At 40.1% G+C, this 144,179-nt stretch overlaps 3 protein-coding genes across 7 annotated transcripts; 2 read left to right on the forward strand and 1 right to left on the reverse strand.

Moving 5' to 3' along the window:
* Positions 1-15,103: 15,103 nt before the first annotated feature.
* Positions 15,104-42,984, forward strand: impg1b (interphotoreceptor matrix proteoglycan 1b). 3 transcript variants are annotated; one of them, XM_058091235.2, is made up of 18 exons: positions 15,104-15,632; positions 20,335-20,553; positions 23,305-23,471; positions 23,600-23,628; positions 25,285-25,319; positions 25,398-25,444; positions 25,530-25,679; positions 28,237-28,295; positions 28,360-28,544; positions 28,612-28,983; positions 29,078-30,249; positions 31,409-31,498; positions 36,365-36,584; positions 39,461-39,671; positions 40,276-40,461; positions 40,535-40,709; positions 41,843-41,926; positions 42,376-42,984. In XM_058091235.2, the coding sequence occupies exons 1-18, from the start codon at positions 15,563-15,565 to the stop codon at positions 42,457-42,459; spliced, it is 3,555 nt and encodes a 1,184-aa protein (XP_057947218.2). In that variant the 5' UTR covers positions 15,104-15,562; the 3' UTR covers positions 42,460-42,984. The 3 variants fall into 3 exon arrangements, with proteins under 3 accessions (XP_057947218.2, XP_057947220.2, XP_057947219.2); XM_058091237.2 differs by lacking the exon at positions 40,535-40,709; XM_058091236.2 differs by lacking the exon at positions 31,409-31,498 and having other exon boundaries at positions 15,105-15,632.
* A 1,695-nt stretch (positions 42,985-44,679) lies between these two features.
* Positions 44,680-92,897, reverse strand: LOC131140366 (unconventional myosin-VI). Of its 2 annotated transcripts, XM_058090717.2 has the most exons (33): positions 92,695-92,897; positions 89,790-89,936; positions 86,227-86,296; positions 86,080-86,153; positions 85,576-85,705; positions 84,816-84,921; positions 84,623-84,678; positions 84,447-84,544; positions 84,200-84,364; positions 81,710-81,790; positions 79,965-80,145; positions 79,620-79,764; positions 75,434-75,591; positions 75,160-75,251; positions 74,800-74,872; positions 72,214-72,341; positions 67,382-67,477; positions 66,908-67,078; positions 64,507-64,545; positions 64,334-64,427; positions 62,724-62,854; positions 62,539-62,616; positions 62,320-62,449; positions 61,861-61,951; positions 59,860-60,010; positions 57,926-58,134; positions 57,770-57,848; positions 54,865-55,025; positions 54,328-54,378; positions 50,049-50,152; positions 48,104-48,238; positions 46,428-46,646; positions 44,680-45,239 (listed from the first exon to the last, which is right to left on the reverse strand). In XM_058090717.2, exons 2-33 carry the CDS (start codon positions 89,904-89,906, stop codon positions 45,040-45,042), a joined length of 3,813 nt encoding a protein of 1,270 aa, XP_057946700.1. In that variant the 5' UTR covers positions 89,907-89,936; positions 92,695-92,897; the 3' UTR covers positions 44,680-45,039. The 2 variants fall into 2 exon arrangements, with proteins under 2 accessions (XP_057946700.1, XP_057946701.1); XM_058090718.2 differs by lacking the exon at positions 54,328-54,378.
* Positions 92,898-94,354: 1,457 nt separating this feature from the next.
* On the forward strand, positions 94,355-97,116 carry colec11 (collectin sub-family member 11). Of its 2 annotated transcripts, none has more exons than XM_078796000.1 (7): positions 94,355-94,505; positions 94,845-94,999; positions 95,063-95,134; positions 95,502-95,573; positions 96,204-96,257; positions 96,334-96,429; positions 96,553-97,116. In XM_078796000.1, the coding sequence occupies exons 2-7, from the start codon at positions 94,861-94,863 to the stop codon at positions 96,960-96,962; spliced, it is 843 nt and encodes a 280-aa protein (XP_078652126.1). In that variant the 5' UTR covers positions 94,355-94,505; positions 94,845-94,860; the 3' UTR covers positions 96,963-97,116. The 2 variants fall into 2 exon arrangements, with proteins under 2 accessions (XP_078652126.1, XP_057946702.2); XM_058090719.2 differs by having other exon boundaries at positions 96,571-97,116.
* The last annotated feature ends 47,063 nt before the right edge of the window (positions 97,117-144,179 follow it).

Genomic DNA, 144,179 nt, shown 5'->3' on the forward strand with positions numbered 1-144,179 from the left:
TATGTGTGTTGGTATATTTTGGAGAAACGATCATCTTTGATATCATGGTTCAGCTTCTTATGTTTTATTATGTCACACGGCTGGAAAAAAAAAAGTTAAATGAAAGATTCATGCTGTGTGTGCTGCTATCGACTGTGTGTGTGTGTGTGTGTGTGTTGACTGCTGTTTGACCCTCACACGCGAACATTCATCTCGTTCCTCTCGGAGATGCTGTGCAATAAAGACTTTCAAGTATTTGTTGGGCCTATTCTGTGAGATTTGGATGCGTGTCTTTTTTTGGAATTTATCTTGGTGTAATTCCACGCACCAACCTAAACAACATCAATTGAGGCTGATGTATGCTGTGGATTGGACCGTGTTATTATCCTATACATCACCGAAACAACAAATGGTGCTGTAGCCTGTGTCACCTTGTTAAAAAGAGCCGTTGATGGCCTCAACACACACACACACACACACTGACTAGCACTCATGAATTTTCATCAGGCTCATCGCGTGTTAACAATGCTTCTGAACAATGAGCTGACACATGTTCCTAATATCATTTTGGGAGATTTCCTTAAAGCCCGCACTCATGCAATACATATATTCTAAAGGATGATGAATATTTACACTATAACAGATGTGTATACAACCTGATGGCACTTTTAAAGGTCCTTAAAGGTCACAGCATTCTGCAGCAGTACTGCAAAACGTCATGTCAAACCGCTTTGCTGCATCTGTCCGGTGTTTGGTCCTCTACGGTTTCATCGTTCGATGACGCTGAGCAAGAGAAAACTTCTACGGGGATCACAGCCCTGGCATGCTAAAGCAATTACCAGGAGTGTGTCTGAAAACAGAAAGCAATTAGCACATAGTGTTTTGTGATTAACTTCCACAAGTCTTCAACAAGCTTTACTTAAACACTAATCATGCATATACATAATGAAGCCTCCGTTTACTCATGTCTTATTGGAGTTTGTCAACGTGGTGGAAAAAGTCCAACACTGTTTTTTTTATTTAAGAAATCCTGGAAATGGAGTCAAACTTCATAAAGCTGCAAAGAAACATTCCTAATTGCCATTCAAGTGTAAAAAGAAGTTAGTCTAGGAAAGATGTTGTACTTCACGCATCTCATTTTCTAACATTCTTCCGTGTCAAGTGTAAAAAGAAGTCAACCACTGTTAACAGTAAGGTTTCCTCTCTGACCGATCTCTTGGTGTCAAAAAAGCCAAAGAAAAATATGCAAGAAGTCTTTTGAGATTTGCCCACATGGTCTAAAGTTCACAAAGTTCTATGCAACTTAATATTCATATTTATCCTCAAAATCATATTTTGGAATTATACAACTTTCAACTGTACCTAATAAAACATAGTTGTAAGCTACATATTACACTGTAATCCTAGCAATAATAACTAAAATGGAACTAGAACAACAGTTTTATTGGACATATTCATTTCAGAGGGCGTTGTAAAAATGGAAGTGTGTGATGTCACACATAGGCGAGCTTCCTGATAAGGGCATGCACTGTCGTTGAGATACACTCTCTGCCCTCCCCCAAGCTCTGCTTCTCTGTTTACGGTGTTAGCAGTGTTTAGGTGTTAGCAATGTTTAGCAATGTTTACGGTGTTAGCAATGTTTACGTGTTAGCAATGTTTACAGTGTTAGCAGTGTTTACGTGTTAGTAATGTTTACGGTGTTAGCAATGTTTACATGTTAGTAATGTTTACTGTGTTAGCAATGTTTACGGTGTTAGCAATGTTTGCGTGTTAGCAATGTTTACAGTGTTAGCAGTGTTTACGTGTTAGTAATGTTTACGGTGTTAGCAATGTTTACATGTTAGTAATGTTTACGGTGTTAGCAATGTTTACGGTGTTAGCAATGTTTGCGTGTTAGCAATGTTTACAGTGTCAGCAATGTTTACGGTGTTAGCAATGTTTACGTGTTAGTAATGTTTACAGTGTTAGCATTGTTTACGTGTCAATAACTCTAACCAGCAAAAGAAAAATATTTTAGTCTGTCAATAGCATTTCTCACTGGACTGTTTTGTGAACATAGGCCAGCTGGATGAGCCGACAAATTGTTGCTGAAGCCCGACACCTTTCCAACGCGCCTGGAAGAGTCAGAAGAGCAAGCAGTAAGTAACAATTTATCAGTGTCCTAATTTATTGTTATTATTTATAAGTCATGGAGCAAAAGCGGTTGTCTGTGTAGCATTATAGAGCATGCATACAGACTGACTTCAGATGAGAGGCGGGGTACACCCTGGACTGGTCACCAGCCAATCACAGGGCACATTTAGACAAACAACCATTCACACTCACATTAATACCTATGGACAATTTGGAGTCACCAACATGCATGTTTTTGCCACCAGATAAATATATTTTTTTTGTGTTAGCTGCTACAATAACAATACCACTATAGATTGGTTAATATACAAGTCAGTTATGTAAATGGAACACTGTAATGTTTTGTTGTTCAGACTTTAGCGTCAAAATAGGTACCTCCCATGACATCCATTGTTGCTGGCTCTTAAAATCTCATTTCTCTCATTAGAATGCATGGAAAATGGAAAGAAATATGTGTTCATGTTTCACATAACGATGGTGAATGATGGGCAAAAAGTGCTTTGAGGTTTTCTTTTGTATATATTTTTTATTTACACTAAATTCTCACATAAATATGACACTTCTTTGTTGGAAAAGCTCAGTCCCAAAGTTGAGTTTGGGACCTATTTTTGGGTGTCAGGGCACTTTTCATGCGGTCATGAGATGTTTTGCCATAATTAATGACAAACACAAGGAATAGCTTCATGAAAAATCTGTCACAAATGTAATCTCTCGCCATATTTTTCGGGATTAAATGTCACATTTTCACTGCAGTCTGTCCGCTGTCACCGGGAGTCCCTGGGACCCAGGTTGTCCAAACTTATATTTGGGACCAACTTGGGGGTCTCAGGATTTTGGGCCACATGAGTTAAATTTTATGTGAAAATATGATCAATGTTATGTAATACTACATTTGAGTGTTGGCGTGAGTGCTTGAAAAGAAAAGCTCCGGCATGATGAACCCTATCCTTATTCGTGAAATGCAATATTTTCTGTTAAGCAAACAGCAGAATTCCTCTTGGCGTATAGTGCAGCATCATCTGTGGGCCTTGCAAAACAGGCTGGTGTTGACACAGGATAATTGCATCTGCACAGCAAATACATTAATTACAGTACCACCATCAGCAGCAGCACAAGTCTTTTTCTCACCATTAGCCACAATGTGCTGCCTTAATGCTTTGCATGGAGTGAAGGACGTCACTGCTGAGGCGCAACCCGAGGATAATGGAGACATAAAATATTCCTCTGCTCAATAGAGTTTTGGTGAACAGCTTTATCGTTTCACCCGTTCTGGCCACTGGGAAGCTTTGGTGGTATTCATCAACAGGAACTGGAAATACACAGGCCCATCTGCTATAAATAAATTACCTCAACCCAGGTGGGGAATAGTTGACCTTGACGGGCGGGTGAAGGAGTCAGGAGGTTACCAATGAAAGCAGCCTGGAAAGAAACATTTACAACTTGTCTTATTTGCACATTTAAGACTGATAATCATGTAATTGCATTAGGATTCAATCTGAACATTTGACTCTTGAGCCGATTGAGTTGTTCGCTTGACTCTTGCCGGGAAAATGATTCATAAATGAAGAATAATTGGGATCAATATTTCTTGTCAGAAGCACAAATCTCCTTTTCCAATCATTGTGTGCCCCTAGCAGCATATGCACCTCATCGCATTAATAATTGGGTTCTGTGCGGGCTTCACTGAGCAGGTGGTCGTTGAAGGCCCCCCCCGGCGCTTCTCCTTGTCGTTGCCGCTTCTGTGTGGCAAATACGTTCATCCGCCTCCCACAGTCACAAAACTGGACACGCTTTTATATGACTTACCGTAGAGAATGCCAGTAATAAAGCACAAAAAAAAATCATCTCATGCTGCAAGTGACCCACTTGACAGGCGACTTGCTGCTTGTGTGTTTACACTTGTGGAGATGCCCACTGCACTACAAAGAAGGTGCTCGCCGACCACATCTATCATGGTTAACAGCCACTCAGCTCTGAAAGGTGCCGTGCCACAAAATTAGGTACTTGTATGTGTGTGGGGTCGTGGCGGAGGAGCCATCACTCAGAATGAACGTCTTGAGAATGGAAGGAGCAGACTCTCTATCACGCTATTTTGTGGTTGAATACAGCCTATTATTAACAAAAAAATGCACATTTCTGTAAATGTTCCATATTTAGGAATTTTAAACTGAAACTGGCTAACCGTACAGGAAATTCCGTTGTATAAGACAGGAGCCAATCATGAGCTACGTATGAAAAAACTCACAACAAGCCTGTCAACCCATTTTACAGGAGGGCCTTACTCAATATAACAGTCTGATCCCAGTGTCATCTTCCAAACAACATGATACTCATCACACAGCAACTTAACACTCAAAAGGCACCTAGGAAATACACATTACAAGTATCAATACTACTTTAACACAACAAACAGTATCTATTTTAATATCTAACCATAACACACTACTGCCAGTAGAGCAATTATTTGGAGAACAAGCAGCATAGGAAATGGTGGATGTCCACCACAGGGAGTCCAAAAGGCCAGAGGGAGGCAGACGTCATTGCAGTGCCCCAGTGATGAATACGTTGCTCTGATGCAATAGATCATGGAAAAACTTTAAAATAATAGTTTTTTTTCATATCAGACTCATATTGGTAAATGTTTTTATATTTGTCCTCAACACATTTTGAGTGTTAAGTTGCTATGTGAATTTATGATTTTTTATGAATTTCTATGAATTTAGCATTGTTAATGAAGTTCTCAGTAAGATGACACAGTGAGTCAGACTGTTAGCTATGAAAGTTATGAAACTTGATTTTTGCCCTGTACATTTGATGAGAAAAAAAAAAAATAATAAATATAATAATAAAATAAGACCAGGGTTCAATTCCACCCTCGGCCATCTCTGTGTGGAGTTTGCATGTTCTCCCCGTGCATGCGTGGGTTTTCTCCGGGTACTCCGGTTTCCTCCCACATTCCAAAAACATGCTAGGTTAATTGACGACTCCAAATTGTCCATAGGTATGAATGTGAGTGTGTATGGTTGTTTGTCTATATGTGCCCTGTGATTGGCTGGCCACCAGTCCAGGGTGTACCCCGCCTCTCGTCCGAAGACAGCTGGGATAGGCTCCAGCACCCCCCGCGACCCTCGTGAGGAAAAAGCGGTAGAAAATGAATGAATGAATGAATGAATAATAAAATATAATTCATAATATAGGACATATAATGGTTCTTATGTTTTTTTTTTCACTTACCTTACCGGCTACTTTTTTTGGCATTATTACTCTTCTTTGCCATTCTTCAAATGAATCTGTTTCTACTGATGATTCTACTGTCTCTATTGTTTGGATGTACAAAAATAACCTTACTGAAACATGCGTCAAGTGTTTTTTGCAGTCATGTAAGAGACTGAAAAAACAACTTAGCAGTGAAGCCATTGGTATCTCGTGTGTGGGTGATAAAGTAGTGCTCCTGCAGTATTTCATGATAGGTGAGTCATTTGAACCAAAAGATTCATTTTCTCCAGTGATATGATACACAATGCAATGTTTTCAACAAATGCTTGGCCTGTGTTACAAGTGCTGACCATTATGAGGTTTTTATCTAGAACAGGGGTGTCCAACGTGCTGCCTGGGGGCCATTTGTGCCACACTTTTTTATAGGCCTTTGCGGCACGCTTTATTTATAGGTCTATGGCACATTCTAAAATTATAATTTCACAAGAAAACTAAACCAAAATAAAAAAACAGCAGCAAAAATGGTAATTTTACAAGAATTAGGTCAAAATATCAATGAAAGAAGTTGTAATTTGACAAGAATAACGAATAACGTCATATTATGACCATTTATTTAGTAGCAAAAAATTTGAATTCTTAAGAGATGTTACTTTTTAAATTCAGAATATTATAAAAACAAACAAAACCAGAAATGAAGTAGTAATTTCATGAAAATTCAGTGGTGGAAAAGGTTATAATGTTATGAAAATAATGTCCAAATAATATGAGAATAAAGCCATAATTACTAGAGGAAAATTTACAGAAAGAAATATTAATATATTAAAAAAATATAAAAAACAGCAGTTAAAAATCAAAATATTACAAAGAAAAAAAATTATTTTACCAGCATAGAGTTGAAATATTAAATTTTTTTTGAGGTTGTAAAATTTTGAGAAACAAACAAAACAAAATAAATTTGTCAGTTTTCTAAAATGAGACGAGGGTAATATTATAGGAATAAAGTCTAAATATTATAGGAATGAAGTCATAATATGTACAAAAAATATGTACAAAGATTATTTAAGAAGAAAGTTGCAATATTTGTAAAATTAACAGAAAAAAACAGCAAAAATGGAAAAAATCTGCAAAAAGTGAAACTCATACTAATAATACACAGAACATACAGAACATACAAAACTCACAGTTCTTACTGATCTCCTGACTGTGTGGCCTACAGGCTAATCAGATAATCAAACAAATTTAAATATTAGTAAGACCACAGAGTATTTTCCCTCAAAAGCATTAATGTTGTTTTTGTTTTGAAGTTTTGTTTTGTAACTCTGGCCAGACCATTTCCCCCAGTGTCTTTCTTATGGTGGATTCATGAACCCTGGCCTTAACTGAGGCAGGTAAGGCCTGCAGATCTTTGGGTGTTGTTGTCGTAAGAGTCGTCGCTATCTCTTGGGGTAATTTTGTTGGGAAGGTTCATCACTGTTCCGTGTTTTGGCCATTTGTGGATAATGACTCTTCACTGTGGTTCACTGGAGTCCCAATTAGCTTTAGAAATGGCTTTGGAACCTTTTCCAGACAGCTCCATCTAATTAATCCCAGTTAAGTTATGTTTTAACAGGGGGGCAAGCACTTTTTCAAACAGGGCCATGTAGGTTTCATTTAAAAACTACATTTCCTGTCCAGTTGTATTGTCATTGAGTCATATTTGAATTAGATTGATGAATTGTGACAAACAAAATCAGGAAGGGTCAAACAGATGGTGGAGATATTTCCTTATTACACTGCTAGTGCGAGTAAAAACAAATAAAATATTTAGTTGACTTCAATCTTCGAGGGAGGAAAAAAGAGAGATAAGAGAAAAAAGATAATGAGCTGTCATGTTCTTTGCTGTCATGAAACGTTAAACGTTCCGAGGGGGTCAAGGTTGTTGGTCCATGCGACACGAAAGATGGTACTTCAAAAGTTCGGCTTGCCCTTGGTCAAATTATGCAGAATATATTTGGATCAAAGTGCAGGTAGGCTAAGTAGTAGGATATCGTTGCTAAGTTTCCTGATTGTTGTCACATACAACATAAACGCATACATTCTTGTGTGTATTATTTCTGCACCGCGTCTTTGAAAAAGATCAAAACAAAAACATCACACGGACGGACTCAAGCGCCGAGGAAAAGTCTGCAAGAATATCAATGAGGGTTTTTCCCACCACCTTGAGGCGTCATTTCCATATTGTCTATTAACCTTTTGATATTAAGCGTGAGAAGGTGCATTGAGATAGAAACTGCACGAGCATGTTTGTAATTTCTCAATTTCACATGCAATAACAGCGCCAAATGTCACACTTGCTATTAGCATGAAATTTGCCTGACGCAAGCCTAATTCAGCCTTCTACTCATCACGCACAAAGCCTCCCAGCTTGTTGTCAAGACGATTTTCCGTGCCCGCCTGCAGACGTCCCGCTTATGTCAGACAGCTTTGACACAGGTTTGGTATTTAATGTGGTGTTTTTTTTTCCTCAACCGCACCAAATGTAAACTCCATGTGCACCTTATTGTTACCTTTATTGACGATGGATTGAAAATCACATTGTTTCCATCATCTCTTGATGGACGGCTGATGGAAAAGAAAGACATTCAGATGTGATCCCGCTGGTCTGTTCATACTAGTGCAGCTTCTAGAAAGGGAGTTGTCATGGTTACGATAAAACAACACAGTAAGATGGAGCTATCAACGCTCAGCAAGGAAGGAAGAATCATTTCATATACGGCCAGTGACCTTTGTCCTTAGTCAAAATGTGGGACACAGAAGCAATCTTTTAAAATTTGGAAAATAACAAACATTTATTTAGATTTAATACATTTTCAGGAATGCACGGTGAAGGGGTGATTAGCGTGGAGGCCACACAGCTAGGAGACCAAAGTCGATTCCACCCTCGGGCATCTCTGTGTACTGGGTTCTCCGGTTTCCTCCCACATTCCAAAAACATGCTAGGTTAATTGGTGACTCCAAATTGTCCATAGGTATGAATTTGAGTGTGAATGGTTGTTTGTCTATATGTGCCCTGTGATTGGCTGGCGACCAGTCCAGGGTGAACGCCGCCTCTCGCCCGAAGACAGCTGGGATAGGCTCCAGCACCCCCGCGACCCTCGTGAGGAAAAGCGTCTGAAAATGAATGAATGAATGTCAATTTTTCTGCAACCATATTTTCCTAAAATTACAACTTCATTTCTGATTTTGTCAAATTTATTTTAATCATTCACTAATCATCACAAGAGGCGAGGTACACCCTGGACTGGTCGCCAGCCAATCACAGGGCACATATAGACAAACAACCATTCACACTCACATTCATACCTATGGACAATTTGGAGTCACCAATTAACCTAGCATGTTTTTGGAATGTGGGAGGAAACCGGAGTACCCGGAGAAAACCCACGCATGCACGGGGAGAACATGCAAACTCCACACAGAGATGGCCGAGGGTGGAATTGAACCCTGGTCTCCTAGCTGTGAGGTCTGCACGCTAACCACTAGACCACCGTGCCGCTGAAAATCGGCATTCTATTTAAAAAAAGATTGCCACAGTATAGGCTTCCATGCATCTTAGATGCGACTCACTTTGACCGCTTTCTCTGCTTTTCTTTTCCTTTGTTCCTCATCCAAGAGTTCCCTTCTCATCTGATGCCTTATTCCCCCCATCTTCCCCTTTTCCCCTTTTATGTGCCTGCTTCCCCTTTTGTCCATCCTCCTCTCTTTCCCCTCTATTGTCCTTCAACTTCTTCTAATCATCAGCTTTGATGATAAGCTTTTGCTGTTTTTTACTCCCTTGTACCGCTTGATGAAATGGACCCTGCCCAAGGGGAGGGATATTACACACCAGGATAGCAGGATTCATTACTCCTCCATCTTCCCTCTACCTGCTCACCTTCTCTTTTAACTCCTCCTCACAGCACGGACAGCTGCTGGAATCCCTCCAGGGTCGAGACGTGAAACATTCATCCACCTGTGCTCCGTATTATAACGTGCGATTCCTCATGGGAGCCCATTTAGCCTCTCATGTGACGCCTTTAGGCAACTTATTTCCTCATCATAAAGCGTTTCGTCCCTGTAGTGTGCACAAGACTTAATCAGAGCATCTTCAGGACAAATTTCCCCGGCGTCTAAATTGAAGTCATCAATGCTTCTGCGGCATGACAGCTTCAATATTTAATCTCATCTGTCTTCTCATATGGGAACATTGGATCATCTCTTATCAACTTATCTTGGTATGCATGTTGATTTGCATACGCTCTATAATGTTGGTGGCATTTTTCATTGCATTTGGATGCCTGTGAACAGTTTTTTTTATGGTGTGTTGACATCGCTGGACACTTTCTAGTCTTTGCCAGGCAGACCAATGCCCCAAATTATCCATTTGAGACAACTGGGGCACTGCCCCACCACATCCAGCAGATGGCGCTTCAGTGTTGTTTTTCTTAAAAGCCATGATTCATTCATTCATTTTCTACCTCTTTTTCCTCATAAGGGTCGCGGGGGTGCTGGAACCTATCCCAGCTGTCTTCGGGCGAGAGGCGAAGACAGGAATTATAGCTTTATAGTCGAAATAGGAAGACTTCCTCTGTGAAAAAAAACTTTTCCTCCCATTCCGTGTGGAAGTGGTAAGTTTTTGGCTTTCTATGTTGTCCTTCTTCACCGCTTAAAACAACCTACAAAGTCATAATTAGGTTTCCTATGCTCTAAATATGATAATATTTCATTTTTTAAATACAGAAATCACACTTTACAGAAATTATCTTGTCACTGTCCGGGTCTGGAACCATTATGACCGTTGAGATTGGTGTCCTATTGCATTGTTTTGAACAGCACCATGGTGGTATATGGGGTCACTACGGCAGAAAAATAGTTCTTCGTGTTAGCTGCTACATTAACAATATCGTTGTAGCTTGGTTAGTTATGTAAATAGAACATTGTTGGAATTTTTTGGGAATTTTTTAACAGCTTTATAGTCGAAATAGGTGTGTCCATTACATGCATTGTTAGCTCCCACATGCTAGCTGTTTTTCTTTCATTAGACCGCTCAGAAAAGAGAAAGACATTTGTTATCATGCTTCACAAAAGTATTGTGGATGATGGGTCAAATTCCAAACAAAGTACAGTTTTCCTTTAAGGAGACAAACTTTGTCCGAGAAGAGACTGAGGTTGTAAAACACATAGAAACCTTTAAAACAATATGAGTCATTTCATACTTCTTCTTCGACCAAAAGTTTGGAACTAATGAAAGCTAAGTCTTTGGGGAAGTATTTTATGAGAGGGTAGGAAGTCCCACACCCACACGTCGCACATCTGTCCAATAAATAATCTCATCAGGAGCCGTCAATCAGGCCGTGCCACTCCGTTGGAGTCCTCTAATAAGACAAAAATACAGCCGGAAATTAGCATAATTGTTCTTTTTTTATTTGAAAGTGAATGGATTGTGAACAGACTGGAAGAGACATGCTTTAGGTGACCTTAAGAAAGGTTCTTCGTCACTGCAGTTCCTTTGTTTGCTTGGTGGTCCTCCAGGAGAAAGTATACTGTCCCACAGAAGCCCCGTGATAAGGCAGTCATTGTCTAGCACATCCTGATGGTTATCCATTGATACATGCTGCCACTTTTTGATGCTTATCATCCACTTGGGCGGCATAAATCAAACAGCTACCACCCGTATGAACAGATCTTCATCACAGATTACGGCAGATTACAATGTAAAGTAGCTGAGGTGTTGACGTTGGCATATGCACTTTAATGACACTTTCACTGCCGCAGGCTAGAGTGGCTCACCCTGCTAATCAGCCCACGAGGTGGATTTGCCCAAAGAGGAGCGTTAGGGCGAGAGAGGATAATATTAGACTGTTCCGAGCCTCCGAGCAGTTGTGTGGTTACAGCCGAGATTTTGCTACAATGCCATGACGCATGTTCGCTACACTACACAGGCAGAATTACTGCATGCAGAAGCATATGAACAAGACGTAGTACTATACCTAGTACTAATGTAGGCTTTAAAAAAAATGCACAGTTTCATTTATAATATTCCCAAGAAAGGTTACGTCGCAAACTAACAAGGAAACAGTCCTTCTACAAGAATAAATTTGTAACATTACATGAAAAAAGTCATAATATTGTAATGATACACTATTGAAGTTGTAATATTATTGGGAAAAAGTCCTAATTGCATCCAAAGTTCTTGCTGCATCGCTCAGTATGCGTCACCACGCTCGTGCACGGTGGGCATCCGAGTACATGAGAGTGACCCTCATCCATCAGGATTGGGGTCAGAGTCACAGATCAGTTCTAGGTCAAAGATTAAGTCAAAGATGAGGATTAACAAAATCGACTTGTTCCTGGGCATGGTTTTGTTGTGTTTAATCGAATCGACTTTCCACAAGGGCAGCCTATTTGGAATGCATTCATTATGCGTATTTATATAAAAAAAAAAAAACACATTTACAACAACTGAAAGGATTCCAAATGACGCTCCAGCACGATTTTTATTGTGACAAGCTTGACCTTCTCATACGGGATGACTTGAATCATAGCGCAATAACAGAGGTCACTTTAAATTATGCAACAGTAGCTGCCATCTGTCACAAGGACTTTTTTCACTGCCTCTATGTGGCACTGTTAGCCACAGTGAAAGATACGTATATACAGCTACTTGATGTATTCATTACACTCTATTTCTGTATGGGTAAACTGCTGATGCAGGTACAATGTAGAAAAATATAAGTACCGCTATAAATATATTGCATGTATTTTTGTATTTTTATATTTGTCTTCTTTTTGCAAGTTCTAAAAAAGTGACTATTTAATTCCATACATCAACTTGGTGTCAGAAATGGGATCCTTTGGCTGAATGGATCCTCCTTCATATATGGAGTCTCTGTTCTGATTTTTTTTTCATAGGATTATCTCCATTGATGCAATCAACACGTTTCCTCCCACATTCCAAAAACATGCTAGGTTAATTGGCGACTCCGAATTGTCCATAGGTATGAATGTGAGTGTGAATGGTTGTTTGTCTATATGTGCCCTGTGATTGGCTGACGACCAGTCCAGGGTGTACTTTGCCTCTCTTCCGAAGCAGGTGGGATAGACTCCAGCATACCCGTAACCCTAGTGAGGCATCGAAAATGGATGGATGAATCTAAAATTAAATTAAATTCACTGATGCTAATAGTTTTGTTTTTTTAATAGTTTTTTTTTGCAGTTTTTTAGCATTTTTTTTAAACTACATTTCGATAGAATGTCTTTACTGTTTTTATTTTATTTTATTTTTTTTTTCTGAGAACTGAAAGATAAAAGATGAAAAGAAGTCCAAAAGATTTTTTTTTAAATCTACAAAAAATGGAATATAGTGTAATACTGAATGTATCATTGTATTGTTACTTTATTTTACTTTACTGGCTAATTCAACAGACACACACACACACACTCATGCACACACAATAGCTATTACATATTGTTCCACGATGTGTCACACCTAAGCGGTCGCTCAGTTGCAAATTCAGATTACTGTGTCAGAAAAGTGCCAGCAGGGATTAGGTTGCTCTTGAAGAGGCTTATTTACTGCAGCAATTTGTTAGCAACTACCATGAGCAGCTAATCCTCTTCACAGGAGGAAATGGGGGTGGAGAGTTGCGACACAGACTTCCCGCCCTGATACGCCCTACGACAATCGAGGCCGCATGAAAACAAGACATTTGTGTCACTCTGCCAACTAGCTGAGGAGAGGATGCAAAATGTTATTGCTCGTCATAGGGCCCCCTGGTGGATGCCTTCCAACCTGAAAAAAATGGGGTCTAGAAGTGTTCAATGGAGGCATTTGGGAGTACTTCAAAACAAAAACCACAATGTTGGACCACAGATTTTCTTGTGTTTAACATACTTTTCCAGTGAAGTATACTTTTGGGGTGTCTCATTGCTATTGTACATTAAGTTTTAAACCTACACATATGCTATTGAAAAGCAACAAAGTGAGCCTTTTTATGGCAAAAGAACCTTTGGTGGCATGGGGAGATTTTGCATGAATCGATCAGGAGAATTATACTGAATTTTTCCATTACTTTTAGTCAAAAAGTTTTTTTTTAGCAGGTTTATAACATCAGTGACTGTTTCAATGCGTGAGCAAACACCTCACTGGTGTCAGAAGTGGGATCTTTTGGTTGAGTGGTTCGCACGCAGACCTCACAGCTAGGAGACCAGGGTTCAATTCCCACCCTCGGCCATCTCTGTGTGGAGTTTGCATGTTCTCCCTGTGCATGCGTGGGTTTTCTCCGGGTATTCCGGTTCCCTCCCACATTCCAAAAACATGCTAGGTTAATTGGCCACTCCAAATTGTCCATAGGTATGAATGTGAGTGTGAATGGTTGTTTGTCTTTATGTACCCTGTGATTGGCTGGCGACCAGTCCAGGGTGTACCCCGCCTCTTGCCCAAAGACAGCTGGGATAGGCTCCAGCAACCCCACGGCCCTCGTGAGGAAAAAGCGAGGGTGGAATTGAACCCTGGTCTCCTAGCTGTGAGGTCTGCGTGCTAACCACTCGTCCACCATGCCTCAAAAAAGCTTGAATAGGTTAATTTTGTGTTCTCAGTGGTTCTCAATTATTTTCTATTATAAAATTGTTGTTGCTATCAAGTCTTATGAAGTTTGATGGCAGTTCAATAACACTCGTGACAGAAGTGGGATTTGTCTGACTAAATCAGTAAATGGAATGGTGATGAAAAAACAGACCTTATTATCGGAAATCAGATTTTTTATCTTGAACCTTAAATGTAGAGCATCATTGGATGGTACTCATAGGTGTCACACCCTGTGTGGGTTCCCAGGTGACAGTTTTTGTCTATGTTCCCTGTCTGGGCTTTGGTTTACTTTTTGGACACTCTTATTTTGTATTGGACTTCCTGTTTTGCCTCCTCTGCCTTCGTTGCCATAGCCACCCACACCTGTCCCTAATTTGCCCTCTCTATTTAGTTCAGGTGTGTGCTTCTCCCTTTGTTGGATCATTGTTGTTTGTCCGTCTGCTACTTGAGTTGCTTTTCGTTCTGCTACAATTATAGCTAAAATAAATATTATTTACCTGCTATTGGTCCTGCTCTCTGCATCCTGGGGTCGAACCTTAAAGCAATGAAGCCGAACCGTGACAATAGGTAGACTTGTATTGCAGCCAGCAAGACCAAGACATCCATTAATATACAGGAAAATACAGGCAATAACATGAAATAGACCTACCACACAACAAGTAATAAAGTGGGGCTATTATGCTCATTTTCACCACAATGTTTGACTACGCCCACTCCATTGTGATTGGTCACACTCCCAAGCACTCCTGAGGACTTCAGGATACATGGGTGCGTGTCAATCTGCAGCCCATATAAGGAAGTCTGGATCGCATTGATGTTAGTAGAACTCTGTTGTACAAAAAAAAAACAAAAAACGATCATCAGCACTCACTTCCAAATGTGCAAAGCTCATTATCTGACGCTTGGCATCGTTTAACACGAGAATACAACATTGTAACAATATTTATAGGTCAGAAAAGCCCGTAAATGGTGAAATTGCGATACATTTGGAGGTTCCATCATGAAACACACTGAAACCCGAACAAAGCTGTTCCAATCCCCACTTCAGTTGAGCAAAGTGCCAGAATAAAGCTCATTGTTTGACTGCAGGCTGCATGCATAAATAGAGGGCCTTTGCTCTCACTTTGCCCCAGTGTGTCTGGACAGGACCAAGCATAAAGACAAGGGTTGGGGAGCACCATTCACCCATTCCTGGCTGTTTGGCACATCCGCAGACGTGGCTGGCAGACTTGTGTCCAAAAGGTGGCTAACAAGATGAGGCCGGGTGGCCACGTGGGTCCCCTAGAGGGATTAGTGAGAAGAAGGTAAAGAGATTAGACTCTAAACAGAATCTGCTGTCTTAACCTCATCACTGTTGCCACTCTGACAGCACACGGGAAGCAGCCCGAGCCCAACGTTTTCCCACCCCGTCTCTCCTCTTCCACTTTTCCCGCCCCTCGCTCCCTTTGCTCGTGCATCTGTACAGCCGACTGGGATCCAACAGCACCCTGGAACTTATCAGCACAGATGAGGAGACCTGTCTTTACTCTGCTGGTGGACTCAACATAAAGACATCCTGGATACATATATTTTGGACTTCACTGTACAAATGACCGCTGACAGCAGGAGGACCCTGTAAATAAAGCCAACATGCTTTTTAAATTAGGGATCTTCTTCTTCATGTTGCATCTGCTCGGTCTGCAAGCAAGTAAAGTCAAAGGTAAGACTATTTGCTTGTTTCTGACATGCAACAAACTTTCTGTATTGGTTAGGTGTAACATTAATGACATCCAATACTAGAGCAGCTTATAAAGATACTAAATGCTCAGTTTTGTTACTTTTCACACTGTGAGAGAGTTAGTAGTTCTTAATACGACAAAGAACCCTTGCAGTTGGTGTCAGAAGTGGGATCTTTTTGGACGGAATTGACAAAATAATTGATCATTGTGGTTTTCCAGCAGAAGAGGACAAATAATAACAAAAACACAATTTACAATATTTCAAGAAAACCTTACATATGATACAGGCATATCACTGTTAGTTTTATAAGAAATGTAATGACAATTAACATTTTTGAAAAAGTCAGTAAATATAAAAGTGATTTAAAGCATTAATTTCAAACTGATTGTGGATGTGGTTTACATTGGAGAACATCATAGTAAAAGCTGATATCTCCTGCTTTATTCCTTTATTTACCATTATTATTATTATGATTTAATACTATAATTAATAATATGTATTATATATAATCTATTTAAATAGAGTTAGGGTTAGAATGCTAAAAAAATAAAAAAATAATAATATGAATGCTAAAAATTTAAGGTAAAAATAATAGCAGAATTGAATCCTATTAATATTAATAACAATAATAAATAAAATACATTTCAAGCGGCTTTAATAACAACCAAGGACACTTCACACAACAAATGAAATTACTGTAATTAAAAAATAATAACGAAAAACCTATTGAAGTTGTGCTAGTGTAAATAAAAATTGCTTTAAAACATAATTTACTGACATCAGAGGCTGCAAAGTATTTGAAACATCTCAGTCCCCAACCACAACAATAGCACAACACAATTATTATCGTTGTGAAGGCATTTTTTTTGTGTATAATTATAGCATTGGTATCTTATCAAGCTGTACCAGGTGTACCTAATGCAGTGACCATTGAGTGCTTACAATTACAAGCCGTTAGCAGTCACCGTGCAAGTTCAAGGTCATAAGTATTCGGTATGCCCAAAACAGGTTACGAGTGCTATGTCAGAGTTGTGTTCATGCCACGGTATAATGTGATAACGTCTAGTGTCTTGATCGGTGTGATGCGCGCCGCTTGAGCTCATTATGCCGAAGGAAACAAAAGCCATTCTGTTCCCCAGCGTCACAGGACGCTAATCTTTTCTGGCTCGTAACTCTACCGTGAGGCCTCGTGCGCCTGCGTCGGCCATTAAGGTCGAGGTGCTCCCCCTCCCTCCTCCTGCTTGCGTCCCCGTGGCTGTGCATGTGCATGCCAGGCTTTCAAGTTGAGAAAAACACAAACTCATTTGAGTATTGTCTTATTGCACATAAAAGTAGGGGCCACCTGTAAGGGTGCCCGAGAGCCCAAAAGCAGCTTTACAATCCCTCTCATTCTTTGCAAATTCTTGATATGAGGCCAAATTGGAACAAAATGATTAAGACAGGCTTGTTTAGTGGCAAATAAGTGCATGTTTGTGCTTGCTTACACTCACAGGCAGTGCACAGCAATCTCGTTTCTCCTTCCCATTCCAGACAGGAAGCACATAAAGTCAAGGACGCCTCACAATACAACACAATACAACGCCAAAAAACATCAGAAAAAGTGAACGAAGAGACATTCTAGTCATCACACAAGGTTTTCATTTGAGGGACATGTTTCCTCACACAATGCGTCAGAGATGGCGCATTGGATCACTCGTTGCACCTACGACACACAGTGCACATTCACATGGGAATCCGAAGGACTCTCTTCGGAGTGGAGAAGCTCTCCAAGGACGATGTGATACAAAAAAGAAGCCATAAAATGTAACTATTTTTCATTCAGGATCTTTTTTTTTACATATAAATAAGCAACAAAGAGGCTCACACTGACATTCTGACCTTGTGGCAACCAACAGCATCATCGTGTTGTATTCAGCATTGTGCAAACATCGTCATTAGATTTGTTGCTTGAGCAACACTTTAATAGATAAATATGTCCATTTCTCAGTCTGACACAAGTATAAAAAAAAAGTTACCCTTAAAAGTGATCAACTCACTCTTTATGTCAAGGACAAAAATGTGAAATTGAGTGCAGTTGCAGCAAGAAGTTAATTAGAAAATGTCAACACAGCCTATATAGCTTTAATGACATTATTGTGTCACAAACCCACCTCACCCATGTGGTATTTTTAATGGTCACCACTGTTAAGTGTCAAATGTAAAAAAAAACAAAAAACACTCAACGTCAACAGTATGACCCAGTGGTGACCAAAGTCGGGCTCAGGCTTTATTTATTGGCATATTCTACACAAAATTAAACATGTCCCCATAGCACTGCAAACTACAGTGTAACCTTAGGTAGCGTCATTAACCCATTCCAAAAGATCCGACTTTAACCAAAAAGTACTCTAACCAAATCAAATGTTCCCCTAAGAACTAATGTAAACCCATGAGTACCCATTAACCCATTCCACAAGGTCTGACTTTAACCAAAAAGTACTCTAACCAAATCAAATGTTCCCCTAAGAACTAATGTAAACCCATGTGTACCCATTAACCCATTCCAAAAGGTCCGACTTTAACCAAAAAGTACTCTAACCAAATCAAATGTTCCCCTAAGAACTAATGTAAACCCATGTGTACCAATTAACCCATTCCAAAAGATCCAACTTTAACCAAAAAGTACTCTAACCAAATCAAATGTTCCCCTAAGAACTAATGTAAACCCATGTGTACCAATTAAACCATTCCAAAAGGTCTGACTTTAACCAAAAAGTACTCTAACCAAATCAAATGTTCCCCTAAGAACTAATGTAAACTAATGTGTACCCATTAACCCATTCCAAAAGGTCTGACTTTAACCAAAAAGTACTCTAACCAAATCAAATGTTCCCCTAAGAACTAATGTAAACTCATGTGTACCCATTAACCCATTCCAAAAGATCCGACTTTAACCAAAAAGTACTCTAACCAAATCAAATGTTCCCCTAAGAACTAATGTAAACTAATGTGTACCCATTAACCCATTCCAAAAGGTCTGACTTTAACCAAAAAGTACTCTAACCAAATCAAATGTTCCCCTAAGAACTAATGTAAACTCATGTGTACCCATTAACCCATTCCAAAAGATCCGACTTTAACCAAAAAGTACTCTAACCAAATCAAATGTTCCCCTAAGAACTAATGTAAACCCATGTGTAATTCATAAAACGTTGGGACAAACCACATTTATGAAGTTTTACAATTACAGTTTTACACGCAGAAAACAATTCAATATATGAAAATATAAATGAACTTTTATGGTTACTTTTACCTTCACCAAAGATGTGATTATCGATTATTTTTTGTGTTAACATTTTTGTGACTTACAGTACAGTCAACCGCTGGTTACAAGTACATTTTGTGATAAAAATACTTGAACTGATGTAGCGGATTAATAACACGAACGGTAACTGCCCTATTGTACTTATTCTTCACTTCCAAACAGACACACAATTGATCACATTTTCTTGGTCTGGCAACTTGGGGCTATGACGAAGCAGGACTTTCGAGATGCAAGTTGAATTCTGTCCTCTTTGCCAAACACTGTAGTTCAAGCACAAACACTAATTAATAATAATATAATAATAACAAGTGTTATTATTCTGTATTAAAGCCTGTTCTGCCTTCTCATTGAATGCTATGTGTGTACTCACTTCGGCCTTTGTCCCCAGATGCTATGGCGACACCAGTCCTCCAAATAGCTGTCTTTAGGTATGCCTGCTGGTAATTAGCAGCTCGTAACCCTAATTTTAGCTTACAGTAAAAAATAAATCAGTAAAGAGACGGTTTGCATCTAAAAAAAATACTTGTACACAGTGCCGTATAAATGACAATAAAAAAATACCTCCAGCAGTTTCTCTGTCTGAGTCCAGCAAGTTGCATCTGAGACTCGAAGTATTTAGTGACAACTCAATTCACAGTAATAGTAGATTTAAAAAATATATATATGACTGTATGAAACCTATTTTTCCTGAAATATTTGGTGCAGTGAAGTTGCCGAAATCTACTGTACCTTTAATAAATTGAATGGAATCCCTATGAATGTATCTCTCCTATTGCCCAGAGCTGACCCAAGACTTTTGCACATGAGTTTCAAGACACACATGACTAGTTCTGTACACGAGTGTGCATTTGTTGACTTAGCTCTCTCGTTTTATTGTACTTCACAAAAAAATAATGTTTAGTTTTCTGCAAAGGTCTTGCTTGCCGATAATCCAGAGGAAACCCGTTTGTTATTCGGGTCTGATGACTTCCAGTCTGTGCTTTTTTGGGGCAGGGGTGGTTATAAATCCTGGCTTATTGTCTTAAGAAGTCCTCCCAGGGTTGCCACCTGGCATCACAATGTAAGCTTTCTTCCTGTCACACAGCTCTGGTGCAACGCTGTCGCACGGCGCACTGAATTGTGTAACAGCAACGTGGAATTAGCTTCCGCTCGTACTCTTCCGCACGTGTGTCGTACCTCAGCCAATTATTACGAGTTGTATTTGTTGAGCCTTTTAATCTTTGTTGAGTACAAACATTCCTCGAAAAGCTCAGCCATATGTTGTCAACATGCCCAAACGTTCCTTTGACTTGGGAATCGGAAGGTTCCATTACTTTGTTCAATTGTGCAGTCGAAATGACCACATTCTAAAAATATTCCCAATAACCTTTTCCTGTAGACCCTCAGGATCATGGCATTGCTGGACTCAGGGATGTGAAGTACCGACACTTTCTAGAAGCTTCTAGAATGACAAAATACAACACAAATAACCAGAGAGCCAACGGAGATGGACATCGGAGAAAGAGGTCCAGCATTCTCACCACTGGAGTCAAAGTGTGTCCACAGGAGACCATGAAAGCGGTCATCGGCAGCCATCGAGCGTACTACAAGCTCCGAGGTAAATGCTTTTAATGGAAACTTTACATGAACCTTCAGAGGAAAGGTTAGGAAGTCAAAGCAGTCCTTGTGTGCTCTCTAATTCAATTCTGAAAACCACCTACAGTACATCAATTGGGAGACATTTTCTTTCCAGTAACTCATCTTCTGCAAATAAAAAATGCATATTGCATCTCAAATACTGTATATATAAATGTATGTATTGTTATTTATCCGTGTGGTGTTAATATTTTTGTGCAATTTCATCTTAAATCATCAAAATCTTCTAGAATCTTCACTCTTATTAATAATTATTGCTTAAAAAAATAAAACAACAAAATGTTATTAAAGGGCGGCACGGCGGTCGAGTGGTTAGCGCGCAGACCTCACAGCTAGGAGACCAGTGTTCAATTCCACCCTTTTCTCCGGGTACTCCGGTTTCCTCCCACATTCCAAAAACATGCTAGTTTAATTGGTTATTTGAACACACATCAGACACTGTTGCAACAGAGGGCTGCACTGTGTTAGAGTGATTAGAGCGCAGGCCGCACAGTTAGTGGACCCAAGTTTGATTCCACCCTTGGGCTTCTCTGTGTGTAGTTTGCATGTTCTCCCCGTGACTTTGTGTTTTTTTTCCGGGTATTCCTCCCACATTCCAAAAACATGCTAGGTTAATTGGCGACTCCAAATTGTCCATAGGTATGAATGTGAGTGTGAATGGTTGTTTGTCTATATGTGCCCTGTGATTGGCTGGCCACCAGTCCAGGGTGTACCCCGCCTCTGGTCTGAAGACGGCCGGGCTCCAGCACCCCCCGCAACCCTTGTGAGGATAAGCGGTAGAAAATGAATGAATGACTATTATTAGAATATTTATATAGTCTAATAATATAATAATATGATTATGTCCTGTTGGGGTTAATACTATATACGTTTTAATGTGTTTTCCCCTTTAAGTCACTGATGACTTTGTCTCATTAACGCTGCCAACTGTGTGCAGTCAATCAGCTCTCAGCTTTCCCCCTCCCAGTTCCCCCTGTGCACACCTGTAGGCTTGTTAGTCTGGCTGCTTTTAGCCTGCTGCTTGCTGTGTCTTCTTCTTTGTTAATTTCTTTGAAAACGACAGCTTGCCAGTAGACTTTTTTAAAGTGGTGTTCTTCCATTATGGCTCTGTATCTTGTAATGAATGTTTTGTTGTTGTGTGTGTGTGTGTGTGTGTTTTTTTTTTTTTTAATAAAAAAAGCTTCCTGCTTGCATACATTGCCTGATTCCAAGGCAAGGCCATTTAGTTATTCATCACAGTTCCCACACAAATAGCTGCTAAATGTGCTTTAGTGAAATAAAGGGGAGAACCAACATAAAGATTCAAATGAATTGACATTGCCCATATGAGTTGAAGCCAATGATCGCAGAGGAATGAATGTGATGCGTTTGAAGTCATTTTGGGCCTGCACACACAAAAGTGTTTGATATAGTGTATTAATATGCAAATAGCCTTTGTCCAAGAGATTGATTGTGTTAGCGGTGTATTAAAAAGCGCCACCTTGGCTGTTATAATACATTAGCTGATAACATGTATTGCTCCATGTTGTCATTTAAAAAGGAAAGATTGCTTTGCTCTTTAGGAAAATCATGTCTCAAAGCGGAATAAAGATATTTCTCAATGCATAGGCACGATGTCATTGTGTTTGGGATGTTTATATTCATGACAAACATGAAAAACATTGTACTGAATTGGAATGATTTTTGGTAATGATTAAATTTAATTTCATGCACCATAAGTTGCTCTCCAAAAATATTAGCATCAACACACCTGCAGTAGAGTTATATTAACTCATTCAATCCCAGCTCAGTACCGGCCATTTTTGATGTTTTTACTGATTTTGACAGATTTTTCAATATTTCTATATATTCTATATAGACACAGTATATACAAAAAGAAAGGCTTGTCTCTCATCTACATTCATTCATTCATTTTCTACCGCTTATCCTCACGGTGGTCAGGGGGGTGCTGGAGCCTATCCCAGCTGTCTTCGGGCAAGAGGCGGGGTACACCCTGGACTGGTCGCCAGCCAATCACAGGGCACATATAGACAAACAACCCGATTCTCATCTTTCATCAGAATTTTTTTTTCACCTTTTTTCGTTCTTTAGTAATCACCAGTAGAACAAAAATATCAGTTCTCAACAAAAAAAGGGGCAAAAAATGCTTTTTATGAAAATATATATTAGAAGCATAACTTTCCCTTTGACATAAATTTAGCCATATATATATTTAGCCAAAATGTGTAAACTATGCCACAAAATAAACAGCACAAAAAATAAAAAACACCATGAACTTTGCAAATTACAATTTTCACATTTGGAAGTGAAATATGTGTAGCATGTATTACTGTGGGAAAGTTGCAGGCAGAGTTCTTTTTTAATGCACTTCTGCATTTCGCTTAAAACTGCACCAAACAAGCTCTCTTTTTTTTGTTGAGTTGCATCATCACCTCTTTTTGCCTCTAGCGCAACAATATTCATTAGTGATGTACGGAGCGAGCAGTCGGGTTGACAAAAATGTGCATGCAGAGGTAGCTAGCTGGATGGTCATGATAATTCAAATGGCATTTTATAGAGTTAATTTTAAAAATATATATATCAGGAGGTTGCCTACAGCCACAGCTCTAAATACAGTTCATTGAATATAAGTGCTAAAGACTACATCTATAATTGTAGTGGGGTTTTTTTTAGACACGAAAGCTAGTAACACAAAGTTATGTCTTCTCTTCAGTTTGCCAGGAAGCAATTTGGGAGGCCTTTCGCATCTTCCTGGACAGAGTACCCAACACAGAGGAGTACCGAACGTGGGTTTACACCTGCCAACATGAAAACCTCTGCATGGACGACCTGGCTCAGAACTTCAGCAGCTCTCAGGAGCATCTGGATATAGTAGCCCAGGTGAGTGAGCTTTAAACAATATTGATCACAAGTGTTAGTGGGAAATTGTTTGTATGTATTTCTATGAAATAGTCACAAGAACAAAGACTGCCTTGTAGAACAATAATCATATTTTTTTGGCTTTGCAGAGAGTAGCTGAGCAGGCTGAACTAGAAGGGTATGTGCATCTTTCTGTGTATATAAGCATCAAAAACAAAACAACAAACACAAAAATGACATTTACATAAGATAAAAAAATCTAATAATCTTATATATTTGGAAAAATGTATTAATTAAATTGTGTTTTTACTTCTTTTTGTTATAATGAAGCATGTGACATTAATTTAGACTTAAATCGATGTTGCCCAACATGGTTTCTTGGCAGAAAAAGAGCTAAAAACTGAAAGAAAATAAGTAGGCCATGTTCTAAAAAATCTCATCATCTTCACAGTGTTGAACTTGAGGGTTATGTGCATCTTAAATAGCCTTTTTATGTTTGCTGTCATTGTGGTTAGCCAAGGATGTTACTGTGGCCTTCTTCTGTGTACATGTTCATTCATTCATTCATTTTCTACCACTTATCCTCACGAGGGTCGTGGGGGTGTTGGAGCCTACCCCAGCTGTTTTCCGGCGACTGACTGGTGGCCAGCCAATCACAGGGCACATATAGACAAACAACCATTCACACTCACATTCATACCTATGGACAATTTGGAGTCACCAATTAACCTAGCATGTTTTTGGAATGTGGGAGGAAAACGGAGTACCCGGAGAAAACCCACACATGCACGGGGAGAACATGATGTTCCTACTTGGTGAGGCACTGACTCACCAATATAGCATATATTATATATAATATATAATATCATTAAACTAGATATACCACTTAGTATAATGACAACAACATTGCAAAATTGTTCAGTGACACTTGGAAACGTGTTGAAAAAGTTAACACATATGAATGTGATAGCCATTTCCATGTGGGACAAAAACATGCTACAAACTAAACTATTCTGTGCAACCACATTTGGAGCTTGACAAAGCGTGTAAACAAACATGCAAGCAAAGCTGAACAGCAATAGGTTTGATCAAGGAATGATCAAACACTGGCATCGATTGGCGACAATACGGGACAAAGTGGGTCCCTTGTTGGCTCAATGTGGGCGTCGGCAAGCCTACTTGGCACAGCACACATGCAGGGTTTGCTGCCACATGCCTCGTCTGACTGCACGTCAATGGTTGTTGGTTGCGTTGTCTGTTTTTAGTCTTAAACCATTATTACTTGGAAAAGCATTTTTAAAAATGCAAAAATGACATTTACCTAATTTAAAAAAATCTAAAAATTTTAATGCATTTTTAAATATGCAAAATGACATTTACCTAATTTTAAAAAAATAAAAAAAAATTTAATGCATTTTTAAATATGCAAAAATAACATTTATCTAATTTAAAAAAATCTAAAACATGTTAATGTTAATGTGTTTGTAATATATATATATATTTAATTAAGGTAATAATTAAAAAATAATGGGAAAAATCCTTTAATTAAAAAATTAAGAAACTTTTTTATTTCCAGTGAAATATATATGTGGTTGTGACTTGCGATTGGCTTGTGGGATAGTCAGCTGGGATAGGCTCCAGCATACCCCCACAACCCTAATGAGCATAAGTGGCATAGAAGATAGATGGATGCATGGATACACAGTATATGGTGTTAATTTTAACCTATGTAAATATACGTTACCAAATATGGTTTCTTGCCCCAAAAAAGGACTACAAGCTCAAAAGTAGTAAAATATACCGACCATGTTTTCACAAATATCATCATTTTCAGTGTTGTCGCTGAAACAACAGGACCAGGAGTTGACTGTAAGTCGAAACAAGATCGCAAATGAGTTATCATTACTTTTTCGTGTTACTCAACAGGCATATTTCACTTTACCTCAGGCACCTGGACCCCCACTGTGATTCTCATCCCAACAGAAGATGATGTGGTAGAAAAATACTCCTCTCTCATTTTGAAATCAACACATAATGCTGTAAATCCTTTACAATTTACATGACTATTATCTTTGCCAGATAAAAGAAGAGCCCAACATGATAAAAGAGAACTATGGGGAGTACATTGTGGAATTCAACGCCACAATTGTGGACCAGTCTTACATCGATCTACTGCGAGACCCCCAGGCTGCAGAGGTCAATGACATTACCAGAGAAATAACAGACAAGGTACTATCTCAGAAGGAGGGAACCATAGAAGCATTTGCCCTAAATGTGTCATGTCTGTCACCTGTCATGCTTCTTCTAGGCCCTCCCACTGCCTGATTGCGTCTTCTCAGGAGTTTCCCATCACTCCTGATCACATGCCTTACTTATGCGCTCCCATCTCTCAGTCTGATGCCAGTTCGTTGTCTTTCATGTCATGTCTTAGCATTCTGCAGCTCTCTTGTTACAGTACTCTGCCTGTCCTCCACCTCGTCACCTGCCTTACATTTTCAATCCCTTTGCCCTTTTGGACTGACCTTTTGTGTGCCTGGCGACTCTGCCTTTGAGGACTTCCTTCCTGACAAAATGTCTTGATAAGATAAATTAAGATTCAGGAGGAACAAAGGGTCTAGCCAAACCTCTGATTGATATCGGAGTAGGGGGTGTGCCCTCATCAGTGTGTCTATACAATGGTTTTACCTCCAGAAATATCACTTGATCTTAAACCTTATTGGTTAGCAACCGTTATTGGTGTGTTGACTTCAGTTTCAAGTTTATGGGTTCTGGTTCTTTCCACATTTGGATGGTTGGATGAGTCCACTTATCCATAGCCCAAATATGGTAGGAACATATGGTCTACAGGGGGTTGTCTTGCAAACTTAAGGGTAAGGTGTCTTGCTAATAAGGTTAATTAGGTGCATTGTGGTACCTTGGTATTACGTCACACTCACAATAGTTCATCTTTGAAATGAAATTATTCTCTTTGGATTCAGTGGACTGGAAGTCGTTGCTGTATTTGGACCAGATGTCTCTTAGTAAAGCCTCTGTTACTATGGAAATGCAGTAAATGAATTATAAGCACTGGCACAGAAGATTTGTTTTTCCATACAGGAACATTTAGAATAGAATAGAATAGAATAGAATAGAATAGTCCTTTATTGTCATTGTAACAAGTACAACAAAATTATATTTTAAATAGAATAAATAAATAAATAAAATATAAATAAAATGTACTCCCAATAAAGAAATGTCTGAAATTTTATGTCTCATATTGCCTGATTCTAAATAGAATAGAATAGAATAGAATAGAATAGAATTTTGTTGTACTTGTTACAATCACAATAAAGGACTATTCTATTCTATTCTATTCTATTCTATTCTATTCTATTCTATTCTATTCTATTCTATTCTATTCTATTCTATTCTATTCTATTCTATTCTATTCTATTCTATTCTAAATAGAATAGAATTTTGTTGTACTTGTTACAATCACAATAAAGGACTATTCTATTCTATTTTACTTAAAATCAGGCAATATGAGATGTAAAATTTGGGAGTAAATTTGGGAGGAATTTGAAGGCTGTCACTGAAAGTGTGGTGTTTGGTCCGAACAATGGAGTCAGAAGGGTCGTATCGGATGATTGGAGGTGGCAAATTGTGGTGTGACACTGGAGGAGGCCCTTTAGATATCAGGGAGCAAGTTTATTGAATATTGGCTTGGTCAAAATGGACAGAAGGGAACCCAGTTCAGAGTTTTGAGTCTTAGAAGAGAACTAGATAGATAGAACAGCTAGACTAGATATGTTCTACCTAAATTTCAGCATAAACTGATAAAGCCTACTCAGATTAAAGGCAAAACATCTCGTAAAACCACCTGAACAGTCCTGTTGGGATTGATTGAGGGTTGGAAATCTCTTTGACGGATGATTTGACATGCAACTAGATTCTGTACGCAGGTTACGATACCATTACAAAATGATATATGTTAAAAAGAACGATTCGTAAAATGATATGATTCAATACAATTATACGGTTATCATTTATTGAAGTAGACATTAATCTTATATTGTAACATACACTCAGTTTATTGTCAAACTTATCATATCCCCAAACATGCTGTAAGGCACTGGCAAAAATAAAGTCAGAATACAGAATACAGAATAACATGTCAAATGTATTTATTTTTCAATAGACTTGCTGAATGAGTTTCTTTTTGTTTGATGGGATCAATATAAAATATATAATGTCAAAACACATCTTTCATTCAGTCCAATGCATAATAGAAAAGAAATAAGTTGTGTAAAGCTCCTCAAATTGTGTCAAAAAAGCGTCCAAAGAAAATAAGTAAATTGCACTATTTGACCCGTGCGTGCAATGAAAATGCTGTGTTAATTTGCAAAGTATATAGCCCCATAAAAATAGTAGGCATGCTACATTTCAGCCTGAGCATAGTGTTTTGAATGCTCCCGTTGGTAACAAAGCTAGCAAAATGCTTTGCTGATGTGTTGAAAATACTAGCACGCTACTTCTACTTCCATCCATTCTAGGCTTCAGTCATGGTAAGCTACGGAGCATTCACAATTGTATTGTTTAAGAGATGCACTGTCAACCGACCGCTTGTCTCTCAATACCTGGTGTGTGTCACTACAGTCGATTCGTGTAAGAATTTATGTCTGATTCTTATCGATGCAGTCGTATCTCTTGCTTAACAGACTGGATATCCAGGTTCATCAGTTTTATTGTTCTCATCCCTAGATCGATTCAATGCCCTGAGAGCTATTCTCTTCTCTTCTTTCTGTAGATGCTTCATGCGCTTAAAAAAGTTGCAGGATTCAAAGAAATTCGCATGTTGGGATTTGGGTGAGTTCACTGTTGTTTTGTTCAAGGTAGACACAGGAATCATCTTTGAATTTTTGTGGAACAGCTCGGAGGGTGCAACTCTGCATTATGCTGTGCTCTTTGACGGAGACACTGAACTCAGTGATGATTCAGACGCTCCAGGCATGGTGACCAATGAGGATGCTGTTAAATTAAGAGACATGATCGTCAAAGCTTTACAAAAGGAGCCATCACTTCCGTTGGACATCCAGAATCTTATCTTTGAGGCTGGTAAGAGCAATTTTCACAGAGCTTATTCAAGTTGTTGTCTAAAATCAATATTTATTGTTTTTTTCAGTTACGACAGCTTACCCAGATGCAGAGCTCAGCATGTATACAGTTGGGAGCGGCGAGGCGATCAAGGTCATGGAAGAGGACAGCATCCCTGTGTATTTCCCCACAATGACAGCGACAGAAAACACATTGAAAAGCACCACTATACAACCTCAAGCAGAAACCTCTCCATCTTCCATACCAACAACTCTGTCAAAGTCCACTTCTGCATCTATGGTCGCTGATGAGGTGCCAGTGGCGGCAGCAGTGGAGGAGGCGTCCACTGGTGACGCTTCAGGGGAGACAAGCGATATCATTGCTCCAATTACAACACTGGAAGCCATCATAGAGCAGGAAGAGGAAGAAGAGGTTGAGGAGACTGAGGTTTACAACACAGGTTAGCCTTACTTGTGTCCCACATATGAATGAATCAGTTATCCTGAGGATGTTTAAAAATAATGTTTGAAAAATATTTTTTTCTTTTGGAGCAGACATGGACGAGAATGATGACTTGAACCCGTCACCAGCAAACGACCAACCTGGAATTGTGATCATTGATGAAGTTAACCTTCCGGAGTACACAACCCCTGCAGTTATAGAGATTTTTAGCACAGAAGAAGAATTTTCAGACTCTTCATTGTCGCCTCACGATGATGCAGTCGTAAACATCGAGCCAGAGCCGGACACAGAGTCTATGCTGTCCCCTGCAGACACACCCAGTGAGGTCACCAGTGAAGTTTCTAATGGAGTCTCCAGTGAAACCAACACTGGGGCCCCGAGCAATATCCCTGGAGAAGCCCCCAATGACGTCCCCAGTGAGTCCCCAAGCGAGGTTCCCAGTGAGGTCTCCAGTGAATCCCCCAGTAAAATCCCCAGTGAGGCCCCTAGTGAACTTTCCAGTGTGGAACCTGACACAGGCCCCAGTGAAACCCCCACAGAAGCCCTGAATAAAATCTCCAGTGAAATTCTTACCAACGTCCTGAGTGAAGGACCCAGCGAAACTCACAATGGCGCATCCAGTGAAGCTCTCACTAAAGTCTCCATTGAAGTCTCCACGGAAGTCCCCAGCGAGGCCCCCAGTGAATTCTCCAGTGAAACCCTAATTGAGGCACCATCTAAAGGCTCTGATGAAACTTCAGTGAAAGTCATGAATGAGTTCCCCATCAAAGATTCCAGTGATGTCAAGGCCACCATCAGACTCCCCACCGAACTCCTCAGTGAAGTCCCTAGCGAAGCTCCCATCGAGACCCAAACTGGAGCTGCAACCAAGGCAACCAACGAAGCCCCCACGCCATTCCTCAGTGAAGGAAACGGGAATGATGCCAATGGAGGACACAGCAGCGCCACCCTGGTCTTAGTGGACCTTCCTCCCGAGACTTCCAACAACATACAAGATGATGTGGAGCCCAGGCAGGGTGGAACGGAAGTGAGCCAGCCCCTGGAGGAGGAGAACAGTCGACCATACCCTTCAGAACCGGTCGAACGGTCAACGGTGGCCCCGGCCATGAGGCAAGCCAGCACTCCTGTGATGGCTGCGATACAGCAGAGCAAAGAATTAGTGGTTTTCTTTAGCTTGAGGGTGACCAACATGATGTTTTCTGATGACCTGTTCAACAAGAGTTCCCCTGAGTATAGATCACTGGAGAATACCTTTCTCGAACTGGTAGGTACACAAGCTTTTGTGCTAGATATTATGCTGCTGCATGCTACTATCTGGTACTTTCTTTTATAAGTGCACTGATGTTTTTGTTTCTTTTTTTCAAATTGAGCATCTGACCTTTAGTGGTTTAAATTAGTCATTGGTAACCTGGACTTTGTGAGGATGCATTTTGCAGCAAGCCTTATTTCACAGCTGCCAATTTCTCCCAAACATATTGTGAATTTCTATTTTTTGCTCAAATTCTATTTTTATAAAGGTGGTAAAGTTTGACATGGTGGCCAAATTTCTAATGAGTGCTATTAACTGCAAAAAATAGTGTAGCCGTTAAGCACTCTTCTTTAAAGTACAACTTGCACAGAAGTCACTTTTAAAGTGTTATTTGTTTTCTTTTTCTGGCTGCCCCTACAGCTGTGAAGTGTATTGTTCTACTATGTTTCAACACAAAATTGACCGTAGTAATCATTCATATGCTAATCAACAAATACCTGGTCCTAAGCTAAAAAAAAGCGAAAGCAGCCAAGCCAATGAATGTACGTGCTAAAGACTAACAAAACTTACATACACATTGTTTGATCATGTGAGTGTGCATAACAAAGTCTGTACAAACACTAGCCATAACTTTTAACAGCAATAACAATAGTCCAACATTTGTAACATGTGTTACATTGTGTTACAAATGTGTTACATTTGTAACATGAGTTTCACAACAGCTGAGGAGGGAAAACAAACTTTACAATTTTTCATAGGTAGCTAAAGCTGTCAGATACTGTCATCTTGTGGGGTTAGTAAAACGACATCAGGGGGTTGCCTACAGCCACAACTGTTAATGCCAATGTTTCTCGACTCTGCGCTAATTTAAAGCTGTCAGATACTGTCATCTTGTGGGGTTAATAAAATGACATCAGGGGGTTGCCTACAGCCACAACTGTTAATGCCACTGTTTCTCGAATCTGCGCTAATTAGAGACCCTGGTGGTTATTAGCAATTGTGCAACTATAGACTTGTTAGTTAATTGAATAGAGGCATTAAATGGTGCATTTAAGGATTGCATACAATGATTTTGTAGCTGCTACTTTAGGGTCAAATGATAACTGTTACTTCTAAGTCAAGTGTGCAGAAGCAGGAATGAAAGAAGCTCTTTAAATGGTTCTGTTTCACTCAGACTCAGCACCCTGGGCCCAGAAACTCGCCAAATCCTGGAGCATCCAGTAAATCTGGGCCTAGGAGACAGACAACGTTAGCCTCCATACCGGTATTTTTGGTTTTCCATATTGGAACTTAACATGTGCGACGCCTCAGAGAGAGCGCAAACCTTTCTGCTTCTTAACTTTAACGGAATACAGCATCACAAACTGAAGGCACACTAACACACTCTTCTTCTTCTTCTACTGCTGTAGTAACTGACGTCTATGCTTTTATGTCACTTTGGTTTCATTGTGTTTTTTGGCCTTAACTTTGTCTTCAGCTTAGAGATGTTTGAATTGTGTCTGTTATATATGTATACGTATATGGGGTCTATTGCACAAAAATACCGACATTCAGACATTGTGATTGGTCAACCTTTAATTCAGTTTTGCATTTGTATTATAATCAGATTACCGTTATGTCAACTGGAAACTTATTCTAATATGTTTTCATTTACACTCCAAACCTATAGGGGGCAGCTTATCACCTGTAATTTTGTTGTAAGACAAGATTTAAAAAGAAAAAAACAAATGCTCGCTAGCTAGCAGGTGAGCTAACTGTCGGAGTTTATTCTAAAAATCCTTTTGTTAATCATGCTTTCACTTTATTTCACTTTATTTCTTAAATAATAAATATATAAAATATAAATATATTTTTAAAAACACAGACACACAAATCTCTGTGACTTTAGCGTAGCTTTTACCATTCATTCAGTCACTTTCTAAACTAAACTCAGGTAACCTGTTTTCTCTCGAACTGTCGGAAAAAAAGCAAATGATTCCCTTGAAACAAAATTTGACTTTAATGTTATTTATTTAGGCAAAATCTCTTACAATAAATGTATTACCTGTGTGTTACCTTTGTGTTTATATTTGTTCAGTGTATTCTGACAAACACAAATATAGAAGATTCCTGTCTTTTACGGGTATCAAAACTACCAGTGAATGCCGAAAATGCCAACGTAATCGATACGGCCATAAAAATTTGTATTTTTGACATACTACTCGCTTCTCGCCCGACAAACCCTCCTGCTATCTTGACGGTGACATTCCCCTCGGATTTAGATTAATGCTAACGCTTATGTTGCTCCAAATTCAGATTGTTTTAAGTAGGATTTTTGGTAAAATTAATGCAAGATCTATTATGTAACACTTATTGTGATCATTTAGAAAGCAGAAACCTGTTTTGTTTGCATTTCGGGGTGCTTGAGGTGTGTTTTTGTATAGATGCTAAAGCTAGCCCATGGTAGTTTGAAAAATGACACTTACCTTGTGGAGGTATATGTGGTTTGTGCATGCTAAGAAGTGTTCTCTATGCCGGTCAGTTCCTGCCCTACACACACACACACTTACACACACACTTAGACACACAGGCGTATTTAAAAGTTTCACTCTGCTTTGTGTGATGTGCGGACATTTGCATGCAGGTAGACACACTCTCTCTGCGTGTGGTTGTTTAGATAAGACGTAAAAGTTAAACATTCATTCATTCATTCATTTTCTACCGCTTATCCTCACGAAGGTTGCGGGGGGTGCTGGAGCCTATCCCAGCTGTCTTCGAGAGAGATGCAGGGTACACCCTGGACTGGTGGCCAGCCAATCACAGGGCACATATAGACAAACAACCATTCACACTCACATTCATACCTATGGACAATTTGGAGTCACCAATTAACCTAGCATGTTTTTGGAATGTGGGAGGAAACTGGAGTACCCGGAGAAAACCCACGGAAGCACGGGGAGAACATGCAAACTCCACATAGAGATGTTCGAGGGTTGAATTGAACTCGGGTCTCCTAGCTGTGAGGCCTGTGTGCTAACCACTAGATCGCCATGCAGCCAAAAGTTAAATTTTAAGGTAAAAACGTTCAACAAAAGATTTTTTTGCTTGAGGTTTCTGCATTTGTTGGTGACTTTAAAGGTTTATTTTTTGGTCAAATTCTGAATTGTACAACGTTAGTTTTGTACGACTTAAGAGGTTTCAGTGTTGAATGGCGTCCTGACTACATACTTTATAAATGTAAAGGAATATAAAGTTGATCAGTTCCTATTACTATTAGTTACTTTGTTTGGGGAATTCTAACTATTTTGACTTATTATACCGCAGGGAAGCCAATCTTATTAATCTGTCTGACATCATATTCTCAAATTGTACATGAAAATTAAAAAATACAAATATTAACCAAAAAAGGCGTCTCCATCTCCAATCTTTAATGGTTGCCCAAACTGAGGTTTTTAGCTTCATGGAGAACACACACAAAAAAACCATGTGGTCAGACCTTTTGAGTTGGTAAGTATTTACTATATATTGTCTTTTAATCAATAGCCCATTAGAATAGTCTTTTAAATGGGCTATTGGCAATGTGAAACACAACACAGCCCATTTAAATGGACACTCCCCCACCCCCCCAATTTGTGATGCTGCACACCCAGTGTTTGCCATGTATGCGTTTGTATACATGAAGCTTCCCCCTTTCCTCTATTACTCCTGTACCTACTGGTTTGTGAAGCAACCACTAAAAACTGGACATGGAGGTTGGAATAACTAGACAGTGACGTCATTCTTATAAACCGGTTCTTATTCCTTGTGATGCTTGGTCTTTTGAAAGGATGTTTCACTGGGAACCAGTAGATACAACTCGTAGCAGTTTCTCCTGCATAGATGGGATGCGTTTGTTCCTCAGTCCACAACAGAGACAGAAGGGAGGCAGAAAGTTGGGAAATTTGCATTGCACAGTAGCAAGAGTACAGAATCAGTTAAGCAGTACAAAATACACAATATAGAAAAATAAACAATATAAACAACCCAAGTATTACCAAAATCAACAGTTTTTCCCAGAGTTATATACAATACAGTATGTAGATAATATGAAACAAGATGAGATATATGACCAGTCTATACACTGAGATCTTGCTAGTGAGTTAATATGAGGCATTATGGAAATACTTCACATAGAACTTAGTATATTGCATTTAGAGCCCTTAATATTGCACATGGAGGTTGATCAGATATTGCACAGCGAATGGGGTCTGGAGAAACTTTGATCGTATGCGACCGAGGCCACCAAGGAATAGACTGCACTCTTCCTATATTCCACATTGGTGGGATACAGTTGTTACTAAGTGCGTAATAGAGACCAAAATTGAGGTAGATCTCCTGCATAGATGGGATGCGGTTGAATGTTCAGTGTCTTATATTGAGATAAACCTTTTAAAGTAGGTTGAGTCGAACTTACCTGGGATGCAGTTATTCCCCAGTGAGGTAGAAAGTTTGACTTTATACATCCAAGGCCACTAAGGCTGCCAGTAATGTGGTGTTAAAAGGGAACCAGTCGCAGTTATTCCTGCATAGACGGATAGTCTACAAAAGAGACCAAAAGTGAGGTAGACACTTTGACCTTATGCATCCAAGGCCACTGAGGTACCAATTGGGTTCAAATCCAGTATTTATAGGTCCGTAGTAGTTTCATTGGTTGTTCATCAGTACACAATAGAGACAAAAATTGAGGGGGGCCAAGGCACAGATTGCTCTCTAATCCAGCGTCCTCAGGGAACTATTAGCTGTTTGCTCTGCATAAACGGACTGTTGTTGTCTCTCCATAAAACAAAAAGTGAGGTAGAAACTTTCAAACGTTTGTAGGTCAGAGGCCACCGACGCATAAATTGGTCTCTTATCTATTGTTCACGGGGTACAAACTACGACCAGCAGCAATTTTGTCTCTATAGATGGGAAGTAGTTGTTGCTTAGTCCATAATAGAGATAAACAAGTATCTGACGTATATAGATACCAGCAGCAGTTTTTCCGACATAGACGGGATTTGGCTGTTCCCAAAGCAACATTGACCTTGTGTTTCGGAGGCTGTAGTGTTGTAGACATAACCAGGTAGGAGTTTCTCTAGCGTAGACATGATGTGGTTGTTCCTCAGTCTACAATAAAGACCAAAAGTAAAGCAGAAACTTTGACCTTATGTGTTCCGAGGCCACCGAGGCACAGATTGCTCTCCAATCCAGTGTTCACGGATAATTTGACATCGGCGCTCAGGAGACAAATGGCTGACCATTTCGTTTGGAAGGCGGGATAACGACACTTCTTCTCCCAGAGAGACTATTAGCCGCAGGGGGAAATGGCTGTCAGATACGTGTCCCGCGTGCCGAGATGTGAAGTAACCCCATCAGAGGCGAGCTCCTTTAGGCCTTCTTATCTCCTGCTCCACAGCCCATCCAGCTAAGGCCTAATCTCCCCAGCTTGCTTGGTTTTTGCCTCCATCTGGTCTGCAACCCAACGTGAAGTGGAAACGCAATCGATGCCCATCGATGTTGGGGCCATTACCTTCGTCCTCCGCTAAATATCGCCAGCGTCATCAGCCCATAGTCTTAATAGGTTGTTTTTTTTTTTCCGACCCCTGCGTATCTCAGCAGGGGTACTTTTAAATGAAAGCAATGTTTCTACCTAAACAGGTTGTTTGTGTGTTAGCCTCGGCCGCCTCCGAGGCCTTGATCTGTTCCTCCGGTCCCACCCCCCAACTCTTCCTGTGACTACAATTAACACGAACATGTTCTGTGCCGCTGCGTTACTAACGCTAACGCTAATTTCGCGACTCGATCTAATTACGCCCCTGTGCTGCGGTGGCAGGATTTCATGCTCGCATCAAAAATGTAATTATGAACTATTCATAGCGCTTGCAGTATAAAATGTGACCTGAATAGTTACTGATTGTGGCAACCTCAGTCCCTGTTGTGGGACATCAATGTTTGATCCATGTGTCTTTGTCTTCTCATTCCTACCTGATTTCATGGCACCTTTACCAGATGCATGAACCGTTTCCTCCCTGAGTGCTAACCAAGCTTTTAACCACGTAGCAATGCAAGCAAATCAAATAGATTTACTTATTTTAATCAAAATATTCATCAAATGCTCCTTCGTCCCTTGCAGCTTCTACCCTATCTACAGTCCAATCTGACCGGCTTCAAGCAGCTGGAAATCCTCAACTTCCGGAACGGCAGCGTGGTAGTAAACAGCAGGATGAAACTGGAAAAGGAAGTTCCATACAACGTGACCGAGGCGGTGCACTGCGTGCTGGAAGACTTCTGCAGCGCCGCGTCCAAACGGCTCGACATCGAGATTGATAGCCGCTCCTTGGAGATAGAACCAGGTGAGACGTCCTTGGTGATAACACACCCGGTCAGAAAATGTCAGAGCCTCGGTTGAATGCTGAAATGACACATCTAGTTAAAAAGTGCTTTTAGTAAGCCCGACCAGGAACACGCTGTTTTGTGTTTATGTGACTTTAATACTAATGAGCTGCGTGTCCACTCCTGCCTCTGACAGTGCGTGTCTAAAAGAAGCGTGTTTGTGCTTTTTATACACGTTCTACACACACACTATACTCTGGACTTGTCCAATGTAACACATACACTCCTGATGCAAATGTTAAGACCAATAAAAAACAGTTTACAGTTTGCATTGTTGGATCTTAAGCAGTAGGAGACAGAGTTTGATTCCTCATTCGTGCATCTCTGTGTGGAGTTTGGGTACTCCGGTTTCCTCCCACATTCCAAAAACATGCTAGGTTAATTAGTGACCAAATTGTCCATAGGTATGAATGTGAGTGTGAATGGTTGTTTGTCTATATGTGCCCTGTGATTGGCTGGCGACCAGTCCAGGGTGTACCCCGCCTCTCTCCTGAAGACAGCTGGGATAGGCTCCAGCATGCCCACGACTTTAGTGAGGATAAGCTGTATAGAAAATGGATGGATGGATGGATGGATGGTTGAATATTAAGCAGGTTCTAAGTAGAGCTTCAAAATGTAACAAAATGCCATTGCTGATGAGGCCCTATTCACACAGAATTCTTATTCCTATTCCTAACCCTATTCTTAGCCCTATTCTTGGATTTTTAGGTTTTGGCAAGTTGAATAAAAATCACTTACACACTGTGCCCGATTAGTAAATACTTGCATCCAGATGGGAACGAATCACTGCGAGAAAACCATGTAATACTTATAGTTGGCACTGTAAACAAACACACAGATGAAACCACATGATGCACTAAACTATAGAAGAACACATGCACATAGTTTCTTACAATAAACTTAAGATAAAATGGAATGACTCCTGTGAATCATTTTGGAGTGTAAGACAACAACACACTAGGAGAATGTCCACTGGGATATGTTATAGCAGTCGAAATATTCAGATATTATGTTGGCCTGGCATCAAAGCTTTCTTTTGGTCACATCATAGGGTCGGTGAAGTCATCGTTTTCTTGGAAATAGACAAGCTGGCATTTTCAGATTTTTCCAAAATAAAATTTCAGGACACCAAGAACCCTGTTTTTCGTGTGGGAGAACTGATAAAATACTTGAAACGCCTGAAAATGGGGATTGTCCCTAAGACAGTAATTTAAATTTTTTTAAAGGATCCCGAGTGTTATGGAAAAAAAGTCAAGTGGTGGACCCCAAAAAATGTTGCAGTCCCTGAGCCAGAGGATCCAGTTATCTGTCCGTCAAGGCACAATCCTTGACCCAAATAAAGGTTGTTACTGGTGCAGAATGGAGTCTAATAACCATCAGATGATGCGAGAAAAGGGTTTTAAGAACAAAAAACATCTTCAAAGACCTCAAGTGCACCAAAAATGGGATGTTTAAAGGTGGAAGAAATTTTTTTATTCATTCATTTGCTATCCTCACAAGGGTTGCGGGGGTGCTGGAGCCTGTCTCCGCTGTCTTCGGGCGAGAGGCGGGGTACACCCTGGTCTGGTCGCCAGCCAATCACAGGGCACATATAGACAAACAACCATTCACACTCACATTCATACCTATGGACAATTTGGAGTCGCCAATTAACCTAGCATGTTTTTGGAATGTGGGAGGAAAACGGAGTACATGCAAACTCCACACAGAGATGTCCGAGGGTGGGATCGAAACCGGGTCACCTAGCTGTGAGACCGCAGTGCAGCCCCAGAAATTTTTTGATTATAAAAAAAATGTAACCTTGATGAGACACGGCATAATGGTGGGGACACCATCATGATCTGGGATGCCTTTTCCTTCAATGGAAACAATTAAGCATCAGGTAGTGCAGGGGCATCAAACGGTATATGGCTATGTGAAGATGTTGCAGGGGGCTACACTTCCCAATGTGTGCCTGACAAAATACTTTTTCCAGAGGAATAACACCCTTTTGGACCACCTTGTGTGTTCCCCTGATCTGAATCCAATTGGAACAATGAAACATCAGGTAGTGCAGGGGCGTCACACGGTATCTGGCTATGTGAAGATGTTGCAGGGGGCTACACTTCCCAATGTGTGCCTGATAAAGGACTTTTGGACCATCTTGTGTGTTCCCCTGATAAGAATCCAATTGAAAGCATTTGGGGATGGATGGCGAGGAAAGTTTACAAAAATAAACATCAATTCCAGACAGTGGATGCCCTCAAACTTACACCTAAGTTATTCCTTCATGCCAACCCACAAATTCTACATCAGGAATATCCAAAGTGTGTATTCCAAATGATAAGTACATGTGGAATATCATAAGCAGATGAGGTTTAAAGTCCTAAACTCAATTTCAATGAGGAATATTTAAGTGGTAGCTCCCACATTTTGCGTCTGTAATGACTTCATGTTCATTGGTGGTGTTATGAATAAAAATGATTTTATCATGCTTGACGCTCTGCATTCTCATAATGAAGTTTAGTGAGTTGTGGGCAATACGATGTCTTGACTCAAATCGTTATGCTTATTCATGCCACAAGGTCAACGTCCCCAATCCCGCTGCCGTCCTCACGACACTGTCTCTGCTGCAGTGTAAATGCGAGGCATCCTGTTTGCTTGGACGAGCTCCTGACTGTATATCTTATTAAAAGTCCACGCATCCACGCTCATCGATCAAAAGCGCCCTTTCATTTCTCCTCTCTTCATCTCGCTCTTCTGGATGTGCATGCCGCGCTAATGTTAATGCGACGTCACCTTCCTAACCGTCACGCGTCTCCTTTTTTTTTTTTTTTTTTTTCGTTCCCCTTTGCAGCCGACCAAGGGGACCCGTGCAAGTTCCTGGCTTGTAATGAGTTTTCACGCTGTGTGGAGAACCGTTGGACCAACGAGGCTGAGTGTCTGTGTGACCCGGGCTACAGCACGGTGGACGGCCTTCCGTGTCAGAGCACATGTGACCTGCAGCCAAACTACTGCCTCAATGGAGGCCTGTGTGAAGTCATTCCTGGGCATGGAGCCACATGCAGGTACATATACAGATAACTCATAACTATGACAATAAGTCCCAAACAGGAAATATGAATCATGCAATTTGCAATAATCCCAAATCATGTTGTGTAGAAACCTCTTCGGCGATATGTTCAAGAATGTTCAAGTTTCATGAGTCTGTTGCTGGAAAACATTGATTTCGGCCTTCAAACCAGGCAGGATGTCAGATTGTCCGACTTTCCCTGAATGCACCATGCAATTGACTAAACTAGTGATTTTTCATTTGTTGGAATTATAAAAATGCTCTTTATAATAACATCATTTTTATTATGTTTTGTATTATATCTATACCACTTATCCTCATAACCTCACGGGCATGCTGGAGCCTATTCCAGCTGTCTTCGGACAAGATGCGGGGTACACCCTGGACTGGTCGCCAACCAATCATAGGGCACATATAGACAAACAACCATTCACACTCACATTCATACCAATGGAAAAATTTGGAGTCACCAATTAATTCTGCCTAACAACAAGCACAATTCAGACTTGTGAAAGGAACAGGAATAGGAACAGGAATCTGAGCCACTGTGCTAGCACAAACTAGCATAACCTCCATATATTTTTTCTGCTATGTTCCAGATGCCCTGTAGGGAAATACTGGCACTACCACGGAGAGCGCTGCAGCGAGCTGGTGTCGATACCCCTTGACCCCTCACTAATTGTAACCTGCCTGGTGGGGAGCCTCTGCTTGGTTTGCGCCATCATCGGAATTTTGGTCTTCATTAACAAGAAGTGCACAAAGACGAGAAAGGCGGTGACTTTAGTGTAAGCGGCAACGTTCTCTTACTTTTTTCCTCGCTGTGATTTTTGTGATGTCAAATGTATTCCACCCCTATAGGCAAAGCCTTGCGCCCTCTGCATTTGACAATACTTTGAGGGTGAACCCGGTATATGAGTGTGACGATGGCATCTTAAGTCAAGTGTCTACATTACCATGTCCCTCCAGTTCCTCTTCCTCCCAGTCTGAGCAGGAAGTTTACAGCTCAGTTGAAAACATTCATCTCAGTATTGAGGTACATTGTGCTAAGCGGCACAAACGCTTGGACTAACCGTGCCACTAACTGCCAACTAAAGTCGCCAACTCACTTCTCTAACACACTCTTAAGGTCCAATCCCATCCATACCTGGGTGATGTAAAATTCCTAAATGAGAAGTTGAATAATCTTTTTTAAGAATTAATATAAAAATGAATGTAATTTTTTTATTTGCAAAAAGATAAAGACATAATATTCTTTTTAATTTTTTTAAATGTTTTTTTTATAAAAAATTAAATGTATATAAAGATATATATTATATTTTTATATTCCTTATAATTAATTCAAGCGGGCAGCACGGCGGTCGAGTGGTTAGCGCGCAGATCTCACAGCTAGGAGAACAGGATTCAATTCCACCCTCGGCCATCTCTGTGTGGTTTGATTTTAGAATGCAATTCACCATCATTAAACTGTTTTTTATGAAATATTCTTTCCTGCTGTAAATACAGTAGAAGTGAACCAAGAACCAATCATTAAGAAATGATGATGTTTTTTTGGTTGACTATGGTGTATTATTAGTAAAATTAATATTCAAGTAATTGTACATATTCACCCAGGGTTCAATTCCACCCTCGGCCATCTCTGTGTGGAGTTTGCATGTTCTCCCCGTGCATGCGTGGGTTTTCTCCGGGTACTCCGGTTTCCTCCCACATTCCAAAAACATGCTAGGTTAATTGGCGACTCCAAATTGTCCATAGGTATGAATGTGAGTGTGAATGGTTGTTTGTCTATATGTGCCCTGTGATTGGCTGGCACCAGTCCAGGGTGTACCCCGTCTCTCGCCCCAAGACAGCTGGGATAGGCTCCAGCACCCCCATGACCCTCGTGAGGAAAAGCGGTAGAAAATGAATGAATAATTAATTCAAATTTTTCATGTATTCTTTGATTTTATTTGACCGATTTATACATCCGACTTTAAGAACATCCTCAGAGGACCACTCAGACTCAAAAACTGTTGCTCAAAACCTTTAATGGTGATGTGTGTCGCTTCCAATCCTTGTCCTACAGTAGAGCTTCCCTCTTGTTTGTCGCCTTTACTCCACTTCACCATCCAGAAAGTAATCAAGCGTGTTGTAAACACAACATGTGTCCACTTTGTGTGCGTCCCTCAGATCCCCAGACAACTCTACACCACAAGATCTGAAAAGTTAGTGTCGGAGCTGGTGGACTTCCATCAATGCATACCACACAATGAGGTGAGAAACCACACACATGCCACGGAATGACATTAGAGCGATAGTGTGGGAAATTACAATTAAACAAGCCTCGGGGTTTAATATTAATAATATACTTGACTTACAGGTGGAAAATATTTGATTGTCAACACATCCGTTCATGCTTTAATCATAATGTGTATCTTCTCAACGGAAATACAACATAAACCAAACTTGAATATGCTTTGGAATAGTCAGTGCACAGCTTGTATATCAGCATCATGAAGTCAAGCATGGTGGTGTTAGCATCATGGTCTGGGCAACATGTACAGCAAGGCCCTTTTCCAACACTATAAGGAGCCCGCCCACACCTCCGGGGTGACAAGTGCCTTTCTGAGGAACATCCACCATTGAGGTCGTCATGGAGGAGTGGAAGAGGGTTCTAGTAACAAGCTGTTCGCCACTGACACATCTTTCCTCCTTTCCTGCAGACGTGGCGGCTGCCAAATGAGTACAGAACGTGTTTTCTTCTGTGGACCTCAGACGGCGAAGGCGGCGAGGCGACCGTGGTGTAACGATGGCCGGTGCTTCGGTTGCCTCGGTGACACACCGCATAACTCCCCCACCCCTGAGCCTGAGCGAGGCTACATCTATGCAAACTGTACATGGATACCGTGCCGCCCTCCCCCGTAGAGAGCAAAGAGCATTTCATGAATTGTTCATAGTGAAGAATGTGTCTTGTTAGACAAGAGAGCTATGGCTATTCCGATACATGTGTGGATTGATGTTGTTTTCATGTGTGAATCAAATATTTATTACACATAATGAACGGTAGGAACATTTCCTGTATGCTACACCCTTGGCAAAGGCTGTTCTTTCCTCACAATGAGGTATTTATTATTTACAAAGTGATATGCATGGTGGTATTTCACTTTAGTTCTTCTTTTTATGCTCCCACCCCCATAAAGAAAGAGTGAATGTATTTGCTTATGATATATAGGTTGTTTTAAAACACTTTGATCATTCATCTTTTAAGATTTAGTTGTTTTGTACACATTTTACTATTAAAATATACAATAAAAATGTTTTTTTTGCATTAATTGTATGTTATGTTTAAAATACTTGTTGGACACTTCACACTCCTCATCCCTGGTTTCCGCCATAGATCCCACTTCTGATACAGCAACATTTTGCCTCCGCATTCAACCTGGAAGTGCATGTCATTTATTTATGGAATGCCTGAAAAGCATGAATACTAGTTTACGTACTGTTTGCATTGTGTTTATGCAGAAATTAAGCATGAGGCATGCAATTTGTGACTGAAAATGGTGCGCATTGGCACAAAATGACCATAGCTATTTACGTCCAGTACATGACAATAGTATGTGCAATGTGCATTGTTCCCACATTGGTATGCATTCTACTTCCAGCATCTGTGAAGCAGTTGTGGCAGTATTGGGTCCCGCTGTGTCCTGGCTGACACCACGCAACACCGAAGAAACTCATGCATAAAAGTCTATATTACCTCACAGCTGAAGAATATGAATGTAGAAAGTGCAGGAAGAAGGCATAAGCTAGAAATATGGAGGCATGGACAGTGTGGGACAAGGAATTGCAGACTAGAATACATCGTTTTGGACATTATTATCACTTAACGTAAATTAACAAGACAGCTGGGATAAGCTCCAGCATGCTCGCAACCCTCGTGAGGATATAGGTATACAAAATTGATGGATAAATTAACAAGGAAAATTTAAGAAGCTACAGAAATGACTTGAGAATTTCCCCGATTTTGTCACGATGTGGACGTCACCCTCTCGTGACAGCTACTTTAGTTTCCTTCCTTGCCTCTGTTCTGGTTTTCATGCCCTTATTTTGGTAACTACTTCCTTTCTTGTTCCCTTCTGCTTTCTCTCTGACTCATTTCACACACCTGTCTCTAATTTCCACACTCCCTATTTAGTTCAGGTGTGTGCTCTTTTGTTTGTGGCTTCATTGTCTTTGTGTTTGGTTTGCCTGTAGTTGCTGTCTACATAGCTTAAGTGCCATTAAATTCCTTTTACCTACATTTTTGGTCCTGCTCTCTGCATCCTGGGGTCGCATCGCTAAGCTAGCAAGCCCGCTCGTGACAGATTTGCTCCAATAAGTGGTGGAAAAGTTGACCCCTTCATGTGAATGCGGCACACCGAGTTACACTTTAATACGGCATCACGTAGGTAGCAGTGCGTTCACGTTGAGTTCATGACTGGTTCATATAAATTGTGCATAGTACAAATGATCTTGCACAACACCTGGCAACACCTGCGATGGACTGATGACCAGTTCAGGGTTTACTCCGCCTCTCACCCAAAGACAGCTGGGATAGGCTCCAGCATGCCCGCAACCCTAGTGAGGATAAGCAGCATAGAAAATAGATGGATGGCCACTGGCAACACAGTTTACGTACAATTCACACCTGTTTACAAAAATATACTTTCTTCTTTTTTTCATGTGTTGCAGCTCCCTTCATCTCACCATTTGAATATTTCCTATTTATTGTGTTGTGGTGTACAAGGACACACCTTCAAAGGCCAAACGCCTGCAGTGAACCTTTAATCTGGTTTAACGGCGCTGATCACCTAAAGTGCGTGAGCCTTTACATTTGCCTTTCGTTTGAAATAATCTCGTCCGTTAATCTTGTTTGCTGCTATTCCCATTAGCGTGTCAGCTCCAGTTAACAGTAGCGGGAAGTAACTGCTACACTGGCTCGCGATTGTTCACACTTTGACTTTAATGATCTCAGGGACTACAGGAAAGAAAATGAAACAATGACGACTTAAGAGGCGGCTTGTATTTTATTCTCTACAGTGCTGCAGCGCAAATACAAACAGAACACAAGCGAGTGAAAAAATGAGGTGTGAGAAACATGAAACGAATGCCATATCTTATCAAATGCACACAAAGCCACCACAAATGTGCATTTATCAAAATGAAATGAAGTTTCAAGAAACAACATAAGACTCGTACACACTTTTAAGGTCTCAGGTTGGGCTTGAGAGGTGCACGTGTGTTAGAATTTAAGGCCTCAACACAACGTCAACAAACAACACAGCAAAGTGGGAATACAGCTAACTGCATAAGCTATTTTGCATAAGGACCTCACTGCCATCTGAGGGTCACTTCAGGAGGTTCTGAAGCATGGCGGTGGCGTACGTAGGCCGGGCCTGCTTGTTCTCGATGGCTTTCTTCAGGTACTGGATCCCGTCACAGCGCTCCCAGATTTCTTCAAACTGCCTGGGAAGGATCTCTGCACCCCTCTTCCGAGTCAGACCAGTCTCTTCTAGACTCAGCTCGCACATTTCCATATCGTCTTTGCCTGTGAACAAAGAGACGTGTCAAAATACCACGACACATTGCCTCTTTATTGCATTTCCTATCCATGAATCTATCTTTGAAGATCCTGCAAAAAAGAGTCCAATATTTCAAACTGATATTTTCTTCCTGTCACTCAGAGCCACCAGTGCTCCGGAGAGATGCAGACCTGCTCAGAAAAAGTGTCTCAAAGGTTGGTCAGGCTAGACGACAACAGAGGAGTTGCTGATATTCAAACAACTCTTCAAGCGAACCAGAGGTTTTCTTCCTGTCACTCACACACACAAGTGGCCTGAATTGGAAAAACAGGTTGAGCTCGTCAGGAAACAGAGGTTTTAAGATAACGGTGATCAATGAAGCACAGTCATCAAATAACTGTCGAACAGCAAAGAAATACAATATTAAATATCCATCCATCCACTGACCATACCTCAATAATCAGAAATAATAATAATTTTGTAAAAATTATATTTAATCACATTTAATATTTAATCTCTGCGTTTGGCTGGTGACCGGCCCAGCGTGTGGCTGTCTCTTGTGTCACTTCAGCGATACCGCAGCCTGCGCAAAAGTGGTGCGCAATGTGGTGTAAATCAATATTGTTGGAGTGTATGGCTATATATGGCAGATTTATGTCAAGACTGGCTGTCCTGTATATCAATCAAGTGACAAACGTCATCGTGAGGATGAATGATAGGCTGATGTTGATCTTTTTTAATGCCATTCGATCGACCCATATTACATTTGAGATACTACAATAAGGAACCATCCCAATGCTAAGGGTGAGTATTTAAGCCTTACTGTGGTAATATAGGTATTATTATTATAGGTAATACAAGAAAAATGTGGCTATAGAGGTGTTTTGCGATGTCTACAAGGCTGTAATAATGTTAAAGACTGAAGGTCTTAAATACCTTTTCTATGTTCTAAGTATGAGAATATTCAATTTATTAATATTGAATCCTACTTGTATACAAGACTAGACAAAAAGTTCAGTTTTGGAAAGTCTTTACATCTTTGAAAATGGCATTGTTATCATATCTGGAAGCTGCAGTCTGTAAAAATTGAAGACATATGCATGCATGGAAAATGTCACAACAAGTACAACATGTACTACACATATTAACATCCACTAAATCCCAAACTCACATACAGTATATCCAACAGAGGCTATTGCCAGCTACTGACTCACCTGCCACCAGCACAATGGGCCGTTTGTCCGGGTGGAGCTCCATCTGTCGGGCAATCCAGGGCCCATCAAAATGTGCGTACCACCAGCCTTTCTTCTTATTCTGGGGGTCCTTGTATTGGTCAGCTGGGCGGATGAAAGGGATGCGAAAGTAACGCTGCTGCCGGTTCATGGCTACTTCCTGATGCTGGGCAATCATGGCCGGGGCGGGGTTCTGCTGAGCTGCAGTGAACACAATGACAGAAAAGTTTGACCAGGGCTCCTATGTACTAACATGGGTGACTAAGGGAGTACTCACACTAGACCAAGGATGACAAAGTGCGGTCGGGGGGGTGTTTGCAACCTGCAGCTTGTTTTTTATTGACCCATGGCAAATTGATGAAAATGGCCATTAATAAAACCAAACCAAAACAACAGCAAGTCCATCCATTTTGATGCCACTGGAGTTATGCGGGTAAGCTGGAGCCTATCCTAGCTGACTTTGGGCGATAGGCAGGGTACACCCTGATCTGGTCACCAGCCAATCACAGGGCACATAGACAAACATTCACACTCACATTCATACCTATGGACAATTTGGAGTCACCAATTAACCTAGCATGTTTTTGGAATGTGGGAGGAAACCGGAGTACCCGAAGAAAACCCACGCATGCACGGGGAGAACATGCAAACTCCACACAGACATGCCCAAGGGGAGATTCAAATGCATCTTCCCGATCTCTTGACTGTGCGGCCAACATGCTAACCACTCATCCACCATGCAGCTCATCATTTGGAGTCGTCTTGCTTATTTACATTGTAGAAGGTTGACACTGACACAAATTAATTCCAATTAAATACATTTCAAATTCAAAAAATTATATTCTATTCTGCTGTATTGCTGCTATTTCTATTACTTTGTGAGATAGTTTCAGTCTTATTTGGAGTCATTGTAATTATATATTTTCTGCCAGATTGTCGCCGTCATTAATTTTCAGCCGAGCAGCTATTAAATGAATTAATGACACATCTTTTTTGGACACACAAATGTATCTGCGGGTGAGTAAGCGTGCTGTGAGTTTAACTTTTGGATCATCTTTAGTTATCATGAATAATATCTCAGCAGTCTCATTGCATAGTGCATGAAATTGTGTTGGACCTTAAATGCTGAGCAGCGTGCTCACAATAGCCAAACGTACCGTTCTTTAGGTGTTAAGAGGACCTGGGTGCAGCACAATGGCCTAGTGTGAGTACGCCCTTAATACGTGCAAGAGCAAAAACATTATACCGTGTAACGTGTTACGTTCTGTTTTACTGCCTTTAGATAGAAAATGTTCTGATTCCCTAATGACCTCACACAATCCATTTTGTGCTGCAAAATGCAAAAATGCAGATCAGCAGTCTGCTTTCATGCATTTAAACAATGTGTGTGTTTATAGAGAGCTGTCACATTAACGTCCGTTGAACCTGACAAAGCATGAACGGCAGTTAGTTGTTAATTAGAATAAATATTTTCAGCACAGAGTAGGCGGCTACCTTTTCAGGCCGCTGTTTTTCGTCAACTAATTGAATTTACCAAGCTTATTTAAAGGCGGGTGATTAATCCCTGCCAATGAACATGAGGGGCGGAGAGGACGGAGAAAATAATAATGCATAATTGCATGAAAATGAGAATGGATAGAAACATTTTCTCTACCAACCGTAATCAGTGACAGACTTTGGAGCCCTCTGATCGCTTCCGTCATCATTGCGTTTCTTGTTCTTGGACTTCCATGCGTGATAGACCTTCAGACGGCGGTGGAACTCCTCTCTGCAGGCCGCCAGCAGCTCTATGTCTGTCCAAACACAATACATATGAGTGGAACTATACTAATATTTATTCATGGCAAACTTCCTTTTATATTAATAGTCCTTGAGTTCCCCTGGAATTTGACTACAAATGCAATGCTGTACACATGCGCAATATACTACATCAGGCATCCTCCTAGTTCAACCCAGAGCAAGTCATTCACACCTCCATTTTTCCCTCAGGAATAACCCACAAGTAGTAAATGTGACATTAAAGAGTTAACTGCTGAATTTATGTGAACTTGATTGCCAACCAAAACAGTAGCACCTATGGTGGCATGCAAGATGTTTGTGTGTGAGTTTAAAGACGTCTTATGTGGAGAGTCTCATCAGCCTGCATGAAAAATGTCCAATATCAGCACTCCAATCCGACAATCTATTCCAAACATCGCTCCAGCACTTCAATCCAGAAGCAAGCGTGTGTGCTAACAGTCACAGGGAGTGGAAGCGATGTTGGCCATGTTACAGTATTTTTAGTTATAGTAAAAAAAAAACTAATTGCAGATGAGTGCAAATCTTGTCATGTACACGTTCCCTGTGGTGGCACAGAACTGCGGAAGTTTAGTACAACCAATCTCATTGTGCATTTGAAGCTGCATCACAAAAAATGGCATGCAAATTTCCACATGGTCACAGATGCAATGAAACAAACCTCCGGCTTCCGCAAACAACTAGTATTGTCTGAAACATTTGCAAAGTGTGCTGAACTCCCACAAGAAGCTTCCCACAAATAATGTCGTCGTTTGAGGACCTCAAGCCTTCCTACGTTATGCCTAGCCACCACTACATGAACACTACATGGATAAAACTACACAGCATCAAGAAGTAACTGGGTTCTCATACCTACTGTTGCTGACTATTGTTATCTTTTTGAGCAATATCACTTCATCAAGCCTTTTCTAACACATGCAATAAAAGTACTGTGATTCGTGCTGATCAATGTCGGTAATGCCAATACTCACGGCTGCTACATCGTAATTGGATGTGACAAATTTGTCCTCTAGTTAGATGGCATACATGCACAAAAAGATAAATCAAATTTTCCAGTGAGTTGCCATGGTCCCTCCAGTGGGCTAAAGGAAGGACATTTGTTCATAAGCACAACAAATTCCAACCTGATATAACGGGATAGCAATATAAACATGTCAAACTAAATTTTCCCTCTTACATTTAAATTGCTTACAAATGTGCAGTCAGTGAAACTTGGTTTGACATTACAGTTTAGAAAAGAAGCCATGTCATCCATGTTTAATGAGAACATCCTCGGAAGAAAACCTAGTCGTCATTAAAATGCAATTTCATATGTGGAAAACTCTAATCAGCTGGACTTCAAACACAGTGTTTCTAGTATCAGCACCACTGCATGAAATAGCTTTCACAGATTAGCCAGATGTCCTTGGGATCCCACAGGAAGCATCTGAGTTGCTTGACTTTACAGCGGCGGCCATAAAGACATAAGCCGGGCAGCCAGTGGAAAGTCATCTGATCTTCATGTTGACTGATTTGAAGTTGGCTCCCAACCAGTCGGAAGGGCAGAGGTCTGCCATCCTCCATAATTGAGATAACTTCCTCTCGTTGCCGTAAAAAAAAAAAAAAAACGCTAATGAGCAGCAGCAGCTGTGGGAGTGCCCTCAGATCAGTCTTTTAATTCAGCGGGCACAAGTTCTTGCCAGTCGGTGTGTTCCATCCAGCTGCAGGCTCAGCTTTTTGGCAAATGTGCTGGATCCTTCAAAATGACTGAGAAAAATCCACAAAGGTGCAAAGGAAACACACACACATAGAGCTGGGTTTCCTCACCACAGGAAGTGTTGATGACATCCCGCAGCTCAGCATACTTCCACTTGCTGAGGTCATACTTTTTCACGCCAGCAGCAGCTTTGGTTGCCTGCACCTGAGGGCCCCTGCGGGTAAAGAGCAGGTGATGATTCGTGTGTGTGCGAGACACAAACAGAAAAAGAAAGCGTGTCTGCATAAAAGGTACACTGTTTGGAGGTGATACGAGGTGATGGTGTGAGGCTGTTTACATACTGTAATTCACCCATACCAAGCTAGAGTGCTATTCTAAAAGAGCTACATGAACACCACAGCACTTCAACAATTTGAGGACAAGCACTTAAAAGCATAATTAAGGATTCATACAGTCAATATGTTATGTCTGAATAAATAAATAAATAAATATTGTGATGTGAGGGGCATAACATTGCTTTGAAAGCAAAAACAACCACAATGCACTTTACCGGGCATCCTCAAGTAGATACTGTACAATAGAGTTCAACAAAACATCGTAGTGGTAACAGATTAGTTTATTATGAACGTGCTTCACGCAGTCACATGGAAGTACATCACACTATTCAAATGTCTGAAATGGATTAATAACTCTACCCATTGACATTGAATGGAACCAAATGTCATATTGGGAATGAGAATTATCAGTAAGCATGTCCCATAATTTTGGATTACCAATATTATCAGCTGATATTGGCATAAAAACTTATCGCTATTAAATTTTCTGCCCCTGGATTGTAAATATGTGTGACCGAGGGTCTTAATAAGCTGAGCACTGACGTTGTGCAAGCTCAACACTAGCAGTGCTTTGTCTCACTGTGACACCACACAGATGTCAAGAGCCAAAAGACAAAACAGCACACTTCCAGCCTTCACAATAAAAAATGCTGTGCATTACACCCTGTCAGATGGCATCTCACAAAATAAGAGTTTCAGAAAAATAGCTTCCCCTTGCGCAATGAAAGCGCTGGTTATGTGGGGTGAAAGTAAATCATCCTCCTGTAATAGGTCATGATTTTGTTAAGACTTTTGGTTTGACAATATGTTTAAAATAAATAGCTAGAGGACTACGTTAGAGTTTTCAGTGGGTCTAAGTTATTTTAAACACGGCCACATTTTGACCACATTTCCACTACCGATGTCGAGATTATCTGCACTGAGTCAATGCCGACCGCCGTGACCAGTCTTTGAGTTAAGACACAGTAAATCAGGCGTCTCCAGCTTGTAGCTCATGGACTACCAGTATCTCCAAACCGCTTTTCAAGTAGCTCTCCATAGAGTTTATCCATTTATTATCAACTTCTATAACCACTAAATTAGAGTGGGGTTCGGGAGTGTGAGGGAGCTGCCGATCCTCCCTCACTGATCAGGTGTATGCCCCGCCTACACTGTCCGGTTTCTCTGTGTATATAGTTGGCTTTAGTTATTTACATATATTTTGGTTAGTGCTTTAATTATATTTGTTTGCCATTTAAGTTTAAGTGCCACTTTAGTTAGTTTTTCATTCAGAAGTCATTTGTGTTGGTCCTAATTTCTCATCAGTTTCTCCTTTTGTTTGAGGTGATTGGTCGTGGCCCAAACATGGAGGCACGCCCATGGGAGTGCAGGCCAGAGGCTGATCACCTCAATTGGACTCTCCCAAGTGCCACCTGGAGGAGGGGGGGGTTGAATGGGTGGTAGTTGGGGAATCCAAGTTGTTAGGTGTACGTGAGTGTTTATATATATACATATACAGGAAGTGACCCATCAGTGGGGGACTCCTGAAGGACTTATATATAATATGAAGGGTGTTGGGAATGTAAATCAGGTACCTTTTGGACTTGCTTCACCCTCTCATTGGGAACTGTGGTTGGCCCTTCACAGATAAAAGGGGCTGGGTGAAATTGTTTGAGAGAGGCCTGGTGTGTGTGCATTTACAGGTTTCTTATTTGAAATGTTTCTAATGAGACTTTGTTTAGTGCATTTGCAGTGTAAGTTTGCTGGCGTTACATCAAAGTTACGGTGCGTCGTCATTGTTTTGGCTGTTTGGTTTACCCGTGCTGATCTCGTTTGTTGTTAATATTTTGTCATATCTGTTAACTCATTTTTACCAGGAATTCAGCAACTGTATTTTGCCCTCCCATTTTAATAGTTTAATAGTTAATAATTGTAATAGTAATAGTTAATCCGTATTTTAACTTTCAGAAAAGAAAAACAAAAGTTCCTCTCATTACTGCTGGAGCAGCACAGATTCTGGTCTGCTCAGTAACAATGGTGTAATACATCCTGTAGCTGGTAAAGTCAGGCCTTCAAAATAAAAAGCAAAATGGCTACACTACAGTACGTATTCCAGTCCTCAAAACTGCTGAAATGCTTATAAATACAATTATGTGTAAAGGCAAAATGAATTGATTTTTGGTTCCTAGGGGAATTCCTGAGGGGAGACACACTACACTTTGAAAACCCTTGATCTAGGTCTACTGCCCCTCTGTCTCTGTAAGGACCCCTTCCCAACAGGCCTCTCATTGTGGATTGGCCATCTTCCAGAGGTCTGCAGGGGTCCAGCCTCCCTGACTCTGCACTCAATGAAGATATAAAGACATCCCGCAAAGTGTGAGCTAATCTAATGTGTTTGCGGACAGACATATTTTACGCGTGCTTACTTCATCTTTTTTGCTCGCTTTGATGAATCAACAATTGATAGCTGGTTATGGGTCGTTTTCTCGTGGGAAGAAATTCAGAGAGGCATGTCACGAGTGTTTACATGTGAGTTTACTGCTTGCGTGATGATGCCGTACATCTGCTGGCATTTAGCTCACCCGTTTAATTTATGAATCAGGCAGACGGAGAGGACCTTCAGACTGTTAACAGCAGGTCTGAGCTCACATCTCCAGCTTCCCTGCAGAGTCAAGACTTCTAATTCAATAATACTGAGGAATTAAGTCCTCTATTTACAGCTGCTGATGTCTAAGAGAGGAGAATGCCCAATCTAATCATCCAGATTACCACTTGTAATTGATGCTGACTGAAACGTAGAGACAAAATGAGAATTGTGATCCTCATCATCATCATCATCATTCTGGCTGGGGAAAAGCGTGATGAGGAGGATTGTGGAGGCAGGGAAAAAGCGGTGAAGGTGAAGAGATAGCCTGTTGTTAATAGGAAATGGTTGTTTGGAGCAACAAGGGGATAGAGGGAGGCCAGGGTGTTTATTTTGTTCTGCCACAATGTACGACTATGCCAGTAACGCAGAGTGAGGGTCTACGTGTGCTGAATGCAATGACTTAATCTGTTTCAGCTCTGTGTGTTGCTAATGCAGCAAAATGTGCACTTTTGAGCAAAGTTCTTCATATAGATCTTCTGAAGTCCCTCTCATTGAAAGTAGTACAGTTGGAAAATTCCATCAACATAAATGTCAAATTGAAACATGCAATTGAGAACGATGGGTGTCCTATATTTGATTTTTAGAAGGTGGCGGTTGACAACTTTTATCCAAGAGGAGATTCACGGTAGTAAGAAAACAAACTGTTACAGAGAAGTGGAGACTGTGGAGTGGAATGCATTGGCCCCTCACAATATAGCAATAATCATAAGCAATTACTCAAAAAATATTGAAAGACAAAGGTATATGTAGAATTCTGGCCACTAGGCGTCAGTAATGTTTCATGATTGAGACATGTCATTAGATTACCTTCACAATGCATGGAGACAAAAATGGAGTGAAAAAAGTTTTGTGTGGAAGTGGTATTCTTTGGCTTCTTTGTCCCCCCCCCACTCAGTTCTAAACCCTTTCTTACATATAAAATACAGCAAATAAATTGGAGGCTAACTACTTAGCCTGCTAGCTCGCTAATGGTTACAATAGCAAGAAGATTGAATGGGAAAGGGGCATTCTGTTGATGGTTACATGTCCAAAAAGACGATTCTTTATAATGGTTAAATGCAATCAACACCATTGTGAATACTATGAGATCAAGGAGATTTAAAAAAAAAACATAAAAGAATGCAACTGGCATAAAAACTGAGAAGTTATAATCTATGTATTCAAAATGAGGTGATGACAGACACAGGCACAGACAATGAAACAAATATCTGTAAAGTATGTCCAATGAGTTTGACAAAAAAATCTATTGTTGTGTCTGATATGTGACGTTCATGCACTTCAACAAGGGCAGTGATTGCAGACAGACTGATAGCTACTCAAAGCAGCTAAGAGATATAGAACTATAATGACGGGTATGGAGCAGAGTGAAGGGATGGAGCGAATGCTTTTTGTTGGGGTTATACTACACTGACTGTGCTCAGGTCTTACATGGCTCTGGCTGAGGATGCTGAGATAGGAAGATCCGAAAAAGCCTCATCACTATGAGAGGACAGAGGAATAGGAGAAATCGGGTTTATGGACAGTGTGTTGTTGCTCATTTATGTAGATCAGTGGTTCTTAATCTGGGTTTGAACGAATCCTACGGGTTTGGTTAGTCGGTCTCAATGCCAATGGAGGGCTGAAGCACTGCGGGTTTTCTCTCCAACCAGTTGATTGATGCGTTTTTCCCCCAAATTGAAGGTGGTGTTGATAATTAAAATCACCTGCTTTGGTGACGGCTACAAAGAAGCAGAGTCATGGCATGAGTTTGACACCGCTGGTTTCAGGGGTTCGGTGGAGCCTCCCCAGCGGAAGTCAAGACACACCTGACTCATCGTGTTAATTCGTGATGACATTTTAATTTTCACTAAAGAAGGGTTCGGTGAAGTGCATCTGAAACTGGTGGGGTTCAGCACCTCCAACAAGGTTAAGAACCACTGATATAAATGCTAATGCAACTGTATGTGTCTTTTTAGCATCTATTACCTGCGCAGACTGGCATCCACCTGACCATCTTCAGTGATCAGCTCGGCTTCACTCTGAGCGATCCTCATGGCCAGCTCCCTGTCTCGTCTCTCTTGCTCTACAATGGCTGCCCGTTGGACCTGTTCCTCACGCTCCAGAGCCAACTGGATTTCCAACTCCGCCTGTAGGACATGTACAGACGCACAGACACAGCACATGCACCTGATTTAATACGAGTGGTCTTCCACTTGCCACAATCTACATCACAATTACAACTTTGCTATGTGCACAAGCCTGATTAATGCTATTAATCAAGGATGTAGGACCATTAAGAAACCCTTACTGGTCATGTGTCAACACATGACTATTATCACATCGTAACAGCATAGCATAGTACAGCAGTATACTGTGTATTTACCATCCACTGAAAATAAATATTGTCAACACAAGTGTGTAGTCAGATAACTGTGTTCTGCTGACACTCATCCATGGTGGGAGTGTCAACATCTGGAGCTTCACGAGTGCTGTCTGCTTTGTGAAGCATGTATTGTAACATTGTGTAGCAGAGCATGATCCCCTCCCTTGGGAAACCTTCACAAGCTCAAAACTCCTCTAAGATGACAAGTGCCTTGCTGAGGTAGCTGAAGGTCGAGTGGCCAAGCATGTTTTCCAGGCCTGAATCCAGTAGAAGGATAGTTGAGGAGCACAAGGTGTCTCTGTATGTGTGTCGAGATCCTTCATGATAACCACAACTATGTTCTATGTACTATGAACAAGCAGAAACAACCAGCAAAAAAGGCAGCTATTCATATACAGCCCAAAAATTCTTACGTCTAGCTGTGACTTACGCTTTAAGTATTGTCCTTGAAAATATATAACAATTACTTTATTACTGTGTTCACGTATACTACATAAAGGTTCTGGTTGAAACGCCGCTCTCATTTATGTAGCCACTGATGGTGATTTTCGTTAAAGGAGCCTTAAATATGAATCCCCTCTCAGCCAAGAATATATTATTAATGCTGTAGGACGGTCAGATCAGCAGGTATATGACACGCGACTAGAGTGAAGCATGAGGTGATCAGAGTGTTGAGCTGTTCCACAGTCACAGAGTACAAGAAAGATTTTATGGTCCCACCAAAGCCGAGTATGGCCCTCAAAAGAGCTATTCCCCGGGTTTTGTAATTCTAAACCATACCTAAATCACAAGCCTCTCTCGGAACCTCCCTAATGACACTACCACACAAAGATTTACAGACTAAAGGGGGAAAGATATCATGTAAGTCCTTGATACAGCAGAAAATAAATGAAAGCCGGGTAACGCCTTGCACAAGGTCTGCTGGTTGCAAACTTGCTGAAAAAAAATTGAAATGGTCAAAGGTCATGATCCTGTTGTTGGGCCTTTTCATTTGTGTAAATAGGAACGGAAAAATACAGGAATTGTTTGAAGTTATTTTTGGTAAATTCCTGGCAACTTTTGCATTTCATGTCAATAGTTGGTCACGCTGTACAGCCGATCAGAAGGTTTCTCCAATAGCAGTGTCATGACACAGCAGTAAAGGGTGGAGGGCTGTGCAGGAAGGCAATAGCAACCAAGCAGAGAGATTGCTATCTGATATTTTGTGCAGTGAGGAAAATCATTCCATTCTATTCCCCTACGCTTATCTGGGTCCGGGTCGCAGAGGTAGCAGTCTCAGTAGGCTTTCCCAGGCCAGCTGTGAGACATAATCCCTACAGCGTGTTCTAGGACCGCCCCGCGGCCTCCCGGCTGGGCATGCCGGACCTCAAGCTGAAATCAACTGAGGTTCGGCAGCAGGACAGTGATCCAAAAACACAAGCCACAAGTCCAACTCTAAATGGTTGAACAAAAACAAAACGAAGACCTTGGAGTCTTCATTTTGTCCTGACCTAAATCCTATTGAGATGATGTGATGTGCTAAAAAAACTATTTTTTAAAATACTTTTTGAAAAGGGTATGTGAAAACCAAAGAGGTCTTAAAAACCCATACTCTTACTTGGGTGGAAACAGCAGACTTGTTTTATAAGATGTGACATTTACACAACATTATGCAGTTTCTTTTTTTCAACAAGTACAGCGTATCTCGTTAACCTCCTGATGTGATTGTATAATGTATATTATTCATCTTATCCCGTGTTGTAATTGCTAAATGTTTACTGCAGTGCACCTCTGTCAAGCTTTTCTGGGAAAACAGCTTGCATTTACTGTGGCTCGCATAACTGTGAGAAGCTATGAGAGCAGTGGGATGTTGGTTGGAGCACTAAAAGTGAGTTATAACTCCCTTGTAAGCCTTTAACATTGAGGGAAGATCATCCATAGTATTGCTAAGCGCAAGGGTGTCCAAACTTTTTCCACAGAGGGCTGCATATGAAAATCAAAGGATGTGGGATCCATTTTGATATTTTTATGTTATGTTATACTTTATATGTATTGAAAGACAAAGCTTTGTTTTATTAGTTGTTAGTGTCAACATTTCTTCTAACTTCACTGCTTCTTCTCTGTACATTTTGCATTTTTGCTCTATTTTTTCCCATTTTAGCAATTATGTTTGGTTTAATTTTCTTGCTACAATGAGCAACGGGCCAATAAAAAAACAAGCTGCCAATGGCCCCCATCGTGCACTGCGGGCACCCCTAGCTTTGTGTGTTTAACTTGAAATATCAATACAATTTTCTAAAAACTCAAACTCCAGCATTAGGAAAACATCTTTTGTGTATGAAAATGGAGGCGATTTAAGTAAATAGTCGAGGATCCAGGAGTGGGCAAAATCAATATTCCCAAGGACCATTAAAAAGTGCTCAAATTGTTACTGGTATTTGCTTGGTTTTCTTGAGTTGTCTAATTGTCTTACAGGCATAACAATGTTGAACACAAAACAGACAAATACCATCTGACAGCTGCTCAAACCTGCAAAACCTTCTCTTCTTCCTCTCTCTTTTTTCTATCCTCCTCTTCCTGCTTCCGTTTCGTCTCCATCTCTGTTTTCCTAAAAAAGATTTCAGACCAAACAATGAACATTTCCAAAAATAATTCCATAATATGTTTTTTCTCCTGTCCACATACAGTCTTCGGTCTTCCTCCTCTTGTCTGCGTCGTTGCTCGTCCTTTGCCCTTGTCTTCCTCTCTTTCTCCATCTCCTCCTCGATGTGCTTCAGCCTCTCAGTTTCTTCCTCTTGCTGTTTCTTCTTCTGCATGGAGGACAGCAGTTGCTCCGAGCGCTTCACCAACACTTGGTACTCACTGTCAATGTTCTTCCAGGTCATTGCTGAGCCCTGTTGGAAGAGAGGTGAGGACAAGGACAAGATCAAGATCAAGATCAAGATCAAGATCAAGATCAAGAATCTTGCATATGTTGAACAAATGATTCACATGTGGATCCATTTACAGCTTGAAACACAAAATTTGTAGAGTTTAGCACCAGTAAATATTAGGGGTGCTGAATAACTGTGGATATGTGTTCAATATTTTCTTTGGCTATTTCTAGCTTTACTGCAACATTAAAATGGCAGTCTAAACAAAGGATGCTAAAATAAGAATATCGACTATCAGTTATGTCAAGTAGGCAGATTGTTAAAGTACAGTGTACAGTGGCTAACTTATTTTTACACCTGTGTATTATTAAAATGCTGAAACAAATTAGCATTACATCATTATGATGGAAACTATTTTGAACACGGGACAGGTTATTTCTATTTCCATAATTTCCTTTGGCAATCCAAACGAATCTGAAACAAAATCTCTTTGATCTCAGTAGTCTGGATCAGAGCTGTACAAAACTTAGTTTGACCTTATTATACATTTAATTTAAATTAAATAACATAATTTTCCACACATATTAAACATTGGTATTTTTATATTTTTGAAATATTCGTGGTTAGATTTTCACCAAAGTTTATTACTAACATTATCAACCCACTATAAAAATCTGTGCTAATATCTTAAAAACTACAGACAGAAACAAACACAACCATAAAACTCCTCCTTTGAGGGCAGCAATATAATGTAAAAAGGTGAATTAACAATTTTACTTTCCTTGAAATAAAAGTTTGCTCTCACTTTATATAACTTGAAGTGATAAAGGACCTTTGTGTGGCACCCACATTCAATGATCCGACCACAAGAAAGATGACAGATTGGCTGCTGGACTTGTCAGACAATTAGCGGAGAGGAGAGGTCACTATATTGCACAGATTCATAAGAGTGAGACACACTCTTGACATACAGACGGGAGGTGACAAGGTCTTGTCCCCTATGTACAGAGCGGACTGAATGACAGGCATTGGCATCCCATGAATTATTCACTCACGAGACGCAGTGCCAGGGGCAATTCTCCCAGCACCATGAGTGTCGACGTGGGGCTGCTAATAGGGTAACGGTGGCATAAAGAGGCGGGAGATGAGAGACCGACTGAGATGAAGGGGTGGGAGAAAGGGTCAAGAATCACTGCAGCGAGGATGCCTTGAAGAAACGTCAACATTTGCTAATCATAGCTGCTAATAGCACAGGAGGAGCAACAGATTCAAGGAAAGTAGCATTCGTGGGCAATGTTCGATGGACGGCATGCAGATTTGTTAGTCGCTTGCTGTACCTAGCAGCTCCAATAAAGACGTGCTTATTGCACAGGGCGAGCTGGGACTTGACTAATCAGGTTTGATCATTTAGCAGAACAGCCACACTAAATTCAATTATCGGAGGGAGGATTTCTTTCTCATGAGCTGATTGGAAATATTGATTCTGAGAGAAAACATGGGAATTTGGCACAACTTGAATGTGCAAGAAGTGTAAACATGGGGGAAGGCATAAACTTCAACACATGCTCCAAGAAGGGTTCATGCACACTTTCCTTGTAACACTAATCCTGAATCACGAGTACAGCATCTGGATGACTGATGACATAAGCAGCTTTACTGTCACTATTAAAAGGTCAGTCTTTACAACTGGGCAATAATCCTTGGATGCCGTGGAAGGAGGTGACATAAAGATAGCGGATGGCTCACCTTTATCTTAGCTAACAAGGAGTCTATGCTTGCTGCCAGCTCTTGGACCTGCTTGGCCATCTCCTGTTTGCCCTCCTTCAGCCCGTTGACCACTTCGTTGAAGCGCTCAATGTGTTTCTTCAGGTTTTTCACCTTCACCATACCATCAATGCTATATCAACATAAACACAGATCATCTTTACTATCTTCTTTACATCATAAGCCAAAGCAGGGGGATGTGATATCATATTTAAAAAAAACAGGTTATCAAGTGTAACCACAAAAGTGAAAGGCCCATAAGGTTGTAACATTAATAATTTGACAGAAATGTATTCAAATGAGAGTGTCAGGCTTCAGAGCAACAAATGGTTATCTCTGCGCCTGTGTTTGTTTTTTTCCTAGACTTTTCATTGTCATGCTCTGTGTAACTTGTTGAATTCCTTTGTGTTGTTTCTTCTTATTTCGTGTTTTATAGTCTTTTTGCAGACAATTCCTGTTCTTGTGCTATTTTCAGTCATCTTTACCTGCTTACTTGCTGACAAAACATGTCAGCAACATTGTTTGGCAATATTTTTTATGTACCAGTATAGATTCTTAAAATGATAAGAAAATGACATGAGAGAATGTGAACAAGCCGAGTTGATGACATTTTGTCATGGTGAGGAGAAGGAACATTCGTGGCACAAAATCATTATAAACACTGAACAATCCCCTTCTGCCTTACACAGGTTGAAATAGGGAAAAAACGAAAGTTGGCTTAATCTCCTCTTACAGAGCGTGAATGGAAGCTAGCAGGGTTGGCTTGTGTGGTTGTGTGTATGTGACTCGGGCCCGATGAGTATATTTTCACCAAGTTGTATTTTACGGCTTTAATCCAGTTTCTAAGTGGAAAAAATATGAGAAGCACGTTTATTTTTTAACGTTGCCCATCTTAGCCGTAAATACACATTCTCCACGCACGGAACATATTTCCATGACTGTCCTTCAAAATATAAACACCGTTTGCCCCATTTCTGCGTGAACAAAAAAAATCTGAAAAATCATAACAAATATCTTACATATACAGTTGGAATGGCATGGGTGACTACATCTTCCTTCGAAACAAGCACAGGCATTACAGTTTGTTGAAGATTTAGTAGCAATGTGTGCAGAGGCTGACATCCCAATAGAAAAGTTAGCCAGATTGTTGCCAATAAATAAATGTGTTTCACAATTTGAGACAGGGGTATTTCATTGTATGGCTTAAGGTTTGGAGCTTTTTATACAATACCCCGCTGAATTTAAATTTTATATCTTTTTATATCGTGATACATCCTAGAAATTGTCACGATCGGGCTTCACCCCCTCGTGACAGCTTTCTTAGTTTCCTTCTTTGCCTCTGTTCCGGTTTTCATGCCCTTATTTTGGTAACTACTTCCTTTCTTGTCCCGTTCCGTTTTCTCTCTGACTCATTTCACACACCTGTCTCTAATTTCCACACTCCCCATTTAGTTCAGGTGTGTGCTCTTTCATTTGGCGGTTCATTGTCTTTGGTTTGAGTTTATCTTGCAAGTGCGCCATCCTGCTGCATAGCGACAATAAAATACATTTTTACCTGCATTTGGGTCCTAATCTCTGCATCCTAGGGTCGAACCTTACAACTCTCAAGCCGCACCGTGACAAAAATATTGTCATAAATGCTAAGGTCCATATTGTTCACCCCTATTGGGAAGTAAACAAGGAGTTGATAGTTTATACTGTAAATCTCATATAATTTATTAATTGACATTGTGGGTGTAATATAATTACAAATCTATAAAACTAAATCCTGTAACTATAACAGTAATGCAAAGCAACCTCCAGATGCTTACATCTTAATATCAACACCAATCAACACATTTTCATATTTGTTGTTGCGATTGTACAATAAATAACATGTTTTGATGGAAGCAGATTGAGCCTGGCAAGGATTTCCTTTATTTCCTATGGGTTCTTTGGGTGCATTTTCTCAAGGATGGGTATAATGACAAAGGGGAGACTCACCGCGGCTTGTGCTTCTTCTTACATAACCACATGCGCACAGTCTTCTGAATCTTAATGCACGCCAAAGCCCTGTAGCTCATCTTGTTCCTCACTGGTGACAGTGTAAAGAAAGGAAAAACACAATGTGACACCATCATCCATGCAGTAATGGGATTCAGCATTTACATTTTTCTTTCTACTCGAAATGCAGTACTTTTATGGTCTGTTGTGCAGGAAGTACCTGATCAAGCAGACAGTTTTCTTTTGTAGTGTAATTTAATGCTTTTAAAACAAAGAGCACACTGCATGAGAAGGCACAACTAGCCACTCAGTGTTGTGGTGCGAGGAACTGACTGCTTTTCAAGTACAATTTAAAATAGCTTGAAGCTACTTTGCTTTCAACATTCAACAGACACTTGTGTTTATGAGAGTGTTTGTGTAAGAGATTATGAAAGCTGCTGTCTGGTGTATTGGACCCACATTTGATCACAGACAGGCTACACCACTGGACCTTCTTCCAGCGGCTGCACACCAGCCACTTGTTAACTTTCTTCAACAGTTCTGCCAGGTGGTCGGGATCCGACCTCATGATCTGATCAAACTCAGCAAACTGACAACACACCATTGACAATTATGATTAATTATGTTATTTTTCAGGGCATGGTTGTGATTGACAGAGCAGCGTTGACATTCTTGTACCTTTCCGGGGCGGAAGAACACTCTAGTCAATCCAAATTTGAAGTCATTGTCATTTAGTCCCAGTGCTTTGAACAAAGCCTACAAGGGAAGAAATTCAGTTGACATTGAAATTGTTGATGCCTTTTATCAAACCCAGAGTAAAGACAATTGTTGAATGGCAACAACGTAGCAAAACAGTACAGCACCTTGCAGAACAGTCGCGGGTTCAGGCGAGTGAGCTTATCAGGCATGTACTGTTTATACATGTTGTAAAGCTCATGGAAGGGGGCTCTGGAGGGGAACCCACCCTGCATCAGATCCAGCACTGACACCATTCCTAAATGGGAAAAATGCATATGCATGTTATAGTTATTTTAGAATATGGACTGCAATGGTCTCACTGGCATCCCTTCAGTATCAACCAATCAGCTTCCTGCCTTCCCTCCTGCCCTCCCAACTATCTCTTGTTTTCAAGTGTTTACATGCCATGCACTCGTTTGGCTCTTAATCTGTTGTATGCATCTATGAACTTAATTTCACTTCTCAAATATCACTGTGTTTGTCTGCTATATGATATATTTTAGCTAAAATTGCTGATTCCACTTATACAGAAAAATGTGGAAAATTACCACGGCTGCCCAAACTTTTTTATACAGCTGGCGCTTTAAAAAGCTTAGATTCGTGCAGCATTTGAGGCCAAACACTTGGAAGAGTGTGGTGAGTTTGAGGCTCTGTACTGTACTGAGTTTGGGCAAAATTTGGCGATGAGTACTGCCTCAGTAAGGATGTGGGAGGGCTATGTAGCACTTTTAGTGCAAGAGGGACTTTTGTTGTGTGCGGCGCTGCGTCGGACTCCGGATATGTGACGCGCGCATGAGTGTGACGACTTTTCATTCAGGTTTTCAATTAACAATGTGCTGTGATTGGCTGGCAACCAGTCCAGGGTGTACCCCGCCTCTCGCCCGAAGACAGCTGGGATAGGCTCCAGCACACCCCTCGACCCTCGTGAGGATAAGCGGTAGAAAATGAATGAATTAATAATGTGAGAAGAAGAAAAGAAACAATTATTTGCAACTTTGATAAAATACATAAATTGTATCTAAAAGAGCAACATGAAGCAATTTCGCTGTTTGTGTAGTATTTTTCTATACACTTAATAATTTCACCTAGATACTCACCGTATACTGAAATTTCAAGGTTTTTACACAATCCACTCCTCACATCTTTGTGCCGAAATCCTGGACAATTTTCATTGGCATCCGCTCTTGTGTCAGTGTCCCTGCTGTTCTCCAACCTGTGTCTTTTGGTTTGTAATTACTCTGTGTATATACTGTAGCGGTGCTTCTCAAATAGTGCGGTGGCCCCTCTGGGGGGACAGGCGCTGTGAACTGTCGAGGAGGTGTGGGAGGCAGGGAGGACTGTCAATATTATAGCAGACCTGCCAACATGTATGAATTTGTCGTACTTGGGATGCAAGTTGAATTCGCTTGTATGCTTATCAGTTTTGCTGCATTTCGCTGAGTTAAACTTTGAGTTTAAGGAGGCGGGGGTCATAATAGAACATAATTGAGAACCACTTGTATATAGTGATTTGGCCTTGGCTCCTCATTTGTTTTCTTGCTTGATGTATTTTCATTTTCATTTTATCCCCTTTTTAGTATTTGGCTGCTGGCTTGTTTTGCCTTAACTCAGAAGTCCATTGTTGCTTGTCGCTAATCTGCCTGCACCCTTTGTAGTTATTAATGGATTTCTAGAATCAATTTTGGCTGTTGGCAGACTGAATCAAAGTCAAATATTTCACCCTTCAACATGTTACCTGAGCACTGCAGCTGTGAGAGAATGAGAGCGCCTTCAAACTGGTGGCTAACCATTTTGAGGTTGGGTTTGACACAGCGGATAAAACTTGAGCCCTGCAAACAATAAAACAATAATTTTATTGTTTTGATTTGTTTTTTTACTCTTTGATCATTCAGTAATATTGTAACTCACAGTGCTGCGGAGCTTCTCCAGCAGCAGGTTGAGCTGCGTCTGTGAATGAAGCAAGACATAGGAACTCCTAAGACTTGTTGGAGGAGTTTAAAACGAAGTAAGCCTACCACATGGGCTTGAGGGCGCCACCACACATCCTCGTCATTCTAGCAACACACTCTGGCCACCGGCACCTTATTGAACCACATTATCTTTGTGCAAGAGTCCATGTCTGGTGCATTAGTGATGAAAGCCCAGGAGCAGTCTCAGTGATAAAGTCTGTTGAAAAACACTGTGCCTAGTTTCTACCTGATGGGTGAACAAAAGCAGACAGACCGTTCGCTTCTTGAAACAAATAAGTCAGACATAAGAGCAGTATGCTTGTGGTTCAATAAACACACTTTGTGAATGTGTTTTTCTGTTTCTAGCAGTCTTATACTTTTCTCATCTCTGCTCGGTAATAACTGAAGCTGACTTTAGACAGCTTTATGCGCTCACAAAGAAAAGAGGCTGAGATGGATGCAAATCAAAAATACACTTGTCTGAGAAAGGCTACAGAGAGATTTACTAGAACTAGACAATAACATCCAGTTCATCCTCCAAAGTCAAACAAACTCCATGATGTGACATTGTATCAAAGTCGTTCTCATGGCAAAACAATTCTAATACAAACTTATGGCGTGGAGTGAAATTTCATCTGTGCACCTTTATTAACGGCACCGGCAGAAAAGTATAAATGACTAAATAAAACTAAAATACACACAATGAAGATAAAACAGGAAAGGGATACTGTCAACATAGTGCCAGAATTGATAGTTTTGTTGATCGATTGAGTTTTGTTGTTTTTGTTGCATTGTTGATCATTTTCATGCTAGTCATTAGCATTTAAGCATTCAGCTCCATGCTACTTCTTTACTTATTCGTATCCACTTGGTAAATTCTGCTAGTAAATGTATCTGATACTTAATCAATTGTTTTGATATGATTCTGTGCATCTTTCCGATGTTGCAATACGTTCCACTTCTGCTAGGGTTATCATCGCACTTCTGTGGTGGTGTCAGGAAAACATTGTGTTAATCCTTTCGCACAAGCTACAATGTATGCGTAATCATGCAAAGGACAATTCAATGTTACTGATTCAGGAAGACAGTAGCAAAACTGGTTGGTGCAGTTTTTAAAAATATTGAGGAGGGTTACCCTTGGGGAGCAGAGAAGAAAAGAAGGTGAGATGAAAACAGTTTTTATCAATATGACCAAAGTTGTCAACCTTTTTCACTGTCACAACAAATGAAGACAGACGACAGCAGCAAACCCGCAGAGAATGCAGTAGTTCTAGAGATGGAGCCGGGAGTGGCGCTTTTCATCATAAAGATGTGAGTATTAAAGTGGTAAGCTATATTAAATGTTCCTTAATGTTCTGAACTTATTTGCTGCTATCCACATTGAGAATGGTGAGAATAAAACTTTAACTTTTCATTGTCAGTGCAGTACAAGTTTTCTCTGCGCCCTAAAATGACTAAATATGCCCCCTGAATATAGTTAATAAATTATTTACGTTTTTTTTCATTATTTTTTTATTTTTATTATTTAATGTTTTGATGGCTGTGCTTCAATTTTGATAAACACATCTTTTTTAGATTTTAAGGTACTGGTCGATCAGCTCATCCATGAACCAACTGCTAGCAAAGTAAAAGTGAGTGACAGGGAAGGAAGAGTGAGACATACAGGCAAAGAAGATAAAAACGATTGATAGACAGATAATGAGGACAGCAAGACAAGTGAAAGTTAGGGGAAAGAAGACCAATAGTCTCCCCCCTCCTGGCCATTGGCAATGGTGGAAGACTGAGAGGACAACGAGACAAGTAAGTCAGAGACAAAAGGAAAATAAATACACATGGTGTTCTAAGACGAGAAAAGCGAACACTGCTCTTCACCCGGAATGTTCATTCTTCACTATGGAAGCACAATATCAGTTATGTGCTCAGAGACTGTAGCACTCATAAAAAGTGGCAATGTGAAACTATGAGATAAAGCACAAAGTTTTTGACCAAACATACCCACTCTAGTCTGAACAAGAGTGGTCTCAGAGCACAGGACTGGACCAAACCTTAGCCTAAGAACATTTTCTGTGTCTGGCCCTTCTATAGATAATAGTAATCTGCTGACCTTATAATGATTTGAAATCCAAGCTATTGTTTTTAACATACATTTGATTATAGTCCATATTTTCCTACTTTACATTATCTGCTTTGGAAGTTCCACTGTAATTTTATCCATCATTACTATTTATTTTCGACTGGTTTATTTTGGAAAATATACATATACACATACACACACATGTGTACGTATATGTATATATATATATATATATATATATATAGTAGTACTCTGTGTTCCAGACAAACTCAGTGGCCACTCTGACCTTGAATTTGTTTCCAACACTGATGAAGCTGAGTTTTCCCGCCTTCTGTTTGGAGTCCTTGTTGCTTGTAGAGTTCTCAAACAGCTCTCGTACAAAGTTGTCTTTGGATTCGCACACTAAGCTCTCCAAGGACATGTGGAGGGCGTCATTGTTCTTCTCCACAAATCGAGTCTGTGGACACAAATGCACGTGTATGACTTTATGCACAATCATCACACTAAAAAAAATACTTTCACCTTAACTTTCTTAGTCATTTGTGCCCGGGTGACAGATGTGTTTTTAAGAAGGTCGAGGCTTTGAAATGAAATGCAAAGTTGCATACAAATTTGACACCCATTTAGCATCTGCTGTAATATTTCACGGCTCAGAGCTGCGTCGCTCACTCTTAATTTTCCTGTAACTGTGGAATGCAGCCCTTGCATATTTATGACCACAACACTGCCCCGTATATTAGTCTTTGTGCAGCAAAATTACCGTTTCATAGCACACTGCTCCGGCAAAGTGCCTGATGATAAAGCCTTCATCATCGCGGAGATTCCGATGAATAGTCAGTTTGGACTTCCTGGGAACCTGAGAGACATCGACATTGTTGAAACACAAATGTAATGATTTCACTCATAAATTACCCATCACTTTCCATCACTAACACAGAATAATACTGTTTATCTACATCGTGCTGCTATTGATTGGAAGGCTGGTTTGGATCAATGAACACGACTGAAATGAATGTATTACATATAGTGTACAATTTCAACCACTTGAGATAGTTGCTTACATAGACCTTCTCACCTATCACATCTGTATATACTTAATGAATTCCTGCTTCATCAGGGAGTGGTACTTGACAAGTAAACATATAGTTGTTGTGGTATATTTAGATTTCAAATGAAGGTACTGTATGTACAGTGTATGTTCATGTATATTCTTTGGCTGCAGATATTGCAGTTAAAAAGTGAATGCACCCCTCACCTTTCAGTTGCCGTTTTAATGATCTTCTCAAGGTATGATAGGATAAAAATAATCAGAAAATGCCTACATCTTGTATAGCAATACTATCCACTGAAAATGACTCAACAAAAGCCATTATTGTCGAAATAGCTGGCAATGCATAGGAGTACACATCACTAGAGAGTGTTGACCGAGTCGTTCAAAACACGTTGGTAATCGTTTCTGTTAACTTGTTCACTTACCCTGCTGTGGTAAGCTAAATTAAAACAGAAACAGGTAAGAGAGAATTGGGACACTCATGTCTGAATGGAATTGTACTTGCTGCTTTACAACATCTCATGGGTTTACTTTCAGGTATGGCTGAAAAAATACTATTGATTGTATTTGGCCATTATAGGTTCTAAGGCGGTGTTCGCTTATTGCACATACATATATGTCTATAACTATGGGAGACGTTGTGGGCTGTGAGTAGTCAATTCACTTTCGTGAGTGACTCATCCAAACTCGAGTCAGTGACAGGAATCAAGCTTACATCACTGCACCTCATCATGAACATGTGCAAATTGTGTCCTTGCTGTCAAGATTTCTAGCACATTATTTCTATAGTACTGTCCATGGAGGATATCTAACAAAATCATAACTGCGCTGTGTACCGTATTTTGCAGAGTATTAGTCATTTTTTTCAGAGTTTGGCTAGTCCTTAAAACTTATAGTCAAGTGCAACTTTTTTCTCTTTCAGTTTTTCCCTTCAAGGGTCGCCACATCAAATCAACCGCTTCCATCCAACCCTGTGTGTCTCCATCACACCAACTACCTGCATGTCCTCCTTCACTACATCCATAAACCTTCTCTTTAGTCTTCCTCTACGCCTCCTATATCTCAGCTCTAAACGCAGCATCCTTCTACCAATATATTCACTATCTCTCCTCTGGACATGTCCAAACCATCTCAGTCTGGCCTCTCTGACTTTATCTCCAAGGCATCTAACATGTAATGTCCCTCTGATGTACTCCTTCCTGATCATATCCATCCTGGTCACTCCCAATGAGAACCTCAGCATCCTCATCACTGCTACCTCCAGGTCTGCTTCCTGTCTTTACCTCAGTGGCCTCAGTGACTTGTACTTGTGCTTTTGAGTTAAATGGAGCAAAGGTTTAGTCACATAAACTGAATGACAGCGGACAGCAATCATATTGGTGACTTTTTGTTAAATTACTTTCTAATAAGTGTCTTCCTTGGAGAATATATTGCTGTTAAAATACGACTGTTTTATACGTTTCTGCTGATGCATGTCATGTATTAGAAGCATCTCATTTGGGAAAATTATGATATTTATTAAAGAAGAAAAGTTTTTTGTTTCAATATACATGAAATTATATTTATTCTTATCATAGCTTTTGTAGCTTTAGTTTGTCTCCTTTTAGGTGTAAACATTGCCTTCCCTTTCTTCTCTAGGGAAGTGTATTTTGTTAGAAGTGTCGCAATGATGTCCCTAAAAAATAAATAAATAAAACCTGCTCTCATGAAAGCTTGATCATAAATACTGGTAAATGTGACTTAAGTGTGATTCTTTTTCCGTCTTGAAGGCCTTTTTATTTTTACTGATGCGACTTAGTCCAGAAAAAACAGTTAGATACTGTTTATGGTCAAGTTTGTCTCATAACCTAAGTATGAACCCAAGTTTCACTGTAGTCCAGCAGATGCTACATTACCATTGTGTGTATGTATTCGATGTTAACTTTCTTGCCCTGGCAATATATGCCACCATTACTATTCAATGTGTGAATGAGGTAACATTAAAAAAAGCTTTATGTACTCTGATGGAGGGAAAAGCGCAAGTGAAGCCCATTTACCAGGCAATGAACCCATTTGCTAACTCAAGTGGATATTCAATATGGACGCTATACAGTGAAGAAAATAAGTATTTGAACACCCTGCTATTTTGCTATTTCTCCCACTTAGAAATCATGGAGGGGTCTGAAATTTTCATCGTAGGTGCATGTCCACTGTGAGAGAGATAAACTAAAAAGAAAAATCCAGAAATCACAATGCATGATTTTTTAACAATTTATTTGTGTGATACAGCTGCAAATAAGTATTTGAACACCTGAGAAAATGAATGTTAATATTTGGTACAGTAGCCTTTGTTTGCTATTACAGAGGTCAAACGTTTCCTGTAGTTTTTCACCAGGTTTGCACACACTGCAGGAGGGATCTTGGCCCACTCCTCCACACAGATCTTCTCTAGATCAGTCAGGTTTCTGGGCTGTCGCTGAGAAACACGGAGTTTGAGCTCCCTCCAAAGATTTTCGATTGGGTTCAGGTCTGGAGACTGGCTGGGCCATGCTAGAACCTTGATATGCTTCTTACGGAGCCACTCCTTGGTTTTCCTGGCTGTGTGCTTCGGGTCATTGTCGTGTTGGAAGACCCAGCCACGACCCATCTTCAATGCTCTGACAGAGGGAAGGAGGTTGTTCCCCAAAATCTCACAATACACGGCCCCAGTCATCCTCTCTTTAATGCAGTGCACTCGTCCTGTCCCATGTGCAGAAAAACACCCCCAAAGCATGATGCTACCACCCCCATGCTTCACAGTAGGGATGGTGTTCTTCGGATTGTACTCTTCATTCTTCTTCCTCCAAACACGCTTATTGGAATTATGACCAAAAAGTTCTATTTTGGTCTCATCTGACCATAAAACTTTCTCCCATGACTCCTCTGTATCATCCAAATGGTCATATGCAAACTTAAGACGGGCCTTGACATGTGCTGGTTTAAGCAGGGGAACCTTTCGTGCCATGCATGATTTCACATCATGACGTCTTAGTGTATTACCTACAGTAACCTTGGAAACGGTGGTCCCAGCTCTTTTCAGGTCATTGACCAAGTCCTGTCGTGTAGTTCTGGGCTGATTCCTCACCTTTCTTAGAATCATTGAGACCCCACGAGGTGATATCTTGCATGGGGCTCCACTCCGATTGAGATTGACCGTCATGTTTAGCTTCTTCCATTTTCTAATGATAGCTCCAACAGTGGACCTTTTTTCACCAAGCTGCTTGGTAATTGCTCCGTAGCCCTTTCCAGCCTTGTGGAGGTGTACAATTTTGTCTCTGGTGTCTTTGGACAGCTCTTTGGTCTTCGCCATGTTACAAGTTAAAGTCTTACTGATTGTATGGGGTGGACAGGTGTCTTTATGCAGCTAACGACCTCAAACAGGTGCATCTGATTCAGGATGATACATGGAGTGCAGGTGGACTTCTAATGGGCAGACTAACAGGTCTTTCAGGGTCAGAATTCTAGATGATACACAGGTGTTCAAATACTTATTTGCAGCTGTATCACACAAATAAATTGTTAAAAAATCATGCATTGTGATTTCTGGATTTTTCTTTTTAGTTTATCTCTCTCACAGTGGACATGCACCTACGATGAAAATTTCAGACCCCTCCATGATTTCTAAGTGGGAGAAATAGCAAAATAGCAGGGTGTTCAAATACTTATTTTCTTCACTGTAAGCATAACTATGAGGCAAGAGAAGCCCATGATACTTCCCGATCACTATCATGATGATTAAGAATTTTTTTCTCCCAAACAAATAGTGATGATTAAGTAAAATAATATACATTATATTATCATATGCACAAAACATGAGTATTATAGAGAATATGCAGCAAACCAGAACTTCAAAATGCAAAAGTCCAGTGGCGGGAAAAGCACTTGATTCTGACAAGTGCCAAAAATCACAAATAAAAATCAATAAGCTGCGAGTGAGCTGCACAACAAGGTCTCAAGTGTGTCTTGTATTTACGGGCCAACATTAAGTTTTTTTAAATTAATTTCTGGGAGAGCGAATGTAATCCCCCTCCAAAAAACAAAACTTAGAGTATCACTTGTAACCACCACTTTTTTCCTCACTGAGGAGAAAAGGAGGGCGTATATTGGGGGTTTCAAGTAGATGACACATCAGGCAATTAATCAAGGCAGAGCTGAGTGGGGGGTGTGGTAAAGTGATAATAATAGACCTTTAATTGGTTCTGGTTCTGCCATTATAATAAAATCAATTGGATTAAAATGTAATATTTGAGTTTTTTTCATTTCAGCAAGTGATAATAATACTCAATAATTATAAATGTCTCAAACTTGAATCAATGTCAAGGATGCAATCTAAAAGTATTTCATGCTCGCAGCAAGAGATGGCTGAGGCAAACGAGAGCAGCAAAGACAAAGGGAAGGGGGGAATGAAACTGTGAGTCATTCACATTCTGCTGTTACACGACAAAACCAATGTGGAGTTCGATCTCTCTGCCCACACAAAGGGCGAGAATAATAGCAGCAAGAGAGCGAGAGACGTGCCGAACCGTCAGTCTGAAGTGGTCTTTATGCTTGCTGTGAATAGCCAGTGCAAAATGTTGGTCGCTGGGCTGAGGAAGACGGTTCTCTTCATCCAAAATGTCCAGGACGCCCACCAGCTTTGCTTCTACAAGGTCTGCAATATAAGATCATATCTGTTATGAACAAATGGATCATGATAGTACTTCTGATCACTGCCTGGATCTTGGTAGCATTCATGTTCTTAAAGTAACACTTATTTGTGACCATGCGGATATTCAAAGAACTAAACGTGTTCATCAGGATGCTCATTTAGTATCATCGCTCAATTATTCATATGCCACGCTGTGTTTGGAATATAATCTAATAGCCAAGGACCTCCCGGAAAAAATTTGCATCAACAAGCACCTGTGCATGAATACCGAAGACTGATAAGTGAATTAATACACGGCCGTAATGGTCATTTGCAAGTCATAAATGTTATTCACGGCTGTCAGTTAACCTCGCACCTGAATAATCACAGCCTTTGAAATACAAATGAAAATGCCTCACCTTGATACGCTGACTACTTCATCCTATTAATGCTGGGATTTATTTGGCAACTGGGACAACAAAAACAAGATTGTATCATTCCTCACTGGCTTCTTGTGCCACTAAAGAATCCACACAAGCCACAATGATTCATTATGTTGCCTCCCATCAGAGACAAGCTTCTTGGATAATGAGAAATCTGTATTTTTGCAACAGTGACAGGTGCACTTTCACCACTGTGACAGACGGCCTTGAGCAGCAGAAATGGTCCAAATGAATCCAACGTAGGCGGAGTGATGTTATACTTTAAGCATCCTTAGTACATCTGTGATGTGTGGGTCTCTAATGTGGGTTCTCCTGACAGAAGTATCTGTCTACGCATTGCAGAGTTTGCATAGCACAACAAACCTTCACGTTAACAGTGTCCCTAAGTGTTACTATATTGCCTTGTTTTCATGTCAGAAGGCCCGCAGAGATAAAGTTATAAAGTTATTCTAATACACTTAGCCATACAGTCTATATGCATGACATTGATTTATTGCATAAAGAAATAACTACATTAGAGCAGTGACAGAGTGTGTGGTCTCTGCTCAGCAGTCCTGGCAAACAAAAACAAACCCGACCACACATTGCCTTATATTGATAGTTGGCACAATATACACTGACAAAAGTGATCTTGACCCCTAGTTAATTAATCACATTTTCATAGAAATAGTTAATAAAATATATGTAATTTCAACCTATATTGTCAAAGATATGGCTATTGTGTTTTATTTAATTAAATGTAGCTAAAAAAAATTAGAATTTTAGCCAAACTGCGTATACCATCTGGTTTAAACTTTAACAGGTCAGTTACTCAGGTGCATGTTGCTCATGTTTTTGTGAATTGTGAATGAATGCTTGAGAGAGAACAATAGATTAATGTATCTGTTAAAGTTAACAGAGTTGCTATGAAATATTACTACCATATTGAAGTTGGTTGTCTACAAACATTTTGTGGTTCTGTATGATGTCTGATAGATAAAAATATTTTATTAAAATGAACCTATGGCATATTTCAATTAAAAAGTAGTCATTTTGGACAGAACATGCTTTCATTGTTTCATTAGAATCAACTTAGCCGCACGGTGGACGAGTGATTAGAATGTTGGCAACACAGTCCAGAGATCCGCATTCAGGTCTCCACTTGGGCTGAGTGTAGTTCGCATGTTCTCCCTATGTGTGCATAGGTTTTCTCCAAGTACTCCTGTTTCTTCCTATATTTCAAACATGCATGTTAGGTTAGGTTAGTCAGCTGGGATAGGCTTAATATATTTAAGTACATTTAAAATGTGTTCAGTTTGATTTACTAAAAAAACAGAGTAAAATCTACTCAATAGTTGAGTTTTATATCATTTGACCCAGAGTATGAATCTAGCTCCTCCCCAGGACCAAAACCTGCTAAAATATATCATGAATTGCTCTACCGTCAAGATATGCTGTACACAAACAAATGATACAACACAATTACTGCAACAGGGATAAATCAAAAAGCCATTTTCTTTTGGATGATCAATAAATTTACTTACAGTACATCATTTTACTCTGACTGTTGCTGACCTAATAAAAACTGACCGGTGGCCCATTTTCAATCCCACACCTTAGTTTGGAGTAAATGATGTGATAATCATAATCAAGTTTTTTTCCCCCTGTGCTTATTCTCTTGTATAAATTTAAAAAAAAATTCACATTTTATTTAAATAAATAAAATATAGAATTTAAACATTTCTATTTCAATTTAAAATGTTTTTATTTTATATGTTTTTTATTTATTAATGTTTTTTATAACGTTTGTTGTCACAATTTTCCCCTTTTTTCTTTTCATGGTAAGAAATCTTAATAACTGAAAAGTTTCAGCAAGATTGCAACAGGTTAAACAGATAAAAATGTAATGAAGTTGATTTAAAAGGGTTCAATGCCAATCCTACAGTCATGCGTGGGCTCATTCTAACCAACATCTGAGGGGTCTATCATAGTACATCAAGTATTGCATTGCTTTTGCACAGTCTTCTGTGTAGGAGTGAAACAGACATTGAAGATCGTACCTATACAGTCCTGATTGTCAACATAATGCACTTCGTTCACTCCCAGTCCTTCCTTTTGATAGAGCTCCTGTTCCTACACAAATATAAACATAGGTCCAGCATATTCAATGCAAATCTTGGTCATTTTTGGAAGGAAATAACATACAGACATCACAGGAAAAAAAGAACAAGCATCATAACACCCCCTGAGAAATTTGCATTCAAATTGAAGAATGTAGAAAATGCAGAGATAGTAGAGTAGTAGTAGAGATATCCACGATGTCCTGTCTCACTAAAAGGTAACTAAGTTGTCAGTTCATGACTTGACAAAGCAGGTATCTCAGGATGAATAAAACCCAAATAAATAATGCTGTTTTGTACCTCTTTGAGGATGCGCTCATTGAAGAACTGCTGCAGTTTCTCGTTGCAGTAATTGATACAGAACTGCTCAAAGCTGTTGTGCTCAAAGTACTCTGAGAAAAGAGAACAACAAAAAAATAATGTGGCAAAAGTATGATTTTCTGGCATTTTACCAGATCCCAAATTGCTGTATGAAAAAAACAGAGTACACACTGTTCCCTTCAAAAAGATGAACTGCAAAAAGGCTATTAAAAGTCATCCTTGGAACTTGCTTTTTCTAAAATCACTTCATTACCAAAGCCAGCAATGTCCAACACGCCGATGAAGCTTGTAGAACTCTTGAAAGGGAAGCACTGGTTCACCCGTTTGACCACATGATCAAAGAGGCGGCTGTAAACGGCCTTGGCGAGAGCATCGCGGGCATTGTTAGCTTGTTCCACCTTTAAAGGCACCCTAGAAGGGGCACACAAAGTAAGAGTGTCAGGCACATTCTCCTTTGGAGTATTTTGTTTAGCTATTAAACAAATTTGCACAGGCACAAACTTAGAGCAAGGGTGACATTTGGTTCATTGAATAAAGAGGTGTCCAAAACACAGCACCAATAACAATAATACAAAAAAAGAAAAAAATTGTAAAGCAAAAATGTTAATATTATTCATTCATTTTCAATTTTCTGTTGTGAGTCAGAGTTTTGTGAGAATAAAATTGTAAAATTATGAGAAAAAAAATATAAAGCTTTGTGAAAAATAATTCTGGGAAGAAGTAAGGGTGTAACGAGACACCCAACTCACAAGATGAGACAAGACACAAAATGGGTCCATGACAATGAGACAAGATTTTAACATTAATTTTAGCAAAAGTACAAGAACAAAATTGGCTGCACAAACCTTTTATTTAACAGAGTCCCAAAACGGATCAACACAGATGTCCTCTATTTATGAGGTGTGTTATGAGGTAGAGTTATGATCGCCCCAGCACTTCATCATACTCCGGGCAGCCCCGGTGCCACTCCGGAGATCAGGAGAACCAGTATATAGAACAGAGGGAGCCGCCTGCTGTGGCACTGAAGTTGCACTGTAGTCGGACACCTGCCCAAGCAGACCCGGTGCTGCTCTTATTAATGTCGATGATGATTAATGTTAACAGTGATTAAGGGTGCAGACAAGTCCGAACACCTACGTGCTTTGATCAGATAATTATTAAATATCTTTGATTAAATGTAGACTGTTTCTGTAGAACAGCTGCTGTTGGGACATTAACACAGATGCAGCTGTCCAACTCAGATGGAAAAAAAGAAACATCACTCACTGATGCCGACGCTGGGAACACCAAGGTAGGATGAATTGCAGGGTTTACCGTGTGTGTACAGCACTTAATGTGTATTTCCAATAATGGCTCGTACACTGCCACTTCCATAACACATTTATTATCATCAATCTGGTCGGCTTCTTGCTTCCCTGTTCTCATCTGCTATGCTAGTACAGTTTGTGAACCCAATCATTCGATCTTGTGTATCCCGTGTGAGACTGTTACATGGTCCCAATGTAAGGGCCCGTGTTAAAATGACAGCAAAAAACATGCAGAAATGACAAATATGCAAGACAAAAAGCATTGGAAGTAATGTGTTGCTGAACTGCTGTCTTCCTCATTATGTGTGACAATGGTGCCGTTTATAAGTACATTTTACTAGCTTTTTGTGAAATCTAAGATGGTAGATAAAACAGAACAGAAAAATAACCTACAAATTCATCCCGAGCAGATAAATATTTGTCATAGATCACATGGACCTCAAGGTGCCCACAGTCAAGAGATTGGGAAAATGAATCTCTTGAATCTCTTTGAGTTTACATGTTCCCTCTGTATGTTTGCATGCTGGGTTTCCTCCTGCACAAACAGGGTGTACCCTGCTTCTTGCCCAAAAAGTCTTCCCCTTGCAACCCTAGTGAGGACAAGCGGCATGGAAAATGGATGGGCGGATAGAGTTATGTCACGTAATATGTTATGAAGGTTGCCCAATTAAGTCCCAATAAGTTCTTCTTTCTTGACTGTGTAGTCTGTCTCTCTGGCAAAAATGCCAAGTAAACAGTACCAAGGGGCACATAAGTATTTATTATTTAAATTAGGAGTACTCAACCACAAGAGTGCAGTTTTGCTTCTTTCCAGATCTTTGTTTTGAGCAACGTGGTCAACCTTCAAGTCAAGCCAAAGATGAATGGAAAGTGAACTGTGAACTCTAATGAAATGTGAACTCTACTTGACTCGAATGGCATTTTCAACACGTTTTTTTAATTCATTATTTAGCAGGGTGGACTGTAAGGACAAAGTGCAAGCCCACAGTGACCCACAGTTCAACTTGCTTGTCCCAGATGGGAGAAGAAGAGTTTAATATTAATAGATCAGCCTTTTAGCTATCATTGATCTATATTTCCCCGTGTTTCTCTTATTTCAAATTCCAACCGCTTAGTCATAAATAGCATAAAAAAGCAAAGTTTACCAATCAGTCACATTACCCAGGATGTTGGAGCAATTTAAATGCTGCAGGTCTTATAAAACACATGTGATGTTAACAAGCATCGCCTCCCTCCTCCAGACAGTTGGGGGGGGGGGCGGGGGGGGGGCTTCTTTTTTGAACTGTGTTGAAGCGATACACTTGCCTGCCTCCTCAGATACCTCCTGCATTATTCATGTGGGGGAAACACTTCCAGGCCAGGCCAGCATCTGGCCCTCTTGCAATATTAACTATCAAGTCTGGTCCGATTGCTCAAATACCGCAACTCCACCACGTATATGAGAGCAGTGCCACTATAGACTGTATTCTGCACTGAATAAGTGAGCTGGGGATAATGTGCAGTATGAAGGACATATACAGCAGTATGCAATATCTGCCTTTTATATTCACGTTTGAACTGGCATTTAACACACGAACTGACAGAAGACATTATTAATACAATGTAACACCATCTCACTCTTAGGGAACTCTCCGTTTTGAGATAAGTTTGACTATCAGGATTTTTCAAAGTGGCAGTCACCAGAAGATTTCACAGGAAATGCAGCAGCTTGAGAAAAAGAAAAAGCTAATTTTAATATCTGCTTGCTTAACTTCAATTATGTCAAATGCAAATTAAATCAATTTAAAGTTACCATGGTGGTTAGTGCGCAGGCCTCACAGCTGGGAGACCCGAGTTCAATTCCACCCTCAGCCATCTCTGTGTGGAGTTTGCATGCGTGGGCTTTCTTCGGGTACTCCAGTTTCCTCTCATATTGCAATGCTCTAACCATGATGTAGTGAGGGACAACTGCATGTTATTTTGGGGGGGAAAAATCGATGTGGCTTTTGTACGTTTCGGTTTAGCCTAACTTTTAGGAATGGATTATTGACGAAAACCAAGGTTCTACTCTATACATTTTCACTTTTGTTTTATATCATGGCCCTTGGGGCTGCTATGTTGGACTACAATGACATTAATAATTGCACACAGAAATCATTCGATTGTTGTGTCTGCTATCATTGAGTATCAGCATAATGCCACGCTGTGTTTGGTGGCAATTTTCTTTCATTTTCTGTAATTTCACAGCTTTCCCACTCATAAGAAGAGGAGGGCGCATTGGGAAATTGCTTGTGGATGTAAACAACTTCTAAAGTATCTGTTGGCTGTGTTCTCATCACCATTCTGCTAAAAGGGCTAACAGGGTGTGGTAGGTTATAAAAGACTCCAAAGGCCAAATGCTGGGACCCTGTAGAAGTGTGTGGGAAAAAAAAACCTAAATGTTATTGCGCTGGGATGTGAACCAGCCACTCCTGGAGTTACAGCCTTGGATGCGACCCTGATGGCAGAGGAAGCAGATGAGCTTCTGGTAAATTTACAATGCTGTCCATGTAAGACCGATGCATTTATTCATTTATTTGACAGACATAGACGGATTGCAGAAGCAGTACAGTGTGGCATTACGGTCATACTGGTAGTGGACTCAGTTAGCCGCTGGTAAGCCTAAGCTCCAACTGCAACTACTTGATGGCATTATAATGCAACATGGCATCCTCAATATTATATGCATAGACCTCATTGTGCGTTCTATTATACAAGGAAAACCTGAGGGTTCTCTTTAAGGCAGGAAGGTTTCTCGAAATGGGTCAATTGATGTTGGGTCACCAATTGACAGTAAAATGCTGAAAGCTATTTTATAGATAGTAAAGCAGGCACACAATTTCTTTGTAATGGGCTTTGTGATGCATGTTTGCTGTAGTACAATCACGTCATTCATGATGTATTTTAGTGGGGTTGTAGGAAACCATTTGTTTATGAACCCCGGCTACATAGACATTGACAAAAAGCTCTCACTTTACCTATATGTATTTCCTTTTTGCATTTACTTCAAATCAATTATTTACCTTTTCTCAGGTCGGTTATGGACTAGCTCCCTTTTGCACAGGTGACGTGATTATACTCACAATTAAGTGGCATACTAGTAGGGGTTCTTACTTTATAACCGTTCCCTTGGCGCCCCCTGCTGTCGTAAGCATAACCCTCGTTGTGAGACTGATTCTCAAGTCATCCTGATCCAGACCCAGCAGGTCGGCGCAGTATTCCAAAGTTTGCCTGGACTGATTCTTCAGAACGCAGCCACCTACAAACACCATTATTTTTAATAATACTGCATATATAATCCACAAAAGATTTTCCTACTTTGTTCATTCCTCACAATATATCTAAATCTAATGACAAACAAAATTAAATATATTCAATGTATCAATAAATCAAATGTAAAAAAAAATCAAATACAATTAAATATATTAATTATGTAATTACAAACAGAATATGTCCAACCTGAGCTGCTACCCGTTTCCTCAAAATCAATATTGCCCAGGTGCAGAACTCCAGCAACAACCCTGAAGAGGTCTAGCTTCTCCGTGTCATCCAGGCCAATCCTCTTCATGGCTACACACATCCTGTTAAAGTCGCCCTGGTCATCAAGAAGAGGGTCCTTCAGAGCGCCCACCTTTATATGCTGGAGATGTCACAAGTGGAGGTTGAAAAAAAAAATGCTTTCTTTATTGCACAGCATACTAAATAAAATAAAGAGCCTCCACCAGCAGTAAATATCACCCTTCAAGAGATTTATAGTTTAAAGTTCATGCCTTGGAAACGAAAAAGACATACTGTGCGTAATGCAAGAATATATAAAGAGGCATGCCACACCCTTCCACTCCTTGCTACCTATGGACAAACCTACCTTACTTAAAATATTCTCAATTGAAAACTAACACAATATAACTACAATTGGTTGAACAAACACCACCCAGTACTGAGAGAGCATGCAACTTGCAACACAAACTGCAGCAGGGAAAAACAGAAAAAGTAATAATCACTCATCGTAGATAAAAAAAAGAAGATATAGTTCACCTTATTGTCCTATTATAACATCAATATGAGGTAGAGCAGATAAATGTACAGTTAGCAGGTTTACATTTCAATACATGTTACAAGGGTAAATTTAGTAAATTTACAATGTAAGGAATGGGTTCCTTGATGTGAAAATGAATGCTCCATTAATCAATTGCTGGGACAATCACACTTTATGATTGTTCTGAACTCCTGTTTCTCCTGTAATGCTGCTGATGTCTTTCGGATTGGTGGCTAGCTGGAGTCCTGTTGCTCTCTGCTTTAGTTAAGAGCTGAATCTATGCACACCACTTTGCCTGAATGCCTTGGTAGAATTCTTAATGATGAATTAATGGATTATTATGCCCATCCCTGATAGAGCGATAAACCTGAGTAGTTAACATTATCATGACTAGACGCATTAATTAATTAATTTGATGAGCACACTTCTGACCCAATAATTCCTAAACCCTCTTAAGCATTTAATACCCTCTTTGGACTGTACTCCTAATTAGTCCCGTAGAGAGCAACACATCATACCAATGTTTTTCATTTTTCCATGATATTAATTACACACATCTTGCAAGCTTTGTTGCACAAATCAAAGCACTTGCTGCTGTTATGATCTGTTGCGTCACTTATCAAATAGTACGTCAATGTACATTTTCCTTGCATTCAGCAAATAGCACTGTTGTTTGGATAACTCTCACAGTTCTGCTCCTGCCTCCAGCTTGCTAGTTCCTGCCTTCTCCTGGTTTGCTTTTCCATGTTTTCCAGATGTCCTGGAGCGGGCTGGAGGCGGGAGGACTGGGCACACCTGAAGCCCATCTAATCAACTGCCCATTTAAGGCCGCTGCTTGCAGCGGGAGTCGCTGGTTCCTCGTTATTGTATCCTGCTAACCTACTGGTGCTTCAGTCTACCCAGCTCTCCCTAGCCGTCCAGCCAGCCTCCCGCTGTTCTATATGATAGTTTCTGTTAGCTGTGCTGTGTGGCGAGATTTTTTTTGTTTGTCACCGTGGCTTTCCTCGCCACCACCTTGTGTTGCCCTCTGGGCAGTTTTTTCTTGGACTTTGCCTATTAAAGGACTTAAACTGCAACTCCTGTTGGCCTTCCTCTGCATCTGGGGCCCAACCCTAGACACCCCGTGACAGATAACACTTAAGGAAAATGAAAGAGAAACTGCCTTTACCTCAGGACTTTTGCGGTTCTGCATAATTTGCTTATCAGAGTCTGTGCTGGCAAAGTATCTGGTGCACCCTCGATTCAAATACTGCAACACACATAAAAAAATAAAATAAACAAGAAATCAATTTCATACTTAGTTAAGAAATCAATGAGCATTTCACTCTTGCCAGGAAACCTGAGGGAGATTTCTGAATTGCTTGTCACCATGTGAAAGACTCACTGCTGACCGCAGGGCAATAACGTCAAGTAATTGTCTTTGTTGATGTTGCTGCCACCTAAGGGACTTGATTTAATGACACCGTTGTAAATACCTAAAGTTGTTGTTTTTTTAGTATGAGTGGTGTCTGACTGATGAATGTGTTTATTTATTATCTATTAAGTATGCACCCACTGATCTGATTACTGCATAAAAATACATTTAATTTCCAAAAAATCTGTTAATCCAAATTGGGAAGACTATGATTTAAAGCTCTATGAAATAGGGATGGGTGAAAGAGCTGTCTGGCTCTAATTCCCCGAAGTCCCATTTTATTTGCCCCCTTTTGCATTATTTTTTGCACCACAATAACAAATTAGCATCAGTATCAGATTGTTATTAGTGTGATGATATATTTAAGTTACCTTCTATGTTTATTTAAAATGTTTTTGTTTTTTGTAATGTTGTTCATATTATTACATTGTTTAAAAATGGACGAAACAAGTTCTTGGACACAGGAGTGCTTTAGGGACAAAAGTCCACAGGGTTCGAATGAGAGCCAATGATAGTTTTGCTCTTTTTGCAGTATTGACTTTATTGACTATTTCCTACCACTCAGCTCTGCTCAAGTGAAGAAAGCATCAAAACTTGTTTTGGGCACACATTACGACATTACGCCAGGGATCACATCAGCCCATTCAAGCTGAGGCATCTAACGTGATTTGCGGATCGATACTGAAATATCGACACTTTCAAGACCAGCTCTTTATGCGATGATGTATGCTCCCTTTTGATTCTCAAGTAATGGTAATTTATATCATTAGCAGGAACACCATGAACACTAAATTATTGAAATCTTGTCTAAATGAAACATGGTTGGTGGGAACCAATTTTTCTTAAGCCTGGATAAGTGTGCAATGCGGCACCCTTCTCATTCAGTCAGTCTCACTCTGTTGAAACGATTGCCCATTGTAAACAGAGCGTGTGTGAATTGTTAATTTGTGTTTATTCTTGTGGTAGGTCTATATCTGTATCTATATATCAACAGAATGGAGTATTGCACATTACTAACCATTTACTGTATTCTTTTAGCTATACTGAGTTTATTCACATTTTTAGTAGTGTTGATTTGTATACAGTGTTTTCTCCATTTGTTTTTGTGCAATTAAACGTTTGATTCAAGTAAGAAATATTTTTGTGACAGAACAAATGCACAAAATTATGCAATTGTAAGGCCTAATTGTAAGGCCCAAACCATTGTATTTGCTAAAATATGTGGCTATAAATGACACAAAATTAGGGATTGGTTGGGTTACCTCGGCAATACAGCATGCTCTGAGACTGGCACTGACCTTCCCATCATTAGTATGAAGAGATCACAAAATGTGTGTGTTACTCTGACATCTAGTGGTTTTTCATGAAATTGTCACTGACCTGCACTCCATTTTAGTAATACTGTACAGAACATTGTAAACCCTCAACAACAAAAATAACCCTAGTATGATAAAGTCAAATCAAAAGGAGTAATTAGGACAACAATGTAATAATTTTACATGACAAATCCAATAATTTCATAAAAATCCAGTTTTAAAATTCTGTAATTGTCTGGAGACCAGTCCAGGATGACCCTGTTTCTTGCCCTGAGTCAGCTGGGATAGGCTCCAGCACACCCCACAACCTCAGTGAGGACAAGCAGCATAGAGAATTGGTGGATAGAAGTTGTAATTTGAGAACAAAATGTAGTTAAGCCATGTTAGGTCTGTAAACTTGCATTAAAGTAGCAACTCATAAGCAAAAAAGTTGGAATATTTGTAGTCTTACTAATTGTGACATTACAAATTTTAATTGCAAGAATAAAATCATATGATTCCCCTTTATGAGATTATTTTCCTTGTATTTGTTTTGTGTGGCCCTTTCATTCATTCATTCATTTTCTATACAGCTTATCCTCACGAGTGTCGTGGGCATGCTGGAGCCTATCCCAGCTGTCTTCGGGCGAGAGGCGCGGTACACCCTGGACTGGTCCCCAGCCAATCACAGGGCACATATAGACAAACAACCATTCACACTCACATTCATACCTATGGACAATTTGGAATGTTTTTGAAATTTGGGAGTAAGCCGGAGTAATCAAATGGAATCGAACTTGGGTCTCCTAGCTTTGTGGCCTGCACGCTATCCACCATGCAGCCTTGTGTGGCCCTATTACTACCAATTATTTAATGTGAGTATAAAGCAACATTGAAGGAAAAATAACAACAAAAAATGTGCTGCACTAACATGCAAAAATGCACTAACTTTAAAACTATCAGGAGAGTCAAGGTGCAGTTTCTTCTTGATGTCCTCAGACGCTCCGGCACACAGCCTGTAGAAGATGTGGTAGTTCCTCTCATCGTTGCTTTGCATGCAAATCCTCGACTTTTCCAGCAAATAATGAGAGACAAATCCACCCACAACTGCATTCTGGCAACACAAGAGTACAATAAGCCATTTAATGAAATGTTTCACAAAATAGACTGAGCAGGACCATCTAATCATTTATGACCTTATCATTGAAGTGGATTTCCACAAACTTCCCAAAGCGACTACTGTTATTATTCCGGACTGTCTTAGCATTTCCGAACGCCTCCAGAAGGGGATTTGCTGATGGCAGAAAAACATACAGTTAGGATCACTATGTGCCTCTTTGCTGTGTGAACTTTGTTGATGCATTTTTACTACCTTCAACAATTCTCTCATCAATATCCTGACCACTCCCGTAAGTTGTGGTCAGATATCTACAGGATCGGGACACAATTAACATGACAAAAACAATGACGATGAAAAATGAAAGATAACACAAAGAAGATGAACAGGACATCAAAGTTCATAACTGAAGATGTAGTCTGAATGAAGGTGTTTTTAAGGTTCATACCTGAGAACAAACTTGGTGTTTTCAGTTTTTCCAGCACCGGATTCACCAGAAACTATGATGGACTGACTCATTTTTAGAACCTTCATGTCCCTGTAGGCCTTGTCAGCTAACCCAAACAACAACAACAACAGTGAAAAAACATGTTCATACACATATTCATTATGAATTAATGTGGAATTTTGAGTGAGTTTTGTAGGGTTGAGGGAATGAGTTAATGTTGGCTGAGCAGTTTGCTTCTTACCACAATTACAACACTGTACCTGTAATTATTTCATGCCTCCACCTCTAGACTTTATTAATCTTTGTTTACACCACATTGTATCATTAATGCGCAGGCTACGAGATCATGGCAGAGACATAAGAGATGCCCACCGCTCATTGCATAGAGAAAACTACTGAGCTAACAAGTTAATCCAACTAATAGGCTAGAGTCAACAACAAAACGGTGATTAATACAATACATTTCTGAAACAAAGCAATACAGCGAGAGTGATGTTCGAACCATGATGTAGTGAGGGACAAAAGTATACTTGTAAATAATTCATTTTCTTTTCTGCTTTTGCATGCACTCCAAATCATTATTAAAGTTAAAAAATTAAGTTGTTATTTAAATGAGTTTTCATATTTGGGAAATAAATGCCCTGTTATAATTAGTACTACCACAAATACCACAAATTAATACAGCAATGCCAATATTGCTACTATTCTTAAAAACAATTTCTAAATGTTGTTTTTACATTTTTGTGTTTCATTCTCTCACCTACTGCATAGACGTGTGGGGGCAGAGTCCCCAGTGATTTCCCCTGGTAAGACTTGATGGCTTCGGGCCCATATAGTTTGGGGATGTCGTAGTAAGGATTGACAGCTATCAATATATTGGCCACATAAGTCTGCAAAAAAGAAGATCAGATATTATAAGATCAGAGTGATAGAAATGTAAAATATTGACACTTTACAGTAAAACAAAAAATATTAATAAAAAGCCCAAGAAAGCTGGTCCAAATTACCACCTGTCGCTCATTTCCCAAGTGAGAATAGGGATAGTGTCTGACAGTCACTCTGTGAACATTAGCTAACTGTCTTTCCCTTTTCACCACCTGGTCCTTCTCCCTACCCTGGGGAACAAAAATAATCCACACGCCCCTCTACCTTAGATCCTGCACCATTCTCCTGTAATGCTAATGGTTGGCAGCAGCTGGGCGCTAACACAACATCTACACATTTCAGACATGCTAAGGTAGGACTGGAGACAGTGCAAACTTACATATATGTGTTCCTTATTGTATCGCACTTTGACGTTATTGAGGAGAGTGGCTTCATTCAAATACATAAGGGAGCCTGAAAAGACAAAACAAATAAGATTACTATTAAAATTAAGAAGCAGCGAGAGATGAATGACAAGCGAACTTACAGTTATCCTCGACATGTTTGGTGACGTCGTCTTCTGCTGGGAACACTTGGCTCATCGGCGCAAGAAAGGTCTGTATTAGAAATGGGTATAACGATTCACTGATCGGATGAGTCAGTTTGAACTAGTTTCCTGTCAAAGGAAGACAACTATGGATTTTGTCTAAAAAAAGTGCTTATAAAAAATTTAAGCATTATTCTTTAAATACATTGAAAGTTACAGTCTAACACCTACAGTATAAAATGCCACAGATCGGCAGTATTGCTCTGTAAAACAAAGTTTAGCTTTATAAACTAAAGTTTAACTTTATTTATGTTTATTATACAGTGTTTAACTTCTTTTTGGCAGTGAAAATGTTACTTTAATCCTGTACCATTAACAGTGTTTTAATGATATAATAATAATAATAAAATGAATTCAGTCACTTTACTATATTTTCTATTGCAAAAAAATGTTGAACACAAAATCTGAACATCTGAGAAGTCAACCAGTATTACAGAATGGACTGACAGAATTGACTTTGGTTAATTCACTGTAATGATAATGACGTGGAAACACACTTAGTATTTAAAATGAATACAAAAATAACTATATATTCATGAGTGATTGTATATTTCCCATAGTTAATCGAGGATACGAATATTCCAGCTGGAGTTCTTAGAGGAGCAACAATGAGATAAAATGTTCATTAGGGTTGTGGAAAACAGAGATAAATTAAACATCATAAAAAGCTAAGTTAAGCATGCATAAACATGAATCATTCATCATGCTTTAATATCACAGTAATGGTGAGTGTTTGTCATTCCTGGGCAGAATTACTGACTGATATTCTCACTCTATTGTACATGTGAATGGAAATAAACTGAATGGAACAAGCCAGCTGTGAGAAAAACAAGGGCAGACATGGCAAGATGATGAATAATTTGGTGCGAAGCGCAAGAGGATCTGAACACCCCTGACTGACTGTCTGACTGAGCGAGATGATGGCGGTCCTGTGGGAACCAATCAAATTGCTGCATTATAAAAGAAAGCCAGACTCCAAACTAAAGAGTGCATGTACTGATGATGCGTCTGGGCGATATGGGCCAAAACTCATATCCCGACATATTTACAATATGTCATTTTAATATTACAATACTGAATTTACAATATATGATATATATCCCGATATACATATATTCCATAAGTGAGTTTTGACAAAGTCCAAGTCAAATATGCATGCAAACTTGTTTGTTTCATCAAAAAGTAACAGCAAAAATAGTAAATTCTCTTTTTGAATATAATATATGCATCCATCCATTTTCCATACCGCTTATCCTGATTATGGTCGCAGGAGTATGCTGGAGCCTATCACAGCTGACTTCGAGCCAGAGGCACCACTGACACAGTGACATGATACATATGCTGGCAGCAATAAACCAGTCAGAGAACATTGCATAATACATACAGTACAGTTTAATGTCCGCCACGCTTCCAGCGATTTAAAACAACATTGCAGCAATCTCGCTGCTACTGTGAAAAAACAGAGTGAAGCAAATTAATTCAAAGTTTGCCATCATTCCAGGAGGTTTAGCAAAATAACGCCAACCAATGGACATTGGTGGCCAAGGTGGCAACACTTTTATGGGGGCTCCTCTCCCCTTCTTTATGCACAGATGGAGGCGGGGCAAGAGCTCTGCTCCGGTGAGCATGATTGCTGTATAAAACATTTTCCTTTTTAATACGCATCCCTGTTGAGTACATGACATCATCCATGCTTTAGTTTCACAAACAAACTAGAAGCATAAACAGAATCTGCATTGTGTGCTCTTGACACTATCTTGCCTCAAATCGGACACAATAACAACTGCATGACAGATGTCGAAGCAATAAAATTGACAAAGAAGCGGCAGCCAGGGTGAGGGTTGTGTACTGAGCGGACCTGCTAATGAGCTCAGCACTGCAATAAAAACAAAAAAAAAACACTCAATGGGCCTTTCATTCCCCTCATTGAATGGCACAGAGTTAGGATAAACTGATGCTGAAGTTCATAGCCATTGGAATGCATTTCACTGTCATGCTCATTAGAGAAAAAATATGCTCAGTAATTAAGGAGCATTCAGTGGGAACCCATCCATCCGTTTTCTATTACACTTATCCTCACAAAGGTCACAGGGGTGAGAGGTGAGAGGAACACCCTGGACTGAACAGTAAATTGCAGGGCACACTCATTCACACTCACATTCATTCATTCATCTATGGACAATTTACAGTCACCAATTAACGTAACATGCATGTTTTTGGAATGTGGGAGGAAACTGGAGTACCCAGAGAAAACCCTCACGCAGGGGAGAACATGCAAACTCCACACAGAGATGCCCAATGGCGATTCAAACCCAAATCTTCCAGATCTCCTGACTTTGTGGCCAACATCCTCACCACTAGGTCACTGTGCAGTCCCTCAGTGGTGAAAGATTACAGCCATATAGATGGGAACACTTAAAACTGAATTATACTCCTGCTCCATGTGATGCCGGCTGGCTTTGCCCTCTCCAAACCCTCCGGTGTAACTCCGGTGTAAAAAAAAACGTTTGCAAATATGAACACCAATATAACACTGTAGCATCCGGATAGAGTCACACAAAGCCTCTTTTTAAATTTAACTGTCCACCTTAATGCCAACAGTAGGGCTCAGTTTCAACACAGTAGGCAGCTGATGTCCTACACACGTCTCACTCGCTGCACTTGTAATGACAACACTTTCACAATAACATTCACAGAGTGGTGTGTTCATGAACACCAGTGTTACAACACCAACAGGTAGTTTTATGTGAATGTCACCAGTCACCATTGTTTATCATTACAGCGGAAGCTCGCCAATCAAAGAGAAAAGGGAGCTGCGATTGCTAACTGTCAGAAGAACACTACCCCTAGTGTTTTGGTGCAGAATTGCACATCAGGGGTTCGCCACTGGTTGAAGTGCTGTAAAATGGATCAGTTTGCCCTCAAAGGGCTTTCGTAGTGACTTCGCTGTAGCATACTTCAGCTTTTAGAATAAAAAAAAACAAATGCTGCAACTGTATATGTTTGCTGTAAACATCAGAGACACACCAAGGTGTAACAGGTGGCCTTTATGTCCTAATGAGCAGCTCTTCTGTAGGCAACACTACCAATACACCTGCTGCCTCGGCCTTTATTTATTCATGCCTCTCAACATCGGCTCTCTCATGTTTCAGACATTACACACTGTTTTGTTGATGCCTTTCGCAGTTAGATCATAGAAAGAATTTGCAGTTTATATACCACTGACAAAAACTTAGGGATATGCACAGGATATTACTATATATGCACATAGCAGCAAGTTGCGCATTGAGTATTTAACATGTTGAATTCAAAATTTTGAGAAGATCAAATTAAGTTTAACTGTAAATTGTATACAATATTACATTTTAGGTTCATCCTGAAATCCCTAACTTCTTGTGAGTATTGTTTCTGTAAGTTATTTTACTTATTTTAATTAGTAAACATTTGAATGACTTCACAGTGACTTCTGTAAACACCTCACTGGTTTTTGTGCAATGACCCACCTTGCCCTTCTGGCCTAATGGTTCTATGGTGAGTGTGTCGGCTCCAATGTCGACGATGGTGCCCAGCTGGAACCCATCTGTGGGGTGGGGGGCCCACACTGGCTTCCCATCCTCCATGGTTTAGCCCCGGTCAGCACGGCTTTGCAACTGATCATAAAGAAAGCAAAAATAACATGATTACTCTGAATGTAGTTCTGTTTTGCTTCCCCTTTCATTCTCTGGTTTCATCATGGCTAATACTGTTAAATACTGACAAAAAAAAGGAAAATAAAATTCCAGCATCATCAGTGCAAATGATTTGAATATTAGATGATCCCGAATATGTATGTGTGCATGACACACATAGAAGTCTGACGTACAAGAAAAATTACATTTTGCCCCTACCTGACAGCAGCAGAACATAGTACGTAATACACACTTTGGCGGTACGGATGACACAAGAAGATGTAAGACATTTCTCTTGCAACCTAAAAGCACCAGTAGTTTCTTTAACATGACAAAAAACCTATTTGGCCGGTCTATAGGCAGCCTACAGCTTGAAAATTAGCGTGTCACATGTGCACCCTCTGTACATTTCTTGGTTGTTGTTTTTTTGCACAAAGACTGCAAGTCTGCAAGAACCCATACAAGCAGTTGTGACCTAGGCTTGAGTAACCATGAGAAAGGAATTTACGCTGGAGGTTGCATTGAGTTGAGCTCAGAATAGCACTAGAATAGTACACATAGTTAAAATCAGGTGTTTACAAAAGTCTCACAGCACCATCAGTGTGAAAGCATTAAGCTACATTAATGTCATTAACAGCTCTCTGAAGTTAATCCCAAAACAGCCACATCACTGGTTATAGCTGACGTGATGCTGGAGTATCCAATTAGGTTAGGGATTGGATTGTGGTCAAATGTCAGAGGCGATAGGAGCTGGAAAGTGCTGGAGTATCCTTCAAACTGAAGTTCATTGGGTTAGCTGACTCAGCAGGTTCAATCAACCAAGTAATAGGGAGTGTAAAGATAGTAACTTGCAGTCTACTGCACATACCTGTATTTGTTTTGCCTTTTCTTTAGAACATACCCTGAATGATAGTAGCTAGGTAACTGGAGTCTGCTCCAATAAAAATAAAATAAATTCTTGTGGGGTAAATTAGTAATATTTGTCCGATTACTAAAAAAACACACAAAAAATAACAGCATTTCCCCACTAAACCAATTTTCATACCACCCGAGTACATACATTATATGGTGTTGGATTTGCAATGCCGTTGATATGTTCAGGTCAGAATAAAGTTCTAAAAGTGTGTCAGACTCTGTGTGACTATGTGGCAATGCTATTGTGCTTCAATCTGCAGTCATAACAGAGAGCTGTGATTTGACATGATGCACATGCATAAAAAATGTAAACATAACTAATTAAGTAAATTAGTTACCATTATTACTACGCTATTTTAAACAGTCCAGATTAATAACACTAAAATACCGTGGACAATTACAGACGGTAACAGAAGTATCTAAAGAAAAAAGGCATATGTGGTATTTAAAAGTCCTTTTGTTTGTACAAATGTTTGTGTCAAGCTTAACTTGTTACAAATGGAAAATAAATAGCCCAGCTTAGCCATTTAATTGTCTTAATGCTTGGTTCCTATTAACAATGCATAACCGAGGTGGAAATGATTGTTCCCTAATTTAGAGTTTTGGTGATGTTTGCGTGAAAACAATGAAATATTTTCAGTATCAGAGCATAGAATACCTGTTTGCAACCTTCTAAAAATGTTTTTGAACTAACAACACTTTTTAATTTAGTTTTTTTTAATTAAGAGCCCTCTAGAAATTAAGTAACTCCCCATAGTAACTTTTACATATGTTCACACACTATTAGTTAATATATTTTTAAATAAACGTGATATAATGAAGCTGTAAATTTTGAACCACAAAGTGGTAAGGGTATATGATTGCTCCTGATTCAAAGTACTGAACCATGTTTTTTGTACTTAAAATACTAAAAGGAAACAACCACCAACTATTTTGTAGTCAAAATAGGTGTGTCCCAATGACATGCATCTTTAATTAGCTATATTAACTAGTTTTCTGGCGTTATAATGCACAGAAAAAGGAAAAAATGTGTTCATGTTTCACAGAAGGTTTGCAAATGCAAAATGAGGTTTAAGGAGGTGCATCATCCTGAATGTGCTTGTGGCATCGTCAGTGTTCTACACAAAACTGTTGCCAATCCTCATGAGTAATGTTGATTCTGGAGCCTAAATCCTATTAGTATCTGACCCTAATCCAGACAATGGAGGCGAGAGCCTTTGCGGGGGAAGTCTAAATCTGACCAATTTAAAAAGAAGACAGTGTTTATTTGCGGAAATGCAAATCAGTGGGCTATCACCGGCCCTTTTATACAGAGTGGGAACTGAAAGCATACCATCATAAGAATGGACACAGGAACAGTGCAACACACTCTCATGTTTCCTGCCTCTTTTTCCTGTTCCCTGCCAGGCAAAACCGCATGGAAAATGCATCAGATTTAACAGGGAGTTGCATAGCAGTTCAGAGGTGTGTATTCCTCAAAAAAGATGGCACTTTGTAATCAAAATGTATTATGGTGATACAAAAGTGATGATGGGAATGTAAAAGACAAATTATAAATAAAGTTATAGTCATATAATCCAAAGCTATCAAAAGCTTTCTCGGCACCCTGTTTCGACATCAGCACTCAAAATCTATAGCTGCACCCCTGCCTTGTTGTGACGTCATCTGGTTTCGAACTAGCAGTTTTTGGAAACATGGCAGATAACAACACATTCTATCCTTGGCTTGTAAGTAATGAAACTCCCTTTATTAATTTAATTAAGTTAACTATAAACAATAACAGAACAAACAAAATACATTCATTGAAGATACAAGTGTAGCCTACCTGTTGCTATAGATATCTGCCAAAATGGTAAAGAAGTTCGTTCGGGATACTTTCGCCGCTTATCCTTCAAATAATATAATTAAAGTTTTAAGTTCCCTCATTCGCATATGTGACAGCCGCAAACAGTTGTGGTGTTTCTGTCCGAGTCCACCAGGACGAGGGCTGACCTGACATCTCAATGGATGTCAAGACAGATCTTCTCGCACCGGTGAGCGTGGGTGACGTCACACAATGGCTGAAGCCCTGAAGGTGCGTTTAGGTGCAGCTCGAAATTTCTTATTTCAGGAAGTTACGTTTACGACAACAAAATATCATTTTTGAGGATATTATTTAAAATAAAACAAATTGGATGTTTTTGAATTTATAGCAGTTTATACAGTAGCACTTCATGTTTTTTATATATTCCCCAAAAATTCCACTCCACTTTTTAGCTAAACAATGCAAGAAGTATTTACACACATGCATTTCTTCATCATTTTTTTTACTAAAAAATTAGCGGTAGTGGTCCATCCACACTACATTTCTACATTTAAAAACACTATAACTGAATACATAGCCCATAAAAACATAAAACTCATAAAATAAGCTGGTCTGTATGTCATCCATTTTGCGAGGACAGAGCTTCTATTTCATTTTAGTTGAAATGTTTGTCCCGTACAGAGGCCAAAAAGGTCTAAAAGATATTCGACTTAGGACACATGTAAACACAATTGCAAAGAAAAGACTGCCTAAGGTGCCTTGAGAATCATGAATACTTTATAGGCAGGTAATGTAAAACTTTTTAAAGGATTTTTTTCAAGGTGACACCCAATCCACCTTTGAAAGCCACTGCTAGGTTTGTGTATCAAATTTGGAAATGTGATACTCTAGTTTTAGACTCGATCTCATTACTGCCACTGGTACAACAGCATGACAACAGCATCGACTTCACATTTTGGTTTGTATGCTATTTTAAAGTCCATAAAATATAATTACATCAGAATTGATGTCACAATATTTTGTGTGACAAATGTATGCAAATTGAAATGCCATAGTCAATAATATATTGATGGAAATATATTATCATGTATTATCATTATAATCAAAGAGTATTTCTGATATGTAGCACATCTAATCATATGATGCATGGTCTTTCAAGAGGTTTTGGTTTATTTCTAACTTGATCCACTTGCTTTACTTAGACAATACCTCCATCAAGTGGACAAACTCAGTGAGAGAGAACTACAATCTGTCCAAATAAGTGCAAGTAACTATTAAAATAAGTTAGCGCCAATGGATTTTGTCCATGTGCGAACATCATTGAAGAAATATGTTTGAGGTAGTAGTCAGTACAAATAGAGATGGTTCCTTTCCTTCAAGAAATCTTTCCCAAAATAATATATAATATCTTTAGCTCCTGTTTTGGCTAACAAATCCAGAAATAATATGCAATAGATCTATTGATGCATTGTACAAATGGGGCTATTCCCAGCTGCTGTTTTGGGTAACAAATCTATACTTACCACATTAAACTACAGCACATCCCAGTGTTATTTAAAACATTGCAAAATGTGCATTTCAGTCAGAAAAAAATGTGCATTTCTACTTGTGTATCTATCGGTCACCTCCCCTCAGACTCCCACTCTGACTCTTCTTCTACTTGTCAATCACTCAGCAACTTTCCCAGCCAATTATCTTCAAGGCCCCCACGCTATCTGTGTTTATGAATGTCCAAGCCCCAGCATTCTTTGGTGCTTGTGAAGGAAAGCGAGTTTCATTTCAAGCCGACCATTTTCTGCCAAGCTGCCCCTACCTTTTACTTCAAAATCCAGGTGAGCCATGCTGGATTTAAAATGCTCAATACCTGATGCTTGTGCATGAGTAGTTTTAACAATGATAAAAAGTAATATTATTTCTAGATATGTCATTGAGTCCTGATTTTTGTTAAGGAATGGCAGCTAATGTGTATTTGAGTATTTAGAGCACTGTTATTATTATTCATTCTGAAGCAAGTGAATATACATATACATAAATATTGCTGTTTTTGCAAAGACAGATCTACAGTGCTTGCATCAAATATATTGACAGTGTAGATTTATGAACATCAGCATGAATTCTTGAATAATATACAGTATATATATATATATTCTTAACCCCTTTCATCTGTACAGCAACAGTACCTGTAGAATGATGAAAGGACAGATGCAGAACATGCAATCGGTCCTCCTCATGTGTGTGCTGACTGTATTGACATTGCATACATCAGATGGACAGCACTTGACAGATGAGACCTGTACTGTTCAGATTCTTGTCCCAGGACTCAAAGGTATGATTTAAAAAAAAATTGTCACACAAACGAAACAAGATTTTATTTATTTATTTTTTTAAGGTGAACCAGGAGAGAAAGGACCAAAGGGGGCCCCGGGAAGACCGGGGAGAGTAGGCCCTCCAGGGGAAACTGGTATAATTCTATCTTTCTTGAAAATACACTGTGTACATTTTGTTGTGGCATGCATTATATGGTTACACAAAAATAACTAGGGTAAAGATCACATTTCTTGGGCCAATACTGTGTCGTCACTTCTGAGCTAATCAGCGCTGGCCTAGTGTTTATACTAGCCTGAGAGGTTGGATGAGAAATGACTTGTAGCATCCAAAGCAGTAGACATGTGTTTACTGAAGGCCTTAATGAGAAGTGGAGAGTGTGCAACCTCTTTACACACATTGATTCTGTGGTAGGTATATATTTTGTTGGACAAAATGTCTATTTCAGTTGCTTAATGGGCTACATATTGTGTCATAAGTACTTTATCACGCACACCTTTCAGGTCAACCTGGACTTCAAGGACAGAAAGGCATTATGGGACGTTATGGAAAGGTGGGCCCAAGTGGAATGAAAGGTAAGTGACTTGTGTTTTTTTTTGTAATATATGCTTAAAACACAAATCATTCAACCCATTTGATTATATTTCCAGCCTATAAATACACCTGCATTGTTTTTAGCAGCATTATGCTTTTTCCTTATTCAAAATGTATAGCGATGACCTATAATGACCCATAAATGTAGTTACAATGTTGTATTCTCGTGTTAAACGATGCCAAAGTTTCAGATAATGAGGTTTGCACATTTGGAAATGAGCCCTAAAAGAAGTTTGGGATGCCTCAAAATGCTCGTGGCGTGGTAAAACTGCCCTTTGTGATGTCACAGAGGGGTGAACTTCCTTATATGGGCATGGCTGTAAGTCAGCGAAGCTCTCTGCCCTCCCCCAAGCACTACTTCCCCACCCCTTCCCTAAGCTCTGCTCCTCTGTTTACTTGCTAGCACTGGCTCGTATGGGAGTTCCTGATTATTTTATTTTTTTTACCAGCTAAAGAAATGCGTTTTAATCTTAAACGCCATTTCACACTGGACTGTTTTGTGAACACGGGCCAGTATGCAACTGGACTAGCTGACAATATTTGAGAAGCACTGCCTAAGGCATTACAATTTGGAAGTTTCAGTCAACTTGGAATAACATTTTTTTCCCAAGGTCTAAAAGGAGACATGGGGGATCCTGGACCAAGAGGCCCAGATGGAGAGCCAGGTGACATATCTTATCTTAACTATCATATTCAGCTTATAACACACATGACTTTAATGATGACTACTGGGCTTGTTAGGCATCCCATGCGAGTGCTCACCTATAAGAAAGATGATTGGAGAAATGGACAACATTGTGGCCCAACTATCCTCTGAACTGAAATTCATCAAAAATGGTAAGAATTTATTTTCTTCTTATGTGTGTGTGTGTGTCCTACAAGCTTCCTTTCATGCTTCCCTCGTCACCCTCAAAGACCTGCAATGTGAATTTAATAGAAATCCAAGTGCTCATTTTCCAGCATTGCCCTCCCCTGCAGCTGTCGCTGGCATAAAGGAGACAGACAGTAAGGTCTATCTGTTGGTGAAGGAGGAGAAACGATACACCGATGCTGAGCTCTACTGCCAGGCGAGGGGAGGGCACCTGGCCATGCCCAAAGATGAGGGAGCCAACTCGGCTCTCGCGGGGTACATTACCGGGATGGGTCTGGACAGAGTCTACGTTGGCATTCATGACCTGGACGTGGAAGGGATTTTCATTTATGTGGACCGCTCTCCCATGTCCATTTTCAGCAAATGGGGAAAAGGGGAGCCCAGTAATGCTTACGATGATGAGGACTGTGTTGAGATGGTGGCCTCGGGCGACTGGACAGATGTAGCATGCCATGTTACAATGTATTTTGTTTGTGAATTTGACAAGGACACTGTCTGAGTTCAGATAATACTGGCTAAGATGGACTAGACCAGATTTGAAAAATAAGTATCACTTGATAATGAGAATCCCATTGTAAATGCCTGTATCATAAGCTTGTTATTAGACATAACAGACGTGAGAAGTTTGTCACAGGTCTGTGATCTATCTGTGGTTTTGTATGGTGGTGGGTGGGGGGGTGCATAATGCCATGATGCATAATTACAGACAGAATTAAAATTTACTAAAACGATGATAAAAAAAGCGGCAAATCTAACTGTGGCAGTCCAAATTTATTCATAAATAAATAGATGTATGGTATGGGAAACACTGCTATGTAAAAAAAAGGCGCTTTTAAATAAAATGTATTATTATTATAATATCTATTGCTTGTCATTTTATCATAAGAAAAATCCAGGGTGAAACTGTCACTATCAAAAAAAACTTTATTAACTGTACAACCAATGTTTCACATAACAGTTTAAGACATTATCAGCTGCTTGTATACAAATTGACAAGGAATTAAGTTCACTTACACACATACACAGTACACATATACAGTAGATGATTAATAAACAATACATATAATAGCAACTTTTCATCAATCCATGTTAATTTCAGACTTAATATGATGTACTGATGTACTTAAACCCTGCCCATTTCAGTTTAACAACACTTATGGTCCACGCCACTCCCCCTTTTTGAGAAAAATTACACCCATGTCCGGTTTATGCCCCACCCATTTTAAGTACAGATACAGATAATTTAGATGCATGAATGGATACTGATACAAATAGTGGTGTACTTGCTCATCCCAAGTTTATCTTGCTTAAAACAAGAGTTTGAAAGCTTTTTAGCAAATCAATTGAAAATGTCCTTTTCAAGCCTTGTATCTATTTAAATAAATAATCACTTAAAATGAAAATCAATCTGGATTATTGACATATTAAAACTATGCACAAAACAATCATAATAATATTTTCAATTTTAATGATACACAATTCTTTGGACGGGATCTGCAGAGTGACAAAAACAAAGCATATTGGATTAGGGTTCTGCCTTACAAACTGTTATCAGCTTGTGTGATTTACAATAATTAATAGTGACAAGTCATTGATGCAACTCTGGTTGCTGCTTCTGTTTTATTTATTTATTTATTATTTTTATTTTTAGGGTGGATCTCCCAGTTGAGATATTGTATTCTACTGACCCCTCTAAGAAAAAAATCATCTGAATATGCATGATGCAGTCCTAATAAAGCACAGCAGCAGTCCCTTAAGAAATGAATAATTAATGCTGAAGATGAATTATGCATTTAATTGACCAAGAACTGTCTGATACAAACTAATTAGGGGGCATTGTTTGTACAATCTCCTGTTACCTTTGTCGGAAATTCTATGCGCATCACTCGGATACCGTGGCTTGCAAAAGGAGATTAGTACAGTGTTTAACTGCTTTTTGTAGAATAGTCAAAAATGTTAAAAAGTGCGATGCATCACATCAACTCTTCAGCAACATTCCCTGTGCACTTCCTTTTTATGCTAGCATCCATCTAATGACATCAAAGTTAAGGTGAGTACAATATGGATTGTTTTAAGTTTCATGCAGAAGGTCAATAAAATGACAGCAACATATGGAACAGTTCTTTAATACTAAATTAGTTGTGAATTTTCTCACATTATTGTTAAATGTACAGCATTTAGAGCCATTTAGACATAAAATAACAACCCTATAGCCATCATTACACATGTATTACCCAGTATAGTCGAGAAAATAACAGGCATTTAATACATAAATAACACTTGTGCTTGTGTGTGTTGCTGTAAATTTGTTCTGGTGCTAGGTGAGCTGAGCGGGATGTAGAGGGAAGGGATGTCGGGGGCTCAGAGTTGAGTTTTAACTTGCCGTGGGTTATGGCAGCAATGCAGCTTGTGTTAGGGATTGTGATATATCGTGCCGGTTAAAACAATGTCATATTAGTATATGTTTATATATTGATTTGGTGCTGTATTTCTTTTGAGTGTTAAGTGCTGTGTGATGAGTGTAGCGTTGTTTGGAAGATGACACTGCGAGTCAAACTGTTGAGTAATGACCTCCTGCATTTTCCAGTGAGTTGTCTCTTCATAGCTAATGATTGGCACCTGCCAAATAAAGAGCTACCTGGTCCTTACGGACTCATGTGTGCCACATTATGCCATGGACACATATGGTTTATACAGAGTTGCAGCTTACATACCATAATTGAAGGTTAATACATACAAAAAGTGCCCCAATATATAGAAATACTCCTAGACGTCATCCTGATTAAGCAGTATCAAAATGCTTTGACTGTGTTATCACTTCACAAATGGAGGAGAGTTTGCTAACATTCCAGTGACACCATGCAAACATGTTGCGGCAACATCCCGCCAGTGTGATATGTGACACGCATGTCTAGTTTGCACCCCCAGCATTTTTCAATTAACATTTCCCACGTGTGCGGACATATTGTGGGGGTGCAATCGGTTATGAAACAGCACTATCATCCATCACTGTCAGCAGGAGGCACTGAGTTACCGTTGCGTTCCACTTTGATGGGTAATCCCCACAGACTGAGGCAGGTTGGCCCACTTGATCAAGTGAAGCGGGTGCCTTGTGCACAGATCATTTGCACGAAGAGGATGACTTCTCAGAGTGAGAAACTAAAAGAAATATTCATACCAGAACTGGGGACAATTCATATTGTGATTAAATAGACAGTGAAATGCATTGAGATGAGGATCCAATCACATATGGCGAAGATGAGAACATGCACATTCAGCAATTTGAGGCGCAGCTGAGGAAGCGATGTGTCTGACGTGTGATGGTTCTAACCATGAAAGATGACAACATTGTGGCACATGACATTTTTTTCACATGGAGAAAAATGAGCCATGTATCAGATGGCGCCTGTTTTGTTCACATGCATGGAACCTGCACAGTCTAGCACCTCAAAAGTGGTATGATTTGGAAGTCAACTCAAACTTTCTGAACCATGAAGTCAAACAGCCTCCTAATAGCTTTTTCTTTGGCTTTTGAGTGTTTTTGATACAATCACAGAAACGTAATAGTATTGAAAGTTACAGCCACAGAGCAAAGGGTTTGGTTCCTCAATTCAATATAAGCATAAATACTAAAATAATATATATCATTACACTTTAATAACTGTAGAAATACCGATAAAATGTTTATTTTAAAAAGTGTATAGTATTTGACACACTTAAAAGCCTTTAATTTAATCAAACATCAATGGTGCGACTTATAATCTGGTGCACTTATGTTTGCCCTGAGTTCCAAAATCTGTAAAAATGTTGGTGGTCGAGTGGTTAGCATGCAGGCCTGGCAGCTAGGAGACCCAAGTTCAATTCCACCCTAGGCCATCCATGTGAGTTTGCATGTTCTCCCCGTGCATGCGTGGGTATTGTTACTCCGGTTTCCTCCCACATTCCAAAAACATGCTAGGTTAATTGGCGATTCCAAATTGTCCATAGGTATGAATGTGAGTGTGAATGGTTGTTTGTCTATATGTGCCCTGTGATTGGCTGGTGACCAGTCCAGGGTGTACCCCGCCTCTCGCCCGAAGACAGCTGGGATAGGCTCCAGCGCCCTACCCTACCCTTGTGAGGACAAGCAGTAGAAAATGAATAAAGTTGTTGTGCTACATTAGTAAGCTCTCCGCTTGATTGGACCATTGTCCCTATTTCCCGCTGACACAGGGATGTAATACGTAAGCTGACAGCTAGAAACCAACCAGAAAACATTATGTGATACCTACAGTATGTATGCGTAACCTCCGCCAGACCTCCGGTAAGTATACTGCCTATATGCTGCAAAACAACATTGCTCCCATCAATCGGCTACTGTGACAAACCAAGTGAAGCAAATGAATTTGGAGCTTGCGATCATTCCAGGATGATTAATAAAAGATTTCCAACTGCTGGACATTGGTGTAATCAGGGCGTTCAAAGTGAAGTGGCGATGGATGAACGCCAGGTGAGTTATGTCACAATATGTGAATGGATTGTGGATACTAGTTATCTAGTTATCTGCTTTAGCTATGAGCTTTGGCGAAAGCCGGCATCATTGCTGAACAACCACCTGACAACGAGTCTGACTCTGGCAATGATGAGAGGGAATCTGGCATTTTTGATGGCGAAATTGCCCAGCTGTTCATTTCAGTTACAGAAGATTATGTCTTTGATGGATTTGTGGGAGAACATTAATAAAAAAGATAACTAAACTCACAGTTTTGGTTCCGTTGCCCTTTTTGTTTTTGTTGTGTAATACGGTGAGCCTTATGTGTGGGTTAAGTACAGAATTTACTCTACGCCAATCCAATGTGCTTAAGGTGCATAAAATACGGTCCTTGAGTGAAGAAGAAAAGTGTGATGAAAACCATAGAATCAGATTCTGAATTTATTATGACATAGAAAAGGAATCAATATGTATAGTACATTCTAAGTGCAAAGTCCCGCATCTCGACAATATTTAGGGATAATTCGCACTTTATAAGGAAAGCATTCAGTAACTGAAAACTCACTATATTATAATGTAATGGAAATTATATTTGTATTCAATAATAGCATATTTATTATTATAGTATTGAATAATATTTAGGGCGGCACGGCGGTCGGGTGGTTAGCGCGCAGACCTCACAGCTAGGAGACTAGAGTTCAATTCCACCCTCGGCCATCTCTGTGTGGAGTTTGCATGTTCTCCCCGTGCATGCGTGGGTTTTCTCCGGTTTCCTCCCGCATTCCAAAAACATGCTAGGTTAATTGGTGACTCCAAATTGTCCATAGGTATGAATGTGAGTGTGAATGGTTGTTTGTCTATATGTGCCCTGTGATTGGCTGGCGACCAGTCCAGGGTGTACCACGCCTCTCACCCGAAGACAGCTGGGATAGGCTCCAGCACCCCCGCGACCCTCGTGAGGATAAGCGGTAGAAAATGAATGAATGAATGAATAATATTTAGTCAGTTTTGTAATAATAATATTATAGATAAAAAATATATATTGATATTGATATTGATATTAATACATTATCATAATACTTTATAATACTTTATAATTCATAATACTTTAATGAAGTACTACACTTTTTAGAAAAACTAAGTGTCCTAAAGAGTTTTTTTTTTCTTTAATAATACAGATCATGACAAACAAATGTAAATAAAAGTTGCTATTTCCTGCATGACCACCAAGTGGAGACATAGACAGTGTTATGTCAGTGTTGGGCCTCCACCAGGCTTGTCTGAGCATGAGTCATCCACCAGACATGATGGTGCCACATTTGAATCCTCCTCTCCTCTTCATCTGATCTCCTATGATCTGATCGCTTAACAAGACCCTTTGAGAAGGCTAAAAGATCCGACCAGCGCCGTCTCAGTCTGTCACCTGTTAAGACGTACTGATTTCACGTACATTTAACAGGGTCGTCCCTGTCATTAATTTCGGTTTGACCTCACAAAGCAATGGCCGTCTGGTTTGCAAAACCCATAAAAAGATGCTTTAAACGTGCCCATGGAGGTTGTATAAAATGTAACCTTGCCTGCGGTGTGTGTGTGTGGAGGGGGGGGACTGCGCTGGAATTGGACATCTGCTGCTGAGCCTTCACTGACTACTCTGTGCAATAATGACATCATCCTGCACACTGTGTTCCTGTTGAGCTTCCATGCTGAGTTAGCTGTTCCCTTCACGTTTAAATTAAGGATGTTTTGATCAAGCGTTTTTGCTCCAGCGGTTATCTTTTATCTAAAAGAAGAAGTACACTGCTGAGCTAAACCATTGTGATAAAGCAGGTGCATCGCTCACTGCTGCAGTTACAGCAGAAAAGTCCACTCTTCAGTTTAAAACTGAAATCAAGTCTAATCCCTCAGTGTGGTCTTTGGCAGAGATTCGGCCTGCCATCCGGTCATTAAGAGGATTGGGGTTTATTAATAACAGCGGATAAGTTCATGATATGTTATTACTAAACAGTGAAAAGTGGCGGCTTCAACACTTTGCTGATTAAAAAGAGGTACACTTGAAGTTGAATGATGATGCACCATAAGTTGCAGAGCAGGTTGTTAGAATGAAGATTGGCTCACCAAATCATTCTTCATAATCACGCAGCAGTTCTTATTTGTTTCTAGGACAGGAAGAAAATGCAGACTAGGAGTTGCAAAGGATAAATAGAATAAATACTGAAAAAAACAACACTGATTAATGATGATTAATAATGTTGTGTCTTTGGATCAAAGATGGTGGTTTCATGTGATTACTGGGTTGGTTTAATTGTGTGAATAAGTTCATAGCTGGTAAATAAATGAGTTAAAATGTATGTAAAAATGTTTTTAAAGCTATGGGTAAAAAGTTAAAGTGAGTCATTTTCTTTAAAAAAACAATATTCAGTGGCCTGTGATAGCAGGGATAGGCTCCAGCATGCCAGCGACCCTCGTGAGGATAAGCGGTATTGAAAATGGATGGATGTTTCAGTGGCAGCAAGAGTGAGTGCTCTTCTCGCCATTAGATAATCATTCACGTTTGTCTTAAACTCTAGATGAAGCGGAATGTCGGAAAAGATATCTGAAAAAGCTCATCAACACGCTGTATTGGCTGTAAAACATTTTGGGTTTGTGAGTATGTTTAGTATGTGTACACATCACTTAAAATAATTAATCTTAAATGTTCCTGAATTATTTCCTTCAATATGTTTGTAAACATGTTGGTGTGCTGTTAGCTGTTGGTAATGTATCACTTGTGTTTTGGTAGCTACTAGTGTTTAGCATATACAGGGCGGATTTATTTACCATTAGGAAAATGCCCCGAGATTTCCAGAGGCCCCCAAACGTCTCATAAAATCTCCCTTATTGATTTTTTCCCTTTTATTTAATGCATATGCATTGTTTTAGCCTTAATTCACATGTTAAAACTGCTAGAATAACCCAAGGAATCGTTTCACACCTATATTTGTTTGACAAATTGAGTCGATTTTTTTGCCTTCTGAGTCACTAGCTCCCCTGCTACTGAATCAAAAACATGGAAAAAAATAAAATTAAAAACAAAAATTCTCTGTGCTCTCATTCCAATCCATTGGGTTTTGCTCCCTTAGCCTTCAATGCTTTATTGCCTGAGTTTCCATTTATTTTCTATACCACTTATCTTCACTTGGGTCGTGTGGGTATGCTGGAGTCTATCCCAGCTGACTACAGGGGGAGAGGCGGGGTACACTCTGGACTGATTGCCAGCCAATCGCAGCGCACATAGAGAATAACAAACATTCACACTCACATTCATACCTATGGTCAATTTAGAGTGGCCAATTAACCTAGCATGTTTTTGGAATGTGGGAGGAAACCGGAGTACCTGAGAAAATGTGGAGTACATGCAAACACCACACAGAGATGCCAAAGTGGAGATTTGAACGTGTGTGGCCAACATGCTAACCACTCTACCACCATGCGAACATAAACAATATATGGGCATAAGGATATCAATATGAACAACACAACAGGAAACACAAATATTTGTGAAACTAAAAAAAGAAGAACTAAATAATACCAATTTCATCAGTATTGATCTAATACTTTATATTGATACTATCATTAGCTCGACGCTCCCAACCTTAACAGCAGCAGCAGTAGTAGTAGAACCCTATGGGAAAGTACACCTCCTGCTGCTGCCAGTGTGTTTACTCCCCGGGGAGTACGGGGGCCAAGGAGGGGCTCCCGCTGATACCGCAGCTTGCATGCAAGTTGGAAGCTGGTGGGTCCACTAGTTCTGGACCTCTGTTGCCCCCCTCAGGATATCATATCACAGTGTCCTCTTGTTGACTCCTCTTGTGTGACGCTTGAGAGGACCAGAGATTACTCAGTCCTTTCCTACAGCACTTTTTCTCACTCATGCTCGGAGGGCGCTTCCTGATACACACCGCCCGACTCTCCCACGGGATACTGTACAGTAGATGTGGATGACCTCAGCTTTTCCACTGCTTGTGTTTCCAATGTGTACAGCACTGTCACAATCATACTGTTCTGTGGTGCCGGTTAAACTTTGATTTGGTCGACTTTTAAAACAAAATAGACCACTGAGTTCTTGTCCAACACACGGAATATAGAAGATGGAAGGTAATCCTTTAATGCTGTCTGTAATTTGGTTGACTCAGATACTGTATGTTCGTATAATTAACTTTGAGGTATTTGTAGTCATATGCAACAAATAGTACTATTTTTGAGGCATGTGACTTTTTTACATGAAGAGTAATCCCTTGTTTATTGCAGTTAATTGATCAAATAGATTCCTTTTTTCATAGGTAGACCATAGAAAACCTGTTTATGACAGTTTTTAGCATTAGTAGATCCCTCTAGACATGAAATAACACCCTTATGATGCCCTTTAGTCTCATATTACCCCATATAGTAAACATAATAGGAGTAAATAAGCCATTTAAGTTATAAATAAGACTGTTCCGGTACTAGAGGAGCTGAGTGACAGACAGGTAGTGATGTCAGGGGTTCAGAGTTGAATTGGCCAGGGTTATGGCCGGAACACCAATTTGTGTTTTTAATGTACAGGAATTCTTAGTAGACATTATTGTGCCTCTAAACCTGCAATAAAAGCCTGTTTTTCTGGTGCTTGGTTGTCTCATCGAACATTAGTGACACAGAGTGGCCAGTGTAGGGTACTACATTTCATATCTTTGTCACGACTTACATATGCTATTACTATGCATATGCTATTACTATGCTATACTATTTGTTATTATTTCACTAATATTAAAAGGGTCGTCTTATATTTGGATCAAAATGGAACTTTATGACAACTTTCCCTGAGTGGCAGCATCTCCATTTAAGTGTGTTGATTTAAATAACATCGATTTACATCTCCATATTGGGATGGAAACATGGAAAGCGATGTTTTTTTGCTGCCTAAATGCATTCGGATTCCACTCATGAATTGAGCTTATGAAATTGAATGAGGAAGCTATACTGTGCCACTTGCTCGTCTCCTCTTTCATCTCTTCTGCTTGTGGACACAGCCGAGCATGTGAACTCTATTTCAACCCATCCTTTTTTTTTTGTTGAACCAGGCAAACTTCACTCCCTTTTTCTCATACACCACACCCCCTGCTTCGCCAGCGGCTGCATAGAATTCAAAAGAATATCAACAGACTGTGCATTAAAGAGTGCAAACAAGTGAGTACTGACAACAATTCCCCCAGACTCCATGTTAGTGAGCTTGCAAACACCACAAGTGCAGTCTGGTGGAAGCTTGCACAATCACACCTCGCCCCCTGGAGCCAGCCCAGGGATCAGAGACAGGCTGCCGCAAGAAAACATTAATTCTGTGTGTGTCTTTTATTGTATGGAAGACAGCTCACCTTTCTACCTGCAAGAGAGTATGAGGATGGAAGCATTAATTCTAATGTGCACCACTGAGCATCACTGTTGTCCAAAACCTCCATATTCCCATAAACCTTGATTGGATTTTCATTGTCTGTTCTACCTTGATAAATAAGACAAATGCAGTTGGAAGTTCACATCTGCCTCCTCCCCTTCCCTTCCTTTCCATTACATCAATCAATGATTTGTTTTCCACCCTCGTCTGTGATTGATAGGTTGTGCACATGCATAGGATGTATTGGAAGCAGATGAGTTTGATACAGTAGTACAGAGTTAACAGGGGAGCTACAACCAAATGGAGGTCAATTTAGAAAAGTTGTGTTCTTGTTCTTAAATGTTTCTTTTTCTGTCTTCACTTCAGAGAACAACTCTAAATTGTCCATAGGTATGAATATGAGTGTGAATTATTTGTATGTGCCCTGTGATTGGATGGCGACCAGTCCAGGGTGTACTCCGCCCCTCGCCTGAAGTCGGCAAGGATAGGTTCCAGCACACCCTTACGAAAAGAAAATGTATTTATCAATATATTACTTTAAATATATTGTATTATATTATATTATTTTTCCATTATATTTTCCAATACATTATATATTATAAATACATGTAATAATATATTTTTGTACATATATTATACAATATATTATATATTCATGTAATATATGGCAATATATTGCAGAATATACAAATGATTGCCGCTTTCAATATATTGAAATATATTAAATCCAAATATATAATATATGAGTTTATATATCCCAAATTATATGCAATTTTACATATGTAAAAATATAGTCCTTTTTTGGTCTTGATCCCAAGATATTTTTTTATATGTATCAATATATACACATATATGATCTATGCATGTATTGCAATATATTGGAAAATATAAACATAAGATCCCATATATGGAAATATATTTCCTAATACATAGCATTATATTTGCCAATATACTGCAATATTTTTTTTTTCCATAAGGGCACCCCAGCGAGCCTAGTGAGGACAAGCGGCACAGATGGAGCAAAAAACAAAAAACAAAAAACAAAAAGACAAGAAGTAACCCACATTTGCAAATGTAAGCTACAAGTAACTCAGATGGACTGGTCGCCAGCCAATCACAGGGCACATATAGAAAAACAACCATTCACACTCTCATTCATACTTATGGACAATTTGGAGTCGCCAAAGGGATATGCTGGAGCCTATCCCAACTGACTGTGGGCAGGAGGCGGGGTACACCCCAGACCGGTTGTGAGCCTGGACACATTTAGACAAACAACGTTTCATACTCACAATGAATGAATCTCATTTAAATAATCTTATTGAGCAAAAAAAATGAAGGTTTGAATATTAGACACACCTACAAGATGAACATACTGATAAATGTACTTCTCTGACAGCCAATCAAAACTTCCTTTGTAAAGCATGCTTGAGTGTACATTCTATATGGAACACACAGCTCTTATGTGGGTCACATTTGTTTTTTCAGAACCAATATTTAAGGTCCTGTCAGTTCCCTTGTATACCAGTACACTTTAAAGCCACCCGCTGGCTGGAGCGGAAACACGAGTTGTTTTGGTGAATATTAAACAGAACAAGACTTCAAACACCGTGAAGCAGGCTTAAATCATAAATGAACTCAATCAGGCCATTTTGTTGAATATTTATCCGGAATGGCTTGTTAGCGTGTGGAGGAAAAAAACAAAACACGCTCACTTTGTTCTGATGTGGGAATCAAAACTGTAATAAATTAAGAACCAGGGTCATAAAAATATCAAATCAGGAGACATCGATTGGGCTGAACAGGCAGTTTAATATTCATATACGCAATATTATTGATAGTTTGTAATTGTGTACAAAGGCTTGCTTGAGTCAGCTAATTGGTAGTTGTTGTTTTATGGGGGTTTGTTTCACCATCTGTGTACAATGATACAATGCAAACACAAGAACACAACTGGATAGGAACTATTTTGAAAGTTGCATTTAAGGTGATATTCTTCTTTTTGATAATGTGGTTACTGATGCTTAAAAATGGCCTGTATAATTAATAGTTTCTCGGGCATCTCTGTGCGGAGTTTGCATGTTCTCCCCATTAATTGGCGACTCCAAATTGTCCATAGGTATGAATGTGAGTGTGAATGGTTGTTTGTCTATATGTGTCCTGTGATTGGCTGGCGACCAGTCCAGGGTGAACCCCACCTCTCGCCCAAAGACAGCTGGGATAGGCTCCAGCACCCCTGCAACCCTTGTGAGGATAAGCAGTAGAAAATGAATGAATGAATATTATATGATACCTAATTAACTGCAGTTGGTGACCTGATGTTTTTGTTTGTTTTTTATTAATACCACAAGTTTTAAATCGTAATATAGTGAAAAACCTACAAAACAAAATGAACTTGTCATTTTTTTTAAATAGTTTGGGGGAAAAGTTATAATATTATGACAATAAAGTAGTTATTATGAAATTATGGAAATACAGCCATAATACTGCAAGAAGTATTCCAAAAACTATACAAAAAAACATATTTCACCCATATTACTGAGCTAGGATGCAGTTTTTTCTTGAAATATTTATAAGTTCTTAGCACATCTACATGTACTTGTAGACAAAATATCAAAGTGGCCCGTCCAGTCCTTGCTGGAAATTTTTTTTGAGACAACAGCTTATCTCCAATAGTTCTAAATAGAAATTTTATGGCACGAAATGGGAACATTTGTTTCAACAAATATTCGAGGTATAGTACCTTGGCTGTTATTATTAATTTGTTAAATAAATACACATTAAATAATTGCAAATGATGAATAGATGGAACTCATTGACGGGAAATTCCCATCCTATGTGGTGACATAGAATTCAATAGTGTTTCTCACCTTCTTGCTGGCATTTGCAACTTTGTTTGTCCCTACGGCAGGTTATGTAGTAGTCACACTCAATAGAAAAATGCACAGACAGTGATTCAGCAATGAATAGAAGCTTCGATTGGGACATGAAATGGACTACTGTACTGTTACTGTACTGTTGTACTGAAATCCGTGTGCCAAAACCATTAATGAAATTTTTTGATGAAAACCACGGTTTGACCGTATTTATTTAATCAGTTTCCCCCCCTTTCTGATTAAACTAAATATGAATCATTTCTGTACAATGTTCTCATATACTGATGAAACCACCAGGCACCAGGCCATTTAAATGAAATGACTTGAGGCTATTGAATTAGATTCATGTTCAATCGTGTGTTTCATTATTCAAGTGCAGACAAAAAGGAGGGTGTTTACCCCAAACGCAGTTTGACATTGCTGGATGAGCTGTACCCCTGCATCTACAACCAGCTGTCACCGTCAAGCGCTAACCTCAGAGTGGAAGTTCACCTGGTTGACCATATTAGTGGTAAACCTTGGCTTGTCGTGGACCCCTTTTTTGTCCTCGGGACCACTCTGAATAAATATAGTAAGTTGACATGAGCATTGATCTCTGGTGAAGTTAAGGGAAAAAGGGCGGGGACAGCAGTGAGGTCCGTAAGGGATGGAAAGGGGGGTTCTGGTTGAATGAGGCGGAGGTTGCCAGCCGATGAGGGAATTGTGATTAATCACTTTTCTCAGAGGGCAGCATGTTGAGTGAACAAAACAAAAGAAGTGGTGTTGCAGGAGAAAGCCCCCCCCCCCCCCCCCACCCCCCCCCCACACTTGAACGTGCACCTGCCCACTGATCTGGTGAAAGAGCTTTAGATTAAACAACTTTAACATGGGGCAGCATGTGATGGAGATGTGTTTGGCATCCCCCTGCCTGCCAGCCAGGATTGTGGGTTTTAACGCTCTCACTGTGCTCCAGGTATTGAATTAGGGATGGCCGATAATATTGGGCGACTGATAATATCGGCTTAGAAATATAATATCGCTAGACATCGGTGTCGGATATGACAACAGGAGAAAAATGCTATATAAATGACCATTTTAATTCAGTTACAAGTACTAGCCAACCTCCTTTGTGCTTTCCACGGACTCTTGTGTCCCTGGCCGTTCTGACCGTGCTGAAGTCAGCTAGCATCTTACGTTAGCCTCTGGGACGCTAGCTCTTGGTCATTCAGTGAAGCACAAATTTGAAGGCCTTGACGCTTTTTCCAACTTGTCGATCTTTCATGGTAGTGAATTCATTACATTTCACATGCTAATAGACTGTATCGAATCGACAAGGAATAAAAAAAATTACCTCATCAAATCACCTCATGTAAGCATGTAAACAAACGTTGTTGGCTAGCAAGTTGGCTTGCACCTTCCATACATCTATTTTGCAGATATGTCACCTATCGTCACTAATAGGAATAACAAAATTCCATAAGCACGGTAAAATCTGACGATGTGTGAGTGGGTTCAATTAGGAGAATCTATAAGGATGGCACCTCGAGTCATACGATGCTTTGAATGTTAAGTCCAACTTTAAGCCTTTCAAAGTCATTGATTGGAGCTTCAGGACAAGATAAAAGGTATGTAGGATATAAAATCACTTTAATGTCGATTTGTAGATGAAATGTCATTAAAATCTGATGATGTGAAATATGTTAATTTTGGCCCGGAATTATGTATACATGCAATTTGTAGTGTGATGTAGAAACCAACACAGCGTGCCGCTGACCACCCTACTGTTTATTATTAGACCAGCCTTGTTTTTTAAATTACTTGTTAATTTGAATGGATGGTACCACGACTAGTGCGTTACCTAAAGAACAAACACCACAACATGGAACACCTAAAAGCAATGTTTTTTTGCAGTACAATGCTATTGATGTAAATACGTGAGTGAACAAATATTAGTATTATTCGCTAGCAGTAACACTAATACAGTATTAGTCGCTAGTTGGCACATAGCTTGCCGATGTGGTGAGACGAGATGTCACTACACAAGTAATGTAGTTCTTTGATGTAACAATGTTAACAATAATAATAAGTCGCTGTAGCTTGGTTAATATGCAGGTCTCATCATGTATATGGAGTGTTGTTGGCACTTTTTGGAAGTTTTTCTTGAAGGCTCCATCAGTATGTCCTATTATGTGTAAGTGTAAAACAAAGTTAAGCATTTTATTGAGATGTCATGCATGATGTTTTGTGCTACGTCAAAATGCCCGGTACTGTGGGTCCCAATTGTACGACCACAGAAACATTCACATTGACATGTTCCACTGTATGGGTGCACATAACATACTTAATGCTACCCTGCAGTATTCTGTTGGGATAAAATAGTTGTTAAAGTCACTAAGGCACAGCGTCATGACGTAAACAGTAAACAGTTCCTCTCTCTAGCTACACTATGTCCTAAGAGTGTACTGCATCATGTTTTAAAAACACTTAAAAGTGCATGTTTATGATTACACAAGGCCATTCTAACTGTGTGTAATATGTAATTGAAGTGTGTACTTTGGTGTTTTTGCACATTCACAGTGATAAACCGTGCCTCTCCCCCCCCCTGTACAGATGCATCTGCATGGATCTGTGCCTCCTTGAAATTGCACTCATTTAAATACATTTATTTTTCTCTGATAATCCTCGAGGGACAGCAATATGTGTGGGAACCGGCGCACACAACAGTTGGCCGATATTACCATTCGTGGCAATTTCATTCTGCTTTGAAATGAGAAGATATTGAGTCTTATTTAAGCAATCAATAACCTTGAACATTCCGTTTTAATGAAAACTATAATTCCAGCCGGTGGCAATTACACCATGGGGGAGTGTTTTGGTGTGGCGATGATTTTGCTGCTGTATGCACTTTTGTAATAAAGATATTCTTATCGGGATAATTATTGACTTCTAGGGGGTTGTTATGACCCTAGCTAAGGACCCCATCAATATCTTCATTCATTACTTATTACTTTAAGTCCTCCATGAATGTTGCTGATTCAGATGGGCCATGGAATAATAACATACTGTACATTTCAGGTTATCATCTTGACAGCTGTTCTTTAATTTACCAAGAAAACACTGTAATTGCATATTGCACATTGAAGAACAACTGTAAATGAGCATGATTTAGACAGAGATTGTTTATATACCGTATAATATATATAAACTATTTCCCATAGGGAATAATGGAAATTGAATTATTTGTCATTTATTCTTTATGAACTGTACAGGCATGTTTAAGATCACTTTTTAGAGCAAGTGCAACTTGCGATGCAAGTGTAGAAAGAAGTTAGCCGCACAATAAAAGTTAAAAACAATCTACATGAACATGAAGAAGTACACTTTATGCATCATAAAGCATCTTTTAACTTCCTTACAAGTGTAAAATAAGGAAATCTCTATAATCTATATAAATAGGTTGATTACTGCATGTACTACTTGCGAGGCACGTCACTTCACATGAAGACAACACTACAAATTGGATAATTATTTATGTTCAACCAACTTGTATATTTTAAGTAATACAGTGGAATCTTGGTTAGCGTCATTAATCCGTTGTAGAAGGTCTGACTCTAACAGCAATGTACACTTCCAGAGACTCTTATTTTTCCCATAAGGGATCATGTAAATCCAATTACTGGTAATCCATTCCAGAAAGCCAAAAGGGGTAACACAAAACACATGTTTATAGTTTTACAATCATAGTTTTACATGCAGAAGACAAGTCTAAATGCATATAAATTACGAATGAAAGTTATAATTGAACATTTTTATCTGGACAGCCAAGTTATTCAGCTACTCAATACCACACAAAACAACTGTCTGGTATGATAACGTAACACATTAACAGTTATTCAGTTATTCACAATAGTACAAAGAACAACCAGGGGGAGGTTGAATAGGCTAAATGAACAAAAACAAACCAGTGAGTCCACCAAGCAAGTTACTGGTAAGCAAGTTCATTAAGCTCCCGATCTCATTCCACATCGCTGAATCCACTGAATTTTTCATTCTCTGTGTCACTAGCCGAGATCGCCACTCAATGGTAATGTTCACTCCTTAGTTTATGTCAGTCAGTATGAATTAACATTTAAAAAGCTGTTAAATTATATATATTTTGTATACACATGTCACACCTGACTACTAAAACTATGAAATATGGCATCCGAAAAATACGGCAATAGAGTCAATCCTTGTTTATTACGGTTATTTGTTTCTAGAGCTGACCGTGAATTTCCGCAAAGCTGCATTTAATATTAATAAATGAAATATCGTGAGGAAAAGCGGTAGAAAATGAATGAATGAATGAATGAATGTTCCTAGTTAGGGTATAGGAAACCTGTTTGTGACTTTGTAAATATAATTTTTTTGTCATTATCCGTGTGTTGTCGTTATGCTGCCGCCTGCGGGCCACACCTGAGTTCAATCAGCCATCCTACTACTTAAGCCCTTCTCACAGCTGCACTAATCGCCAGATTGTCCCTCAAGCTTCCACAGTCCTTGTCAGCTGCCCGTCTTCCGCCACGCGCACACTTCTTTTTTCATTGCTTTCTGGCTTTAATCTTTGTATATGAGTACTTGCCCGTCGGTTTATGCCAGGGTGTGCTTGCCTGCTGACCTTTTGTCAGTGGTGTTTTTTGTAACACATCCCAGTTTTTTATCTGTACGCCTTTTGCTGCAGTGTTTTTAGTTTTGTTGTCGACCATAGTGCTAAGCCTTTGTCGCCACCTTTGTTTTGTACTTTTTCCTGTGTGGACACTCTTGGTTGAATAAACATTTTTTGTTTACGTCCTGCCTCTGCATCTCGGGTTCCGGACCTGTTCACCAGTTCCTAACATTTGTACCATTGTTGGAGCCCTATACACACAAAATAGCACCCCCATATAATCACCTTTACAGTCCTATTAGTAGCGGGCCTTGCATCCTGTTACACGTGTTACCACTCGCATGGGCTCCGCAATTTTTGGGAAATTTATCGCACATAGAGGAAAAGAGGTTGCAAGTGTGTCGTACATATAGAGCAATAGATATATATAGATTTGTGACATCCACATGTAATTTTTCCAGAAAATAAATTGCATCCCAATTGTCTTCCTAAAAGGGGCCATGTGCGTCTTTCTTGCAATTTTCCCAATCTATCTAGCTATCTATCTATCTACATAGGAGCAGGTATGTTGGGATGTTTTCAAAACATTGCACAGGTTACAGGATCACCGCAGGTACACAAGAGACGGCCTCTGCTTTAAACATAGCATGCTACTGAGCTAACTAGTTATCCTCCGATCAATTAATTCTAAAGTTAAGAGTGAACTTAAGTGAGAGTACTACTTTCACATGGAATGGAGGATATATATTTTTGTCTATACATTATGTCAAACTTGCCTCACAAAGATTGGGACCCAAAATCAAGCAAAATTGTTTGAAAAACATGGCCGCCATTAAAGAAAACGCCTATGCACATGGATTTGACACAGTTGTATACAGTTTTAGTAATGGTGTATACAAATCCAACTATTATTCATGCCTTTTCTCCTCTTATTTCACCCCCTTTGAGGCCAAACAGACCGTGGCTGTCTCCTTGGTCGGCGGCGTCATCATTTAGAAGGCTGTGAATAATAATGAGGGATAACTGCAGTGCCATGACTCATACTTTGACCTGAGACGGACGAAAAACACATTCCCTGCATACAGCCTAGGGTAGATATTGATGATCTGATCCAATTACGTGATTACATTTTCAGCCAATGCTTTTAAATGATTCATTGTGTTTAATTCGCAACTGTATGCACAGACAGTGGATTGTATTCTGTGTGTGTTTGTGTGTGATATTGACCTGTGTGCTGGTGGCCAAATAAAGAATAATGCAATTCAGCATCTCTGCCAAGTGGAGATGTCCACTGGGAGGGAATCTGGGTGGATGCCTGACGCACATTCATCAAAGCTTTTCTTATAATCACTTGACCGACTTTTGTTGGACTTTCTGAAGGCTTTCTCTGTTAAGGAGCTGATTGATTTGGTGACCAGGGGGTAGGCGCTGTGTGTGTGTGTGTGTTTTTCCTCCACGTCACCCACTTGGAGAAAATGTATCAGGGCAGACTTAAAACAACCATCATTTGTTTTGATTTAACAATATCGGCTGATTTATCAAGCAGTCAGCTAAGCATTTTTTCTTAATTAATATTGTTAGAAATGCCAATTTGACCGGAGCGCTTTGATCAATCATCTCCCTTTCCTTAAGAATTTTGTGATAAAAAATCGAACGGCTATCGACCGTGCCATTGATCCCCCCCGTTCCCTCTCCAATCCATTTGTCTTTGAGTGCAAAGCTTATGTTGGCCATTTCAAAGGCCTTCGTCTCCCCCATGCAAGGTCAACTATAATGAAGCAGAGACAATGTCACTTGCATTGCTACTTCCCAGACAGCACCAGACTGGGCTTTTAAAGGACAGACTGCATTATACCATTCAATGACTGTTCATTAGACAGTGTACAGACATTAATCAAGCCAAGATGTTATGCTGGTCCTCACTGAGAACTGAGGGAAATTTATTCCGACTTCCTGCTGAGAGATGAGCCGTTCTCACTCTGTTTTCAAGTCCTCCCCTTTTTGGAGGGATTTTCAAGAAAGGTGGGCTTTGTCAGAGATTTACTGCATATGTGGGAGAGTATTACGAGTCTGATATATCACTAAAAGAGGAGAAAGCTGACAGATTTACTGATTAGGACTGCATATGCATTGGATTTGACTAGCTGATGATGATATAGAAATCTGATTTATGTCCTCCAGGAACCTGGAGAGCGCGAGGTGTCTTCTCACGGATCCCCCCTCCTTTGCTTTTTCAAGGGTAGGTGCATCAAAGTGTAAAAGCCTGGTTGTAGCTCACGAGTGGCGCCCACACGTTCCCCCACATCCATGGCATCTATTGCACCCATAAAGAGGCTGCTAATACACTCTGCATTACCGGGTACTCGCTCGCTTTGCATGTCACCAAGCACCTTTCAACATCTGGGAGAGCTTTAGCCCCCAGTGCTTTATGAAGACCATCTGGTTGAATAGGTCCCTCCCGCTTCCCTCTTAATCTCAGATGACTTATTTTAGTGTTAAAGGCATCTGCGTGTCAAGGTGTGCCACTCTTTTATATTTCCTATGCATTTAATCATATGGAACGAACAGGCTATGTGCCATGTTATGACGTCCACATGCATGTGTGGACTTTTGTTCCAGTGAGGAAACACACACACACACACCGGTGGTCAGATCATTAGGTACATGGGCCACACCACCATGGGCCACATCTTTGGCAAAACAACCCGTCGATAGTATGCTTATTGATGTTGTTCAAGAAAAAAAAATGCATCTGAACTTTGTGATATAGGTAGAAAGCATGTTTTTAACAATTTTCGGTGTTTGTTTTTTTTCCAATGTTTTATTCTCGTTATATTATGAATTTATTCCCATAATATTTTGACTTAATTCCAATAATACTGTATCTTTTTCCACAAACTAGTTTTCCAAAAATTACAACTTTATTTGTTTTGTTAATCATAATATTGTAACTAAAAAGATATTTGTTATTGTACTAAAATTATGTTATTTTCCCTAATTTCCCTGAGTCTACCTATTGTATAGTAGCTTGAAAAGGTGCAGAATTACACTAAGAGCAACCTGATAGCATCATGCATTGCACTGAGAGCTTTAGTTGAATCGAATTGCATTTTTTAAATCTTAAATTATGAAACGAAGCGAACAAGTGGTTAGTACGCAGGCCAGGAGACCTGAGTTTGATTCCACCCTCGGCCATCTCTGTGTGGAGTTTCCATGTTCTCCCCGTGCATGTGTGGGTTTTCTCCGGTGACTCCGATTTCCTCCCACATTCCAAAAACATGCTAGGTTATTTGGTGACTCCAAATTGTCCATAGGTATGAATGTGAGTGTGAATGGTTGTTTGTCTGTATGTGCCCTGTGATTGGCTGGCGACCAGTCCAGGGTGTACCCCGCCTCTCGCCCAAAAACAGCTGGGATAGGCTCCAGCATCCCTGTGACCCTGGCAGGAAATGAATGAAAGAATTATGAAATGAATAATTTAATTTGCAATGTAGTTGCAAATTAAATTATCAATAAATTATCAAATCATCAAATGTAATATTATATAGATGTTACTGCCATATGATATTATGTAATCATTTATTATATAAATTATAAATGTAATCCAATTAAATATCAGGGAATTTTATTACGTATTACAGTACTTCTATGATTAATTATTTGTACAATTATTGTGATTTTATTAAAAGTATTACAATTATTATTAGTAATATCATATTAACATTAATTGTTAATTTGAAGTAATAGTAAATAATCATTTATCAAAAACTATTAAGAAGCTTGATGTGTTGGATTTTATTTTCAATTGACATATTTTAATGTTTCACAAAAAAAAAATTAAAGAACATGCCTGGAGCATATTGTCGTGGATGTATTAAAAATGCCATATAGCACCATGTTGAGTTTGGAGATTCTCCTTCAAAAGTTATTGGCACCTTGTACAATTGCCTTGTAATTTATGAGAGCTGTTAGGGTCCCTGACAGAAGGTGTAAAGCATCTTGACTGATTGGTTGGCCACGAGATGTGTGCAGTGACGCCATACTGCCCCCACCCGCTACAGCCCCAACCCATATGGGCGCACGCTCCACACTGAGTTGCATGGCTCCCTCCGTCGCAGATAAATTACTCCACACAGTCAAATTAAGTTGTTGTAAATCACCTAGTAGACCCCGGACTATTCCTGAGTGATGACCTTTACGCCTATTTGACTTCAACTCTTATTTATGTTAATCACATCTGCATTATACTGACAGTAAATGTGTGCCACATTCGCAAAGGTCATTGTTTGGCAGTACAGCGCTCATAGCGACTGAGACAGACAGCTTTGTTTATTGTCATGACGAATACGTCTCAAGATGATGCTCTGATTGATGGCAAGAAAAAGCAGATTATCTAAGAAATATAGATTACTAGATTGATTATGATCAGGAATGATGTAATGTGGTAAGCCAAAGACATAAAGACATAGTAGCAGTACATTAGTAGCAGTACAGCACAGATATTCACAGAAGCAGTTTAACTGGATTGGACCATTTTCATTCACCCCCAGGACGAGTTTTCATTCTTGGGCAGGACCAAAATAACGGTCTCGGCTCAAAATGACATGGATCGGAAGACATGCATATATGTGATACAAATATCGTGTAAGTTTGATTATCATTAGGCAAAAGGGCAATGCCTTATGGCCAATTGGTGTCTACCGTGTCCCTACAAAGATATTTTGCATGTGTCTTGCACACATTTTGCACAAATGTGTTTGTCAGTTCCCTAAAGGTGTGCACCAAATTGTGTTGTGATTGGGTTAAACATTTCAAAGTTACAGTGGGTGAAACATTTCAAGTCAATATGACTTATGGGGGTTACTAACATGTCTTATTATGTGGTGTATTTATCAGAAAAATAATGGCACAGGCAATATACAGTGGGAGGGGGGCATGATTTACAAATGTATCACCTTTTTGTGTGATGTGGTTCAGGTTTTGAGTTACACAAACAAATATATACTGTATATTGTATATACTGTGGAGCCTCCAAAAGGACCAACAAAGCCAAAATGTATGAAAATTGTGTTAATTTTTCCCATATAAAATAATGGAATGTAATAAAATAATCTAATGTAAAATACAATTAGTCAGTACCACACACAAATATTACCACAAAATAAACTTCATGAACAGGAATTATAGCTTTACATGCTTAAAACAATGTATCATCATTATAAATTACGACTGGATGGAATTTATTGTTGATGCTAACTTACAGTACATCTTGGCAAAATTTAATTTAATAGTGTTTCTCACCCAGGGTTCAATTCCACCCTCGGCCATCTCTGTGTGGAGTTTGCATGTTCTCCCCGTGCATGCGTGAGTTTTCTCCGGGTATTCCGGTTTCCTCCCACATTCCAAAAACATGCTAGGTTAATTGGCGACTCCAAATTGTCCATAGGTATGAATGTGAGTGTGAATGGTTGTTTGTCTATATGTGCCCTGTGATTGGCTGGCGACCAGTCCAGGTTGTACCCCGCCTCTCGCCCCAAGACAGCTGGGATAGGCTCCAGCACCCCCGCGACCCTCGTGAGGAAAAAGCGGTAATAAATGAATGAATGAATGAGTGTTTCTCACCTCTTTATGGAATTATTTATCAGTCACACTCAATACGAAATGCATCAACAGTGACTCAGCAATGCTATGTGTACTTGGGGCATTTGATTTTGCGGAAGGATACAGTACAGGCCGCATGGATTAACTCATGCGCAATATTGTACACAAACCAAGACACTGTACAAAAACCAAAGACAAAATTTGGGATGAAAACCAAATCATACAAAAACTGTGGAGAACAAAAACCAAGGTTTGACTATATGTGTCATCATTGTAGACTCTCCATTCATACAAAAGAGAATCCTTGAGCATGAAAAGCTTTGTCAGTCAACTCTGCTTCTTAATCATATTGCTGTAAAGAAGGCCTCTCGAAAACCCTGGCGGGAATCCTGCTAATAGTAATCTCACATGCGGTAAAATGATAAGACATGAAAATCATCCATTGTGATGACGAGAGTGTGTGATCTCGGTCTAGACGACGGGCCCTGTGAAGTATGCCACTGCCCGGTTTGTTGCGTGCCTTGCTGGTCGCTTTGAAGCGCATCTCAAGATGAAAGCCACCCTTGTCGGCAATGTGTCCACTGTAGCTGCTGTTGCGTTATTTGCTTCAGGCGCCATCAAGGGCATTTTTTTTCCTGTATTTTTTTTCCACCACGTCTCAATGAGCATTATGTATAATTTATCATACAATTCATCCCAAGAGAAGAGACTCTATCCATTCTTCTTTCTTCGTCTTGCTTTATGCTGACTGCCGTTCACTAAGGTGTCTTTGTTGTCCAGCAAATAGGCTTTGGTAATAGTGAAAGCGTCACCACTCACACCTTATATCCTTTCTCTATGAGCCAGTATCACTCTGCCAAGGGCCAGACGTCCTCGTTCTCTTCTGTCTCCACAAGCCAGCTGCTCATGTATAAGATGAAACACTGTTATAAAGCAAATAAAAATGTCTTGGCTCCTGACAGCCCCGCTGCGGATATATGGCCTCTTATTTCAGTGAATGTATTGCATAATTATGCCTGGTTATGAATATTACATGGAGCCCCACACTGAGCCCATGCTAAGACGCCTAATTGCAGACTTTAATTATTAAGAAGCAAAGGTCCCAAGCAGTTTTTTTTTTTTTTTTACATTTTGGGGGGGATAAATTATTTTGGTGGTGTCTAATCAACATTCCTAGTGGACAGTGCTCTTGAGACTTATCTTCACTCAGCGAGGGACTTACAATGCTGATAAAATCTACAGAAATCAACTGCAGTAATAGCTTAACGAGTCAAGTGGATCCACACACAAGAAACCTTTTTCTACATTACATGGCTCGAGTATGGGATAATGTAATGCGTCTTTCACCACACTTTGTCTTTGTCTTTGGTCCAGAGGCTATTTTGTAGAGCACATTGAGCTTTATCCTGTGTGAGAAATTTCAAGCTGAACTTACTTAGGCCATGTCCACACAAACACATTCATTCATTCATTTTCTATCTCTTCGTGGGGGGTGCTGGAGCCTATCCCAGCTGTCTTGTGGCAAGAGGTGGGGTACAGGTGGGGTACACTCTGGACTGTCGCCAGCCAATCACAGGGCACATATAGACAAACAAACATTCACACTCACATTCATACCTATGGACAATTTGGAGTCGCCAATTAACCTAGCATGTTTTTGGAATGTGGGAGGAAACCGGAGTACCCGGAGAAAACCCACGCATGCACGGGGAGAACATGCAAACTCCACACAGAGATGGCCGAGGGTGGAATTGAACCCTGGTCTCCTCGCTGTGAGGTCTGCGCGCTAACCACTCGACCGCCCTGCCACCCCCACACAAACACAGATATTTTCAAAAGCATGCATTTCCAATGTTCCAGTCACGAGTGGAGTCAAAAAAATTCTATATTCTATCATGTGTGCAAACTTCTTGACCAACTACCTTGCCAGGAAGGTTTTTCCATCAAATACTAGATACTACTAAATACTAGGTTGGGTGTTCTCGACCCAAACAAGTCCACTGAAATGTCGTAGAACAGTGTAGATGTACTTTTTCTGGATAGCACATGAAAGTACCGATACTCTTGAGATCAAATCTTGTTCTTTCTTGTTCGGGTTTCCCTTCAGGGGTCACCACAGCAAATCAATCTCCTCCATCCAATCCTGTCTTCTGCATCTGTTTCTCTCACACCAACTACCCTCAGGTCCTCCTTCACTACATCCATAAACCTCCTCTTTGGTCTTCTTCTACGCTTCCTACCTGGCAGTTCTAAATGCATTCATTCATTTTCTACCGTTTTTTCCTCACGAGGGTCGCGGGGTGCTGGAGCCTATCCCAGCTGTCTTCGGGCGAGAGGCGGGGTACACCCTGGACTGGTCGCCAGCCAATCACAGGGCACATATAGACAAACAACCATTCACGCTCACATTCATACCTATGGACAATTTGGAGTCGCCAATTAACCTAGCATGTTTTTGGAATGTGGGAGGAAACCGGAGTACCCGGAGAAAACCCACGCATGCACGGGGAAACCATGCAAACTGAATCCTGGTCTCCTAGCTGTAAGGTTTGCGCGCTAACCACTCGACCGCCGTGCCTAAACGCAGCATCCTTCTACCAATATATTCACTATCTCTCCTCTGGAAATGTCCAAACCATCTCAGTCTGGCCTCTGTGACTTTATCGTGACTTTATCTCCAAGGCCTCTAACATGTAATGTCCCTCTGATGTACTCCTTCCTGATCCTATCCATCCTTGTCACTCCCAATATGAACCTCAGCATCCGCATCTCAGCTACCTCCATTCTCTAGATCAAATAAAGCTTGAAAAAAGTTAGTTACATAACGCTCTACTGTATTTGAGGCAACAAATTCCCTCGAAATAGTTTAAGTATGCTGAGCTTTTGAATGAATAAAACAAGCTTCTCCCCATGTTATGCCAAAATAGCGGTCACGTGCATTATGTATTCCCCCATAAAAGCTAATAGCCATTATGCAGACAATGAGAATCATTGACCCACTTCATCACAGCTCCGTCAAAGTGTGACAGGCTGAAAGTCATTGCACCACAACAGTTGGACCACGGCTCGCTCCATTCCGCTCCTACAAAATGCATGCCTGTCTTGCACTCATCACAGGCAAGGGAGCGAGCTGCTTTTTCGCAAGCCGGCGAAAATCTGTGAATAATTGATCGCTATTGATGTGAGGATCACCTCAAGTGTATCCTGTCGTTGTTTGCTTTAGACGTCTCCTTCGGGAGGGCAGGGGGCCCGGGCCATCTGTCAATAACGCGCCGGTCGCAGCACGCCGCGGCCGGTCTTCTCGGGCCACCTTAAACGCTCCAGTGAGCAGGTGAACAATTGTTTTCAATGTGTTGTTAAATCAGCTATTCTGTGCTGACTGGAGGCGAGAAGCTAAAGTGCTGCATGTCTGATTCAGCCAGGGGTCATCAAAGTAAATAATGGAGCCATTTTCTTTTACTTCCTAGCATACTGGTTTTAAAGGTACAGTTTGTGGTCGCTTGAGGTTTATTTACCGTACTTGTTTATGCCACACTCTAGTTCAATAGGGGGCAGTATATTACTAGATTTTTTTTTCCTATGTCCACTCTTGTGGAAATGCAACAAGAGATATCTCTTAAAATACTAAAAGTTGATTCGTTTGTCATTTCAACAATATAATGGTTGATAAATAATAGAATCCATAGTCTTCTTAGTCTTATTTGTCTGTCAAGCTATCCATAGAGGGTTTGCAACAAGGTGTAAACTAATGGTTTAGTCATGTAATTACGTTTTTTGCATAAAAACATGTTTACTATTGCTAGATTAATGTTTTTTTCCCTAAAAATTGTTTTGGTGCAAGAATAATATGATGCACTTCTGGTCAGATCTCCATTTGCCTAGTTTAGCCCCCCTCCTCACGCAGGGGGAGAGGCCTTCCTGTTGTATATCTCAATGTATGACTCAGTGGTCTTCACTGGTTGGAGCCGGTTGATACTTAGTGTGGCAAAGGATGCGATAAAGTAAAGCCAAGGCCAAGTGAGAAGATACAGCGATCAAACAGCTCTGGTCCCGCTATCTAACATGTCTATATGTAACTCCATCTAATCTGCTTTTTAATGCACTTTGCGAAATCTCACTTGAAATGACGGATTATTATTGTGTGTTTTGTAAACTAATAACAGATGTAAGCTCTTTTAAACATATGGAGACTCCAAATTGAATCGTGGCATACATCTGCACAAAATGACCCGACATCACAATGTTGTCTTACGAGCCATTATGATACATTTTTATTTATTTTTTGCAGGTGCTCAATTTGTGTAGAAGTGTGTTGCTCAAGGGCATACTATGGCTGTAATGGAGGTTTTATTGCACTGTGCAGCCACAGGCGGCATCGGACAAAAGTGCCTATGAACACATTTGAAGGGGGGGGGAAGAAACAGGTGAGGTTAAAATGCCAAAAGGTAATTTTCCACAGAGAGGCTCAGCAGGCCTTGAGAAGTACAGTGTATCGCCAAGACGGACAGGCGATGTTATAAAAACACCTTCTCACCAATGACATCATCCAAAGGCACCAGGAGGCCACTTTTCTCTCTCTCTCTCTCTGCTCGCTACCCGCTGCCATCTAAAGCTAATGGCTGGAAGCATGGCTAAAAGCTCTCAGTGTGATAAGGTAATATGGAGTCGGGGAGAGTGCTGTGTCAGTGGGACATCTATACTGATTAGACCTTGATGAGGAAACGCTCTAAAAATAAAAACAAATGCTCGATGATATCACGACTGTGTGCAAAGTTTGCTGACTGTGACTTTTGCTGTCGTGTACAGATTGTTATGATGTTGCCAGGACTCATTGTTGTCCTTTCTACTGACCTTCCTGGTTTCACTTGGATTCAGAATCTTTGGTATTAGAGTCAAACCTCCGTTGCTGTACACCACAGTTTTCATATGATTTGGTTTTTGTAGACTGTGTCTGTATTCGCACAATATTGCATGTAACAAACTAGTCCGTTTGCCCTGTACTGGATCATTCCGCAAAATCGAGTGTTGACTCACCGACCATTCATTTTTAATTGAGTAGAAGCTAGGGATGCTACAATAAGGGTTTTACGCTGCCGTTTACAATACTAATCATCTATGAGTGAGATCGTCTGATACTCATCACATAGATTAACTGTACATTTTTCAATGTATGTATGATGAGTGGTATTGTCAACAACACCCCCCTTAAATAAATGGTTTTCCCCCCCAAATCAATATTTTAGAAGTGAAAACTCCGCCAGAAAAAGCACAAGACAGCTCCACTCATCGTTCAACTCCGTGGTTGTGTTACTTCACACGCCAGATCGCCTTTCCTTCCCCTCTTCCAGTAAACATTGTGGGCAAAACCGTTCACACTCTGAGTGTGACTGCCAATCACAACAAGGATGCCATCTTGGAGAAGAATTCGGCTTTGCAAAGGCATTTGGATCGATTGGGAGACCTGAATGGACACTAGTGTAGTCCGGTCTATTGGAATGTGGCTGCCTGAACTAACCCAGACAATATTCTTAATCTGGATTTCGGCATCCCCAACACGGCTAACCAAGGTCGTGTTGTGAAAACAACTTCTCCCAAGAGATTGCTGCAGCAGGACGCTCTGACCCTCCATTATTTCTTCACGGACACCTGTTGTTTCTCTTCTCTGGGCCCACCATGGACATTTCCATGGCAACTGCTGTTTATCGCACTGAGCTCCAAGATTGGGCACCTGACAGGGGAAACGTCGCAGGCCACACACTCATGCATCCAAAGACACACATATGCATTGCATTCACACACCCCGTCCTCATCCAACGCCTTTGCCGCTATATCCCCCCACTTGGTGCATGCATGCGCCATAATTGGCTGCAGGTAGCCTGGCTGGTCACATCGGTTACCATTTCCCCTTTGTGGCGCTGCTCTTGTGTCTATGTGTGGGACCATTGTCTTTTACTTGTAAGCCAAATTGTGTGCTGAAGCTTTTTTAACAGTCCCACACTGTGCTCCTTCATTTAGGAGTCTAGTGTTGTCCCACTCCCCCCCCCCCCACCCTCCCGCTCCCATCGTCCAATCATCCCGTCCTGTCACCCCTTGTCTCACTGCATAGTATGTTGTATATGTATGGACGGATGATTGCACTATTTGGCTTGTACTTCTGTATAAGTGACAAGAATAATGGCTCATCATCATCATCACATCCAACCACTGTTAGGATGCAAATAAGCCAACACACAGTGTTGAAAACAAGCAAGATTCCTGGATTAGCCTGATGCTGCGTTTAATGTAGCTGTTAGGAACATACAGTGCATCCGGAAAGTATTCACAGCGCTTCACTTTTTCTACATTTTGTCATGTTACAGCCTCATTCCAAACTGTATTAAATTAATCTCTTACCTCAAAATTCTACACAAAATACTCATTCATTCATTCATTCATTCATTCATTCATTCATTCAAAAACAAACAGAAAACAAAAAAATCACATTTACATAAGTATTCACAGCCTTTGCCATGAATCTCAAAATTGAGCTCAGGTGCATCTTTTTTCCACTGATCATCCTTGAGATCTTTCTACAGCTTAATTGGAGTCCACCTGCAGTAAATTCAGTTGATTGGACATGATTTGGAAATATAATAACTGTCTATATAAGGTCCCACAGTTGACTGTGCATGTCAGAGCACAAACACCAAGCATGAAGTCAAAAGAACTGTCTGTAGACCTGCGAGACAGGATTGTCTTGAGGCACAAATTTGGGGAAGGATACAGAAAAATTTCTGCTGCTTTGAAGGTCCCAATGAGCACAGTGGCCTCCATTATTCGTAAATGGAAGACGTTTGGAAGCACCAGGACTCTTCCTAGAGCTGGCCGGCCTTCTAAACTGAGCGATCGGGGAAGAAGGGCCTTAGTCAGGGAGGTGACCAAGGCCCCTGCAGCAATCCCCGATTGGTGGATTGCTGCAGAGATGGTTGTCCTTCTGGAAGGCTCTCCTCTCTCCACAGAGGAACGCTGGAGCTCTGACAGAGTGACCATCGGGGCCTTGGTCACCTCCCTGACTAAGGCCATGTTACAGCCTCATTCCAAATTGTATTAATTTAATCTCTTACCTCAAAATTCTACACAAAATACTCCATTATGACAATGTGAAAAAGTTTTTTTTTTGACTTTTTTTGAATTTATTAAAAATAGAAAACGAAAAAAAATCACATTTACATAAGTATTCACAGCCTTTGCCATGAAGCTCAAAATTGAGCTCAGGTGCATCTTTTTTCCACTGATCATCCTTGAGATCTTTCTATAGCTTAATTGGAGTCCACCTGTAAAATGTAGAAAAAGTGAAGCGCTGTGAATACTTTCCGGATGCACTGTATATTTTGGTTAGTGCTTTAATTATATTTGTTTGCCATTTAAGTTTAAGTGCCACTTTAGTTTGTTAGTTTTTCATTCAGAAGTCATTTGTGTTGTTCCTAATTTCTCATCAGTTTCTCCTTTTGTTTGAGGTGATTGGTTGTGGCCCAAACATGGAGGCGCGCCCATGGGAGTGCAGGCCAGAGGCTGATCACCTCAATTGGACTCTCCCAAGTACCACCTGGAGGAGGGGGGGATTGACTGGGTGGTAGTTGGGGAATCCAAGTTGTTAGGTGTACGTGAGTGTTTATATATATACTACATATACAGAAAGTGAACCATCAGTGGGGGACTCCTGAAGGACTTGGGAATGTTGGGAATGTAAATCGGGTACCTTTTGGACTTGCTTCACCCACTCTTCGTCTGGCCACTCTGTGATTTTTTGTTTTGTATTTTTAATAAATTCAAAACATGTCAAAAAAACCTTTTTTCACATTGTCATAATGGAGTATTTTGTGTAGAATTTTGAGGTAAGAGATTAATTTAATTCAGTTTGGAATGAGGCTGTAACATGACAAAATGTAGAAAAAGTGAAGCGCTGTGAATACTTTCCGGATGCACTGTATTACATGTGTCCCGCAAGGTGCTGTACATGGTGACACGCATCGTGGCCTCTGAGGCAATGAGAGGTGTTCATTTGATTTGTTAAAATGACATGTGGCTGTGTTAATAAACCCTGTCACAACTTCTCTCCTCCCTCTTTGCCGCTTGCTCAAGTGGGAAGGCAAGAGGCGTGGGTGCGCCAGGCTGCGCTGTACTGTGCCGCTCACGAAATTTTGAAACCAATGTATTTATGTTTTTCAAACAACTGCAAGCAGGGATGGGCAAACTTTTTGTGTCAACAAAATTGACTGGAGGTCATACTACTTATTTTTCTAGTAAAATTCCAACACTCTACCTGATTTTTGTTTATTATTTATTTGTTTTTATTTGTCTTATTTGAGCTGTGTTTGTAACGATGTGGGCGTTACCCTCTCGTGACAGCTCCTTTAGTTTCCTTCTTTGCCTCTGTTCCGGTTTCCATGCCCTTATTTTGGTAACTACTTCCTTTCTTGTTCCCTTCCGTTTTCTGTGACTCATTTCACACACCTGTCTCTAATTTCACACTCCCTATTTAGTTCAGGCGTGTGCTCTTTCGTTTGTGGCTTCATTGTCTTTGGTTTGGCTTGTTTGGTAGTTGCTGCCTGTTATCCTGCCGCTGCCATTACTTCATTAAAAACAACCTTTTATCTGCACTTTTGGTCCGGCTCTCTGCATGGAACGTGACAGTATTTGAGCTGTAAAAGTCTTATGCAATCTGTTTTATTTGTGCCCCTTTTTTCAGACCATATCAAATAACAAAATTTAATTTTTATTTATTTTTTTTACTGATTAAGACACCCTGAATGTAGATTAATAAAGGATGTGTAATATACAATATGAACTATGAACGATAAAACATCTACTTACACCATCAAAATATTGGCTCAAATTGACTCTGACTTCTTGCAAGTCAAGTTGCCAGCTTGTATGTTAAGTTTAAATTAAATACTTTGGAAGCAACTGGCAGGCCGGATTCAAATGCTTGGCGGGCATCAAATACTTATTTCCCTCAGTCAAATACACATTAATATATGAACTTTAGTTTATATTTTTTCTTGCAGAATTACTGCATAACCAGCTTCTCCCCTGACTCTATTTCACCTTGTCGTCACCTATTTGCTCCTGTGCACCTCTTCTCCCATTTCCCCGTCCTTGTTTTCCTTATCTATTCCCTGACTTGCTGTCCTCTGGAAGATGGATGTTTGCGTTCTCAGGGCAGATGGCCCTGCTGTTCCGAGGTGTACACTATCCCTGCACTTTAACACCCGGCCTGCTTGTCTGCTGTGACGAGGCATTGCCTGGGGAAAGAACTCATACTTGTACACGCTGCTGCTAACCGCATGGGTACCCACACCTCTTTTTACGGAAAGAAGTCTTGTCGTAGTACGTTTAGTTGCACTGAAGGCACCATGTATTGCAGCATGTTGGAATTTTTTTAGCTCCATTTGCTAAAGTGCCAAGGCATCCTGCTTTCCGAATACATGTCCACATTCATTTTGGCAGCTTAAATGGAAAAATAAAGTACAACTTAATTTCTGCAACATTAGACCTCATAGTAATCTCATACAGTGGAACCCTCATTTAGAGTACACCCTGGTTAGTGGACAGTTTGCATACATTTTCCATTTAGAGTACGATATGTCTTGTTGCCCGAGTACATTGCATAGTACAGTTCACAGTTTGCTTCCATATGCTTATTTATTTTTTTTTTACTGATAATAGGCTGTAGTCAATCATGAAACAGCAGTGATTTATTATTTATATCACAATTTAATTTTTTATTCATAAAAACTGTGAACTGTGATAGAATGCAGCTGCGGGATTTGAAGCTCACAGTGTGGCGAGGTACCGTAGAAATGATTCGATTTTCTTACTTGATCTGTGCACGCTAGATGACGAGTCCAGTGAAATTTCAACATGGGAGCACTTTTTGTGTACACATTGTAAGTTCAGTCATGTTCATGTCGAGCTGTGCAAAACTGGCCATCTTTGTCAAGCCTCTAACCAAGTAATAATTTCTTTCATTTCAATCTCAGCAAGAAAAATCACATTTGGTGCAATTCAAACCTTGTCCCTTAGCTGCTCCTATCATGTGTAATGAATGTGCTGCCCCAAAGGTGAGTACTATAATTGATTAGAAAGCGTACTGTTTTTGCATGCCTCAGTGTAGTCACACCTTAGGATATCTGGCACGTGTGTGTGTGTGTGTGTGTGTGTAGGTATACTGAATTTGTGTGTGGGCAGGACATCAAAGTTAACTGCTGCAGCTCCATTTCATGGCAGCTAATGAAGAAGCTGCGAGTGCGCTTCTGGGTCACCGTCTGAACATGAAGACTGAGGTCACTTCAAAGGCGGGATAATGACGGATTAAGTCGAAATCATAGCCGCGCTCCAGTCGCTTTGCATTTTATTAACAAATCATCACCATATGATGTGGTAAAATGTGCCGGCCTTAATTTCCCTTGTCCGTCTTACTTGGGACAAATCCTCGACATCCCGATTAGTGCAGGCTGGTGGGTAATAAAGCCTTTGTTGATAAAATATGCTTTCATTAATGTCCATACTTCTCCCCACACACTCCTCGCTCAGTTCCATTGATATTTTCTAATCCAAGATAGCATGTGTACAGTATATTGCAAATTTAAGGTCTCCTATTATGCAAAATCACTAGCAAACCTCCCTTATGTGTTTGCCCCACTTCTAAGAGAAGGGGCACTCGGCAATTGGTTTTGATGTTCCATTTATGAAGGAAAAACATCCTTCCACTGTTACCAAGCTGGTTAAGCCTGTCTTGTATAAAAATGCATTTCATAGTAATAATTAGAGTTTTATATGCAGAAAACAATGTAAAATGAATATAAATCACAAATGAATAGAACTTATTGTTGATGTGGGGTTCCGGTGGCTACTGGCAAGCTCAAATTCAATAGTGTTTCTCACGTTCTGGAACTCACAACTTTCTTTGGCCCCGGAGCAAAATCTACTATTGGCTCTCATTCAAATCTTTTGGCGTTTTGCCTCCAAATTCTTCTTGTGTCCCTGGACTTAGTTTTGTAAGTTTTTAAACAATATACAAATATATTTATTATATTTCAACAACACAACAAAAAATACATATATTTGTCAAAATAAACAGAACTGAAACATATCGATATTATCCACTCCCCTACATTTCTGCCAATTCACTACTATGAAACATTTGAGACTTTCTCCAGACATGTTTTAGTTAAAGCTGAAATGTCCTCCAATCTTTGTATGAGCCTCTCTTTTTGTTTGGATGTCATTCATCTTGTTCAGATATGACCCTTTGCGAAGTTTGACCTCCCGTGAGCATGCTGGGCTTGTGTTTACATGAATGGTAAAAGTGCTCTGGGAGGTCTAATTGCAGCTCGAGTGATTTATCCTCCAAGTGGCACTCAGTCAGATACTCATGTCAACAATGCAGGGGACCATCAGCAGCACACATTATTGCTGCTTCTAAGGAGCTATAATAACAGGAGCTATGTTGACACAATGTTGACATCAGTTTTGAAATTTTATAATAATAGGTTGGAGGTAGTCGCCAAGTAAGCTTAAGGTGGTAGCCAATTGGCTGCACTGTGGTCGTTCTTCAGTTTTTGCCAGTTTTTGCCGTTGGTTTGTGGAGGGTTTTCCGCAAATTGGTTGCAGAGTTGGGAGGTCCAAGAAGAGATCCTAGGATACATTAGTGGACAACTGGTTGGAAGAGAGACCGCATGGTGGTCCAGTGGTTAACATGTCAGATGATTGAGAAGGCCTGGGTTCGATTCTCCGCTTGGACATGCCTGTGTGGCGTTTGCATGTTCTCCTCTGTGTTAGGTTAATTGGCGACTCAAAATTGTCCATAGGTATGAATGTGCTGTTATTCAGGAGGTCTTGGTGTTTTAGGAAAGAAAGGCCCTGATTGTGAAGAGCAGGAGCAGCTATCTTGGCGTGACTGAATGGATTCAGTGGCAGCAGACAAGGTTGAGGGTTGAGGAGCTCAGGAGAGATTGAAGGCTGCTGCATGCCGTTGAAAGCAAAACTACAATCAGCATGACAGAGAGGCGCAGCTAGATGAAGGCCAGTTTTTGCTTGTGATTTCAGGGATATATAATACAGGATGTGGGGGCTCTGTGGTAAAAGTGAAGCCGAGGTGAGGCGGACGACCCGGGCAACTACTGGTCTCCATTCCAACCTTCACCATCTCCTAAGGTCAGTGGGAGGTTCACTATCTGAGGACAACCCCAAACCCTGTAGCTGATATCAGCTCTCTGTAGGTCATGTAACTAGTGAGGGCGATGTTTTGGCTTGGTACATTGCTGGGACGGCGGTCCATTGTGGCAGGATGGACTTGGTCATTCAGTCCATTAGTGTTTGTTGTGACTGTTAGCCACTCACCTCTAAAATGGCGCCACGTCATCATCACTCTCTCGCTTGTTTGTACGCCCCCTTTCTGGTCACCTCGTACATCCCTGCTCTGATTAGAATGGTTGTTTGTCTATATGTGCCCTGTAATTGGCTGGCAACCAGTCCAGGGTTTACTCTGCCTCTTGCCCGAAGACAGCTGGGGTAGGCTCCAGCATACCCCTGCAACCCTAATTAGGATAAGCAGTATAGAAAATGGATGGATGGAGGTTTCCTGTTGTCCCAATTTAAGGCTGCACGTGTGCTAAAAAAACACAATCGAACTTGCTCTTCCTCTGGAGGACAATCCAATCCTATGTTGCAAATATTAAATTCTATATTCAAGATAAATACAAGCCCACTAGAGGGCCATTTGGGTTACCGTCCAGCCATGGTGTCCAGTGGGAATTGACCAAGCCTCATTTGTTGAAGGCTCTGTGGCAGCTCCTATTTCGCTCTGCTTCCCTCCAATGTTTAATTGGCCTCATTATGTGATTAACTTGGCAAATTTACCTCTCGCCACCCCCTCAGGCACAGCTTTGACACCACAGCGGCAGCCCACAAACCCTCTCAAAGTCACTCCATCAGACAAACCACAATGTCAGCGCCAAGGCGCCCTTCACATTCCGCTGGGAAGTTTTCATTTTCCAGCAAATTTGCCTGTGCACCGCAGGTAATTTCTGTAAGGATGATTAGCAATATATCATTGTTTCTCTTAAAATGCTTATTATCACAGGTCAGCATGATTTAAGCAAGCCTTGTAAAATTTTCCATCGTGGAACCTGTTAAAAGTTAAACACAATCTGTTCCAGGACAGTGGGAGACGTCTGACTTCACTTCATTCCAATAGGAAACAATGGAAATTGAAATAATCTTTGGTTGGCTTCATCAAACAATCGTCATTTACTTGACAGTAACATTTTTACATTTTGGCAATTTGAAAATGATTTTGAAAATCCTCAGCTCGCCTCTATTTGGTTTTGTATCTAGAGTTACTTGCTAAGCCCGTTTCATAATGTACGCGGTGCATTTGACAACATTTTGACAATAACTCATGACCACTTTTTTACTTGATATACGTTATATTTTTGTCTAATTCTATGAAGTCCTGCATTGACTAAGTAGCCAGTAAGTACAAGAACTGCATCAAACATTCTGCCTCTCGCTCGAAGACAGCTGGGATAGGCTCCAGCACCCACGCGACCCTCATGAGGATAAGCGGTAGAAAATGAATGAATGAATGAATATACAGAAGCGTGGTAAAATATTACATCCCTCTCAATATGGTGCATTATTCAGGTTGCAATCTTAATCTTGATTGGTAACACACGCGGTGCATTTCACAAGACAGAACAGTATAAGATTCATGTCATTTGAACATGGTGCTTTTGATAACGATACAGTGAACAAGGCTGACAGATTATGTCTCCGTTTGCCAACACTGCATGTTTGCATGAATCACCAACTCCACACAGATCATTAAAACATAATTAAATAATAATCTTCTTTTTGTCCTATTGTTGTGACTTTCACCAAATTGGACTGGGCAGCCAGGATGTTATTAGAGAACAGATGCTCTGATATTTTATAAACGAATATGTCATGTATTCTCCATCTGTGAATGGCTTCCCATCTCATGTACAGTGCATTTTCTCGCTAAATCTGGCAACTTTCCCAATCCAAAGTAGCGACAAATGTAAAGACTTTTCCTGACGTCATTGGGAGATTTTTGTATCTGGTATTTTGAGACGTGAACGTGTAAGCACATCTTGTTGTGAGCAGTGAGTGTACAGCCTGCGACACTATCTGCCTTTCCAGGAGTCACCACCTCACGGATTAATGTGTCATGGGCTCCGGTCACACAGCTACGGGGGTCTTCTCGTTATAAAACATATTGCTAAGCTCCTGTTAATTACTCTACATAGTTTTACTGCACGGTAACTTGCTTCAGACTCAAAACTCCCTCACCTTTTTTTCCCTCCCTCGCAGTGAGGCTCACTGCATACAGTAGCCTATTAGATATTCACTCAGTGGGTGTCTTTGAAGACATGTTGAAGTCTTGAAAAATAATTATAATTATTATATAATTATTATAATTTTGAATTATATTATAAATATTTTTTTTTTACTGAAATTCCAAAATGTGCGACATTTGTGGCAAATTTTAAGGTCCTCTTTGTATTATTATGATAGATATTTGCATTCTAAACTCATCCCACAATGACAAAACGTGATAAGATAAGAAACTTAGTATTGCACATAGATCAAGATTTAGAGCACAACATTGCAAGCAGGCTAGGAGGGGGAATCAACCCTGGGGTCCTTTGTCTACATTTCTAAGCACTCACCTATAACCACACTGAAACAGAGATCTGCAGGGTTTACTTTACTGAAACGGGGACCTTGTGGTTAAAGGAGATATCAGTCTAATCTATTGTTAATCTATCAGTTCATTTGACAGATCAAGGAGTTTCTCTTGGTTCTCAAATCAATGTGGAGATTGTGCAATGCAACCCATAAAATTTTATTTTAGAAACATCTGTATTGTCGTTTGGGCATTCATTTCATTGACATCCTTTGGGAATAGTGTGGAAAATGAAAGGAAGATGGAAGGACGAACAATAGCCTCGTGCTAATCTATTCTGTCGTGTGAGATCTTCTCCGTCCTCAGTGAGCTTTCTGACAGTTACACCCAATGGTTGCTAAAGTGCCAATTTTTTACCAGACCACTTGCTATTTGCAGGCAAAGTCATAGGTTTGCTTCCTTGTTTAGTAGCCATCATCGTGGGGGTGGATGGCCGTGAACGCTAGACGGGAGACGTGTGCATGTGTCCATGAGGCAGAGCGCAGGGTGGTGGGATAAAGGAGAAGTTTACAAATGGGATCCATCATTTTTCATGCACATGGGGTGACATCCCTCCGTCAGCCAATTTCGCTGCGATAGCCCAGGCTCCTGCTTCATTGATATCTGCATTAGGGACCTTTTGTTAAAGGTCTCATCTAAATGCATTGAAAAACATCTTGCTCCCTTCTGTTGTGGAGCTCCCATACCATTCAGAGTGTGTGCGTGCATCCGTGCTGCTTGGGCAAAGATTTGCAGACTTGGCTTTGTCTGTTGTTGTTAGCCTTTTTGGGCCTAAAGCATTGTCGTGTCACTGAATGTGGAAATAACAAAAGGAGCTTGTGAGAAAACAATCAAGATGTTGTTTTTTTATTTGCTTTATTGAAAAGTTGCATGTAAAGTTGAATACATAATACATAACAATTTGTATGTCATTCGACAAAAGCAAATATTTGGGTTTCAAATTGAGTACTGCATGGAAAAGGTATTCTGTTGTTTTCATTGTTCCTCATCAAAAAAATCTGATTGAAAAACATGGATTGCTTTGATTGACAATGATAACAATATGATGTACAATATGATGCAATACAATGCAATACAATATTGTGTATATGATACACTCTCTAAACCTGCTGGCTAATAACCTGACAAGGGAGTCAAAATTTAAAGTTGAGGTGCATTCAAAACTTGCTTACTGTGCGGTGTTCAATCACTGCCACATCATAAAAATATGTAAAAAGTGTATGAAAAATAGTTGCACGTCAAAATATACAGTATGCCATTGATAACAGTTGATTGGACACTACATGACTGTTAGACATCAATACTTAATTAACCAAACGTCATATTCAGGTAAAGTAATTTGACCCCATAAGTATGTGTTAGACGCAAAACAGAAAGCGTTCAAGGCGCTCCCCATGCTAATTAACGCATATGATGGCAGCAGACAGAAAGGATAACTATTTTGATTGGATTTTTAAAGTCCCAGTACTTCATCGATGTTATTTTTGTAACAGAAATAGTGTGTGCAGAACATCATGCACATCAATAATGGCTTCCACTGCATCATTTTACAGGACGCAATTACAGTTCATATTAGAGCCCACTCAATAAAACCATGATATTCATGTCATGTTTTGTGTCACAAAACAATGCAGGTGTGTTTTGAAACCTTTATTTTCACTAAACCAAATTATTTTCATTCACATTTTTAAAACATGTTTCAAATCTAACTTTGTGTTTCATGAGTTTTTATTGATGACTTTTTAAATGTAATTTTATTTCTGCAATGAGCCACATTTCATAAAAAACGCCACACTTTAGACATGCATGCGTGTTTCAGCAGGAAAGCAAGGATGGTGCTGCCTTCGGTTACCTTCTTGGTTCTTTTGATTACTTGTGTTGCATTGTGGATGAGTTTATGCAGCTTATGCATTACACACCGCCACTCACTTATCACCTGTGCGGTGGATAATTTAGCTTTGTTGACCGCTTTTATTTAATTAACGGACAAATGCAACAGGCAAGAAGGACTTCACACCTCTAATTTTTAAATGTACTCAACATGTTGCCATATTGTCAAAATGGCTCTCCTCTTTGGGAGGGGTGTTATGAAGCAAAGTTATGATCACCAGAGTACCATTATTAATGTTGGTGGTGAATAAAGGGTAATAACGGTGATTAAAATAGTAGACAAGTTCAAAAATCAACATGTTTTGTTCTGACAAATCTTAAGTAACTTTGATCAAATGTGGAATTACTACAGCTTCTGCTTGGACGTGAATATGTTGTCACTCCAACGGAACTGTGTTCTTTGTGTGTTGAAAAAGAGTTAAGTGAGAAGTTCTCATTGCATGAATGTACTGATGTCATGCGCTTCTTTAAACCCCAAATTGGTTGGAACTGACTCGACAGTGCTGTGCTTTTTTACCTTGCTTGCTATTTTACCTTAATTGCAATAAGAACGCAGTTACATAAATCGATTCCCCATATTCAACCAAATTCTGCTATCTGGGTATTGGATTATTGCTCTTCTGAGCTTCCGTGACACCGAAAGTAAATTGCATTGGTAAACCATGTGGTGTGAATGCATCCTCGGTGTCATCTCTCTGTTTGGTAATGAAGCCAATGAACATCCAAATGAATTGACTATGACCTCTTGAACCCTTTTGAAGTATAGGAGCGCAAGCCTTCCGCCTGAGTTCATTTCAAATTAATATAAATGTGTGTGAAGTTGGCTGCAGTATGCCAATTAGCCAAAACACTTCACAGCCTCTTGATGCGACTCCACTGAAAACACGACACTTCATTTCTTGCTCTCATGCGGTCCAACAGTTCACACCAACCAGACTGTAAATCCCTGGCTGCTATTAAGAAGAGTTAATTTGCCATCCCTGTCTATGGCGCGATGCAACCAAGGTGCCGAGGGGCTAATGTCGCTGTCAATCCTCCATCCCCGCGGCTGCAATCTCATGGCTTAATTTCCATACAGCTTCAAGTACCTTCCACCTTCAAGGGGTCTCATATGTGTACTTGAATCAAAAGTGCCCCAAATTCTCTCGTCTAATAATTTGACTCAATGGCTATGAGCAAGGCTGCACTTTTTTCGCACTAGGCGGAGGTTGTTAACTTTACAGGTAATGTGCATACACATATTGAATCTGACAGTAAGTGGAGCATCCCTTTTTCAAAGTTATGGACTACCTTCTGGCACTTGTAAGATATATTAAGAAAAGTAATTAATAAAATTGATAATATGAGACTAATAATTGGGTGCTGGAGGACATCCCCACAGTGCGGTCCCAAAGGAATGTGCTATACATCTTAACAAATCTACTTTCGAATGACTTTGGAATTAATCATTTGCTTGAAAATTGTGAGTCTTGTGGCATATGCATATTGTCCCGCTATGTTTACAAAGTCAGTTGCACAAGGGAGCGTCTCTAATTTGACACACGCTACTATCGCTTTGTTGTTGTTCTAGAGTCTGAGATAAGGCTTTTTTTTCATGGGACATGAATTAGAAGGCGATTAACAGCCCGGCGGACGTGACACACACACTCAAATGTGATCTAAGGCAACGATTCTCTGTCTTTAATAGAACTATCGCCTATGTAGTCCTTTATTATGTGAGGCGGAAATGCCAGGGCCAGCTCAAACAGGCCCTCCCAAACGTGCTGAGATTGAATGCGAAGGCAGTGCAGGGGGTCACTGACAAAATAAATTGGGTTTTATGCAGAGTGTGCCTCCACTACACAAAAGCAGAAGTAAAAGCACAACCCTTAGCAGCTTATTTTTTTTATATTTTGACCCATCATTATTCCTCATAAATCCCAAACTAGCCAATACCAGCGCCTTTGACAGCATGACTGATGAGTTTGCCGTTGTGAATGTCAAGAGAAATGGTCTCCAGCATCTTATCTCCCCCCCATTTCTCATTGCGAGTGAGACTTGGCATTGGGGGTTTATGGAGAAAAGCCGTTGTGATGAGTATTACCCGGTTATAATGAAGGGCACGCCGCTGTACTGTCAAGACGCCGTATTCAGGCAGGCGGCCCGGGGAGGCAGGTATCTGGAGACACGTCCATTCATGCGTTTCTGCGCCCTTATGTCTTTATCTGCAGGCTGGATGAACGAGCATATTCATATATTTACACTATGTCAGTGCAATGATTGCCTTATCAACATCTACCTTCACTCACAGAGGGTGGAAATGCCAAGAGGTAATCAAGTCAAATGTGCCTTCCGTGCACACAATATCGAAAGATATTTGGGTGATGGCTCTTTTCTGACACCCTTCATTTAACTTGCCAGACTATTTGATTATTCATATGACACACCTTTTTAAACCACATATAGCCACATCCATAAGGGAGAATAAAAATGAAACCACACATTCTTAGTGTTTGTGTTTCCACTCCAAAAGCTTTGTTGCTCATTGTGCAATTATGCTTTGATTGAATGCATTGGACAATTTAACCAAATTTAACCCGGAAAAGTGAGCCACACGAGAGCCAAGTATTCCTCTGAGGTCAACCTTAACGGTTTTCCATGAGTGATCCCTTCTGAAACTTGGTGTGCAAAGGATAAGAAGGTTGGAACCATCAGTTCTGAGTAGTAAGACGAATATTCATGATGACTTTAAGAAGCATTTATTGTCTTGTTTCTATCAGGACCTATGTTAGTGTACTTGAGGGAAACCGTCTTGTACTGGTTTCTCAGGCAACCTTGAATCTGACCCTCAAAGTTTACATATGCAACCATCCTATTAAGCATAAATTGCAAAAAGCATTGAGAAATTCCAATGGCTGCCCTTTGGAAGTGACCCTGGAACCAAACTCACTACTTTAAAGGTAGTATCATGAATGACTACAAACTTCCATTAATACCTGAGCTACATCCATTTACACCTGCAATATGACACATACACAATATATATATATATGTATATGTATGTATATATATGTATGTATATGTATATGTATGTATATGTATGTATATGTATATATGTATGTATATATGTATGTATACATATATGTGTATATATGTATGTATATACATATATATGTATGTATATATGTATATATATATATATGTATGTATGTATACATATATGTATATATATATGTATATATATGTATATAAGCTGGGATAGGCGAGGAAAAAGCGGTAGAAAATGAATGAATGAATGAATGTATGTATATGTATGTATGTATATGTATGCATATATATGTATGTATATATGTATATATATGTATGTATATGTATGTATATATATGTGTATGTATATATATATATATATATATATATATATATATATATATATATATATATATATATATATTCAAGGTACTAAGAGCACACAGCAAATATTTTCTACACATTTACAGACAGAAAATCAAGAAGACCTGAGCAGCTTGTCAGCTATTTGGCCTGCAGTACGACACGCTCATGCTCCCCGAGTACTTGGAGTATGAGCCGTATGATTCTTTCATGAGCCGCTGTGGCGTCTGCTGGCCTTTCATGGCCGTGCGCTCATTGAGCACTTAATCAATAGCTGTCATCTCTAGCTCATCCGCTAAAGTGGGCTCCTGTTATTTGTCTGCTTGTGATCCATCTCCGTGCTGCGATTTGAATTTTCATTACACACTAAGCAGGCCTCCTCCATGCGCAGAAGACTTAACAGATTGTTTAAGGACCATCAATATGTATTTTCATTCACACAAGATCTGCTTTATAAAAATCTATATGAGGGCCTGCAGGCGGTACGCGGTGGCATGCAGGGTAAGCCAGGAACGTGTGGACAATTTTAGAACCCGGAGCAAGGCAATTCCAGTCTTGTCTTTTCTGATTATTTACTAAAGCTGGTTTTATTGCTGTTGTCCAGCACATATCAGTCCGACTATATGTGTATTTGCTTTGGGTTACGGAGTCACCATAGATAATTTATAGCATCCCCCCCTTGAGCAAAGTATTTGATAAAGGGCTTGGTTTTGCTGCCCGTCTGCAGGCTTGAAATGCTTGTTTTGGATTCTGCTTGTGTATAGTTTTACTCCTTGTGATTTGGCAGTCATATCTACTCGCAAAGACTGATAGTACTCCCGGCGCAACAGCCGAGTGATTTGTAGTTGGGACTTTATCTAAAGTAAACATTGATGATATTGGAAGCTGTTTATCTCGGAAACAACTGTGCAGCGATCCATGCTCGGAACACTGTTAAGAAAACTGTTTTTGAAAATTGGACCTTGAAGAATTCAGAGTGGGGCAAGTAATTGGAGGTCAATAGAAAGCAATGCTCCACGACCGAGCTGAAAGGGAGGCAGTGAACAAGAGAGAGGGTGGGGGCAGCGGAGTGTCAATCAGCTAGCGCTTTGCCCGCATTGCCCCTTAATTTAATCACTGTTTAATTACTGCTGTCCCCCGAGGGCTACTCTGAAAGGTTCAGTTACTGAGCTCTTTCCCTTCTTCTTCTTCTTCTTCTTCTTCTTCTTTACCCTTTTCAGGGTGGGTATTTAGCCCTCGGACACTCTCTCCAAAGCAGGCCACTTTCACAGAAGCCTCAGCAGTATTTCAACCTAACCTCAGGGCACCTTGCACAAATCTGCTGATGATAATGTCAAGTGCAAATACATATATATGCATGAGTTTTGATGGAAGTAGCCGGCAGCGGAGGAGATCCTCCCACAAACATATAACTTCTCGAGTTGAGCAACTGCAAAAAAAATCTTGTGTGTACATTATCTTGAAGAAACATGTGTATGTGTAAGAAATGTATGTTTGGCCTTTTACTCTCACGCAAACACAGTTGTTTATGACTGAAATCTAACTTTTTAGAAAGTCAGCCAGAGATAAACCCAAAATGCAGAGTCTCCTACTATATGGTGTGGTCTACAAAAGCAAACATCTACTGGGGTTTCTAATTAGCGTTGACTTTAACAGCCTTGGCTGGAGACAATTGTTTTTAATAACTTCATAAGATGTATTGAAATATGAATGAGTGGTCAGCAGCTTTATTTACATAAAATGTTACTTGTGATACCCAGCTGTTGGTGTGAAATTCATGAGCTCAGGCATCTATGTGGAGTTAGCATGTTCTCCCTGTGCATGCGTGGGTTTTTTCCGGGTACTCCGGTTTCCTCCCACATTCCAAAAACATGCTAGGTTAATTGGGGACTCCAAATTGTCCATAGGTATGAATGTGAGTGTGAATGGTTGTTTGTCTATATGTGCCCTGTGATTGGCTGGCAACCAGTCCAGGGTGTACCCCACCTCTCGGCCAAAGTCTGGGATAGGCTCCAGCATACCCCCCGCAACCCTCATGAGGACAAGCGGCATAGAAAAATGGATGGATGAATGGTTATGTTTCAACATATTTTTTTCTTAGATTTGATTTAAAAAAAAGTATGATTATTTTATTTTAATTTCTTTGTGTTACATGTTTGAGGGTCGCCAGTCAAACCACATTCTAAAGCTGCGGTCGGGTTGACATTGATTGTTTAATGCATGCTGTGTTATCTATGGTCAGACAGCAGTCTACAAGTTGCGGTTTCTCTGGATTACCAGGAGCCCACCAACCACAGATACTAAGTACACAGCAGCGTAGCAGTAGCGTTTAGCTCTTAAGCTGCATCAATCGATAGAAATTTAACATGCTAGTTCAGGTTCAAGTTCAGGGGATGCGGGGAGTCTGGTGCCTCACTCTCAGAGGCCCACAGTGACGAATTAAGTCTGCGTTTTGTGTGGGAAAATACAATTGTCTGTGCTTGTAACAGCAACAATGCAGAAATCCTTGAGTCTGTGCTGTGGAAATAATGAAACAAATGGAAATGATGGGATGGAGGATGGGGGGGGGTGGGTTCTGTCGCGTGTTGCGATTGACTGATATATGAGATGCAGTCTCTCAGGAGTGGGTCTGTGATGATGCGTATTGCCAAGGGAAGTTAGTTGAGACAGTTGTGGCTCCTGGGTATTCCGATTCCGAGTGTTGACAGGTTTATTACTGAAGTTTGGCTTACGCTGGACGAGAGTGCCAGTCCTGTTCCTGTCGAGTTGGCATCTTGACAGACAACAACACAAGGCTGCTTATTCTACCAGCTGGTGTCTTACCACCCAAGCGACCATTTCAACATGTCGAGAGAAGCCTCATTGTGTGGTATAGATTAAAAGTGAAAGGTGTAACACTTACATGTTAGTTCCATAACACCCTCAGTGGATCTTACACTTTGGGATGCTTGCTGCGTTTAACACAAGGCCAAATTGAAATAGGCTGGAGAATTGTGCCCTGTGTAATCCCCTGTAAGCTGGCTCTGTGGCCTCATTTATGTCAAGCACGGGCGGCAAGACCTGTAATGCAATTTATGACCCGCTGCCTCTGACGTTAATAAAGACGGAACATGTAACAGGAAATTAAACTCTCACTTTCCAGTTGTAATGAGATCTTATCCATCACAGCGCTGTTTACTCTCGCAATCAGATAAAAACTGAACAAATTTCAAGCTCGGTCGTGGCCTCACGCTGCGCCCAATGCTGCAACCTGCCGGCATTACTCTTTTAAAATGGATGGAAAAGTGAATGGGATTGAAATAAAGGCTCTATATGTTAATAGGCATGCTGGAGCTCCCCTGCTGATCTATTTTCTGCACATTGGTGGGGGTTGCATTGAATCTGTGCAGTGTTTTCATGTTACGTATTCCTAATTGTAGAGCCAGGGCCATAAAGTGAACATGTGGACTTCATCTGTGTGTGTGAGTCGGCCACAAGAGGGGAGTAGCTAGCTGGAGAGACGGCGGAAGGCAGGCCAATACAGGTTTATTATAGTGCTTTGTGGCTGTGAGGTATATATTAACTAAAAGCTATAATAATCTTGTCTTTCTTTGATATGAATGAGGGGATAGAAAGCACTATGGACACGGGGATGGGGGAAATGCAGAATGTAATAGTATTGGGTTTTATAGGTAATAAGAGTGCACTGATCAAAGGTTCACAATGCTCAAAAGCAGCAAGGTTGCACTCAAGAGGGAGAACCAAGTGCTCTCCATGCCAGCTCAGTAAATTGCCAGATCAGCTAATCAGAATTCAGCTGGAAGATGTAAGTTAGTGGAGACTAATTGAAGAGAGATTTAAGGCGCATCCATCTGGATGTAGCGACCCTCTACCGCTCTTCTTGCCAATTTCTGGTGAATATTAATAATGCTTTTTATATAGTGAGCATGTGTGTGTGTGGGGGGGTGCTCTAAATGAAGCCCCTAAAAAGCCTAAACATACAGAATGAAATTACAGAGGGTCTCTCAGCTCAAGCAGCCCATCCATTTATTTGCCCTCTTGGCTGCATGGAGAAGCCATGCACTCATGAAAAAAAAAAAAAATTATCAGCACCTGCTCAACATGGGCATATGAGCCAATTAAACAAGTATGGGTATATGTTGTTCTCCTCTACATGATTAATCTCTGGATGCATGCTCCCGCTTGACCTGGCTTGCTTAAGATTGAACATTCACTGAAAAAAAAAAAAAAAAAAAATCAGGTAGATTTAATGAAGAGTACAGCCTGATCAAGATGTGCAGGCCAGAATGGATGGAACTGCGTTTTAATGAAGTCTCCGAGATAAGAAGGGTTTGAATTTGCATAAAGCAATCGCAAAGAATTAATGATATTTTGTTAGGTATGTAATATGGATAACTTAAAGCAACAGTAAGGAATAAATGGGTTGTTTTGCCCCAGGGCATCTCACTTTTCCGGCTACAAAAGCTCCAAGTTCAAGGTGATAGCCTTGTGCTGTGAAATAGACATTGTATGTAATACGGTGTTGTACTTTGAAAAGTAATGTTAGCTGCCAATGTTTAACACATGTATAAGCACAATGTTTATGCACTTTAAACTTGTTGCATTTTTTGTTGCTGGTAGCATTTTTTTTATAGAGCAGGGGTCTCAAATTCAATTTACCTGGGCAACACTGGAGGGAGAGTCTGAGGGAGACTGGGCTGCATCAAGTATTCGGGGTATGGCTGGG

This window comes from Doryrhamphus excisus, linkage group LG14, assembly GCF_037039965.1.
Source record: "Doryrhamphus excisus strain RoL-2023G ecotype Guam linkage group LG14, RoL_Dexc_Guam_v1.1, whole genome shotgun sequence".
NCBI lineage: Eukaryota > Metazoa > Chordata > Actinopteri > Syngnathiformes > Syngnathidae > Doryrhamphus > Doryrhamphus excisus.

Excerpts from the sequence above, each read along its gene's own strand:
- LOC131140366 (XM_058090717.2), bottom strand. The coding sequence starts at position 89,906 with ATGGAGGATGGGAAGCCAGTGTGGGCCCCCCACCCCACAGATGGGTTC. Across the intron at positions 64,428-64,506 it reads TGGAGAAGCTCCGCAGCACT|GGCTCAAGTTTTATCCGCTG; the intron begins GTGAGTTACAAT and ends TATTGTTTGCAG. Across the intron at positions 58,135-59,859 it reads CCTTGTTAGCTAAGATAAAG|GGCTCAGCAATGACCTGGAA; the intron begins GTGAGCCATCCG and ends CTCTTCCAACAG.
- impg1b (XM_058091235.2), top strand. The coding sequence starts at position 15,563 with ATGCTTTTTAAATTAGGGATCTTCTTCTTCATGTTGCATCTGCTCGGT. Across the intron at positions 25,680-28,236 it reads CCAGAGAAATAACAGACAAG|ATGCTTCATGCGCTTAAAAA; the intron begins GTACTATCTCAG and ends TTCTTTCTGTAG. Across the intron at positions 40,710-41,842 it reads ACATTCATCTCAGTATTGAG|ATCCCCAGACAACTCTACAC; the intron begins GTACATTGTGCT and ends TGCGTCCCTCAG.
- colec11 (XM_078796000.1), top strand. The coding sequence starts at position 94,861 with ATGATGAAAGGACAGATGCAGAACATGCAATCGGTCCTCCTCATGTGT. Across the intron at positions 95,135-95,501 it reads AGGCCCTCCAGGGGAAACTG|GTCAACCTGGACTTCAAGGA; the intron begins GTATAATTCTAT and ends CACACCTTTCAG. Across the intron at positions 95,574-96,203 it reads GGGCCCAAGTGGAATGAAAG|GTCTAAAAGGAGACATGGGG; the intron begins GTAAGTGACTTG and ends TTTTTTCCCAAG.